General features: G+C 46.4%; 1 protein-coding gene and 1 long non-coding RNA gene across 6 annotated transcripts; one reads left to right on the top strand and one right to left on the bottom strand.

Moving 5' to 3' along the window:
* The first annotated feature begins 26,016 nt into the window (after positions 1 to 26,016).
* On the top strand, positions 26,017 to 66,680 carry LOC147033874 (uncharacterized). Its single transcript, XR_015055764.1, has 5 exons — positions 26,017 to 26,307; positions 26,511 to 26,710; positions 35,848 to 35,920; positions 54,159 to 54,349; positions 63,504 to 66,680. It is a non-coding gene; the product is annotated as an uncharacterized LOC147033874 (long non-coding RNA).
* A 144-nt stretch (positions 66,681 to 66,824) lies between these two features.
* On the bottom strand, positions 66,825 to 97,933 carry LOC147033873 (uncharacterized). Of its 5 annotated transcripts, XM_085872084.1 has the most exons (10): positions 92,271 to 93,409; positions 88,773 to 88,864; positions 88,227 to 88,317; positions 88,079 to 88,131; positions 79,334 to 79,459; positions 79,093 to 79,185; positions 78,615 to 78,696; positions 77,765 to 77,874; positions 76,802 to 76,893; positions 66,825 to 67,081 (listed from the first exon to the last, which is right to left on the bottom strand). In XM_085872084.1, exons 1-6 carry the CDS (start codon positions 92,530 to 92,532, stop codon positions 79,141 to 79,143), a joined length of 669 nt encoding a protein of 222 aa, XP_085728210.1. In that variant the 5' UTR covers positions 92,533 to 93,409; the 3' UTR covers positions 66,825 to 67,081; positions 76,802 to 76,893; positions 77,765 to 77,874; positions 78,615 to 78,696; positions 79,093 to 79,140. The 5 variants fall into 5 exon arrangements, with proteins under 5 accessions (XP_085728210.1, XP_085728213.1, XP_085728209.1 ...); XM_085872087.1 differs by lacking the exon at positions 78,615 to 78,696 and having other exon boundaries at positions 92,271 to 93,838; XM_085872083.1 differs by having other exon boundaries at positions 76,802 to 77,874.
* Between the last annotated feature and the right edge of the window lie 17,198 nt (positions 97,934 to 115,131).

Genomic DNA, 115,131 nt, shown 5'->3' with positions numbered 1-115,131 from the left:
TCTCTCTCTCTCTCTCTCTCTCTCTCTCTCTCTCTCTCTCTCTCTCTCTCTCTCTCTCTCTCTCTCTCTCTCTCTCTCTCTCTCTCTCTCTCTCTCTCTCTCTCTCTCTCTCTCTCTCTCTCTCTCTCTCTCTCTCTCTCTCTCTCTCTCTCTCTCTCTCTCTCTCTCTCTCTCTCTCTCTCTCTCTCTCTCTCTCTCTCTCTCTCTCTCTCTCTCTCTCTCTCTCTCTCTCTCTCTCTCTCTCTCTCTCTCTCTCTCTCTCTCTCTCTCTCTCTCTCTCTCTCTCTCTCTCTCTCTCTCTCTCTCTCTCTCTCTCTCTCTCTCTCTCTCTCTCTCTCTCTCTCTCTCTCTCTCTCTCTCTCTCTCTCTCTCTCTCTCTCTCTCTCTCTCTCTCTCTCTCTCTCTCTCTCTCTCTCTCTCTCTCTCTCTCTCTCTCTCTCTCTCTCTCTCTCTCTCTCTCTCTCTCTCTCTCTCTCTCTCTCTCTCTCTCTCTCTCTCTCTCCCAACCCACCCCCTGGTTCCCCATCTTTCACCGCTATTGAGTGAACTGTAGCATATACGAATCAGATTCGGTGGGGTGCAAAGGTTGCTGCATGTACGAGCTGTTGGTTTTGAATGCTCCCACCCCAAGTGTGTGTGCGTGCGCGTGCGTGTGTGCGCATGCGTAAGTTGCTGTTGTTGCCTGCTCATTCCACGTGTTGTGGGTGGATGTGAGGAGGTGAAACGTAAACTGACTAGGTGTGTGTGTGTGTGTGTGTGTGTGTGTGTGTGTGTGTGCGTGCGTGCGTGCGTGCGTGCGTGCGTGCGTCTGTGTGTGTGTGTGTGTGTGTACATGTATGTGGGAGTTGCTGTTGATGTGCCTGATTTCTCCACATGTGGGTGGGCTTCGTCAAGAGGTGAAAGAGTCCTCCCAGGTCACTGCGTGTGTGTGTGTGTGTGTGTGTGTGTGTGTGTGTGTGTGTGTGTGTGTGTGTGTGTGTGTGTGTGTGTGTGTGTGTGTGTCGTTGATTGGTATCTACATATGAGGGTTTCAGAATGTGGAATGGAGGCCTCGCAAGGCAGGCTCTAAGGGGTCACGATTCATGGACCAAGCTGTGAAGTTTTCTGTTCTCAAGGTTTTGTGCGGAGGGCTCTCTTCGGGATTGTCACTGATAGTACTGCAGCATAGCAAACCAATTGTTCGACTTTTCATAAAAGCACCAAAATTGGTACATATGTTGACTAATGTATTCTGGATATGGAGCCACTCGAGATTTTGCCTTGGTCAGCTTTGGCGGCCATTTTGGAAAATGGCCGCCATTCTACTTTAACAACATGGGATATCTGTCATTGTTATTCTCTTTTTAGGTTTACAATGATCTGCAATGAGTTCAAGGCAGGCCACTTCACAGTGCAAAAGACCAAGAGGGCATTCTCAGCAATTCCTCTTGACCAAGCGCATGAACAAAACAATGCCTGTGTCAAGGGTGACGGAGGTGCCGTTGGCCTGACGGACAATCCCAGTGCTCTGAGGCGCTGGATGGTCGCCGGACCCGAGGTGGCCAAAGTGATCATGGAGTTTGAGGAGGCGAATATGCATCCAAATGCCAATGAGGAGACAGGTCACCATGAAGAAACACCGCGTGCACAGGAAGCATTTGCCAAAGATGTACCATCACTTGTGGCTGTCATTGAAGAGCTGGGGAATCCCTTCGAGGAGGATAGTCCAGATTTGCTCGTCCGAGACACCAAGGAGATTGCCGATCCTGCAGTGATTGAAACAGTTCGCACTGCCAAGCAGATTGGACGAGAACAGTTTCAGGCATACTCAAAGGATTGCCTCATCGACAGAACCAAGACTATTGACGAACCTATAAAGAGGAACAAACTCCCCCTCTTCAGAACAGACAGAAGACCAAAAGCACCCAAAGGAAAGGGAAGCATCTGTGAAGAATGATATGGCCTTATTTGCAAGGCTCTACATAGGCTGCCAGAACTGCGATGGGAACCTGGACGAGTTCTTCCGTCATGAAAATCAAGCATGCCCTCCCGCGCTATCTGATGCAGGTAAGCTACACCTGGGTAGCAAAAGCGACTTGCTGGTGTGCCTTGAAGGCATTGCTGAAGCTCAGTCTGATGCACCTGCTGTCACTTCTGTTGTCCTTGACGGCGCCGTCATCGTGCAGATGTTGAAGCCTGCCACTGCCAAGACATTTGAAGAATATGCCCACCAAGTCTTCATCCCATACTTCGAGGGGCAGCTGCGTCGTGCTTCACGTCTCGACCTCATTTGGGATAGCTACAAAGATGGCTCCTTGAAGACGGCGACAAGGGAGAAACGAGGAAAAGGGGTGCGACGGCACGTGGTGAGCACCGCAGCCATACCAGGAAACTGGCAGAGTTTCCTACGTGTCGACGCAAACAAGGTGGAGCTCTTCGCCTTACTGTCCGATGTGCTGGTGCAGTCCTTCCATGACGAGGCAAAGGAGCTGGTAGTCACTGATTGTGCAGCAGTCGTCTGCCTTCCAAGGCAGGAAGATGAAAGCTCTCTGGCTCCATTCGGTCAAGAAGAGGCGGACACTCGCATCATGCTACATGTGGCGCATGCTGCAGAACATGACCACCGTCAGATTCAAGTTCGAACCGTAGACACCGACGTCATCCTCTTGGTGGTGATGGTAGCCCAGGCACTACCATGCGTGGATGAACCCTGGATTGCCTTTGGGACGGGCAAGAACTACCGCTACATCCCTGCCTATGAAATAGCTGCCTCCCTTGGTCCACAGAAGGCACGTGCCCTCCCTGTCTTCCACGCCATGACCGGATGTGACACGGTATCAGCATTCGTGGGGCATGGGAAGAAATCTGCCTGGGCCACATCGAACTCATTTCCAGAACTGACAGATTCTCTTGTGACCCTGACCACCATGCCAGTCAACATCCAGGATGACACAATGCACTGCATTGAAAGGTTTGTGGTGCTCCTCTATGACTGCACCAGTCCATATACGGACGTCAACGAGGCCAGAAAGAAAGTCTTCGTCAAGAGGAACTCCGTCCAGCACATCCCACCGACCTACGATGCTTTGGAACAGCATGTGAAGAGATCAGTCTTCAAGTGGTGGCTATGTCTGGGGGCAGGTCTTGGTCCCTCAACCCGTGCTTCCATCACCAACAAGCTGGGGCTGGCGGCAAACAGAGGATGGGTCCTACGAACCACTCTGGACTACACTCCCTGAGGCTTCAAAAAGCTGCTTCGAGCTGGTGTCGTGCGGCTGAAAAAAAGGCTGTAGAAACCGCTGCAAATGCAAGAAGGCTAATCTGCAATGCACTGGACTGTGTGCTTGTGAAGGAGAATGCCAGTAGACAGATGCAGTAGATACAGACTGAGATATCGGCCGAGCTTAGAATGTGCAAATGCAAAGTCGCATTGCTTGTAAAAGTGTTGACTTCTTGATCCAGAGCCAGTACACTTGAGCTCAGAAACTCATATTGTACTTGACTGATGTACGAGTGTACCATGTGTCCTGGTAGAATGGTAGTAGACAGTAAACCGTAGCCGCTTCAAAGTGAAGTGTGCAATAGATTGACTACATTTTCTGAGTTTGTCATTATCATGATTATCAGTTCCCTTTTCAAAATAAAGTATGTAATCTATAATGCAATTTTAGTTAATTCCAAACCCATTGAATGTGATTAATATCATTTGACTCTTGTTCTCCAGCCAATAATGGCTACTTTTCAGCAAAAAGTTTGAGGAGAGCAGCAATTTACAAATCAAATAATGAATTTTTTACTGAAAATACTGGCTCATAATATTTGAATATGCCTTTTCATGATCAATTTGCTGAATTTTACACTTTCCTTATATCTACCACCAATACAATAAGAAAATAATAGCATATAGCCAATTTCGCTAAAGTAGAATCGTGGCCATTTTGGAAAATGGTCGCCGAAGCTGACCAAGCACAATCTCGGGTGGCTCCATATCTTGAATTGTTCGGAATACATTATTCTACATCTGTACGAATATTGCTGCTTTTATGCAAATTTTGAACAATTGATCTGAAATATCAGACTACGCTGCAGGACTATGAGCCCCAAACAGCTTCCAACTGTAGTTCATGTGTAGCAATATTCCCAGGGATGGTTTTTAATATCTCTGTGAGGTTCTTTGTCATCATTCCAACTATCAATGGTACAACTTTGGCATTCGTCAGCTTCCAGGATTTTTTTCACTTCATGCTTGAGGTCTTAGTATTTGGTCATTTTCTTGATTTCTGCATCGTTTAGTTTAAAATAACTGGTATTAACACCTCAATTAGCAGTGCCTTCTCTCTTTTTTTGTACCTACTTATGATGTATGGTCGCAGTGCTTTGTTTTCGATGTTTATGCTCGATGGGATCATTAGGTCATACGTGAGTGGGACGTCTATGTTTTCCGTGATTGCTTTTTGTTCGGATCACTCATGGCGCCTTGGTCTGGAGGTCAGGTGGTCAGCCCAAATTTAAAGGGCTGGGGAACGATTTATAGTCTGAAGTTAACAAGAGTGCAAAAAGACATCTGGATATCACCGAAGCAAACCTTCCATTGAAGCCAGACTGCAGCCTCCAACCAAACTTTCAGACGCTAATATAATTGTTTATATCTGAGAATCCCTTCGCAAAATAAGATACATGTTTGAGTACATGGATGTATGATACATGTATTTGAATATATTTCTCATTAAAGGTGCTAACAATACATTGTGCTTTTTGCTGAAAACATTTACTTTTTCAAGTTAATCAATCAAGTTGAATTGGCAACATTTTTTTATCACCCTTAACCCCATTATGCTAATTTTGGAGAAATTTGCATCCACAACCCTCCCTTTTTTGTCATTCAGACATCACAATCATTTGCAACTTTATGAATTGTTAAAGTTCACAGAGGCAATTATTGAATGAACATTCCATATTCCCGGGACATCAGCATCCAAGTGCAGATCGCTTTTCCCAGCCCTCTCCTATCAAAGCTTGCCAACAAGTTTCACACAGCTTGCCGATCCATATTTGCTAGCAGGTGAACAGTGAAAAAGGACAGAGCCACTGGTCCAGGCAGGTGCTTGCGGACTCAGCGTTGTACTGGGTATCAGGGCCTTGATCTTCTCCTGAATGTGGATCATGATGCTTGGGTGCATGCAGTACCTCCAGAGGACGGTGTTGTCTCACCGCAATGTTGCTCTTCATGATCAGGACCAATTTGTTTTTTGGGAGTTTTTTAGTCATCAATTGATGACAATAACTTGGGCGTTTAGAAAGCTCATGGCATTTCTCCATTGAGGAAGAAGAGGCGGCCACAAGCATTTTCCTTCCGAAATCCAACGCCACTTTGCAGAGTGGAGTCTCACCAATTCTCCTTTCCCCCACCACAATCTCCTGCTCCACCATAGTGAACAAGTAACCACTTTGGTTAAACTTGGTATAGGACAGAGTAAAGGTGGATGAGAGTAGGTGGATCCGAGGGGCATCATGTGCAAGGTGCTGTTGCCGGTCCATCACATGCAGTACAGTCAGAGGCATATAGGAGCAGAGTGGCCAGAGTGTAGAAAGAGTGGAGAGAGAGTAGAAAGCCTCAAACACACACCACCCCAGAGTATGTCACCAGCATTGCCCACTCTGCACATTCCAATACCATTGTAGCAAGATGTCCATGTGGTGATGCCTGAAGAGATCCATTCATAATTCCAACCCAGTGAGTACAATATGAAAGGGCCGGAAAGTTTCATTTCTTACAGGTTGCAAACCAATGCCAAAAGAGAGCAAGACCGATGACCGCCTCAGGGATAACATCTGTCCATGGTCATAAAACATGTTCATTTTATATTGCCGATGTACTTCTCAAATTTAAATGTTGCACAAATTGTTAAATTCCCTCTATGGATTCTCATAAGGAAATGGTGTCTGAACAAACATTGTTGTGGTAATGGCTTTTATTTTTAAACAGTGATTAAACAATGAAGACAATTCTGTTATGTTGTGTTTGAAGAGTATGATAATAATTACAAGCAGTAATATTCCAATGAAAATCCAATGCAATAATGTTGCCCACTAGTTCCCAAAAATTCCCTTCAGCCAAGACCCAAAACCCATCCTTTATTATAATCATGGTATTTTTATGCCTCCGCACCAAGGGTGCCGGAGGCATTATGTTTCCGGGTTGTCCGTCCGTCCGTTCATCCGTCCGTCCGTCCGTCCGTTCGTCCGTCCAGATTTTCGTTTACGCGATAACTCAAGAAGCAAATTGTAGAATTTCATCAAACTTGGTGAAAAGGTAAAGTAAGATGGGGCAATTAAGTGATTAGATTTTGGGCCAGATGCGATAAAGGTCAAGGTCAAACTCTGAAATTTTACTGTTTACGCCCTAACTCAAATATTGGACAGAATTTCATCAAACTTGGTACAAAGGTAATGTTAGAGAGGGCAATTAACTGATTAGATTTTGGGCCAGATATGATAACGGTCAAGGGTCAAATATGTCAATACTCAAGTGTTTGTGCGGGAGAGCGGAGGCATACCCGTCGACTGCGCGCAGTCGAATTACTCTGTTTTAATTTTGGCAGATAGATCATCGATTTGCTCTGAATTATCAGCGATATATGTGCAACATTTAGATCTCACAATGGTGCATTCCCCCCCCCCCCCCAGCTGCCCATAAAACATTAAGGGCGATACGATTCTGCATAGCTACTGTTCGGTTGGAAATCATTTCTGCGTTCATTTTAGTAAAACCCTCAGCGGTATTACTAGCAATTTTTCTCTAAAGAGGCTACCATATTAATAAGCTCCCGAGCATTCTCAGCAGCACCAAACACCATACATAGGAAAAGCAATCATGAAGAATCTCTCAGTTTCTGAAATAGACCTTGTCTATCTATTTTGTGGTGCAAAAGGTGATTGCTCAGAAATACGAATTTGGGGTATCACATATCCGACATAACAAGACCCTGTCCTTCCAAATGGTAACCATGGATAGACCTATGCCCACATATGAAGTACAGTTGTGGCCAAAAATATTGGCATCCTTGCATTGTTTTTCATATAACTCACAATTTTCTCTAAAAATAAGTATAAATTGACGAAAGTATTTGGTCTCCACAATTCATTATTTCACTGTTAATATTACAGAACCTTTGCTTTTAATTCGGAACTTAATATATCCTATTAAATCAGAAAACAAAAAGAAATGGCATTGACAAAATTATTAAACCCCTCGACTTAATATTTGGTAGCACAACCTTTGGACAAAATAACTGCAGTCAAGCGCTTCCTATAGGCATGAATGAGCTTCCTACACCTCTCTATTGGCAGTTTCGCCCACTCTTCTTGTGTAAACTGCTCCAGTTCTCCCAGATTTTAAGTGTCTTCTCCCAACTGCTGTTTTCAGATCTCCCAACAGGTGTTCAATGGGGTTTAGATCTGGACTCATTGCTGGCCATGTCAGAACGGTCCAGCGTTTTGTCTCGAACCATTCCTGGGTGCTTTTTGAAGTGTTTGGGGCCATTGTCCTGTTGCGAGACCCATGACCTTCCATGGAGACTCGGCTTTCTGACACTGGGTTGAACATTGCGCTCCAAAATGCCTTCATAATCTCCTGATTTAATGATGCCATGCACACAATCAAGGCAACCAGTGCCAGAGGCAGCACAGCAACCCCAAAACATCATTGAACCTCCTCCATGTTTGACTGTCGGGAAGATGTTCTTTTCTTTCAAGGCTGCATTTTATTTTCTCGAAACATAGAGATGATGTGCTTCACCAAAAAGTTCTAATTTGGTCTCGTCTTTCCACAGGACATTCTCCCAGATGGATTTTGGCTTGTTCAGGTGTGTTTTGGCAAACTCCGGTTGGGCTTTCTTATGTGTGTGTGTGTGTGTGTGTGTGTCTCTCTCTCTCTCTCTCTCTCTCTCTCTCTCTCTCTCTCTCTCTCTCTCTCTCTCTCTCTCTCTCTCTCTCTCTCTCTCTCTCTCTCTCTCTCTCCCTTTCCCTTTCCCTTTCCCTTTCCCTTTCCCTCTCCCCCTCTCCCCCTCTCCCCCTCTCCCCCTCTCCCCATCTCCCTCTCTCCCCATCTCCCCATCTCCCCATCTCCCCATCTCCCTCTCCCCATCTCCCTCTCCCCATCTCCCCATCTCCCCATCTCCCCATCTCCTCCCCCCTCCTCCCCCTCCTCCCCCCTCCTCCCCCTCCTCCCCTCCCTCCCCCTCCCTCCCCCTCCCTCCCCCTCCCTCCCCCCTCCCTCCCCTCTCCCTCCCCTCTCCCTCCCCTCTCCCTCCCCTCTCCCTCCCCTCTCCCTCCTCTCTCCCTCCTCTCTCCCTCCTCTCTCCCTCCTCTCTCTCTTCTCTCTCTCTCTCTCTCTCTCTCTCTCTCTCTCTCTCTCTCTCTCTCTCTCTCTCTCTCTCTCTCTCTCTCTCTCTCTCTCTCTCTCTCTGCCACCTCTTGCTCTCTCTCTCTCTCTCTCTCTCTGCCACCTCTTGCTCTCTCTCTCTCTCTCTCTCTCTCTGCCACCTCTTGCTCTCTCTCTCTCTCTCTCTCTCTGCCACCTCTTGCTCTCTCTCTCTCTCTCTCTCTGCCACCTCTTGCTCTCTCTCTCTCTCTCTCTCTCTCTCTCTCTCTCTCTCTCTCTCTCTCTCTCTCTCTCTCTCTCTCTCTCTCTCACTCTTTCTCTCTCTCTCTCTCTCTCTCTCCTCAGCAGTGGGGTCCTCCTGGGTCTCCTACCATAGAACCCCCTTTCATTGAGTTGACAATGGATGGTGTGTGTTGAAACTGTTATACCTTGTGTCTGAAGGTCAGCTTGAATTTGTTTGGCAGTTGATTGAGGTTCTCTCTCCACCATTTGAACAATCCTTCGCTGCAATCTTTGATCAAGTTTTGTCTTGCGGCCACATCCCTGAAGGCACTGTAGCCTTAAATTTCCAGATAACATTGCGTTCAGTGGACACAGGAACATGAAGGTCTCTGCAGATGGACTTGTAGCATTGAGATTGTCCATACTTGGCTACAATCTTGTGTCTAACCTCCTCAGACAATGCTCTGGTTTTCTTTCTTTTCTCAATGCTCATTGTGGTACAGACAGTGACACAAAACAGCAGAATGACTCCTTTTCTCTATTCAAACTGGTTGATTGAGTGATTTCTATCTTGCAAGCACCTGCATCTCACCACAGGTGAGTTCAATTCCAAAATAAAGGAGAATCACATGCTTGAAATCTAATTATTTCTCACGACTTCTAAAAGGTGCCCATAATATTGTCCAGGCCATTTTAGGATTTTTGTGTGGAATAAGCGAAGCTTTCGTAATTTTTCAGCTTTTTTTGTTTTGTTCCACTTCAAGCCAAAGAAATGCATATGTGAATACGAAAAGATTTTTTAATTTCTACAATTTTCTGTAAGAAATGGTGCATTATTTGTAAAAAGTGCAAGGGTGCCAATATTTTTGGCCATGACTGTCGGTATTATTTAAGGCTGGATGGGGTTCGGTGAGGTTATTTGCACTTATATTGATATCTATCCTTACCCCGAAAGTCAGTCCTTTAATTGTCACCCTTTCTTTAAGATGTCAAGCATAATATTGACACGTTGAATTACCTAAGTAAGGTCCGTTACCGCTCTGAACGAAGCAAACCATCCCTATTTCTGTGTTCATAACTTCAAAATGTGGTGGGTATACCTTTTAATTCCACCATGTTTGTTAATTGGACTGTATCTCTTTTATACTTAGGACAGTGCCATCCCTTATTATCAGTACACCTGTAATCCCCCTTTTCTCCATTTACCTTTTATCTCTGCTAATTTTTCCCCCTTAATCCCCCTTGTGCTTCCTTTATTCTATGCATTGTTGGGTTACTCTGTCTACATATCAATAATCCACATATATTTTCCCCTGAAATGGGACTGCCAATAGGGCAGTCCATGTTTAGATGAGTGAGGAAGTTGTGAACACACCCAGCACCTGCTCTTACTTATTCTGTTTGCATGCTGAAAGGCCGTTGCTATAAACATATTTAGGAGATGCTCGTGTATTCATTCATATAATGTTATGCCTCATTCAATACGCGACTGTAGGGGTTTAATGTGCTGGGGGGATCGTATTTTGGTTAACATCATTCTTTTCTTTACATGTGTGACAAATTACTTGGTGAGTCAGTGTGGGGGTATAAAAATCACTTTTTTGTTGAACACCCATATATGCATCAGTACAAGTACTATTTGTCAATCCTAACCAAGGGAGTACTCCTGTGTAGATTAAGCAAAACAAAATGATCGGTGCAATTAAACAAACAACAAATGATGTTATTATAATTTTTACAGAGTGCCCGTTTGGGGGTTCTATTCGGGATCGCCAGCCTTACGGACTTGTTTGCAATATGAAGAATGGACCCATGTTGCTCGCCCTTTGCATGTCATAGCAGTATGGGTAGTCAGAAGGATCTGATGAGGACTGATCCACCTTGGTTCTAGGGCAGATTTCCTTTTGTGTTCCTTTATGAGCACAGTATCTGCTGGGCTCAGGTCATAACAATCCTGGGTTTCTGCTTCAGACAAGGTGTTCTTCACCTGTGAATTAAATGCTCTGTGTTTGTCAGTGCAATACATAATGCACATAATGTAGCATCCATTTGATGCATATTCATCTCCTTTATCGTTGATCGAGGTGAGTAAGGTACCCTTATCGGTCTTCCCATAAAGATTGTGTGTGGTGAGAGTCCTGTTCTCCTATTTGGGGTGGCTCTCATCGACATTCGTGCTAGTGGTATGTCTGGCCATTTCATACCAGTCTGTTCACAAATTTTTGCCAATTTTGTTTTTTCACCCCATTCTATCATTCCACTGCCCCTGCTGATTGTGAGTGGTGCAGACAATGGAAATTTTGTTTCACCTGTAATGCTTTACACAGCTCTTGTACCATTTGTGCTGTGAAGTGTGTTCCTTGGTCGGTCGAAATTCTGCAAGGCATATGAAATCCTTCATCAAAATTTTTACAACTGTAATTGCATCACTTTTTTTTTGGAAAGGCCTCTTCTCATTTTGTGAACATATTCTCAATTACAAGCACAAATTCGTATCCACTACATGTAGGCATTAGAATAAAATCCATTTGCATGTGCACAAAAGGTCTAATGGAAGTTGATGTGCTGCCTGCACTGTCTTCTCACCTTTCCCTGGATTATATTCTTGGCAGATTTGACAAGTGCATAACATTGTTCAGCTATTGCCGAGAAACTAGGTGCTGACCATTGTTTACTGACAGACTTGCACATTCCCCCTTTGCCCGCATGCCTCACTCCATGAGCCAAATGGGCAACCCATGATACCAATGCATGTGGTCCCACCACACGTCCATCATGAGAAGTCCATCGTTGAGATTCAGTGTCAAATACATCCCAAGTTTACCCACTTGTCCTTTTCTTGTTTATCAACAGCTGTCTGTATGGCAGCTACATCTTCCAAGGTTGGGCTACTCTCAGGAATTGTTAAAACACCTTGCATGATTACTGGACTTTGTTCTGACTTGGCTGCAAGTTTTGCTACATTATCTGCTCTCGCATTTCCTCTTGAAACATCATCTGCTTCCCCCATATCCACATCTCACTTAACCACTGCAATCGCGGATGGGAACATAATCACTTCTAAGAGATTGGCTATTTGTTCACCGATTTTAATTTGGCTACCTGAAGACGTCAAAAATCCTCTCGCTTCAGTTCAGTGTGCCTCAAAATTATGGGCAACTCCAAAAGCAGATTGGGAATCTGTATAAATGGTCACTTCCAGGTGCCAGTGATGCAGTTAAATCCTGATGTCAGTGAATACGTCATTACATCCATGCAGTCAGGCTCTTCTTCACCATTTTCCTTTGTTGGAAACACGAAAGCTGGTTTTAACGGTGAACAACGCTGAATGGTGATATTCGATGAAGTCAATAGTACCAATTCGTACATTGTTACCCTTGATGTGGAAAGATGTTGCATTTCTACTTTTAATAGCACCGCTGAAACCACATGCGGGGCATGGAGGATCAATGGATTTCCCAAGACTATTGTTGCTGTTACTTGCACAGTGTACGAGGCCGCAGATACTGCCCGTAAGCACGGAGGGAATCCTCTCACGACCGGGTCCAACCTTACATGATGGTAAACTACTGGCCACATCTTATTTCCATGTTTTATGATAACACAGATTGCGCAAATCTGTTAACACAGATTGTCTCATGTGAATAGAGGTAAAATATTTTGTCATAATCTGGCAGTCCTAGCGCCGGCGCTGATGACAATGTGATTTTTAATGCGACAAACACCATGTCTGCTTTTCCTGTCCATTCTAATGGATTTAGACTGCTTTGTGAATTAATGTCCAGCAAGGACGCGATAGTACCGCATAATCAACAATCCACTGTCGACAATATCCCACAGCTCCCAAAAACAACTTCATCTGCTTAATGGTTGTTGGCTTCAGGAGCGATCATACGGCTGGTATTCATTCTGCTGAAAGAAGTCATGGGTTTCCTTTTAAAATGTGTCCCAAGTATTTTACTTCTTCCTTACAGAATTGTAGCTTGTCTTTCGTTGCCTTATGCCCTTTGTCTGCCAGTGCCATTAATAGCACGATAGTGTCCTGCTGACATGCTTCTTTTGAATGAGAGCATATTAAAAGATCATCAACATACTGTACCAACACTGAGCCCCTCGGGAACGTAACCGCTCAAATCATCATGTCACGCTCATGAAAATAATGTTGAGTCTCCATATATCCTTGTGGGAGGACAGTCCATGTGTAGTGTTTATTTTTGTATGTGAATGTACATAAATACTGCAACTCCTCGTGTACTGGTACAGAGAAAAAAATCACTGCACAAATCCATGATGGTATAGAATTTCATGTCATTTGGAGTACTATAAAGTACAGTAATTGGATTTGGAACAATCGGATAGGCATGCTTCACATGCTCGTTTACTGCTCCCAAGTCCTGTACAAAATGTCATATTTGCTTCCCAGGTTTCTTTACTGGCAGGATAGGTGTGTTTCATGGGCTTACAGCAGGAACTCAAGTTCCTTGTTCCAACAATGATTGGATTACTGGTGCAATCCCGGCAATGGCCTCTGGTCGTAAGGTATATTGTAGTTTCTGTGGCAAAGGTTTGGACTTATCCACTTGGATTTTAACTGGTCTCATGTTTTTTATTTGTCTGACATCATTTGTGTGTGTTGTCCACAGGGAAGAAGGTACCTGGTCAAGCAGACTAGGTGAGGCTCTGGCTGCTTCAAGAGGTGAGGTTTTATCCACTGTAAAAGTGGAGGGGGTTATTTTATCTTATAACTCCCAGCAAAATCTATACTTTGCCAGCATATAGAGCAGAGCCCCTTGAAAGTTCCTCACAAGTTCCTTTTCACTATTTTCCTTTAAATGTGTGATCACTGGGCCAATGTATCTTGCCTGGCATTCTTGTGACACTGAAAAGGTAACATGGGGTTGTCATTTCAGGCTGTTTCCATCGTTCTTGTTGTTTTGCTGGTAAACATACTTATACTTCTACAGCTACCCCCTCTCATCCTAACCACTGTGACACTAAGTGTATGTCATACCTTGTCTGCAGATGTGGAACACCCTCCTCTGCATATCCTTTGCCATCACCTATGGAATCATAATATGCTGTACAGTGGAGATCAAACTTTCATTCTGTAATATCAATCTCATGGTGAGTTACCCATTCTCATACATTGGGCAATGCACTCATTAGACTCATGAATTTCTCACTCATGGACACAAACACCATCTTTTCATCAAGTTTCCAACAATACACCATAGGTTCAATGGTCATTTGTAACAAATTTAAAACAGGCTCATGTGAATCCTGCAGAATTTCCAGATACACCCCGTCCGGAGTGCATTTTACAGTGCAATTTAATTTGCATAGGAAATCTCTTCCTAGTAGATTAACCGGAGAGTTAGTTGCTAATAGAAAAGAATGTTGCTCTGTCAATGGTCCCACTTGCACCTGCAATCTCTCTGTTAGTGGCGTCGCCATAATAACTCCCGACACACCCACGACATTTACCTGTGCTTGCGATAAAGGAACATTTGGAAAATCTTCTTGTCGTAATGTGGAGCATGCAGCTTTTGTGCCAATTAGAAATGGAACCTCCTGATCACCCACTCTTCAATTTCATTTTGGCTCCTCTTCCGGGGACTCTGTTACTAATGGTAACACAAAAGTTCCCTTTTTCCGGCATAGTCATCATAGATTTGGTGGACGGAATGGTGTTTGCACCTTTGTCCAATGCTGAGATTGCCGATCTTGGTTCATACTGTGGAAGTGAAATAATTAATTCCATTTTGTGAAATATGAGCATGGACATTTTGGTAATAGAAAGCTCTATGGATCACATGACTATTGCAAAGCACTGGTGTTTCTGTATTGATCATGCTGAAAGAAATATTTTCATATGAGATAAGTGTTCTTTGTCCACAAATTATGTACTCATTTCTCTTTAATTTGGGCTTTTAAACAATATTGAAGTATCAAATCTGTTGTAAAGTATCGGCTAAAATCACTCTGCAAAGAATGGTTCGCATGCGCTGAATTGAGATAAACGATTTCAATTGACTGCAAGATAATTCTGCTTTTCAGTCTCACAATGGCAGTCAGAATTCATTACATTTGCAGAAATGGACTGCTTATGGTATGAGTTTCTTTGTTTGCTCATCTCATCAGAACTCATTACGTTTGCAGATTGGACTGTTTCTTAGTTTATTTGTTACAATGTCTGCCTGACAGGCCACAAATGAGTGGAATAGAATCTCTGTTGAAATATACTGTGATCTTGTTAATTCCATATAACTGTAACATATCTTTTAAAAACTTAGGATCATTGATTAATATATTGTTTGCCTTTCTCATTGTTGATAAAGTGCTCTCCTGAATCCACTCGTAAATGCTCAACACCATCACTGTACCACTCAAAGCAAACATTTCACACCAGATGACTTTCAAACCATATGGCAATAATAAGAATAATAATAATGGATGTATTATCCCCATGCTGGCCCAAGCATATCTGGACCTGGTGAAAGATCTTGTTATTAGTCCATGCTTCGTTAAACGAAATATATATCCCCATCTGTTATGTTTGTTACTCTAAAATATAATAAGTCATTACATACTGAAGATTGTTTTTTAAATAAATAGATTTCACTTCCCAGGTTTCTTTACGGGCAAGATAGGTGTGTTACGTGAGCTTACAGTGGGAACTATAGTTCCTTGTTCCAACAATGATTGGATTACTGTATGTTGGTATGTTCGTTAACTATGTAACAATAAAATCTTATGTTTTCCATTTGGTTGGCAAATTGGGGAGAATTACTTTGTTGACACCAGAGAGTTTGGTCCTCAGAAGCATTATTACAGCGCGGCGACGTCGCGCTGTTATATAATTGGCTATTCTGTCCTGTGTCTTCTGTCACACTTATTGTTGGGTGTGATGTGGGCGGAGATTGCCGGGTGTATTGTGGGCGGAGATTGCCGGGTGTATTGTGGGCGGAGATTGCCGGGTGTATTGTGGGCGGAGATTGCCGGGTGTATTGTGAGCGGAGATTGCCGGGTGAATTGTGGGCGGGGTTAATGCGGAAGAGCGACGTTTTTTGTGCTGAATCGTTTTCTGTGTGACGCCGGAAGTTGATTTTCTGAGCAGGAAGTGATAATCTTCCTGTTCCGTTAGTTGTTGACGCGCAGCATTGTAACTCTCGTTCTTAATTGTTTTTCACCAGAAGTGTTTTTAAAACGTCTTGTGGAGGTGATTTCTTCCTCTTTTTTGGTGACAGAAGTGGTTATTACAGCGCGGCGACATCGCGCTGTTATATAATTGGCTATTCTGTCCTGTGTCTTCTGTTACGCCTTCTGTCACACTTATGGCCGCGTACGTCCCTTTGATCTTAGGGCTATAAATAGAAATTTGTCCAATGTCACAACTCTTCCCATCATGCATGCAAATTCACCATGTCTACATTTAAATTTTATAACTGCAAAATTGTTTCATCATTCTTAACCTAGACTTTTACTGCCCCCAGCCACGCGATATCGAAGTATTCGCTTCTTGTTCTCATTAACTCTGGCCTCCCATTAAATTGCAAAATTGTACAAACATGAACTCGGTCTTCCCATTGTCCTGTTAATTATCAACAGGAGTCTCATCGCTGCAAAAGCTATGCAAAACAGATGCTCCATTTGCATGCTGAGATAAATGCTTATTATTGTCTAAAGTAAATGAAGGTTTTCTGCACAAAACTTTCTTGTATTTTGATTGGCCAAGTGCCCTGTGATGTTCTGACCCCCTCCCCATTTCCAATTGTATAAGAAGCCATGTATTCTGGCTCAGAGGCAGAGGTCTGCTTGGACTCTTGAGACAAGCTCTTCTTTCCACATATATGTGTTTTTGTGGAATAAACTATCTGTTAAATTATAAAGGGTTTTCTCTTTTGGTTGGAAATCTCCACCACAGTACCTTGTTGCATTCGGTACTGTGGGCAATATCTGCTCCAATGACCCGGTTCTCTGCATTTAAAGCACCTTTGGTCATCCAGCTGTGGTGTCAAAGGTAGTAGGACTCCAAATCTGCCTCCACCTTGGTTGTACTTCTGCTTACCCCTGGTTTCGTAAGGAATTCCTTTCCTTTGGTCAGCGATCAATCTGTTACTTTGCAACTGCATTAATCTTGTGGTGGCCTCCATGGCTTTCTTTTCCATCTGTCATGTCCAGTGAACAGCTATGTCAACTATTTCAATCATTGCTTTATCTCACAACTAATACCTAATGTCTTTACTCCTGTCTGGTGCTTTGACAACATCCCCATTCATAAAAGCATGCTTTAATGGTATATCCATTGTATTTCCAGTAATTCGAAAACCTCTTGCAGTCTTTCCAAATTATCTCTCGGATCTTCGCCTCCTTTATGCTTGTGGTTGTGCACTTTATCCCAGTCTGTATGGTGGTGGTGGTGGGGGGTTAATGCGAGGATGGCCTTCCCGAGGGCATGTATCTGTGCCGTTTTAGCCTCTAGCTAATTTGTGTCATACAGGTCTTCAACGCCTCAATCTAATGACTTCCATTCTGATGATGTTTTCAGGGTCCACAGTACCTCTGTGGGTATTGCCACTTTTAATAGGATGTCCAATATCCCTAATGGTTGGCCGATGACATTCCACATTCATTCAATAGTTCTTCCCAAAATTGTGCAGGATTCTGTCCAATTGGTGGCATCTCCTTTGCCAATGCTTTTACTTCAGCAAATGTTCATGCTCTATACATGTAAACCAGGGTATTTTGATCTCAGTGAAATGCTCTCATTGGGGCATTAATAATGGAGTTTTTTTGTTTTAGTCAAAGCTCCCTTTCAGAAGTAAGCGGCGTAACAAGCTGTGACTCATTTATTCTGGATCTTGTGCAAGCAGCAGGTGGCTGGACTGTTTTAAAACCCAGTTTCCCTCCCTCAGCCTCACCTCCCTGAGCCCCGGATCACACGGATCCTCAGTTATATATTCAGGAGGTGGACCTTGGTGTTCAGCAAGCAAATCCAAATTTCCCATTAATGATTGCCTGGGAGGTGTAGGGGTTACTTCAAAATGAAGTATCTCTTCATCAATTATCTGAGAGTACACTTTAGCTTGTTGCAGGGCCAATGCTTGCCGTTTTAAGGGGCATCTGAGTTGTTACATTTTTTTTAATTTATCCTGTACTACATCTAAGCTATGTTTTAAGCCTGCCAATTTGGATTTCTCCTCCCGATCCTTGCATTCCGAGTTCCACATCTTAAATGCCTTCTAATGTACCTCCTTGGCTGTTCTCCCTCTTTTCTTCCTTTGTTCTAATTTTCTTTTTAAATTCTCAATCTTATTATTTTCAAAGGTTTTCTCTTCTGGGAACCCCTTTCTATACCCCTCTGTCCACTTAGACCACTTGTCAACATTACATATTGATTCTGTCCCATAATTTTCAAGCAAGAACAAAATCGGTGTACCTTTTGCAGGTAGACGTCCTTGAGTCACTTTCCCAAGGTTACCCATTCTCACAAACTTAATGCAAGAAATTCAAACAAGGTTGCATGCTCCTGTCCTGGCTCACCAAATTGTCTAAGAATACTCAATTCCTCTTGTACATTTGAACCATTTAATACATATGCATATGAAGAACCAGAGGAGATCCAATAATACAAGCAAGCAACACACTCTTTCTCTGATTTTACAGTAAATAGATTTTGAGTTCTCGTATAATATTCAGGGGTAAGGATTCAGGGGTAAGGTCATCAAACAATGTTTTGGTCATCCTCGAGATAGAATGGCACCAAGACTGCAGCCCTTTGGGTGCTCGGATGTATCAGACATGGCTCCTTGGTCCAGAGGTCAGGAGGACAGCCCAAATTGAAAGGGCTGGGGAACGATTTATAATCTGAACTTTCCAAGAGTGCAAAAAGACATCTGTATATCACCTAAGCAAACATTCCATTGAAGCCAGATTGAAGCCTCCAACCAGACTTTCAGATGCCAATATAATTGTTTTTTGTGAGAATCCCTTAGCTGAATAAGATACATGTTTGAGTACATAGATGGAAGATACATGTTGTATTTGAATACATTTCTCATTAAAGGTTATAAAAATACATTGTGCTGTATGCTAAAAAACATTTGATTTTTCAAGTTAATCAAGTTTAATTGGCAACATTGTTATCACCCTTAACCCCATTATGCTAATTTTGGGGAAATTTGCATCCATACTGGAAAAAAAAAAATCACAGAATCGTCGGACAACATCCGTAAATGAAAATATAAAGAAAGGAAATAAATGAAAAATCATATACAGGGTGTTCCAAAAAGTCCTGGACAACTTTGGTTGTTAATATATTTAGAACCACAAATGATACAGCAATACCTTTAAGTTTATATGATACAGTAACTCATTTCTGCCCTCATTGATAGTTTTGTGCACACTATCAATCCACTTCAATGTCAGCTCCGTTTGTTGCGCGCAGGAAATCAAGGTGGTACACAAGTTCTTGCCATGTTCGGCTCAGTATGTTTGCACCCACCAGTGTACCTACTGCTGTGATCCGAGAACGAAGATCCTGCAGGTTTGCCAACTTGCTGTTGAACATCTTTGACAAACCCCCATAGAAAAAAATCAAGGGGGATTATGTCTGTTGATCGTGAGGGTCAGGTGGTTGGTCCGTCTCAGCCTATCCAGCGACCTACAAATTTTTCATTCAGAACGGCTCAAACAATTAAGGCCCAATGAGGGGGAGCACCATCCTGTTGAAAAATGATATTGGATTGCAGGTCTTCAATCTACAGGATGACAAATCTTTTGAACATGTTCATGCAAATTGTTAAGGTCACTGTATCCTCTGCAAAGAAAAACGGGCCCACCAAGCGGTCATGAAGAAGGCCACACCACACATTGACCTTTGGACTGTCGCGAATGTGTTCAATGACCACATGGGAGTTTTCAGAGCCCCAGATCCTCACCACATTGTGCTGGTTCTCCTTCCCCAACGTATGAAAGCAAGCTTCGTCTGCGAACATGACCTTTTTCAGGTAATCTTCATCATCCTCGATGCGACTGAGCATTTCCAAGGCAAACGCCTTGTGTTTGGATCCGTTATTTGGTTGCAGAATCTGCACCTTCAAGGCATAAAGCTTCAACCTTTATGCAAAATCCTGTATGTATGTGCATGTGTGTGTGTTTGTGTGTGGATATATATATATATATATATATATATATATATATATATATATATATATATATATATATATATATATATTTTCTGTGGAACATTATCTCCTGCTTTGCCAAACACAATCTGAAGTCATTAATGGTTTGCGGTTGGGCGCAATGATAATTAATGCTGTTCTCTGACCTGAGATGAACATTGTGATGTCACCACCACAACATACGTCCTGTCTGCGGCTCCAGGAAGAGGTATCTCGCAGCGCTAATTGCTAAAGATGTAATTTCAAAAGGTTTTCAGTCACAAGTGCATGGAAAATATAGTTGCCAACTGGTTTCACCCTCATTAGGGCATCATCAGGGTAACATAGCAAGTTTCCATACACTTGTGACTGAAAACCTTTCGGTTATAGACCAGATACTGTACGACTCCAAACCACGAGTGGTTCAAGTGGTTTGTATGTGTGAATGCAAGAACTACACCCTGGTTTGGTGTCTGGCTCTTCTTGTTCCACATTCTGTTTTGCTCACTCCGTTCACTCCGTCAAACTCTGTTGTTCACCACACCATGACCCCAAGAACAAGACCACAAGAGAACTGAGCCCTTTTTTATAATTCCCTGGTGGGGGCAGCACTTGGGAGTGGATCAGGTGGAGTGATGGGTGTTTTATGCCTGGTGTTGGTTTAATGGTTAGGGTGGTGGGCTTCGGATCCGAGGATCCTGAGTTAAAATCCCCCTCTGCTGTTGAATTAATACCAGGTGGGGTTGACTCTGCCTGTCATCCTTCCGAGGTCGGCAAAATGAGTGCCAGCTTGCTGGTATCCTGTGTCGGAATGGCGACCTGTCCAAGATTGTGCCCAATAACCAAGGAGACTGCTTCGGCAACACCAACGCTCTGCACAGAGTATGGTCCCGATGGATGGATGGATGGATGGATGGATGGATGGGTGTTTTCCAGCACCCTCACTGGTGTATGGACAATTACCTTGGCATTAGCTCCGCACTTGCGAGGTTTCTGAAATGGAAATTATCTCGCTCTCCCCGAATTCTGCCACGCGATCCTTCTGTGAGGTTAACATGGCACTGGGGTATTCGGTTGCGTTCTCCGGCCATGAACATGGGCCGGACACCCAATGAGGGCCATCATTGAGAGGAGCGCTAGGGCTATCCACATGTTGTTGAACAGAATATCGCACTCTTGCACTTCAAGTTAGATGCTAGAACGTCCAGATCCGAGTATCTGAAATGGTACACTGTGCTCCCCCTGTTCCTTGTTGGTCCGAAAGGGAGTCGTGGTCATTGGTGGTGGTGACTGGTTGAGGCATTTGTAGCGGCAGCTTAGCAGTGAGTTATGGTGTGGTGGTTGAGGTGTCGTGATTGTGGCTGTTAATGGTGAAGGTAAGTGAGCTTGGGTTGTGGTCCTATGGTGTGGTGATTTTTTTCTAAAGGAATCTTGATGGTGTACGAAATGTTGCAACGGTGGGGTTTGAGTCTGGTGAAGTCTCTGAGGTGGAATGTCTGTTGGATAATGGCACGTGGTTTGAATGGGAAAGGGTGCGCGTGGGCAAATTAGTTGCCCCTGTTACTATGGTTCTTGGTGTGCATGTATGCATGAAGAAAGGTTGTGTGCAGCAAAGCAAAATAATGTAAAGAATGGGAAGAAAGACCTGCCTGAAGCCCACACAACGCATATGGACCCATAAGACCATAAAACATAAGGGAAGTTCTATATAAGACAAATACTAATTAAATAACTGTCTCGGAAACCACTACATGTTGTGTGCCATTGTCTCGGGGGAGTGCCGGTTTCGCAGTACCAGAACAATAAATACTGTATCTGGCTGGAGGAAGCTCGCAGGGAAGTGGGTGAAACGTCGCCTGAGATGTGGTCTGCTCTTGCTTTGTTATTACTTCAATTTAGCAGAGTAGATATTTTTACTTTTTGGTTGGATGTGCCTTTTTCCATTAAAAATAATGGATAACCCCAATACCCACCCCCCCCCCCATCCATCCATTGGGACCATACTCTGTGTGGAGCGTTGGTGCTGCCGGAGCAGTCTGCTGGGCTGTTGGGGACAATCTTGGACGGGTCACCACTCCGACGCAGGATATCAGCCAGCTGGAACTCATTTTGCTGACCTCAGAAGAATAACAGGCTGTCAACCTCACCTGGTATTAATTCAACAGCAGAGCAGGATTTGAACTCAGGACACTAGGATCCCAAGCCCACCACTCTGGACATTAGGATCCCAAGCCCACCACCCTCATCATTATGCCAACACCAGGCATCCATCCATCCATTGAGACCATACTCTGTGCAGAGCGTTGGTGTTGCCTAAGCAGTCTCCTTGGCTCTTGGACACAATCCTCGACTGGTTGCCACTCGGACACGGGATACGAGCAAGCTGGCACTCATTTTGCTAACCTCAGAAGGATGGCAGGCAGAGTCAACCCCACCTGGCATTAATTCAATAGACAAGGGGGATTTGAACTCAGGATCCCAAGCTCACCACCCTAACCATTAAGCCAACGCCTGACATATACCAGGCATCCCATCCCCCCTATCCCCTCCCCCCAATCATATACCATATACATACGTGTGTGTTTGAGTTGATAAAGTTTTGTTTAGTGACTCTTTCATATAGATTTGATTACCATGGCTATACAGATCACTGTGGTTAACAGAATTATACCACATACTCAAGTGGATAGTGTGATCTGAACCCCCTGACAATGGAGCAGTGATAAAACAGCATGGACAGCAGTGAATGGACAGCAGCCCTAAAATGATTATTGAACTCCTCTCCAAGTTTATCCTTGCGTCAATTAGGATGCAATTGATACACAAAGCAAAGAACTACCCCACGTCGCTGCCTCTGCGCATGGAAACGATAAAATCAATTGTAAATCATCATCGCGATGAAATCCAATGTGAATACTAAAGATTCAGTGTTAATGTACTGTTTGCTACCTTATTAGGATCGTTTATGTTTGTGTTTGAGGTATCACTTTGATTGAGTGAATGAAAGCCTTATCGACATCGTCTTGTTTCTTTCCTCAAAACAATCATCATGCACCATACGCGATGCAGAGCATTGGTGCTACTCTAACCTACAATCCTGGACGGGTTGCCACTCCGACACAGAAAGTCAGTGGAGGGATTTGTAATTTGTTCAGGGTGCCGGCAATGGCTCACGTATTCTTCGCAAAGGACACCGTGGGATATTTAATGTCCATCGACTAATAGTGGCAGATGGGATTCTTGTTTAACGTCCATCCGAGGGATGGTGACACACATTGATGAATCACCCTTTCCGTGAAATACCAGGAAGACAGTATATTACTTGGTCAGGATTCGAACCCAGGTGAGATAGCTTAGAGGTGCGTGTGTACATACCTCTTGGTCATCATGCCAGCCCGATTGCAACTTATTTTGGGAAAACGAAACAAGAGAGTGTTCCGCAAGGCATAATGCCATTGTATTATTTTGTGGATCCTATTTTTTCGAGTCATGTTGTATCATGCCGAGGATGCCTAAGATCGTGGAGGAAAACATGAAGTTTATTCGAACCTGTTTGAGATTTTTCTCTCCGCTTTTCCCATTTTGATGACACCAGTGACTCCCTGAGCTCCCAAGGTTGACCTCAATCCACTGAAGCTGGGAAGATTCCCCACTGATTACACGACACAGCGAATGATAAATCTTCTCTGTACTAATAACGGTTTGGAAAATCCTCCAAGGCACGAGGTGCTCACGTGATGTTGCCACACCAATTTTAAGATTATATGGAGTGAACCACACCTTAAAAAAAAAATCCTCACTTTTATCTACGAAGCACGGATGGAGCTGAAAACTTTCTGCTGTAATTGTGTGGGGACCCAAAACAATGAGTGAAAGGTGCTTAGCAACTTGGGTACTGAGATAAGGATGATGGAGAAAGCAGCGATTAACATGGCTTTTGGAGGAAGGACGCCATCACTCACTCAATCTCATGTACGTGACATCTGAGGCACGAATTGGATATCTTTTGGAAGGAATGCATGGATCCTTCAATTACTTCGAGTGCGCTATCTCAGATTTTCCAGTACACCAATTATGTTGCATTTAAACGGAGCTGCTTATACACCTCCTTCGTGGCCTCGAGAGGTTTCGTACTCGAGTGGGCAGCCAAATACAATTCCCCACTCCAAGCACGTGTACAGGCCACGAACGTTCACCTAAATCCAACCCCCAATTTAAATGTCTATTAAGAAACAACTTTTAATTTCTATCCGAGGATTTATGAAAATTAACAAACAGCTTTGTGGTTATTCCAATGAATTTGCTCTCCATGGCTTGTTCACCAATTGCTGTTTCAGCTCGCAGCTTTGATTGTGCCCAAGTATATTTCTCACGTTTGAGACGTCCTCCAGAGGCTGTGGAGTTGATTGAAAAATTAGAGCTGGATGATCATTTCAACAGGCAGGGGAGCCTGACCTGATAACAGCAGTTGGTGACCCAAGGAGAGTACTTCCTAATGTGGTTCAGCTGTGGTGAGCACATCCCAAGTGTGGTTCAGCTGTGTAGAGCACATCCCCAATGTGGTTTAGCTGTGTGGAGCACATCCCCAATGTGGTTTAGCTGTGGAGAGCACATCCTCGATGTGGTTTAGCTGTGTAGAGCACATCCCCGGTGTGGTTCACCTGTGTAGAGCACATCCCCGGTGTGGTTCACCTGTGTAGAGCACATCCCCGGTGTGGGTCACCTGTGTAGAGCACATCCCCAAGTGTGGGTCACCTTTGTAGAGCACACCCCTAATGTGGTTCATCTCTGTAGAGATGGATGGATGGATTAATTGCATCCCAAGTCTGGTTCTGCTGTGTTGAACACATCCCCCGATGTGGTTCATCTCTGTAGAGATGGATGGATGGATTAATTACATCCCAAGTCTGGTTCTGCTGTGTTGAACACATCCCCCGATGTGGTTAAGCTGTGTAGAGCACATCCAAAATGTGACTTCTCACACAATGGGTGTGTCTCTGTGAACCACAAACGTTCCCAGGGAATTGTGGTCAAATTGCTTTTTCCCACGTGACTGGAATTGTCCTCTTTTTCAAAAGTGTTCGTCATTGTTTGTTTTTGCTTCCTCTTACAAAAGCTCTAGAGGCGATGAAAATTAAAATCATACCAACGTACATAAATCATATTACAGTAACTTAAAGGGATTCCATATTTCTTGCTTTGCCTGCATACTGCCAAAAAGGTTAATCTCATGAGTTAGTCCAGCCAGCTGTGAGACATTATAATTTGTTAATGCACCTAACGAGGGTCATTTTCAAAGGAGATATTTTATTTCACCTTTGGAATTGAACTGCTTCTCTGCAAACACACCGATAATGTTGGTGAACAACACCCAGTAATGTTTGTCTTGCAGATGCTGAAGACCAATGACGTCATTTGGCCCCAGCCACTTACTACTTTTCTCTTGGTTGTTGTAAGATGCACACACTTATAAAGCTTGAGTGTAACTTCGTAATTGTTACTTTTTCACAAGATTGCTAATATTTTGTCCTTGACTGGAACTTTCTGATGTTTATATTTTGTTACAACATTGAATTATTTAATTACAGTTTGCATTTTCTGTTGTACATCTGAAACCGATGTTTGAATTCAAATGTTTTTCTGGAGGAGAGGTCAAAAGGTAGGTGCGCTTGATTGTTTCTCATTGGTAATTAATAGTGTAAGGTGAAACGTTGTATGGATTTTCTGGTTGCCAAAATCGTTTTAATTATCATACCAACAGTACTCGTATGGATTTATTGACTTATGTACTCATTCCAAACACATTCTGTGTATGTATTCCTAAATGTATATCAGGTTCTCAGAACGACATATAATAACAAGAGTACAGGGTGAGTGATGTGTTGTTTCAATGCCATGATGGTGAGAGGTTTGGTGGCATAAACTTTTGACTTCAAGTATCCCTGTAGGAAGTAGTTGGCAACTGTTAGATCAGGGGACCGAGGCGACCAGTCGATATCTCCAAATCGTCTAAATCTTCTCTGCACCTACACTACCGATTAGCATTAAAAAAAATGCTCTTACCGTGAACGTGCGTTGTGGCACTGACCAGTTCTCCATACTCTCTCGCTACACTGACAGGAGAAACTACGTAACCACGTGACCCACAAGGTTTCCACCACCACAGCGTGCCTTTAGCTGCAGCTGCTTTCTGAAAACCGTCACAATATATATATATATATATATATATATATATATATATATATATATATATATATATATATTGTTACGGATTTTAGAATCCGGCCTGATGAATGCATCCACACATCCAGGTCCTCAGACAGTTATTTCCTCGATTGCATGTTCAGATTAGCCCCATCCCCATGTCAAATGAGATCTTAAATGTGATGCGTTGAGAAGGGTAAAGGATAGATCCCCTCTCTTATGGGAAGCTTTTTTTTTCTTTACAACAGACACGTTCACACACATTTCTTTCACGTGGAGCGGGGTGAGCTTGTGGCGGACGGCACCCCACGGAGACGGCCCTGGGATATAAAAATGAGCGAGAGAAAGCATGAGGTACGTTCTGTGAGGAGAGACCTTCTGAGATATGAAAAACGAGCGAAAGAGAGACATTCACTCAGGAGAAAAAGTCCAGAGAGGAAAAAACAAAGGGTGAGAGAAGTGACCAGGAAGCGGGTGTCTAACCAGTGTGGAAGAGACAATTCGCCCTTCCAGTGCCTTGGCAAGCGAGCGTGTGGTGCGTGTGTGGGTGTGAGCAGTGCCGTCAACAAGTGAGGCTCGGGTCGATCACCAACACCAGGGTCTAAACCCGTGATGGACGATCTCGGTGCCCTTCAGACGTCGACTGGTGTTCAAGGCTGCCCCGCGAGAGGATGCACGGCAAAGTTGGGTGCTGGCGACGGACGTGACACGCACGCACGCATTTCCAGGATGTTTTCGCTTCACGGACGACTTTCTGGTGAGCGAGACGTTTTTCTCCCCCTCCCCTCCCCCTGAATGATCTGCTGGGTACCCTTGTCTGTGTTTAGCTGTAAGTCAACCCCCGATAAACATCTTCTCTTTGTCTCTTTCCTGGCATTTTGATTGATTTTGCTTTGAAATTCATTCTTCATTTACCTCAGCAAATAAAAGGTTCTTTGTATTTATTTATTTGATTATTAATAAATTATGTCGATTTCCAACCTGTCTGTGTTTGTCCTTTCCTTCCATTGGTCTAGCATTGTCTGTACCGAGATAGACTGGGAGGTAATTACCACAGATTTGACCAAAAAATCGTCGGCACGCACCAGTGGTTAAAACACTCGGCTGCCTTAATTAAAATCTAATCAGATAACATTGGTGCTTTGCCGAGGGCACGCTCCCCACTCAGGTAACCACGTGACCTCTAGTTAAACAGAATAATTAGACTGCGGACACTGGAACTCGTGGTTGACTGGGTGGCGTTCGTGGTTTTAAAACAACCCACCGTACCACAACGTTAATTGTGAGCGGTGGTCCCAGGTCCGGCTTTACCGAGGACAACCGGGGATTTATCCCTCTGAGTACCCATTGCCGCCGCAAATATATATATATATATATATATATATATATATATATATATATATATATATATATATATATATATATATATATATATATATATATATATATCATTGGCAATGAAATATTTAGATGTGTTTTTTAGCTTATCTGGAATTGGAATTCCAGAGAAGGTATTGTCATCGAGCTCCGTCCGTCCGTCTCCTATTTTGACTTCTCTGGCCAAACCACTTGGCCAATGTGGCTGAAATTTGGCAGCAACGTTCCGCTCCTGACTGGTAGCGGGGATGGCAAAGCTCGTTCCGGTCACTTGACTTTAAGTTGGTTAAAATGGCCGACTTAGTAAATTCCTTTAAAAACCTTCTTCTCCAGACCCATCAGTCAGAATGCTTCCAAATTTGGGTTACAACATTAGGTCAGGGTAGGGATGTTAAATTGCGGAAATCATGCCGACTACGTCACCACAAGTGTGTCAAAATGGTGGACTTGGTAAACGTTTGGGAAAATCACATAAATTCCTTTTAAAAAATCTTCCTCTCCATACCTACCAGTCAGAATGCTCCCAAATGTAGGTTACAACATTAGGCCAGGGCACAGATAAGGTTTAGGTCCAGTGGTCTGATTTTTATTTATAGATGTCTCGTACCTTTTTGACATGTCTTGCACTATCTCGTTTGGAGAAGCTCTGCTCGAACCCTGGATGGAACAACTGATGGAAGATGAGGAATGGGATTAGTGTTCAAACAAGCTTTATTGGAAGGATGAATTATTTATTGGATGAAATTGATGAGAATGGTCTTTCCAGCAGTTGGGGAATTTGAATGGTGGTGGAACGAAACCAAAGCTGATGTTCAGGAGGTGCAACAGCAACAGTTGTTGGAGAACATGCTTTTGGGGTTGTGGGATGAATTGCTGGAGTTCCTGCTGGAGTTGGTATTGCTGGAATCCTTAAATACTAGAAGTAGCGAAATAGCGTGTCCTGCAAATTTTCTGGTGATGTGGATCATGGGCACCATTTTGTATCCATCGATAGCTCCTTGAATGAGCATATGATAGCTCGTCGTTCTTTTTAAAGCCTGGTGTTGACTAAACGGTTATGGTGGCTGGCTTAAGTTCTTAGGGTCTTGATTTCAAGCCCCGTCGTGCCTTTGAATTAATACCAGGTGGGTTGACTCAGCCCGTCATCCTTCCGAGGTCAGCAAAATGAGTACCAGTATGCTGGTAACAGGGGGAATTGCATCAGCGGCACAGCCATGCCCCCAGAGAATGATGCAGCCATGCAGCCACAGGATGCATATGAATAAATAAAATAAAATTTATTTTAATATAACAGGCGGCTGTGCCATTGGATAGTGCAATTGATCAGAGGAGGGTTTCAAAATCTTCAGGATCCCTGCAGATGCCGGACGGAAAAAAATTTGAAAATAAAGTTTGTCGTCTGGATGGAAACTGACTTTGGGGTGGTTTCTGTGCCAGATAAATTGTAGTTCAGTGTATGAACATTTATGTGTGTTGCTGTAATCATATTGTAGTTGTACATATACCTCATAAACAGACACAACTCATCATGGAAACATCAATCAATAATTAATTGATGACATATCAAGAAGATCCTGGCAAAGTGGCTTATAAGTAAACACACCACTTGAGTGTCAGTAATACAAGTTTGTTTATTTATTTATTCCAGTTAGTCGAAGTTTTTTTCATATTACTTTCATTGCTTGTGAGATCAAAGATTCACAAGTATATTTGTTGGTCTGGTCTGTGATTCTGTCTGTTTGTATGTATGTCAATCACCTCCAGGTAAAAATTTAAAACCGATCTTCACGAAACTTCACAAAATGGAAGAGTAGGTCATAAGCAAGAAGGCTTTTGCTTTTTGAGGTCAAAAGGTCAACAACTTTGTCATTTCTAAAATCCTCACTTTTCCTCTCATTGACTTGAAATTTGAACAGAATTTGCACACCAGGCCATTCAATTAAATCAATTATTTTTGAGGTCTAGAGGTCAAAAGGTCAATATAGGCCAAATTTCTAAGATCATCAATTTTGATGAGCTTTGCTTGAAGTTTGAACAGGTTTTGCATACTATGTCACTGAATTCAACCACCTATTATTTTTGAGTTCGACATCGGCTGAATTTCTAAAATTGTCAATTTTCATCCGATTGACTTGAAATTTGAAGAGGTTTGCACATTTGGTCATTGAATTCAACCACCAATGATTTTTTAAGGTCAAATTTGTTTTCGGGATTTTGCAAGTATCGTGCTCTGCACAACATCTTTTTTGTTTATTATTTCGCAGGTACATCAATGAAAACATACAAATATGGTAAAATAGGACAGATAAATTGCATCCCTGCAGGATTGCTAAACTTGAACTGAATCAGGATTGAGTAGCTCTCCTGAAAAGTGTTCCAGTTAGCATTGGTTAACAACATGTCATGGTTCATGACATGGTTAATGAGACATTGAAGGAAAATAGAAAATAACAAGAAAAAGAGCAATCGGAGATTGCAGATGCTCACCAGGGTTTCTTTTGTGTGGTGTTTGTGTCATTTTGTGTGGTGTATTTTGTGTGGTGTATTTTGTGTGGTGTATGTGTACTGGTGTATTATGTAATTAATAAGAGACAGAACTAGAACTGCCACTTTATAACTGCTGGCAGTGATGACCGGGTACCAAGACGTCCTGCTTTGATGCAACCCCACTTTCATTGGACACCTGACCCTGACCCATGATGTTTATTATTGAATTTAGAATGGTCAGGTCAGGTATGGGAGCATGCGCCAGAGCAGCGAGTCGCTGCATCCATTTTCCACTGTTACTCCAGGGGCCTCCGTCTGGCCATCCCCCAGGCAGATGCCTGGCCCATCCCCTTCTCTTGAGATGCTGATCAACCTGCTGCAACCACGAAAAACGTGGTTGCCCATTGTCCTTCTCCACTCACGAGGCTCCCTTGCTAAGAGAATCTGGTGAGCAGGATCACCATCAGGAAAACGAGCCACATGCCCATACAGCCGCAGCTGACGCTCACGGACTATGCAGGTAACAAATCTCATCCGAGTCTCTCTTAGCAACCGCTCATTGGACACAAAGTCTAACCAGCGAGAGCCAGGGATTCTGCGAAGACACCTGGAACCAAAGGAATTAAGTCTCTGTCTCAGATCCTTGGTCAGAGTCCAAGTCTCACATCCATAGAGCAAGACTGGAAGCACCAAGGACCTGAAGACTTGGACTTTCGTCCTCCCGCACAGGTAACCGCAGCACCACACCCCATGATCCAGTGAATATATGACTCCCCAGGCCAGACCCAGAGGTCTATTGACCTCTGACTCGAAGCCAGCAGAGACATGAATATCACTGCCAAGGTAAGTGAATCTCTCCGTGATCTCAACATCCTTGCCACAAACAGGTACAGACAGGAACTCGTGGTTGACTGGTATATCGTGGTTGACTAACCCTAACAAATCCAGTCAGTTGGGATGATGCCTGTGTTCAAGACAGAGCGGAGAACAGCATGCAACGACATGAGTACAGCATTTCCACCAGCCTTGAGAAGTTCAGCATGGATGCCACAGATCCCAGGAGCTCCACCCCATTTCAACCAGTTTACCACAGCCTGTTTCCAAAAACAAAGGTCGAATACAGTTAATTGGAGGGTCAGCAATCGGGATTGTAACACCCCTCACATTCAACTCGACAGCTGGTGGATCTGCATGGAACAGCTGATCAAAGTAACTTCACTTCGATCTACTCTGTCAAGAGCCTACCACCCTCTGCTCTAACTGCAGTACACCGAAGGATGGGCTTGGAGGAACGCAATGTGCGAATTCTTCTGTATGCAGGATGAGAATCACTTGACCACAGGTGATGCTCTTCCCCCTCAGATTCCTCGCACATCGGCCTCCTTGTCCACCCTTAGTGCACGTACAGTTTTACGCCTCAGCTCCCTGAACAGCTCATCTCTGCCATTCAGCCTGGCCCTGCGACTCTTGTCAATGGTATCCAGTGTCCCTTGAGAGACAAAATTCTTCTTCGCCCTATGGTGAGTTCCAAGTCATCTCCCGGCAACATCAAGGACGGTGGTCTTGAAGGCACTCCACAACTCTTCAGGATCCTCCAAAGCACCCACACCTCCCAAATCTCCACTCAGCCTGTTTGCAAACTCCTCAGCAACCCTGTCATTCTTGAGCTTGCCAACATCCAACCGAGGCTGGGATGGTACCATTCTCCTGGATTTATGCTGCAACTTCACAGTTGCTACAACAAGCCTGTGGTCAGTATTGAGGAACTGAGCACTCCGGGAGACCCTGAAGTTCTGGATCATCTTTCAGCAACCCTCAACGAGCACATGGTCAATCTCCTTTGCCACACCGCCAGCATTGGAATACCAAGTCCAGCGATTAACTTGTGGGCGCTGAAACCATGAACCAGCCACCCTAAGTCCATGACTTCTTGCAAAGTCAAGGAACTTCGTGCTGTTCTGGTTCACAGTTCCAGACCCATGGGGACCAACACATGTCTCATAACCATCCCTATCAGTTCCAATCGATGCATTGGAATCCCTCAAGATGAAGAGTATCTCACCTGGGGCACTGATCAACCACAAACTTGAGCGTGTCATTGAATGCATCCTTCACTCACCTCAGTCAGAGCAGATACAAAGATCAGGGAAATGACACCCAAGGAGTGATAAATCCTTGGTCTCATTATACGCTTGTTGACCGGTGTTACCTAATTATCATTGGAGTCAGCTTATTGGACACAGCTTGAGGTGTGTCCCCAGCAGCAAGGTTACTCCTTGGGCATGGTAACCATCAGAGCGGCCAGACCAATAGTAGGTGTAACCACCCGCGATGATCTCGCCACAATCCGGTCTCCGAACCTCAGAGAGTGATGCAATACCGATGTCCAAACACTTGAGCTCCGATGATAACAGCGACAGGTGATCATCCTCTCTTAAAGGTACGACATTCCAGGCACCCACCCGAAGGGACCACCTCATGATAACCCAAGGAGATCGCCGTCTGGTGGATGACACCTCAGCACCACCCCGACACACACTACCACAATCTGACCTGGGAAGGTTACCTTGTGGATTCATTCCTATCATCAAAGATTGGAGGACCCGAAGGCTTTGTCCCAATGCCATCATCTGGTGAGCTGCCCTGTGAAGGGCAGCTGCACATGAGGTACTCCCATGGAGTGGGTTTTCAGATATTTTTTAATGCTTTTAGAATGTTTTGTGGAATGAAGGTTTTTACGGTGGCTGGGGTGCAAATCCTGCCACCAACCTCAAACAAAAGTAACCCAACTGCAGGAGGACGTCCGCAGACACAGTTGGGCACTAGATATGGATGGCTGTTGGCTCACAAGGAGCTCCTCCACCCTTTGACAGGTTTTGTTCTTCACCCTGCTGGGTGTCCATATCATACACTCTCCTCACCAACAAACTTGGTGGGGGATACGGTTTAGTCGCTGTCAACCCGACCTTGGAACAGGTTAGTGGAGGTTTACATGGTACCTGTAGCAAGTCACAGATCTAATCTGACCTGTCCTGACTGAGACAATGGGATTACAATCAATTCAATTCAAATCAAATGGAAGACTAAATAGGTACAGTCCTGCAATGGAGGAATCAGGAGGAACCCAAATAAGCAAAAATCAAATATGAAGTCATTATGAGAAACCTGGATAGGATTTACATTTCAGGTGCTACTCCTCCACCCTGAAACCTAACCCACGCACAGCCAAATGAGCCTTATTAAAAAAAAATATATATTATCAAAAATTAAGTAGATCAAATTATTTTATAATTCTGGCTGCCAGACCATGTGCCTGATCAAGTTTAAATTTAAAGCATCTATTCCTCATCACTACCAGATTATAATTGTGAAGTTTTATGTCGATTGATAAAGTGGTTTCAGAGAAAACATTATTTAATATTTTTCTTCAATCAATATGACTGGCAAACCAGGCAAACCATGTGACCTATCAATTATTCCTTCATACACTTTTATAACCAAGGCTTGGGGAACGTTTTTGTGAAGTTTTCTCTCGATTTGTCCAGCCGTTCTGGAGAAGAAGATTTTATAGGTTTTAGGGTAAATCCAATATGACTGCCAAACCACATGACCTATGATGTCATATGTGTGAACTTTTTGTTCCTCATGGATCGGCGGTCATATCTGTAAAGTTTTGCCTCAATCTGTTCAGCCACTTCAGAGGAGAAGATTTTTGAAGGTTAAAAAAAACAAAACATTCTATCCCAATAATACCCTCAGATTTTTATCGTGATTGGATGTGGCATTCTACATATGCAATTATAACGTCATGACAAAGGCACCTATGACATCATTAACAAATCACACTTATTCCCCATGAGGAGTACTTGCTCTGTACCAAGGTTTAATTTTTTCCTTGGTGCAGTTTCAGAGATACAGACTACAGAGGTCCAAAGTTTTTCTGTTTTTCCAACATGGCTGCACATGCATGTTTTCTGCACATATGAACGATTACACGCAGGTTTTCATTGGCACAGTACTTATGTTAAAATAAATGAAGTGAGAAAAATAACTGCTTCACTTTTTGTTCATCTTCATTTTAATGCAGCCCTCTATTATTTCTTCTTTCCTGGTCCATTTGTTTACAATTTTTTTTTTGCATATCCATATGTATGGCGGTCTGTTTTGCCGTTCACGTTTTGCATTCAGTGTGACTGCAAGATACATTTAGTCATTTAATTGTCGAGGTAGATTTTTGCATCAAGACCAAAACCTGTGGCTTTTGTTTGGCTCGGGGTTAATGCATCATGAATGACTGTTGGATCTGAGTGTGATTGAGTAAAACATTTTTGTTTTTAAATTATGAGAGCTAACGTAACAAATAGCCCAGAAAGAAGAGTTGGTGGAAATGGCTGACAGATTTTTTTTGTTTGTTGTTGTTAATTTAACCGAAGCCTCGGGTTCTCAGATAAATTAATTATGGTGGAAATGAAAGATGGTGCTTGGTTTGGAAAGATGTCAGGATGCCTCCAACTTTTGAAAATTTGGTAATTGATGAGTTTGCAGGAAATGAATCGCCGAGTAAGCTGAAAGAACCAGAGAAAAAGCCTGGCAAAGAACGAGCATTTAAGTTGGTGTTGTTTTTAAAAGAGAGTGGTGCATAGTGTTAACAAATGGGAAGTGATGATCCCATTACTGGGATGTGTTAAACAATTGGTACATTGAGGAATGGTTTCAATCATGGGTCATGATTATGTCATATTGGAATTTGGAATGTGGGAGTTTGAAACTGAACCGTGTGTCGCTGAGTGGTGCATCCTTTATTTGTTAAGAGTATAAATTCGTGTTTTGGCCTCTGATGATTGAGCCATCTGATGATTGAGCAAACTTAGACCTGGGCGAGGGGTTCGGAGAACTCACATTGTGGACAATGGGAGTTTTGAAAGATTGGTTGTTATGGCCAAGAGTCAACAAATATCACGCCCCCCAGCTACAGACTGCTGGTGATAGCACTTGTCGGCAGCAGAATCAGTGATGGATTGTCAAATTTGGTCTGGGGAGGTCTTATGGGGGGTCTTGGCTGAAAATGTTCTCCGGAGTAAACATGAGAGATATTCTGGGCTGACAGGATGGCCTAGAGGTGCTCACACTCGCCTTAAAGCTGTCTCTCCTGGATTTGAATCTTGGCCCAACTATAAACTGTCATCTCGGTTTTTCACAGGCAGGGTGATTCATCAATGGGTGTGTGCCGTCCCTCGAATGGATGTTAATCGGGCATTGCATCTGCCAGCGTTAGTTGGTAGACATGAACGATCCAATGGTGTCCTTCACGAAGAGTAGGCAAGCTATCATCGGCACCATGAACAAATTCCAAATTCTTGCTCTAACCAGTAGGGGGAATTGAATCAGGGGCACAGCCATGCCTCAACCAACGATACTACCCCACAGCCTTGTCAGGTCAGGTATGGGAGCATGCGCCAGAGCAGCGCGTCGCTGCATCCACTTTCCACCGGAACTCCAGGGGCCTCTGTCTGGCCATCTATGTTTCACAGCCTTGTGCTGCATACAAAAGAAGAAGAAGATAGGAGATATTTAATTATAGCATGTGTTGCATGATGAACTTGATATCCCTGTGCAGTGTCACTGTAGTTGCCACATATTTAGAACTGTAACAAGGAAGCGAAAGCTAAGGTTGAGAACCTGAAGGAAAGTTAAGATGAAATTGATGGTTGACCAACCAAATTTGTACTAGAATGGAGATGCAGGATATATGGTCACCTGATTTAGAAGAGTTACCAACTTTGCTTGAAGAATACATTGGGATGGTTTTAGAACTCGCAGGTGCTTGTTTTATGCATGTGTAGCATACTTGTTTGGACCCAGAAACTGCTTCAGTTGTGTGACATGTAAAGAAAACGAACAAATCAGAAAAAAAGCACATCAAGCATTTGGGATCTTTATAAAATCTAAAATAAATGAATGTAAAGACAACTTGCAAGTCAATCTGCAATGGAACGAAAATTGTGTCTCTGTGTGGCTTTTTCATTTTAGGGGTCAACCCAAGTTTTCATCAATTTCACGATCTTTCAACGCATACGACTTCAAGACTCCTGTGTCCTCCAAGGTACAGCATCGTATTTATCAACATTTAACAGCATAGTGAATATTTACATCATGTTCACAAGTTGTTTCTGGATAATTTTCTCACTTGGTTACAACAACAATAACATTGAGCTCATTGCATGTTTGTTTCACATACAAAACATCTCACACAAACGAAAATTGGCTTTTAATTTTGTTTCTCCTGAGGCTCACATATTAAGTCATAGAGCTGAGTGGTCTTCACCTTGAACTCTTCTATACTGTTGTGGTTTTAGGGGACAGGGACTATCATGAGGGGGTTTCTCAGACTCGCTTCCCTGACTTCCAAACCTGAAGCCGTCAGCCACAGATAACTCCACAGCCTGACAGGTTGCTCAGCAACTGCAGATACCTTTTGGGGTCACCAAACCTAGCAAAGTCTGCACGTCCAGTTAAACCTGCATTACCCAACTGGTGGATTGGTGTTCGCAATTAAGGAACCATGCTCTCGACTCCGCACCCTGTCTACTTATTACGTATGGTGGATTGAAATTGTGGGTGGGAGTCTTATATCGGTTGGAGCAAATTAGTTGGGCAAAACTTCCAATCTATTTATTATGTGCACATTTATGCCAGACCAATGAAAGAAAGGACGACTGGGCAGATGTGAAAGATGCTTACCAAACAAAGTAGCAAGCATTTATTTACAATCAAGCAAGGCAATAATCATGAAGCACGTATTTACAAAGCATCAAACAGCACGTATGACAAGCAGCACAAGAAAAAGAGCAATCAGAGATTGCAAACCCTCGCCAGAACTTATTAACCTCCGCCATCGAAGATGGACGGAGGTTACTGTTTTCACCACTGTCTGTCTGTTTGTTTGTTTGTTTGTTTGTTTGTTTGTGAACAGTATTACGGAAAAAACTCCGACTGATTTCGACGAAACTTGGTGGGGGGATTTTAGGTATGGTCCAAGGATCATGCCATTAGATTTTGGACTCAGTCCAAAATCCAATATGGCCGCTATGGCAGCCATTTTGAAAAATATTTGAAATTTTGTTTTTGCATTTCTACATGTTTTAAGTGATTTCCACCCCTGCCCAAAAAAACAAATTGTTAGAGAGAAAAAAACAAAATTTTGCAACTTTTTTTTTCAACAAAATTTCGATTTTTTTTTTTTTTTTTTTTTTTTTGCATTTCTAAATGTTATATGTGATTTCCAACAAAAAAAACATTCATGCCAAAATTATAATTGCGGCTGATTTTGGAACTTCAGGTGGATATACCCACGTAAAATCAATTTCTGTCTCAAGGAATCTAGTTATGACGAATTAATTGAGTATGTAAAAGTTAAAAGTAAAAGGGAAAGTTGCAAACTATAACTCTGTGAGCACTGTTGACGTCAAATTGAATGAATAGGATATCAGATTCACTTGAGTGACCTAGCAGTTTTGGCGGCAGAGGTATTGCACTCTACCGAGTGCTCCCCCTCTAGTTTTGAGTGGTGTATTTTTTATCATTTTTAAGGTAAATCCAATATGGCTGCCAAACCATATGACATATGATGTCATATATGTGATCCTTTTGTTCCTCATGGATAGGCGGTCATATGTGTATGACCGCCTATTCATAAGTTCGCCTCGATCTTTTCAGCCATTTCAGAGAAGATTTTTTGAAGGTTTAAAAAAAATATATAAACAATATGGCTGCCGAATCACGTGACCGATGACATCATCAAAAATATTTTTGTGGACCATTTTATCCATAGATGACCCTCAAAATTTTTAATACTGATCAGATGTAGCGTTCTACATATGCAATTATGACATCATAATGAACGCAAATATGACATCATAATAATTCCACATATTCCCCATGAGGAGTACTTGCTATGTGCCACTTGTACACCCATGGCTTGGGGAATACTTTTGTGAAGTCTCCCCTCGATTTGTCCAGCCATTCTGGAGAAGAAGATTTTATAGGTACCAAGATTTTATAGGTTTTTGGGTAAATGCAATATGGCTGCCAAACTATGTGACCAATGACATCATATGTGTGAACCTTTTGTTCCTCATGGACAGGTGGTCATACTTATAATGTTTTGCCTCAATCTGTTCAGCCACTTCAGAGAAGAAGATTTTTGAAGGTTAAAAAAAACAAAAAAAACAATATGGCTGCCAAATCATGTGACTGATGAGGTCATTAATTTTTTTTTCTGTGGACCATTATATCCCTAGATGAACCTCAAAAATTTTCATACTGATCGGATGTGGCATTCTACATATGCAATTATGACATCATAACGAGGGCACCTATGATGTCAAAAAAATCACACTCATTCCACATGAGGAGCACTTGATATGTCCCAAGTTTCAATCTTTTTACTTGATGATTTCAGAGATACAGAGGTTCAAATTTTTCCTATTTTTCCAAAATGGCTTCCCAAATCACGTGACCTATGATGTCCTAATTATCATTAAAACATTATACATGAGTAAGTCGTATCAATGGTGAAAAATTTGTCTCAATCCGGCAAGCGGTTGCGGGGAAAAATACGAAAGTTCTGTGCGAACAAACAGACAAACAAACCGACACATCTCCTTCGGCGAGGGTAATAATCGGACACAAAGGAGCAGACTTATCCCGAGCACGTATATGTTTCCCCTTCCAGGATCTCACTTATGACGAGACACAGAGGGCAGGCGCCATCATTCAACCGGGAAGGTAGATGTAGAAAGATGAGGAGATAAGAAGCAGTATGGAGCTTGGCTTCTCTTCCTTTGTGCGTCCAAAGTAGACAATAAAGGGTTCTGAGAGAAAGCAAGAAAAGATCGTGTTAGTCAGTGTGGAGCTGTGGTGCACTGAAGACCATGCCCTTGCCCTCCTGCTAATCTCATCCTGCTCTGCCTGTTTTGGGCCAGCAAAGCAGCTCGTATCAGGTCAGCGCAACTCTTCCCAGCTCAGCGCAGTTTGTCCCAGCTTAGTAAGATCCTTCAACACGAACTGGCAGGCAGCTTTCCTTCCGATGAGATCTCCAGCACACTTGAACATTCGTGAACTGTTGCATTCAGGCTTTTTTTGCCTCCCCTGCCAGGTGTGGTTTTGAGGGGGAAAGTTCATGGTGGTACATTTGAACCTGCGCAGCCCATCTTCAATGGCTCCTGATTTCCGCAGTGTGACGTCACATCTTATCATTGTCGCGGTTCGTGGATTCTGGTGGTGTTGCAGACTGGCGACATTGTAGATTATGGCTTTGATAATCTATGGATTATGGCTATTGTGTCAGTGTGATTGTGGCATTGGTGTGGTTGTGGTGTCGGTGTAGTTTGGGCCATGGAAAGGTGCAGCGTGAGGAAAGGATTTGTATGGGTTTTGAGGATGGAAGGGATGGTTATGGATGGATGGATGGAGGTTAAACTAAGGAGAGGAGTGTTTCCAGTCAGGGTTTGGGGTTTTGGAGGATGAGGGGTGAATTGCAGTATGGTGCATTGACAGATTGAAAGTGGATGTCACAACACATTCCCCACAATCCACTGTACAAAGGGGCAGGGATCTATCTAAACACACATACTAATGAAATATCGAACTCAGGGTTTCCTTTTGTGTTCATGGATGCTGTCTCCAGGGTCCAATTCCACAACCGTAACAATATAAGTACTGTTGGCTGAGGTATGATTCGAGATTAGTGTGCTTGAATCAATCATCATTTGTCATCCATGTTTTCTTCAGATTTACTTTCTCTTTGGAAGAACTAGTTCATCTGTGTAATCAGCTGCTTTTTCAAGAATAGATCATCAAACTCTTTGAACATCTTATTAGTTCTATACCTATCCACAAATGGTTTCAGCTATTTGAAGCATTTTCTGTCGAGATGTCCTTTGACTGTAGAACAGTGCATGCTTGTTCAGATTCTCATAAAATGAGGACTGAAACCTTCAACCCAAAGAATGTTCGAAATCTCTCTATTAGAGCAACGAGTTGCCCTGCATTTCAAGGATATTCATCAGAACCCTTGCTGACTTACTCAAGGGTTTCAGTGAAAAGGATGTAATTGTCAAGTGTGGTCCTAAGATTTCTTGTGTGAACTGTCCAACATGTTGGGGTAAACAGCTTTCAATCCACCACTATCTGAGAAGGCCTTTTTGATAGCTTCAATCAGAACCTGATGCTTGGGAGAAAATTTAATCAACTGGATTAACTTCATTGCAAGTCAATGGCATCGCACATTGACACGGACTGTCTGGGGACAACGGCCTGCAGGCAAAGATTCAAGCAATTAACCAAACAGTGCACCGTCGGCACTGCAGACACCTCCTCCTGTCGATGTTCTGTTTGTTTGTTTTAGTTTGAAGGGATTGTTCATTGGTAAACAGTCTTAAAGCAAGCATGCCTCATAGATATCATAAACAATGTAAGCTTCTCTTGTTTCCATCTGCCCCTAGTTTATAAATACATAATTTCATTTTCTGCAGCTATACAATGAACACACATCATTAAGGTTTATTTTAGACATGCATGCCAAAGCTGTTGACAAGTCAGGGCCTACTGGGCTTTCACCGACTTCTAACTTAGGCATGCATGGCATTCTCAACTATTCATGAAATGGCCAAACAGGAGGCTATGCTGAGGCAGTTTTATGAATGTGCTTATATCGTGATGTGGTCATGGTCCCCTACTCATACATACTTGTAATCAAGGTCTCAAACTGGATTAGGGCACATGTAAATGGCCGTTTTATACATTGTACAAGTAAATGTCTCAACATGGCAAGGCACGTCAAAGACAATTTGTTGTCTTGTGGTTTTACTTTGGAGAAATGAAGTGGTGGATGAGTACTTACTCAGGATTGAAGAAATCCAGGACTTACCCAGGATTGTTCTTCAAAATGTCTTTTTCTCACCTTTCAGAATGAAACTCTTGAGATATTATCGAGAAAGATCTGAACCACGTGCGCGACCGCGATTAATCGATGTCCCAGGCAAACTCACACATAACACATTGCAGAACTCTGCTTACCAGGAAATGTAACCTTAACGAAAGACAAAAACCCATCTCTGTCAGCATGATCCTACTGACTCAAGATCAAAACAATCAATTACATGCTTCACTTTAACTATTCTCTCTCTCTGAGAACATACAAGGCTGTTTGTCTGAGAACATGCATGATGTGTGGGCAACTTTTCCTTTTTCTTGAATCTAAATTTATTTTTCTTTGCTTGGAAAGCTCATTTGAGGGGTGATCCAAAATACTGCATCACTCATCTCAATATGAGCATTGTAAACAACACTTGATGATATTGATTACAATTTAAGACGGAGCTGCCTGCTTGAAAAGTAGACTGGTTTATCAAATGAGCATCCACTCATTATCTCACAGGCCTTCAATGCCTTCATTGTGTTCCACTCTTCTAATCGAGTGTTGCTACACACCTATACTGTTCCAACATTATTTCCTACTTTCACACTTCATTCCACCATGAAACCCAAGAGAAGTATTTTGGGGAAGATTACACTGACTGATGCCAATGTAAGTACAGTAACCAGACTCGGTGATGTGATGGTTCGAGCATCTGCTCTAAGTCTGGGATGTCAGCTGTTTGAACCCCGGTGAGTCACAACCAAAGACTTTAAAATGATATGTGCTGCTTCATTGCTTGATACTCAACATTGAGAGCAGTGGTTCTTAACCGCGGCAATTTACCCCTAGGGGGTAAAAATAAATCCCATGGCTGGCGGAAAATGTACCTGTTGCGAATTCGCGCCCGCCGGCGTGCGAGGGGCCACGTAACTCGAATCGCGGCACGTCGCCCACCGGACGGACAATTCTGTCGTGACCCTCTCGGACTAACGCCGGGAACTAGTCACAGGTGGGCCTTTCGGCCTCACCACGATCGTGCCAATCGGCCCCCCGCGTGGGATAGGGTTGTTCCCCAAATCCGACCTACCTAAGTACCCACACGGAGGGTAGACCGGGCGATCGCACCTCGCCGCAGGTCGACTCCAGACTCGGGCCACTTTAAGCGACCCGTTCCGTACTATCGGGATAACCGAGCGGTGTTATCGTCAACCTCGACGGTTCCGATTAATTATCGGGCGTATTTAGCCCACTACCAACCCTTTACGTGAAGTAAGATGGAGATTCAATTAAAGAAAAGACGAAGCGAAACAGGAAAAACAGTTCAACATAAGGCACATTTATTCCGCGGAACACGGATAGCACACATATACAATTACAACAATTATGCACCAAAAGCAATTGCAAAAGAAACACAACAATGCAGATCTACTACCGACTACACGAGCACACGGCAACACTTACACAGTTTTACTTTACAGACGGCGCCGACAACACATATACTCAAAAGCAAAAGAAAAGGGCCACCCTCAACGATAAGGAGGCAGACGGGGTCTGTGGGCGCGAGACCGGGTGGAGCCTACCCGTCTTGTGATGAGCCGCAAATGTGGCGGCGGTGCCCCGACTCCGCGGTCCTCCGCGGGTTTCGTTGGCACTGCTTGGAATGGGGTGGGAACGGGGCCCCCCTTTTCGCACTATCTCAGCGCGGGGGGGGAAAAGGGGGGAGGTTGTTGATGCTCTGGGGAAAGAGGATAGCTGGCTTGCTTGGGTCCCGCGACGAGCGACTCCGCTTCGACCTCGTCGCCGACTGCTGTCTTCCTTGCCTCTCTGCAGCTCCCCGACAGAGTCCGAACCCCGACAGACTGACTCTCCTCCAGACCCGTCTTGACTGCTGCTGCCACACTCCGCCGCCGCCACACCTCTCCAACTCGCCCGAGCCCAAAACTGACTGAATTCGCCCCGCGCTCGGCGCTTTATAGTACGGCAGGAGAACCCATATGCAAATTTCTGGATCAGGATGAGCTCGGGGGCGGAGCCACGCTCGCCCATTGGACGGAGGAAAAGTGGGCGTGAACCTCCCCTGATCCTCGAACTTGCATATATCGATTCCACTCCAACGCGCCTGGAGGCGGGGCCAAATCGCCCCGCGCTTGCTGATAGGACGGATCAGAAGTGGGCGTGTATCATTCCTGATCCGACTTTTCCTCGGAAAGGCCGCACTTTCTACCTGCGGCTCGGCGCCGCCCTCTACGAGTCCAGGACAGCCTGACGCTCGGTGCCCACAAGCGGTGCGGGAATGGCCGCAGAAGGAGAGGCGAAGGTGGTGGAGGGTCTAAAGTGGCGGTCCCTGGCCACGGTGACGCTTGGAATGGCGGTGATGCAATGGTTGCGGGATGGTGTGCTGTGAAGGTAAAGGTCGTGGCTGTTGGAGTTGTTGTTGTTGTTGTTGTTGTTGTGAAGCGGCATTGCGGTTCGTGGTTGTTGTGTGATGGTGGTTGAGACGTGGTTGGCTCAAAATAAAGATAGAACAGAAAAACGGCTATCTTAAAGGGTCGCAGCCTGAATGAATCACATTTATTCCCTCTAAACAACGGGTTTGGGCTAACTACACATGTACTTACAGAGATATCTCACCTCCAGGACCTGAATGGTGGTTTGCGAATTTCCTCAACCACAACACTACTCCCTCCCATTTTTACAGACTCGTCCTGAGTCGTCAAATATTCGTGTGCCATCATGTGTAGTTCTCCCCTAGTACGTTTTACCTACGGATCCCTGAGTGCGACATTCATGGTATTCGTGTCCCCAAAATAAATAACCTGAGGGCTGAGTAACTAACGAAACAAACCCACTCACACGGACGACTTAAATAAAATTGCCGGCGCTAAGACAGACATGCCGGGGGCGCACTCATATGTACAGTACATCTTAACCTTAACTTACAAATTTTACACTAAACCATGGCCCAGGATCAATGGACTCTGCAAAAAGAAAGCAGTTAGCAGGGAGCCAGGCTGCTCGCATGCAGTCTCTGGCTCAAGTAATGGCAGGGAGCCAGGCTGCTCGCATGCAGTCTCTGGCTCATGCAATGCAGGTGACTGGGAACATGGCCGGCTGCTCACACGCAGTCCAAGGCCTCCCCTTTTTGAACTGAACGCAGTGAACCACAACGGTGCATGGGCTGCACAAATGCAGTCTTCGTGCCAGCTCAAGTGGCACACGCAATAAGCACAATGGATGGATGGATGGATGGATGGATGATTGGATGAATGGATGAATGCAAACACGGTGCACGGGCCGCCACTGCAGGCCCGTGTTGTAGCTGCCAACAGGGCAGTTCTCGCAGCTTGCAAACTGTTGCCTTGATCCTGGCGCACATGGAAATGAACAGGGGGGGGGGGGGCAAAGCAGAATTGAACGTGGATGGTGAACAGGGGCAGTGGGCATGGCATGGCAAAGGCAGCAGGCAAACAAAGCCTGCAGAACAGGGCCGCTGCAGGCAAACACAGCCGGCAGATGAACTGGCCGGCACAGGCCTTGAAGTAAACAGCTGCTGACGATCCAGCTGGCACAGGGCTTGCAGCAAAACAACAGCTGCCGATGAAGTGGGCCGGCACAGGCCTTGCAGCAACGCAGCCAGCAGATGAAGCTGGCCATCCTTTGCCATTCAGTGGAGGTTGGTGGAGGGAGTGCGGTGGTGCTGGCCACTCGGAAGGCTGGCTCGGACCTACCCTACAGTCTCCCTCCCAACCTATCGCCTTTGCCTGTCACTGTCTATACCCACTCCCTGAATTTGTCAAACCCCAATTTAGCCCCAACTAATTTGATTTTTTTTAATTTTTTTTTCTCCCACTATAATTCGTCCCCTAACCCCCTTTATCTTCCTTGTTCGGCTAACCTATCGTCCTCGCCTACTCCCAACCCCTACGTTCCCTTCCCGGAGGGGAATGAGGGAGGGCTAGCGTCCTGTGTCGAGGCCCAACGAAGCCTCAGAATGGCCTCCCCAGAGTTCAGCGATCTATAACACAAAGTGGGTCCAGCGGCCCACAACGAGAGTGAGGGGATGGATGGTGCGGAGGGGTACACTTCCTAATCTACCCTAACCATTAACCTTTAAACTACCCAGGGGCTTTCAACAAGCGCCTCTCGCTTAAACTATTGGTTCTAACAACCCAGATTCCCGTCGCCTGTGTTGGTGTCCTCTCAAATTTCGGGCGTCGCCCCCCAATTTTCTTCCCGTGCCCTCACACGGTCTCATGGCTGGGACGCGTGGCTCCCCTTGGCAGGCACGACCCTCTGCCGATTCCCCTTCGATGGCACCCCCGGGCACTACACTGCCTCCGAGCCCACCAGCTCCCTAAACACCGGGGAGTGCCCCCCATGGCACCTCCCCTGAAACGCACACGTGGCAGGCTGGCTTCCCGGGCCCCTTTCTGAGGGTCACCCGTGCCCACAACACTGCCCACGCGGCTAACGGTGCCCCGGGCCCCCGCACCAAGCGGGCGCACCCGTGCCCACTACGCTATCCCGGCCCCCCATGGGCCCTTGGCCTACTACGGCCGACTAGCCTGGTGCCCGGGGTACCCACTCAGCGTTACTCACCTTTCGCAGCCACGCTCCCAGCCCTTCAACAGGGCTCCTGCACCCCTCTAAACAGGTTTCGAGCCTACATTCACACCAACAGCAAAACGACCTCCATTTTGTCAATTTAACTAACCCAGCTAACTCACTTTACACTGACCCCGGGGTCCCTTGGGCGGGAGTCACTCCTCCCCCCAATCACTCATCGCACCATGCATTCCCCATTCGCTCCACTCACACAGCCCCGCTGGCCTCACTCACTCACCAAGCACACGTTCCACCTCAACTCACCAACTCTTCAACACACACACACCACCGAACTCTGCCATCCTTCTAACTACCTCCCCAAACTAACTCGGTGCTCCCACGTCGTCCCTTAAACTATAGCACGTTCCATTTAACACTACGTAGCTAAACTACGTCCCCTCTACACATCCAAAGTCTGTCACTGTCTTCTAAAAAAAAAAAATCATTTTATTTCCCAACCTAAATCTCATCTAAATCCCTCTACCTATCCATTCCACGGGCCCCATGAGGACTTACCCCTGCCCCATGGAGCCGGTCTAACTAAGCTAACCCTTCCCCCTAGCTAGTTTCATCCTGTGCCCAGTAAGGGGGTCTTCCACCCCTTGCCCAGGAATCCTGTTCACCCGAAAGCGAGGCTTGCTGTTTTTTTTTTTTTTTTATCGTGCAGCACCAGCGTGGAAACTCACAACCTGCGCAGCAATTCACAGCTGCGCACCTGTGGCGTGACGTCATGGCAGCTGTTCGCATCCCTCGTCCCTCTTGGACGGTACCATCCGGCAGGGATTCACCCTCCTGCCGGATTCCAACCACACACGCAGCCATGACGTCACCCGGCGCATAAAAAAAACCACAAGCCTCACGTCTCGAGGGGTTCCCCACGTGAACACATGTTCTCTGCCCGTTGGAGCTGAACACACCCGCTCGCGTGGAGAACCCGTCCGGTCCAAATCCAAAATCCTGCCTAAACTTTGTCCATCCGCGGGATCGGCAAATCCACCGCGTGCATTTCCAGACCGGAACTTCACTCTCGCAAGCGAGCACGTGGGGGCCTCGTGCGTTGCACAGCACGGACCTCGCGCTCGCTGCTGGGTGAAACCGGCACGGTCCCCGAAACAGCTGCAACCGCTACTCGGCTTTTGTCCCTCTGTCGCCGTCGTCGTCGCCATTCAACCCACGCACACCTGCGTGTTACGACGCTCACACTCCACTCCATCAAACTCACATTCACACCGGGAGACGTGGCTGCATGCTCACGCATGCCGACCGACATCTCCCTCACATACCACTCTCTCACACACACGGTCTCCCTTGCACTCGGCCGTTCACTCTCGCATGCCACCTCCCTCGCACACGTGGCTCCACTCACTCGCAACCTTCCACTCACACACGCCTGGGCACTCGCCCGCGGTGTCTCACTTACACACGGCGTGCTGGGAAGCACGCTCTTCGGCACACTTGCCACCACACCACTCACACACGGGGGCGCACTCACACCTGGGTCTCATCCACACACGGGGTCTCACTCACACCTTGCACCATACACACCGGGACAACCACACTGGGGATTTGTGTCCCCACAAGGGTCTCCGGGGCCTCTATACCCCCCAAGCTCGGCGTGCACCCGTCCACAGCACTCCTCCCCTCGACCTCGCAAAGCACGACCGAACCCACCTGGTCGTGACTCGCCTCAAGGGGGCATACTCCCTCCCCTCGTTCCTGGAGGAGGCTATCCCGCTGCTCGCACTGGGTCCCTACACGCTCCGCGAGCTCAACCTCATCGTCCTCCACTACCTCTGTGTGTGTGTGTGTGAGCGTCTCTCACCCCGTCCAATTCACCCTCTATCTCCCGTGTCTATTATTTCCTTCTCTTCCGTTATCTCCCTTGTCTCAACTATTATTTCCGTCTCTTCCCTTGTTATCTCCCTCGTGCACGTCTCCGTCACCCCAATTAGTTTTTCCCTCTCGGTCACAGTCACTGTTGCTCTCTCCGTCACCTTTACCAGTCTCGCCCAACACGCCCCCCGAATAATTTTGTCACCCGCCCCCACTGCAGGCCTGACAGCCGTTGCACCCCCTCCCAGCTCGTTCGCTCCCACACGTGGAGTCGCCATTTTGAGCTCCGCTGCCATTGCCTTCATGCCCGCCTGCAGGCTTCGGCCCATGTTCTGCGTCGCACCCCGCAGTTCTTTCATTTCTTCCTTCATTTTGAGTGCGTTTGTTTCCATTTTTCGTTCATGCCTTTTATTTTGTTTTTCATTTCATTTGTGTTTGTATCCATTTTCCTCATCAATGCCTCAAACATTTCCATCGTCCGATCCGTGGGCGAATTCGCACGTGGGGGCCGTTCGTCCGCCACCCCAGCCACTGCACCCATTTCGAACTGTGGGTTCAGTTGGGGGAGTTCGTGCTGTACAACCAACATTTCCTGCGCGGGGATTTCATCCTGTGCCATGGATTCTACACATTCTAAATCCATTTCTTATACCCCCGGCTCCCGCTCGCCTTGAGACGCCATCTTATTTCTCGTAAAAGGTTAATTTAGCTCGCTCGTAATTTGGAGGAAATCGGGGGTCGCTCCTCTCACCCCTGGACCGATTCCCGTGAATTTAGCTGGAGACAGGAGAGCCCGTTTTCCCGCTCTCTGTCTGACACCAGTGCCGCGAGGAGGGGGATGGGTTTGTGTCCCACGACCTGACACCAGTGTTGCGAATTCGCGCCCGCCAGCGTGCGAGCGGCCACGTAACTCGAATCGCGGCACGTCGCCCACCGGACGGACAATTCTGTCGTGACCCTCTCGGACTAACGCCGGGAACTAGTCACGGGTGGGCCTTTCGGCCTCACCACGATCATGCCAATCGGCCCCCCGCGTGGGATAGGGTTGTTCGCCAAATTCGACCTACCTAAGTACCCACACGGAGGGTAGACCGGGCGATCGCACCTCGCCGCAGGTCGACTCCGGACTCGGGCCACTTTAACCGACTCGTTTCGTACTATCGGGATAACCGAGCGGTGTTATCGTCGACCTCGACGGTTCCGATTAATTATCGGGTGTATTTAGCCCACTACCAACCCTTTACGTGAAGTAAGATGGAGATTCAATTAAAGAAAAGACGAAGCGAAACGGGAAAAACAGTTCAACATAAGGCACATTTATTCCGCGGCACACGGATAGCACACATATACAATTACAACAATTATGCACCAAAAGCAATTGCAAAAGAAACACAACAATGCAGATCTACTACCGACTACGCGAGCACACAGCAGCACTTACACAGTTTTACTTTACAGACGGTGCCGACAACACATATACTCAAAAGCAAAAGAAAAGGGCCACCCTCAACGACAAGGGGGCAGACAGGGTCTGTGGGCGCGAGACCGGGTGGAGCCTACCCGTCTTGTGATGAGCCGCAAATGTGGCGGCGGTGCCCCGACTCCGCGCTCCTCCACGGGTTTCGTTGGCACTGCTTGGAATGGGGTGGGAACGGGGCCCCCCTTTTCGCACTATCTCAGCGTGGGGGGGAGCGAAGGTGGTGGAGGGTCTCAAGTGGCGGTCCCTGGCCACGGTGACGCTTGGAATGGCGGTGATGCGATGGTTGCGGGATGGTGTGCTGTGAAGGTAAAGGTCGTGGCTGTTGGCGTTGTTGTTGTGAAGTGGCGTTGCGGTTGGTGGTTGTTGTGTGATGGCGGTTGAGACGTGGTTGGCTCAAAATAAAGATAGAACAGAAAACGGCTATCTTAAAGGGTCGCAGCCCGAATGAATCACATTTATTCCCTCTAAACAATGGGTTTGGGCTAACTACACATGTACTTACAGAGATATCTCACCTACAGGACCTGAATGGTGGTTTGCGAATTTCCTCAACCACAACATACCATTCCCAAAATAGTGCAATTTTTACCAGAACCTGGACTGTTACCTGAGATCACTCAAGACGTCACCACACATTGGAAAACCTTGAAAGATCACTTCAGTGGCCACTTTGCAATGGACATGTTTCCGACAGAAAGCTGGATATTGAGACCGTTCACCATTGATCTGACTCAGATGATTGATGACAGCCCAACAAAAGAAGAGCTCGTTGATTTTAAAAACTCCACTGGTCTGACAAGCGAATTTGAAAGAGTGGGAGTGAATTTTTGGATGAAACTGCCAGATTAATTCTCATTTCTCACTCTGCGTGTCCTCCAAGTGGTCATTCCTTTCGTTACCACAATCATCTGTGAAACCGGGTTCTCGGTCCGGGTAGCAATGAAGACAAACGCCACTAACCACCTGAAAGCTGATGAAGGTATGCGCGTTGCATTGTCAACAACAACACCTCGAATCGATAAACTGATGGAGGCGAGGCAGTAAGTTAGCCAAGTGCAACATTTATATCCCATTGATGCTCCTGTTTTTGGTGTTTTAATATTGATTGATGAGAGTGCAATATGTTCTTCTCTCTTTGATCACAGTTTGTGACTTGCAAAATCGAAGATGCTTAAGTACAGTATATTGGTTGGTCTGGTCTGTGATTCTGTCTGTCTGTTTGTGTCTGTTTGTTGATCGCTTACAGGTCAAAATTTTAAACCGATCTTCACAAAACTTAACCAAACGGTCGTGTTAGTCATAAGCAAGAAGCCCATTGATATTGAGGTCAAAAGGACAACATAGGCCTTAGGTTAACAACTTCAGTCCATTTCTATGATCCTCAATTTTTATCCGATTGACTTTAAATTTGAAGAGGATTTGCATATCAGGTCACTGAATTCAACCACCAATTATTTTTCAGGGTCAATCGGCCAAAAGGTCAAAATCGGCCAAACTTTTAATACGGGATTTAAGAAATGACGTATGGATGCTAATGAGGCCTTATGCATATGCGCTGTGTGTTTTCAGTGACACTTCTGCTGGATGGATCACTTTTAACCTGCCGTTGATAGCACAAAATCTGTGTGAAATTGTCTTTTTAACATAATTTTCAGCATTTCAATTAGAGTGGCAATTTCAAAATTGTTAACCATAATTGTTCTGTTCCTGGATGCAAATCGGACTTTGTACCTGTCTTAATATACAATACTCACAGAGGTACCTGACATTTCCTGGTGCTGTTTTAATCCTGGTTCCATTCCAGAAATCAAAATTTTTTTTTTCTATTTTTGTGGCGACCTAAAACACTTCCCCACACCTACTGAGTAATGAAGTTGGCGATCATTATATATTACCTTTCACATAGCCACAAAGGCTTCTGCGATTATAGTGATTCAAAAAAAAAAAAAAATACTTTTTTTCTAAATTTTCAAAAAAACTTTTCTGAATACACTTCCCAGTACTCACTGATGAACATCTGGAAGTTTGATGACGAAAAATGAGAAAAATTGCGACACAGACAGACATACATCTCTCTTACAGTATAGACCAGCAAATACAATCCATCGCTTCACTGATGGGAATATTGAGAGGGATGGGGGAGAAAGAGAAAGAGAGCGAGAGAGATCGAGAGAGAGAGAGGAGGGAGAGAGAGTAAAGGGGGGAGGGGGGGAGAAAGGGAGGAGAAATTCCGGTAGATGTGACACTCAGTTTAACATCCATATAAGAGACAGTGCACACACATTGATGGATCACATTGCCTGTGAAGCACCGGGATGACAGTTGATAGCTGGGTCAGGATTTGAACCTCGGCTGGACAGCTTAGAACGAGTGTGTGTACCTCTCAGCTATCGTGCCATTGTGTAGGGATTTATTGCTTTGTAGCCACTGAAATCGTTTTTCTTCAATTCACTCTTGAACTCGTAGTTCACTTGTCCTCTAATTTATTTTGCCTTCCCAACTCAGGGGATGTCCCCATGGAGAACCGAGCTGAGGTATCGCCATGGAAGCTTGTAGAGCGCTCGCCAAATGGCTTAAGCACTGAAGCAAGCACTCACTCCAACAAAATAGGTTAAGAAATAACAAGAAAAACGAAACATTGAATTAATTTTTTTTCATGTATCTATCATTGTCAAAATTATGGGTCATATAATGAAAGTAGATCTACGAAAAAGGTCCATGTCATGCAAAATAAAATTACACAACATTTTCAGCAGGATTGTCACCACCCATGGCACCGCACGACACTGTGGGGCCCAACGCAAGCGAGTGGGGCCTGAACATTGTACGTCGGTCGATATATTCAGTGACAGTGTGAGTACTTTTGCCATTTATTGCCATAGCTTGCAAGAAAGCAACCAAGCAGCTTGTAGAGTGTAAGCTGAGTGACTTAACGGTTGATAAGGAGCAGCTGGCTTGGTAAGCGATAGCATGCTGATTGGTAATGGAACACATATCGCTAATTTCTTACCATTTTCAGATTTCACACCAGGTTTTGACAGTTTTTTAGTTCATGTGATCCGATCCTCAAAACGGAATATTATTTAGATAATATACTTTAATTTGTCCATAAGAATTCATCGTGGAAAATTGCATTATATGATGCATTAAATCGCTCCAAATTTTAAAACTGTAGCACATACAAATATGATGTATACAGTGATTCATCGGTATAAAGATCAGACATTTGATGATATGAGTGAGGAAAGTGGAGGTTAAATTGAGCGCCTTATCATTAAACCATTGTGGGCTGTTTCAAATCAAGGCATTGTTGAGCAAGCCAAAAAAATGTCGAATAAGACCCCAGCAAGGGAGAGCAGGCTGAGCAAGTGGCTGACCAAGGATGAAGCCCTTGTTTTTTTTTTTTCTAAATAAGGCTGTTAAATATCTTTAAAAAGGGTGTTTTAATTAACTCAAACACCCAATATTTATTCATGCATTCCCTTGGAGTTCCCTTAGTATGCATGCAAAGTTTCACGTTGATAGGTTTCATGGTTTAAAAGTTATGGAGGAGATGCACTGACACACACACACACACACACACACACACACACACACACACACACACACACACACACACACACACACACACACACACACACACACACACACACACACACACACACACACACACACACACACACACACACACACACACACACTATGAATACAGGAAATATCCTTGGATGAGGGGTATCAAGTTCCTATCATTTCCAGTAAATATAAGCGAGTGGGCGGCAGTGGATAAAAAAAACACTCACACAACCTCGTTTTGTATTTTTTTTTGTATACAAAGTCGAGGCTCGTATGAGAGCTAGCACAGAACGTACAAGGGGAGCAGCAGATAAGAGGGGTGGGAGAGAGAAGGACAAAACAGTGTGGAACAGAGACATTAGATCTGTGGAAGGGAGAGGGATGGGACGGGGAACATGGGGAATAGAAGATGGACATTACAGGGACTTTCAGGAAGGAAAGAAGGGAATTTGAAGGAGGTGGGCTTGGGGTGGATTAACGGGTGTAGGAAAGATCATAGTTTTGGATGGGAGAAGATAGGTGGTGGTGAACAGCTGTTTTGAAGACCTGGAGGGAACAGTGGGATTGAAGAGAGTGTGGGAGTTTGAATGAGGGGTTGGGGGTAACATATCGCAGATAGAGTGGGGGGGGGGAGGAGACAGAAAGAACACCGACTTGCCTGTGATCAGAAAGTAAGAGACCCAAAGGCTCAGCCTAATCGCGGGAGATACCAATGATCCTAAATGCCTTGGTTTCCACAGTGTGAAGCTGAGAAACGTGAGAGGCAGGAGCATCAGCCCAGACGGGAGAGTAGTACTCCATCAAGCTGTGGACAAAAGCTTTGTCTGTGGTCAGGAGATCAGGTGTGCGAAGGAAGGACATTGAACGGCAGAGGATGCCTAGTTGGTGACTGGCTTTGGAGGCCAGCTTGGAAATGTGGCTTTCCTAGGAAAGATCATGTCAGATAGTGAAACCAGAAGCTTGAATGAAAGGACTTCTGAAAGAGGATCGTTGAGAATGTAGATGGGAGGGGGGGGGGGGTTCCAGGCGGTCCTTCTGGAGAGAAAAAGTGAGAGTGAGAGGTTTGTCAGGATTGAAAGACATGTTCCACATGTTAGACCAGTGTGTGATTTTATCCAGATCTGCAGAGAGCAAACAGACTGCTGCCTGCCGATCTGAGGGATGACGGATGGTACGGCAGACGGTGTCGTCATCAGCAAAAAGATAATGATTTTCTAGAGAGGCAGAGAGATCATTGATCAAAACCAGAAAAAGAACAGGACCCAGAACGCTGCCTTGAGAAACTCCAGCCTGGACAGGAAGAGAGAATGAGAGAACTCCATTAAGGGCCACACGTTGGTTGCGACAGGAGAGGAAGTCTGTGAGCCATGAGTGGAGATGGTATTGGATACCATAGGAAGAGAGTTTGGTGAGCAGAGCAGGATGCCAGACCGTATCAAAAGCACATGATATGTCTCGGGATGTAGCTCTGATTTCACATCTTGCATTGAAGATCTTCATCCATTGTTTTGAGAACATTCTCCTTTTTGCAAGATGCAAAAATCTCGTATGACTTTTCTTGTAGCTCTGGAACCAAATAAAGAATATATTTATCACAGCCTTCACAGCTCCCTTAGCTCCTCTCCCATCCCACCCCCCCCCCCAAATTCAATGAACATGATTAATCGTAAACCGTTTTAAAAGTTTATTTTTAAACTTACCCTTTGCATTCACAAGCCCCAGATATGATCTGTCCATTACTCTTAAGAAGCACCCAATCCAGATGCATTATCCCCCTCAGGGAACTCTGCCTGATACATTTTGCTCCCACATAAATAATATCTGGCATAAGATTTGTGTATTTTCATGTTGTGAAGATGTCCTTTGTCGAAGAGTCGGTGGATATTACTTTGTTGGTAATGACTCACATCATTGTCTTCCCAATTGCAGATATGCATTCAATAAACCACCAACTTACCATGATCACAGGAGGCACTCTCACAAAGTTCAAAGTCTATTCCTTGGTCGCGATCCATCGGGGTTTGGGTGGAACACGCCTGTCTTTGATCCTTCAGGTCTTGCACCGGCCCACGTCATCCGGATACTGCAGTAACAAAAGTGGATACAGCCCTTTCTCTCAGGTACTTTTCCAAGTATTTTTGGATTCCTTCTTGAAGCTTTGTGAACAATTTTATGTAACAAACCTTATTGTGCATGCACAATATATGGAAACGTGCCCTGATCAACATTGCTGCTAAGGGGTTATACGCATGTGCACCGAGCATTCTGGGTTGGATTACGTCGTTACAAAAGTCACGTATTCTTTGAAACAATTTCTTCAATGATCTGTTGAGATTTTCAGGAGAGTTCTATGAAACCCCATTAGAAATCATGGATTTTTGTCAGGGTTTTATTACAGCTTGAAGGTTCAAGTTTGATTTCCATGTCTTGTGTACATACTGTATATACGTCATCGTGTTTTTGTCTCGTATAACATATAAGTGATTGGTCCTTCATGAAAAAGTTAAACTGCTACATCCATAGATCCCAGGAAGTAATAAATGAACAAGAAAAGTAGCAATCAGAGTTTGCAGACCCGAGCCAGGACTTGTTTTGAGTGGCGTTTGTGCACTGGTGTGTTACACAATTAATGAGAGACATAATTACAACTGCTACTTTATAAATGCTCGCAGTGATGACTGGTTCAGCCATTTCAGAGAAGAATGTTTTTGAAGGTTTAAAGAAACAACAACAATATGGTTGTCGAAACCAATGAGCGATGATGTCGTTAAAAAAAAATTGTGGACAATCTTGTGGACAGTTTTATCTCTCGATGACCTTCAAAAAATTTCATACTGCTCAGATATAGCATTCTACATATGCAATTATGATGTCATAATGAAGGCATCTATGATGTCATTTAAAAATCACACTCATTCCACATGAGGAGTACTTGCTATGTGCCAAGTTTCAATATTTTCCTTGGTGTGGGTTCAGAGATACAGAGGTCCAAAGTTTTTCCATTTTTCCAACATGGCTGCGACACCACATGACCTAATGACGTCATTATTATTATCATGAAAACATTTTACAGTAATCGCTGTAGTTCGGTGAAAATTTTGTCTCAATTCGACAAGCGGTTGTGGAGAAAAACACGAAAGTTCTGTGCGGACAGACAAACCAACAAACAAATGAAAAATTGCTCAAAGAGTGAAAACTCGGCAAAACAGCACAAAGTAGAATGGCACATGGGAGAGCATATTGAACTTTTGACCTTTAAATTAATTGGAAGTTGAATTCAGTGACCTGACATGAAAATGCTCTTCAAATTTCAAATCAATTGGTTGAAAATTGAGGGTTTTAGAAATTAGGCCCATTTTGACCTTTTGGCATATGGGAACCACAAAATTAATAGGTGGTTGAATTCAGTGACCTGACATGAAAATGCTCTTCAAATTTGAAGTGAATGGGATGAAATTTGAGGATTATAGAAAATTTGTCCCAAATTGGCCTTTTGAGCCGTCCTTACCTCAAAATTAGCAGGTGGTTGAATTCAGTGACCTGATATGCAAATGCTCTTCAAATTTCAAGTCAATCAGATGAAAATTGAGGATTTTAGAAATTTGGCCTATGTTGACCTTTTGGTCGATGTTGACCTCAAAATTAATAAGTGCTTGAGTTCAGCGACCTCATATGCAAATTGGTCTTCAAATTTCAAGTCAATCGAATGAAAATTGACAATTTTAGAAACAATTTAAAAATTTGACTATTTTGGGTTGACTTGATGGCCGATGATAACCTCAAAAGTAAAAGGCGGTTGAATTAATTGACCCGATATGCAAATTCTGTTCAAATTTCAAGCCAATCGGATGAAATTTGAGGATTTTAGAAAATTTGGCTCAAATTGGCATATTGGCCTATGTAGACCTTTTGGTTCGACCGAATTTTACGAAACTTAAATGCGGAACCGTCGCAGGGTCAGTGACCTTAATCTCTGAAAATTTCAGAACGATAGGTTGAGCGGTTTGGGCTGGAGGCGAGCAGACACACAAACAAACAAATGGAGACGATCAACATACAAGTCAAACATTTTTTTTGCCAAGTAACAAACGTACCCAAACGCAATACCCTCTCCTTCGGCGAGGGTAAAAATTGGCCAGAGATTTTAAGTTCCCTCTCTTGTAAGTTCCAAATGTTCTGACTTCTCACCGATGGTGACAGCACATGAAAGACCATCGCCACAGAGAGAGAACTGTACTAAATGGGAGCACTTTAGCATTCCACGAATTGAGTTTAAAATAATGAGCTATTTCTCAAAATATGTATTCCCTCCACTAGCTTGGAGAAAAGTGCGGAGGAGTCTATTTTGGTGCATTCCTTGCATCCCCAATCAAATCGCCCCGTGTGCCAGGAGCCAGCACTGGAAGTTAATTAGGCTTCGATTTTTGTCATTTCCATTTACAATTAGGCTCTAATGTATCATTCAAAGGCATTTTGATGACGCCACGAAAGCTTTCATATCTCAAAAACATTTGAAATACTTGCATCCACTTTGTGTGCCTTCGATGCCAATTGCATTTCAAACTCGACTTTTCGGATGAAACGATGAACCGCACAAACCTGAGACTGCCAGGACCAATCATCCTTAGAGTTAGTTCCCTGTGGGAGACAAACGTGAGGCCAGACGGGTACATAATATGGTGCCAGAGCCCAGGATAATGGGTCAGTCCGTGAACTACAGGTGTCCATAGCTCCTTGGGGCACCTTCTGGGATTTTTCACATTACGGATAGCCCCCCCCCCCCCTGTGACTGGAATTCGCCTTTAAACGGTCACCCCATTTTATAGCTCTTGACACCCGTGGATGTGAGCGCCGTATCCAACTGCATCGTTTTCACTCGGCGGATTTATGTGGGCTTCCAGGGAAATGCCCCAAAGGGTGAGCTGGTTCCATGGAATTAATCTGATGATGCTCGCAAAAATGACGAAACATTTAGATGTTATCGACAAAATGTATCGTCCTCGCAAAATTCCCTCTGAGACCACTCTCCTTGCTTCTCGATCAAGTACAACACAGGCAGAATTATCGTACAAACTGCACTGGTGCAGAAATAATACAATCGCCAGCAATGTGAGAACATAGTGTAAATTCCATACAAGATAATATGTTAATGTATGGGTACAGTGGTCTCGGTTATGCTTAGTAAGAAATATCATTGGCTCCGACCTTCATCGATCAGTGTTTAATGCTATTGTCTACTCTCAGTGATTACAATAAATGCACGAAATGCTCAATTTGTGCTTTTTGTTTTTACTCGTTTTGGTGAAATAATCTGTTTATAAAAACCACTCTATATCCAACAGCTAAATAATCAAAGCAATATTAATGGGTGCATAAGGTCATACCACAGTTGCTCAATCAACTGCAAAATTCTGAATTTGATACATTCGATATACATCGGAAAAGGAGGATTCTCTGCGGCCTAACATATAAATTAACAAACAGCATGATTGTTGTAAAACGGGTAAGTAGAATAATAACGTTATGTCAATTAGGATTTTTACGTCAGGTCATAAACTTACCGGTCACCTCTCATATGTGGAAATGTCAACGTACAGGATAAGTGGTTATTACCTCCGCCACTGAAGGTGGAAGGAGGTTATGTTTTCATCCCTCTCTGGCTGTTTGTTTCTTGCAAAATCGAAGATTTTTCAAGTATATTGGTCAGTCAATTTTGTTCTTCTGTCTGTTAGCCTGTTTGTCAATCGCCCATAGGTCACAATTCCAAACCGATCGTCATGAAACTTTACCAAGTTGTCGAGGTAGTCTCAACTGAGAAGCCCATTGATTTTGAGGTCAAAAGTCATCTTGAGGTCGAATTTCTGAAATCATCATTTTTTATCCGATTGACTTGAAAATTAAACAGCAATTGCACAGTGAATTACTGAATTGGGAAACCAACTACTTTTGAGATCAAAAGGTTAAAGGTCAACTCGAGGGCAAACATCTACAATCATCAATTTTCATCTGAAACATCGTCAATTTTCATCCGATTGACTTGAAAATTAAACAGCAATTGCATAGTGCATTACTGAATTGGGAGAACAACTATTTTTGAGGTCAAAAAGTTAAAGGTCAAATCAAGGTCTAACTTTTCTAAAATCATTCATTTCAATCTGAAAAACAAGAATAAGAGCAATCAGAGATTGCAGATCCTCACCAGCAATTGCGTGTGTAGTTCTGAATGGTGTATTTTGTGTGGCATTTGTGTTCTCATGTGTTATCTATCTATAATTCCAGCAGTGTGTGTGTGTGTGTGTGTGTGTGTGTGTGTGTGTGTGTGTGTGTGTGTGTGTGTGTGTGTGTGTGTGTGTGTGTGTGTGTGTGTGTGTGTGTGTGTGTGAGAGTGAGTGAGACCACTGTTTCTCGACAACCACTGGTCCAATCTGATTGAAACTTGCCAGGTATATTGCTGGGGACCTGAGGATGTGCCTTTTCAAGGTTTGATATTAATCGGACAAGTGGTTCCCAAGTTATGGCCATTTATTTACCAACCAATGGCAAGACACGTTGTTGCGTGGGCGTGGCCGATGGGGGAAGGGAAGCTCAGCTGCGTTTCCCCATTACAGGTCACAACGTACGGGCTTCCGGAGAGTGGTGACTTCGTGTATTCTAATAATTTCTCGATTTCTTATGCGCATTTATAGATAAACACTATGCCCCAAGTTATGATCGTTTTCATATTAGACGGTGCATAAATTTTGGTAACATCAGAGTGAGCTGGTGTGCTCCGAACCAGGAAGTAATTTTTTTTTCCTCTCTGCTCTTCTCTTTTTCCTTGCGACGACATTGCGAAAAGGCAAAATACATTGGCGCTAATTTAATAATTGGCCATTAAAACTAAATTGTGAATCATCGTAACTGCGATATGCGAACTTCCGGGCAACGCACGTACGGGCATGCGAGAGCGAAGAAACGGCCTGTGTGGTTGTTGTTTCTTGCTCGCGGTTTGAATATTTGTTTATTAATTTTTTTTATTTTGTTACGGGCACTTACTCGTCTATCTATAATCCCAGCAATCTCTGTGTGTCTGTCTGTATGTGTGTGTCTGCGACCGCCGTTTCTCGACAACCCCTGGTCCAATCTAATTGAAACTTGCCAGGAATATCGCTGGGGACCCGAGGATGTGCCTTTTCAAGGTTTGATATTAATCGGACAAGCGGATCCCAAGTTATGGCCATTTATTTATCAACCAATGACAGGACACAGTGCTATGACGTCACAATTTTTTTTTTTTTTTTTGCATGTACGGCCACCCACCTACGGGCCCGCACATACGCGCATGTACTCGTGTAATTAATAAGAGACATCATGAGAACCGTCACTTTATAACTGCTGGTGATGACCAGGTACCAAGATGTCCCACTTTGATGCAACCCCGCTTTGATTGGTAACCTGACCCTGACCCATGATTATTATTCAATTTAATTTGGAATGGGATTAAAATTTATTAAATTCAAATCAAATGAAAGACCAAATGGGTACAGTCCTGCATTGGAGTAATCAGAGGGAACCCAAACAAACAAAAATCAAAGATCAGGAACCTGGATAGGATTTGCATTTCAGCTGCAACTCCTCTATCCTCAAAACCCTCCATGCACAGCCCAAGTGAGCCTTATTAAAAAATAAAAATATATATAAGAACCCCCCCCCCCAAAAAAAAAGAATACTGGCTACCAGACCTTGTGACCTACGATATGGCTGCCAAACCATTTGACATACGATGTCATGTGTGTTGGTTGTCCTTTTGTTCCTCATCGATAGGCGGTCATACGTGTAAAGTTTCGCCTTAATCTGTTTCACCACTTCAGAGAAGAAGATTTTTGAAGGTTTTCGGGTAAATCCAATATGGCTGCCAAACCATGTGACCTATGACATCACATGTATGAACCTTTTGTTCCTCATGGATAGGCGGTCATAGGTGTAAAGTTTTGCCTTGATCTGTTCAGCCACTTCAGAAAAGATTTTGAAGGGTTTATTATTATTATTTTTAGATCCTCGTGGAGGATCTCTAAGTCTTACTCATGTTGTTGTTCTTGTGGACTTTTTTGTTTTACAGCCTACAGTTTTCATCGAAACTTCCTGAAACTTGGCATATATATATATATATGTAAAAATACTCTGCACAGACAGTAACGATCTCCGATTTTGAAAATTCCTCCTAGAAAAAAAGTTATGATGTCAAAATATCTCCGCTAATTGAAATCGCCTAAAAAATTATATCCGAAACTAGGCAAGCTTTTTGAATTCTGTTTGTGGGAATTGAACAGGGCATTAGCAGAGATTAATTACCGCACATATGCTACATCATTATGACATCATATCAATTTTTATGACATCATTCCTATTTTTTGACATTTTTTGTTTCACAACCCAGAGTTTTCATCGGATCTTCGTGAAACTTGCCATGTATATGCAGAAAGCCCGCACGCAGGCAGTAACCATCTCCGATTTTGGAAATTCTTCCTAGTTGTTTCACAACCAAGAGTTTTCATCGGATCTTCCTGAAACTTATTGTTTCACAGCCTACAGTTTTCATCGAAACATCCTGAAACTTGGCATATATGTGTAAAAATATCCTGCGCAGACAGTAACCATCTCTGATTTTGAAAATTCCTCCGAGAAAAGAAGTTATGACGTCAAAATATCTCCGCAAATGGAAATCGCCTAAAAAAATATCTCCGAAACGCGACAAGCTTTTTGAATTCTATTTGCGGGAATCGAACAGGGCATTAGCAGAGATGAATTACTGCACATATGATACATCACTATGACGTCATATCAATTTTTATGATGTCATTCCTATTTTTTGACATTTTTTGTTTTTTTGACAAAACAACCCAGAGTTTTCATCGGATCTTCGTGAAACTTGCCTTGTATATGCAGAAAGCCCATGCGCAGGCAGTAACCATCTCCGATTTTGGAAATTCTTCCTAGAAAAAAAGTTGATGTCATAATATCGCTGCTAATGGAAATCGCTTATACCATTATCTCTGAAACTAGGCAAGCTGTTTGAATTTTGTTTGCGGGAATCAAGCCGGGCATTAGCACAGATAATTTATCGCAAACCTGATACATCACAATGACGTCATATTCGTTTTTATGACGTCATAATTAAGTGGACAAGGATCTTAGCTCATTTGAGCTTGTTAAACAATATGGCTGCTGAATCAAGTGACAAATTAAGTCATTTTTTTGTGGACAATTTTATCCCAAGATGACCCTCAAAAATTTTCATACTGATCAGATGCAGTGTTCCACATATGCAATTATGACGTCATAACAAAGGCACCTATGACGTCATAAACCACACATTCCCCATGAGGCATACTTGCTATGTGCCAAGTTTCAATTTTTTTCTTGGTGCGGTTTAAGATACAGAGGTCCAAAGTTTTTCCATTTTCCAACATGGCTGCCACAAGATGTGACTGATGATGTCATAATTATGATTAAAACAGTCTGTGAGTAGTCACACGTATAGTGAAAATTTCATCTCAATCCGACAAGTGGTTGTGGGGAAAAACACGAAAGTTCTGTTCGGACAAACAAACAAACTTGAAGGACACTCGGTAAAGCGCATAACTCTGCCACATAATGCTTTATCCATGAGAACATATTAGGCCCATGTGGCCTATTATGGCCCTGATCCACAAGCACTAAAATGTGGGGTAGAAGAGGTTTCGTCCGAATCAAGTGCTTCATCTATGCCCTCCCCTATTACTTGTTGAACATGAACATTTGACTCAAGAGATCCCATGGAAACAGAAAGTTCTGCCATCTTTACGGACTCCTCGGGATTTACCTTGTCCACGTCCTTCCTCTCCACATCGCTTTCATCATCATCATCTGTGAGGGAAGGGTTAACATTTATCTCACAGGGACTTTCCCCTTTATCTGTTTCCCCATCACTCGTCTGAACAAGCTTGGTTATCAGGACAAACACTCAAGACATCCTGAGACGCTTCACTATTTTCTGTCATGCTCAGAGTCGGCAAGTGGAGCAAACAAAGCTTCCACACCCACACATTACTCCGGTACCACCAATGGGTTTCCCATGTGGAACGTACCTTGGCAGTTCCGCGATCCTGACACGATCTGAACCTTATTGTGCTCTTTAGCATCAAAGGAATCAACGTTTGATCGTTTTGGCCTTTTTTTTCCTGGTATCCGTAACGGATATCTCCATGTCGTCCGCACTGTCCTGCACAGTGGATGGAAGAGGAAAAGGATTCAACCACTTTCCCCCCATCCTTTGGTGGTGGGGGGGGGATTAATTATGTCATGCTCAAAGCCCCTCTCCCCAACGCCGGTCGGGGTGCACGAGTCAAACGCGTCGCTCACCTCAGTCGGGGTGGGGCTAGGCTCCTGATTCACCTTCTCCCCATTAGTATGAAGTGAGAAGGAATCATTCCTCACCATTCCTTCACTTTCTTGCGGTGTAACCACATTGGGACAAGCACTCTTCATATGCTCGTATGCCCCACACCCAAAACAAATCATGACCTCTGAGGATGCATACATTTTATATTCAAACCTTTGAGGCCATGGGCGAGAGGGGGTTCACATGCACCCCCCTCACGATTAGGTTTCTTTGCTATTTTTATGTAACCCTGGGTCTATTGAGTTGGAAAAATGATGTTAACAGGAAAAAACTGTGGTCGCAAGGTACCCCCCATGGACTTTTTGTTCACGCCCATTTTTCTAACCGCAGGGAGTGAATTTGGGTTAGGGGAAATTGAAATGGCTGTAATTTTGCAACCAATTATTGTAGAATAACAAATGACCCCTTGAAATGTTGGCCTTGGCTAGGCCTACAATTCAATGTATAGCTTATGCAAATGCATTCAGTAAATAGGTCAACAGAGGTCAAAAGGTCACGGAATTTGACCCCTGCCTAAAATCATGCCCCTTCTCAGAAAATTCATCACCCATACCATTCCAAAGGGAATTTCTCAGCAAAAATGGGTTCAAATGGAAGCCAATAGGTACCCAAGTTGATTATAAGTTTGAAAATGTGGATGCTCTTTTTTCTTAAGCCATGGTACACAACGGTTTTGGACCCATTTTTTAACATGGCTGTTTTTCCACCAAAATGCATGCAAAATTGCACAAACCCAATCAAAGTCTAATTTCGTCACTTCAAACAATCCAATTTTGACAAATTTGGTATCAAAATATTTGTATTGATGATTCTTCCCCTTTGTTTTAACAAAATATGTTTGTTTTTCTTTTCAGGTATTGGCTATAAATGTACCATGGAACGTAGAAAAAGGAGGAAGGTGGATGATGGTTCAGGCGAGGAGACGGGAGTCTGCATCATCCATGCAAAAGATCCGAAATCGGATGAGTTCACGTTCATCAAGGATACTAAGGATCCAACAGAACGCTTCAAAAAGATCCTATCGGTGACTAGCAGAGACTGTTGCAGCCTTTCGGATCTCCATATCGGATGAATGACATTTGCGCACAGATACCAGAGGTATGTGAAGATAACCATGGGTATTATCATGCATGCTACACACGATTTACAGCGAATCTTCAGCGTCTCAAAGAGGTTCCTGCAGATGAGCAACTATCAACCAACCAGCCATTCGAGGGAGCCCAGGAGGTCATCCATTGACAAAGACAAAACTGTTTTCAATCCGTACTGTTTGTTCTTTAATAAACAAGGAAGGAAGAAAGTAAAAGTGAAAGGATTGTGGACAACTGAAGACACGAAGGTCTTCGAGCGTGGGGGAGGTGAAACTGTCATTAAATTGGCTGAGAAAAAGGAAGACTGTGACCTTCTCGGGAGAATTTCTGGCTTCGATCTCTTTGCCTGCGAGGCCAAATATCATCTGCCATGCCGCAGAAACAATGTCAATTGTCTTGCGATCCCCCTTGTCTGAACAACGAAAATGTCCTGCAACAAGCAGCCCTGGAGAAAGCACACCGAGATGCTTTTGCAAATGTGTGTTCAGTGATCAACGAAAATGTACTTGCCCGGAGAGTTGTTCAACTGAGTGAGTTGCGTGAAATTTACATTTCACACCTCAATGAAACACCCTTTCCAAATCCAAGCTATTGGGGTGAAAAGCTGAAGTCAAACCAAGAAAAACAGAAGGATTACCAGGGACTTCAGGGATTTTGTCATATTGGGGCAGATTGTCGATTCAGTTCTTACTTGGTGTTCAACCTGAAAATGGACATTAGGGAAGCGATAAAGTCAAGTTACCAACTTGGACAGAACGAAAATATCAGAGGTTGCCGATGTCCTGAGGAATGAAATCATAAGCAGATTTAAGGATGTTGGCGAAATGCCATGGCCACTAACTGTAAATGATCTGAATTCTACTCCTCCTGTTCTCCCTCAGTTGTTGGAGAAGTTTCTCACCAATGTTCTTTCTGGAGAAAAAACACCGTGTAGGACAGGCCGCTTAGTCAACTCTGTCGGTCAGGACGTATGCCGTGCTGCTACCGATGGCAAATGAAAGTTGCCGAAACATGTTCTTGGAATGGCCCAAAGACGCATGTTCCGCAGTGCCGAGCTGATAGTAATCTAAACCGTCTCGGACATTGTGAGAACTACTCATTTCTCCTAGAACTTGAGACAGCACTAGCAGTCGCAGTGGACAGTACTTCGAGCTTACTGCCTCTCAATATCGTATGAAATCCATCCTGCCCCTTTGTGTGTCATTCAGACTTTGACCGTTTTGTCAACGAACTGTGTGGGGCTGGGAGTGTCTATCAATCCCATGGGGTCATGCTGAAGGATGTCACACCAGTTCAAGGTGAATAGAGAGATGTCACACCTCTTGTATAGAGCAATACAAGATGCTATGAAGATCACATCATCATGATCGGAACATTCCATCTCGCCTGTGGGTACTTAAAATGTTGGGGAAAAAGATGGATGGGACTGATTTTGCCGACATTCTTCTGGAAGCTGGTCTAATATCATCTGGATCCCTGAGTGGAGTTACATCTTTAAAGAACTACTCCCAGTCACTCAATTGTCACAAGGTTCTGATGGAAGCCCGAGAGAGACTGATACTGGGCCGATTGTTGGAAAAGCAGGGAGAAGAGGTGCCTTTTTGGAAGTTGTCGCAATCTTCCAGGGACCCAACCGAGAGCCTTGCCAAGTCCCCCAATAAGGTAACTGAAGATGCTGCGCCGAGTGATTAGAACATTCGTTCATACATTGAGGAGTACATGCAGTTTTGTGAAAACATTCGCTCAGGTTAGCACGGGAAGACCGCGGTACTCTGGATGACATATATCGATCACGTGTGGCTGATGCTGTCCCTTCTACAGGCTAAGACTAACAATTTCACAGTGTACGCACAATGTCTTGGTATCATGCCTGACCTATTCTTCAGCTTCGGGGGACAAAACTATGCCTGATACGAAACATACTTTTCAATACGGTAACAATGAACATTCACACCCTGATGCAGTAGAGCTGTTAAGAAGAGGGGCCATCAGCGTTGCGAGGTCCTTTGTCCTTGGTTGTCGGTGTGCCATCGACAAAACCATCGAAGAGACCTTCATGAAACATGCCAAATCAAAAGGTGGCAGTGGCTCAACTAGAGCGGGTTTGAGTGGTCTTCAAACCAGTAACAGCGCCTACCAACGATGGACCAAATCAGCAAAGGAATGAGCAAAATTCCTCCAGGCTACCTACTGTCTGGCAGACATGTTTGATGAGGAGGACATTGGCATCAGACATCGTGATGTTCGGGCAGCAGAAATACGACGTAGAGAAAAGCAGGTGCAAGGGCAATTGAAGCAATCAAATACTTCAACAACTCCTTCAGCGTTCACGATACTGAAAATCTGTACAACATTTCATCCGGTTCCCCAGCATCAGGAGAAGTTGAGAAGGATGCTCTGCGTGCAGAGGCTGCTGGTAAGCAAGCAAAGTCGGACTTCATTGAGAATAGACTGATGAAGAAGGATGGGTTATTCGAGCCAATCAAACGCTTCAACTTGAATACTATGGCAAGCATGCACACGTGCGTTAAGCTCTCAACCTCACAGAACAAAACCATCGAGTACAAGCAGCAAGGAAACATCACGTTCCAGCGACGAGTGAAGTCACAAACACAGACTGATCATAAGCTTGATCTTGAAAAGTTGCCAATTGCTGTTTAAAAAATGCACCAACTGGAAAAATTAAGAATGGTCATTTGGAGGTCCCCATCCCACCATCTGATGAGTTTACCTCTCAAACCTTTTGTACTCGAGATGTAATAGAAATCTCTGTTAGCTACCCGATGAGTTGAGGCCCCCAAAAATGGTAGATTCAGACCAAGCTCTGGCAAGCTGACAGAGGGCTGAACAAGATGGCATGCCACCATCTTGGTAAGACTCATTTTGGTTTTTCCTGATCAGCACCCCCTAAATTATCTTCACAAGGAGTGTTTAAATGAACCCAAACACCCAGTTTTCATTCATTCACCACCTTGGAGCGCCTTCAGTATGCATGCAAAGTTTGTGGCTGCTCAGTTTCATGATTTTGGATTGATGGAGACGGACAGATGGACACACACAGACATTGACATTTATTATTATCGATTTTATTTTTTACAGGGGTTGACCTGACATCAAAAGTTTTATTGAAAACAAATGCAGAATATTGAAAGTCCATCAACCAAGCAGAAAGGAAATTATTGTAACGAGCTTTCAGGGAAAAGTAAAACATGAACTCAAGCTTTGTCTTCATTCAGGACCTTTGGTGGAAAGGTGTATGCTGGAGAATATCCTGAACAAGTCTTTCTTCCATTTTGTCTCTTGAAAGGGACTGAGAACAATCTCTCGAAGAAGACGGTTTCCTGCAGGATTAACAATGTCGAATGAGTGCAAGTCCATTACTGTTTCAATCAAAGAATGGAAATGAAAAATAATAACTTGAAACATTTTCATTTCGCAACCTCATTTCATACGACACCCATTCAAATCTAGTTTGACAAAACTTCACAATCAACACACTTTCCCGATTGATCCATTTGGCTTTAATCGCCAATTATGGAAATGAGTTCATGCTGACTCACCAGTATACCTTGATAACAAGATGGCGTTTGAACCGCAATGATACTTGGACCCGAAGTTGGCCTTTGAATCAGTGAAGGATATCAGGAGCAAGTTGTTGCAATGTACTACCCACACTTTCCATTCTTTCCTCCCTTATCAAGCATTTGATTCGCTGATAAACCATCAGGAAGGCTTCCAAATATAATTGTTACCTCTGCCATCATAGGTCGGTGGAGGTGATGTGTTCACCCCGATCTGTCTGTTTGGCTGTTTGTTTGCTTGCGAGCAGGATATCTCAAAAGGTTGTGGACGAATTTGGACAAAGTGATGAGATGTTCGGTGAAGATCCGGATCTGGGAATTTTTGAATTTTCAAAGTGATTTTTCACTGTTGAGTGATCGATCAAAAATGATAGATAGCATGATATCTCAAAAAGTTGTGGATGGACTTTGGGGGATGAGTTGGGTCGGTGAAAGAAGAAGACTATTACATTTTGGAGGAACAGATCCAGATGCAAGATACAAAATCAGTGGAATCTTCTTCTTCTTTCGGCTTTCCCCCGTAAGGGGTCGCCACAGCGGAATATCCGTCTCCATTTCGCTCTATCCTCCACATCTTCCATTGACACTCCAACTACCCGCATGTATCTCTCTCTCTCTCTCTCTCTCTCTCTCTATCTCTATCTCTATCTCTATCTCTATCTCTATCTCTATCTCTATCTCTATCTCTCTCTCTCTCTCTCTCTCTCTCTCTCTCTCTCTCTCTCTCTCTCTCTCTCGATATCTATCTCTCGATCTCTCTCGATATATATCTCTCTCGATATATATCTCTATCGACATATATCTCTCTAGATATATATCTCTCTCGATATATCTCCCTCTCTCTCTCTCTCTCTCTCTCTCTCTCTCTCTCTCTCTCTCTCTCTCTCTCTCTCTCTCTCTCTCTCTCTCTCTCTCTCTCTCTCTCTCTCTCTCTCTCTCGATATATCTCTCGATATATCTCTCGATATATCTCTCGATCTCTCGATATATCTCTCGATCTCTCTCGATATATCTCTCGATCTCTCTCGATATATCTCTCGATCTCTCTCGATATATCTCTCGATCTCTCTCTCTCTCTCTCTCTCTCTCTCTCTCTCTCTCTCTATCTCTCTATCTCTCTATCTCTCTATCTCTCTATCTCTCTATCTCTCTATCTCTCTATCTCTCTATCTCTCTATCTCTCTATCTCTCTATCTCTCTCTCTCTCTCTCTCTCTCTCTCTCTCTCTCTCTCTCTCTCTCTCTCTCTCTCTCTCTCTCTCTCTCGATATATCTCTCTCGATATCTCTCTCTCGATATCTCTCTCTCGATATCTCTCTCTCGATATCTCTCTCTCGATATCTCTCTCTCGATATCTCTCTCTCGATATCTCTCTCTCGATATCTCTCTCTCGATATCTCTCTCTCGATATCTCTCTCTCGATATCTCTCTCTCGATATCTCTCTCTCGATATCTCTCTCTCGATATCTCTCTCTCGATATCTCTCTCTCGATATCTCTCTCTCGATCTCTCTCTCTCGATCTCTCTCTCTCGATCTCTCTCTCTATATCTCTCTATATCTCTCTATATCTCTCTATATCTCTCTATATCTCTCTATCTCTATCTCGATATCTCTCTATCTCTATCTCGATATCTCTCTCTCTCCCTCGATATATATATCTCTCTCTCTCCCTCGATATATATCTCTCTCTCTCTCTCTCTGTGTCTGTGTGTGGGAAGGCAGATTGAGGAGAGGGGGAAGCAGCGTGAGGGGAGGGGAAGGCAGCGCGATGGGAGGAGAACACAGCACGAGGGGAGGGGAAGGGAGCGCAGTGCGAGTGGAGGGGAAGGCAGCGCGATGTGAGGGGAACACAGCACAAGGGGAGGGGAAGGAAGCGAGAGGGGAGGGTAGGGGAATGCACCAGGAGGAGAGGGGAGCGCGAGGGGCGGGGAACGCAGCATGAAGGGAGGGGAAGCCAACGCGAGGGGAGGGGAACGCAGTACGAGGGGAGGGGAATGCAGCATGAGGGGAGGGGTACGCAGCGCGAGGGGATGGAAAGGCAGCGTGAGGTTAAGGGAACGCAGCGTGAGGGTAAGGGAACGCAGCGAGAGGGGAGGGGAATGCAGCGCGGGGAGGGGAAGAAGGTGCGCAGGGAGGGGAAGGCAACGTGAGGGGAAGGCAGCGTGAGGGGAGAGGAAGAAGGCACGAGGGAATTGGAAGGCAGCGTGAGGGGAGGTGAACGCAGCGCGAGGGGAGAGGAAGAAGGCACGAGGGAATTGGAAGGCAACGTGAGGGGAGGTGAACGCAGCGCGAGGGGAGAGGAAGAAGGCACGAGGGAATTGGAAGGCAACGTGAGGGGAGGTGAACGCAGCGCGAGGAGGGGAAGGAGCGAGGGGAGGGGAAGAAGGCGCGAGGGGAGGAGAAGAAGGCGCGAGGGAATTGGAAGGCAGCGTGAGGGGAGGTGAACGCAGCGAGGGGAGGGGAAGAAGGCGCGAGGGGAGGCGAAGAAGGCGCGAGGGAAATGGAAGGCAGCGTGAGGGGAGGTGAACGCAGCGCGAGGGGATGGGAAGGAGTGAGGGGAGGGGAAGGCAGCGCGAGTGGAGGGGAAGAAAGCACAAGGGAATTGGAAGGCAGTGTGAGGCGAGGGGAAGGGAGCGCGAGGGGAGGGGACCGCAACACGAGAAGAGGAGAACGCAGCGCGAGGGGAGGGGAAGAAGGCGCGAGGGGATGAAAAGAAGGCCACCAGAGGGGAAGGGAGCGCAGTGCGAATGGAGGGGAAGGCAGCACGTTGTGAGGGGAATGCAGCACGAGAGGAAGGGAAGGCAGCGAGAGGGGAGGGGAATGCAGCGCGAGCGAAGGGGAACACAGAATGAGGGGAGGGGAAGAAGGCGCGAGGGAAGCGAAGGCAGTGCGAGGGGAGGGTCATGCAGCGCGAGGAGGGGAAGGGAGCGAGAAGGGAGGGGAAGAAGGTGCGAGGGGAGGGAAGAACACACGAGGGAATTGGAAGGCAGTGTGAGCGGAGGGGAACGCAGCGCGAGGAGAGAGGAACGCAGTGCGAGGGGAGGGGGAAAAGGCGGGGGGGAGGGGAAGAAGGTGTGAGGGGAAGGGAAGGCAGCGTGAGTGGAGGTGAACGCAGTGCGAGGAGGGGAGGTGAAGGCGGGAGGGGAGGGGAAGAAGGCGCGAGGGGAGTGAAGAAGGCGCGCGGGGATGGGAAGGCAGCGCGAGTCGAGGGGAAGAAAGTACAAGGAAATTGGAAGGCAGTGTGAGGGGAGGGGAACGCAGCGCGAGCGGAGGGGAACGCAGCGCGAGGAGAGGGGAACGCAGCACGAGGAGAGGGGAAGGCAGCGCGAGGGGATGGGAAGGCAGCGCGAGGGGATGGGAAGGCAGCGCGAGTGGAGGGGAAGAAAGCACGAGGGAATTGGAAGGCAGCACGAGGAGAGGGGAACGCAGCACGAGGAGAGGGGAACGCAGCACGAGGAGAGGGGAACGCAGCACGAGGAGAGGGGAACGCATCACGAGGAGAGGGGAACGCAGCACGAGGAGAGGGGAACGCAGCGCGAGGAGAGCGGAACGCAGTGCGAGGGGAGGGGAGCGGAAGTTGCAAGGGGAGGGGAATAAGGTGCGAGGGGAGGAGGAAGAAGGCGGGAGGTGGGGGAAGAAGGCGGGAGGGGGGGAAGAGGGCGGGAGGGGGGGAAGAAGGCGCGCGGGGAGGGGAAGGGAACGTGAGGGGAGGGGAAGAAGGTGGTGGGGGAGGGGAAGAAGGTGGGAGGGGAGGGGAAGAAGGCGCGAGGGAATTGGAAAGAGTGTGAGGAGAGGGGAACCCAACACGAGGGAGAGGGAACGCAGCGCGAGGGGAGGGAAGAAGGCGGGAGGGGGGAAGAGGGCGCGCAGGGAGGGGAAGGGAACGTGAGGGGAGGGGAAGAAGGTGGTGGGGGAGGGGAAGAAGGTGGGAGGGGAGGGAGGAACAAAGCGCGAGCGGAGGGAAAGCAGCTTGAGGAGTGGGGGACGCAGCGTGAGGGGAGGAGATGGCAGCGCGTGGGAAGAGGGATGCACCAGGAGGAGAGGGGAGCGCGAGCGGAGGGGAACGCAGCATGAAGGGAGGGGAAGGCAACGCGAGGGGAGGGGAATGCAGCATGAGGGGAGGGGAACGTAGCACGAGGGGATGGAAAGGCAGCATGAGGGGAAGGGAACGCAGCGAGAGGAGATGGGAACGCAGCCGAGGTGAGGGGAATGCTGCGTGAGGGGAGGGGAAGAAGGCGCAAGGGGGGGAGGCAGCATGAGGGGAGGGGAAGGCAGTGCAATGGGAGGGGAATGCACCAGGAGGGGAACACAGCGTGAAGGGAGGGGAAGGCAATGCGAGGGGAAAGGAAGGCAGCACAATGGGAGGGGAATGCACCAGGAGGCGAGGGGAGGGGAACGCAGCGTGAAGGAAGGGGAACGAAGCGCGAGGGGAGAGGAAGAAGGCACGAGGGAATTGGAAGGCAACGTGAGGGGAGGTGAACGCAGCGCGAGGAGGGGAAGAAGGTGCGAGGGAATTGGAAGGCAGTGTGAGGAGAGGGGAACGCAGTGCGAGGGGAGGGGAATAAGGCGGGAGGGGAGGGGGAAGAAGGCTCGAATGGAGGGGAAGAAAGCAGAGGGGGGAAGAAGGCTCGAATGGAGGGGAAGAAAGCAGAGGGGAGGGGAAAGCAATGCGAGGGGAGGGGAAGGCCGCAAGAGGGGAGGGGAAAGCAGCTTGAGGAGAGGGGGAAGCAGCGTGAGGGGAGGGGAAGGCAGCGCGAGGGAAGGGGAACGCAGCACGAGGAGAGGGGAACATAGCACGAGGGGAGGGGAAAACAGCACGAGGGGAGGGGAAGGCAGCGCGAGGGGAGGGGAAGGCCACGAGAGGGGAAGGGAGCACAGCGCGAGGGGAGGGGAACGCAGCGCGAGGAGAGGGGAACGCAGCACGAGGAGAGGGGAACGCAGCGCGAGGAGAGGGGAAGGCAGCGCGAGGGGATGGGAAGGCAGCGCGATGTGAGGGGAATGCACCAGGAGGAGAGGGGAGCGCGAGGGGAGGGGAACGCAGCATGAAGGGAGGGGAAGGCAACGCGAGGGGAGGGGAACGCAGTGCGAGGGCAGAGGAATGCAGCATGAGGGGAGGGGTACGCAGCGCGAGGGGATGGAAAGGCAGCGTGAGGGTAAGAGAACGCAGCGAGAGGGGAGGGGAACGCATCACAAGGTGAGGGAATGCTGCGCGGGGAGGGGAAGAAGGTGGGAGGGGAAGAAGGCGCGAGGGGAGGGGAAGAAGGCGCGAGGGGAGGGGAAGGCAGCGCAATGGGAGTGGCACGCACCAGGAGGTGAGGGGAAGGGGAACGCAGCGTGTTGGGAGGGGAAGGCAACGCGAGGGGAAGGGAAGACAGCGCGCTGGGAGGGGAAGGCAGTGTGAGGGGAGGGGAACGAAGCACGAGGGGAGAGGAAGAAGGCACGAGGGAATTGGAGGGGAAGGTGAGGGGAGGTGAACGGGGCGAGAGGGGGGGAGGAAGGAGCGAGGGGAGGGGAAGAAGGCGCGAGGGGAGGGGAAGAAGGGGCGAGGGAATTGGAAGGCAGCGTGAGGGGAGATGAACGCAGCGCGAGGGGATGGGAAGAAGGCGCGAGGGGAGGGGAAGAAGGTGCGAGGGGAGGAGAAGAAGGCGCGAGGGAATTGGAAGGCAGCGTGAGGGGAGGTGAACGCAGCGCGAGGGGATGGTGAAGAAGGCGCGAGGGGAGGGGAAAGCAATGCGAGGGGAGGGGAAGGCCGCAAGAGGGAAGGGGAAGGCAACTTGAGGAGAGGGGGAAGCAGCGTGAGGGGAGGGGAAGGCAGCGCGATGGGAGGGGAAGGCAGCGCGATGGGAGGGGAACGCAGCACGATGGGGGGACGCAGGACGAGGGGAGGGGAAGGCTGCGAGAGGGGAAGGGAGCGCAGTGCGAGTGGAGGGGAAGGCAGCGCGATGTGAGGGGAACACAGCACGAGGGGAGGGGAAGGAAGTGAGAGGGGAGGGGAAGGCAGCGCGAGGGAAGGGGAATGCACTAGGAGGAGAGTGGAGCGCGAGGAGAGGGGAGCGCGAGGGGAGGGGAACGCAGCATGAGGGGAGGGGAGGTAACGCGAGGGGAGGGGAATGCAGCATGAGGGGAGGGGAACGCAGCACGAGGGGATGGAAAGGCAGCGTGAGGGGAAGGGAACGCAGCGAGAGGGGAGGGGAATGCAGCACGAGGTGAGGGGAATGCAGCGTGAGCGGAGGGTAAGAAGGCGCGAGGGGAGGGGAAGAAGGCGCAAGGGGTGGGAAGGCAGCGTGAGGGGAGGGGAAGAAGGCGCGAGGGGAGCGGAAGAAGGCGCGAGGGGAGAGGAAGAGGGCACGAGGGGAGGCGAATAAGGCGCGAGGGGAGGAGAAGAAGGCGCGAGGGAATTGGAAGGCCGCGTGGGGGGAGGTGAACGCAGCGCGGGGGGATGGGAAGAAGGCGCGAGGGGAGGAGAAGAAGGCGGGAGGGAATTGGAAGGCAGCGTGAAGGGAGGTGAACGCAGCGTGAGGGGATGGAAAGAAAGCGCGAGGGGAGGGGAAGACGGAGTGAGGGGAGGGAAGAAGGCGCGCGGGGAGGGAAGGCAGCGCGAGTGGAGGGGAAGAAAGCACAAGGGAATTGGAAGGCAGTGTGAGGCGAGGGGAAGAAATCGCGAGGGGAGGGGCAGGAAGCACGAGGGGAAGAGAAGGCAGCATGAGGGGAAGGCAGGGCAGCATGAGGCGAGGGGAACGCAGCATGAGGGGAGGGGACCACAACACGAGAAGAGGGGAACGCAGCGCGAGGAGAGGGAACGCAGCGCGAGGAGAGGGGAACGCAGCGCGAGGGGTGGGGAAGAAGGCGTGAGGGGAGGGGAAGAAGGTGCGAGGGGAGGGGAAGAAGGCGCGAGGGGAGGGGAAGAAGGTGCGAGGGAATTGGAAGGCAGCGTGAGGGGAGGTGAACGCAGCGCGAGGAGGGGGAGAAGGAGCGAGGGGAGGGGAAGAAGGCGCGAGGGGAGGGGAAGAAGGCGCGAGGGGAGGGGAAGAAGGCGCGAGGGGAGGGGAAGAAGGCGCGCGGGGAGGGGAAGGCAGCGCGAGGGGATGGGAAGGCAGCGCGAGTAGAGGGGAAGAAAGTACAAGGAAATTGGAAGGCAGTGTGAGGGGAGGGGAACGCAGCGCGAGGAGAGGGGAACGCAGCACGAGGAGAGGGGAACACAGCGCGAGGAGAGGGGAATGCAGCGTGTGGGGAGGGGAAGAAGGCGGGAGGGGAGGCGAAGAAGGCGCGAGGGGATGGGAAGGCAGCGCGAGTGGAGGGGAAGAAAGCACGAGGGAATTGGAAGGCAGTGTGAGGGGAGAGGAAGAAGGCTCGAGGGGAGGGGAAGAAATCGCGTGGGGAGGGGAAGGGAGCGCGAGGGGAAGAGAAGGCAGCGTGAGGGGAGGGGAACGCAGCACGAGGGGAGGGGACTGCAACACAAGGAGAGGGGAACGCAGCACGAGGAGAGGGGAACGCAGCGCGAGGGGAGGGGAAGAAGGCGCGAGGGAATTGGAAGGCAGTGTGAGGAGAGGGGAATGCAGTGCGAGGGGAGGGGAATAAGGCGGGAGGGGAGGGGGAAGAAGGCTCGAGGGGAGGGGAAGAAAGCCAAGGGGAGGGGAAAGCAATGCGAGGGGAGGGGAAGGCCACAAGAGGGGAGGGGAAGGCAGCTTGAGGAGAGGGGGAAGCAGGGTGAGGGGAGGGGAAGGCAGCGCGATGTGAGGGGAACACAGCACAAGGGGAGGGAAGGCAGCGCGAGGGTAGGGGAATGCACCAGGAGGAGAGGGGAGCGCGAGGGGAGGGGAACGCAGCATGAAGGGAGGGGAAGGCAACGCAAGGGGAGGGGAAGGCAACGCGAGGGGAGGGGAACGCAGTGCGAGGGGAGGGGAATGCAGCATGAGGGGAGGGGAAGCAGCGCGAGGGGAGGGGAAGCAGCGCGATGGGAGGGGAAGAAATCGCGAGGGGAGGGGAAGGCAGCGCGATGGGAGGGGAACGTAGCGTGAGGGGAAGGGAAGGCCGCGGGAGGGGAGGCATGCAGCGCGAGGGGAGGGGGAAGAAGGTGGGATGGGAAGAAGGCGCGAAGGGAGGAAAAGAAGGCGCGAGGTGAGGGGAACGCAGCGCGCATGCGAGGGGAAGGCAGCACGAGGGGAGGGATGCAGCGTGAGGGGAGGGATGCAGCACGAGGGGAGGGGAAGAAGGCAGGAGGGGAAGGCAGCGTGAGGGGAGGGGAACGGAGCGTGAGGGAGGGGAACGCGGCGCAAGGGAGGAGAAGGCAGCGAGAGGCAAGGGGAAGGCAGCGCGAGGGGAGGGAAAGGCAGCGCGATGGGAGGGGGAGGGGAAGGCAGTGTGAAGGGACCGGAAGGCAGTGCGAGGTGAGGGGATGCAGCTCGAGGGAAAGGGAAGGCAGCATGAGTGGAGGGGAAGGCAACGCGAGGGGGAGGCAGCATGAGGGGAGGGAATGCAGCATGATGGGAGGTGAAGGCAGCGCGAGGGGAGGAGGATGCAGCTCGAGGGGAGGGGAAGGCAGCGAGAGGGGAGGGGAAGGCAGCGAGAGGGGAGGGGAAGAAGTTGGGAGGGGAAGGGAAGAAGGTGGGAGGGGAGGGGAAGAAGGCGCGAGGGGAGGGAAAGAAGGCGCGAGGAGAGGGGAATGCAGTGCATATGGGAGGGGAAGGCAGCAAGAGGGGAGGCAGATGTCGCCTGAAGGGAAGGGAACGCAGCGTGAGGGGAGGGGAACACAGCGCGAGGGGATGGGAAGGCAGCGAGAGGGGCGGGGAACGCAGCGCAATGGGAGGGGAACCCAGCACGAGGTGAGGGAAACGCAGCGCGAGGGGAGGGAAAGGGAAGGCGGCACGAGGGGAGGGGAAGGCAGCGTGAGGGGAGGGGGATGCAGCTCGAGGGGAGGGGAAGGCAGCGAGAAGGGAGGGGAAGGCATCTTGAGGGGAGGGGAAGAAGATGGGAGGGGAGGGGAAGAAGATGGGAGGGGAGGGGAGGAAGATGGGAGGGGAGGGGAAGAAGGCGCGAGGGGAGGGAAAGAAGGCGCGAGGTGAGGAGAAGGCAGCGTGAGGAGAGGGGAACGCAGTGCACAGGGGAGGGTAAGGCAGCGCGAGGGGAGGGGAACCCAGCACGAGGGGAGGGAAACGCAGCACGAGGGGAGGGGAGGGGAACCAGCGCAAGGAGGAGAACGCAGTGCTATGGAAGGGGAACGCAGCGCGATGGGAGGCAAACGCAACTGATACAGAGGAGGTTTTATCACGTGTGCTTGCTGGTGTTGAAGAACTCCACATTGCCAGTTTCCACAACACGACACAACGCAAAACAGACATCTCCATCTTCCACAGGTCATCTCCAATTACGAAGAACAGAGTTGATTAAACAGACATTACATTAAATTAACTTTCTCCACCTCTACCCTCCTTCAACCACCATGAATGAACAATGCCTTAAGGAAGAGTTGTTTTCCCTCACCAGTTTGGAACAGCTTTTACATGATGTCCCCTCCTCTGAAACTTGTTCTTGATTTGGGAGCATCTTTGTGACAGTGTTTGGCACAGAGGAACCTGCAATGTACAAAGAGGGTTCATCAAATATCCTTGAAGTTATCGAGTAACAATTCAAGATGTCACCACTGCAAGTTCACCATCAATAAATTAGTAATTTCAACATCAATTTCTGGAACCAATGTTTGCTTTACCAGAAGGTGTTTATAAAATATCAAAACAAATGGTTTACTTTGTCAGAAATGAAGCCTCTGATGGGGCTGGCAGGATGGGTGAGTCGTACATACACTCACCTCTTGGCCATCTCACCTGCATTTGAATCTTGACCCAGATATAAACAGTTCTCAGGGAACTACCCAACTGAGTTCAGGAAAGAAAAATGGATGTTTGGATTCATTTCAACAACCCTTTTGAAGATCACCAATGGCCTTATTCAATTGTCCTTTATCAAGGATTCATCCTTGGTCAGTCCACTGTCCCTCGCTGGGGTCTTGATTCGCCATTTTATTTGACCTGCTCAACGATGCTTTGACTTTGAACAGGCTGCAACGGTTTCTCAACGACAAAGCGCTCAATTGTTTTTCACTTTCCTCACTCAGAAAATCAAATGTCTTATCATCACACCTTCAAATCGCTGTCTGCATCACTTTTGTAAATGCCATAGTTTTAAAGTTAGGATCTTGGATCGATGTTATGCATAAAATGATGATATATTCCATGATATACTCTCACGGACTAATTGAGTGGATAATCAAAATGTGATTTTCATGAAATGATATGATTTTGGGTTTGAGGATTGGATCACGTGGACTAAATAACGATCTAAATTTGGAGTGAACTCTCAAAATGTTACAACAGAAGTGATGCTTGGGGTTTTGTGGGTGTGTTCCATCATCGATCAGCTTGCTGTCACTTGCCAATCCAGTTGTACCTTTTCAACAATTTTGTTGGAGTGCTTGCTTGAGTGCTTGAGCTACTTGGAGAGCGCTTTGCAAGCTTCGTTCTCTCCAAGCTTCCATGGCGATACCGTGGCTCGGTTCTCTGTAGGAACATCCCCAGAGTGAGGAAGGCAAAACAAATCAGAGGATGCGAGTGAAGAAAGCAACAGGACAAGTGAAGTGAGTTTGAGAGAATTGAAAAATGTTTTCAGTGGTGACAAAGCAATGAATCCCCACACCACGGCAGGATGGTTCGAGAGGTACACACACACTCTCCAAGCTGTTTCGCCTGGGTTTGAATTCCGACTCAGCTATAAACTGTCATCCCAACATTTCACAGGCAGGGTGATTCATCAATGTGTGTGCCATCTCTCGGATAGATGTTAAACTGGTTCACTCTCCCCCACACCTCTTTCCCTCTCTCACACCCCTCATAATAAACCCGTCAGTGAAGCGACGGGTTGTATTTGCTCATCTTCCAATGAAATGTTAATTTGTTTCACAACATCGTATCTTTATTTCCATTTTCATGTTCCCACCGAAAGGTGATGGAGTGCTTTCAAGAGATTGGGAAAAGGAAAGAATAAGGGCACAGGTATCATTTGGAGTGACTTAGAGTCAATCTTCCCAACTCCTCACTTGCCCCTTCCCCACCAACACCCCTGCACTTTTATGTGGAGCAGGGAGATGATAAGTTAAGTCGTATGCCAAGCGTTATATATATATATATATATATATATGTATATGTATATGTATATGTATGTGTATATATATATATATATATATATATATATATATATATATATATATATATATATATATATATGTGTCATGAATACTTACACTGATGAATGGTGAGTTGTCCTGCAATGGTGGTGAGCCTTGGAACAGGTGCATGACTTGTGCATGCCCTGTCTGAGAATGGCTGCAAACAAAATAACAAACACGACCAATAAACTTTCATCCTGAAACTTTGCACCAAAGAGTGTGTCATCCTTTGGAACGATGTTAAGCAGGGTGTCCCATTTGTTTCCAGTTGCTGATAGATGTGAGAGATTCCCGTTTCCTCTTTTTATAAGATGTACATTATGAACCAGTCCCATGGCAAAATAAAACTTTCATAACATTTTAGTTTCCTGGAAAAGTAATTTTGAATGTGTGACAAAACATAAAATGCAACTTTTAACAATATTGGTTGTATTAGCATTCTTCAGCTCAAGTATGACGCTTTATCATGAACATAAATATCAATGCGATGATTGAAATATGATTGTTGTTCAGAAATATTCGTGAAAGACATTGAAATGAAAGTTCTTTGTACCTTCGTCTCACTCCTGTCCAAGCGAGCCCGTGCATCCTCATAATTCTGCTACAACACCTGCATTTTAACTTCCATCATATGTTTGTTTTCCAGCTGCAAACAGCACACAGTTTATTACAAATTATAAAAATATATTGAGTGAAACCTCAATGATACACACATTAAATCTCAATCACACGTCCTCCCAAATTACATGATTCTCCTCTATAAAGGACAAAAGGATGATGATCACATCATTTACCTCTTTCTGCAGGTCCTGCACCATCTTCTCAGCATTGCGCATTTGATTGGTTCGCATATCCACGACCACCTGGAGACTGTTTACCTCATTTTTCAGATATTTCACGTGAGATGAAGGGGAATTTGTCTGTAAAAAAGGATGAAGTGGGTGGGAAACAAAATAAGTTGAGGCAGTGATCAAGACTGGACCAATTATAAGCATTACGTCCTCGTTAAAAGGGTATCATAGCAACCTTCGTTCATGCACCTCTCAATTCCTGAAATTGGTGTATTTTTATCCTTGTCTGAAAACACACTTATTTGATATTGGTGTATTTTTATCCTTGTATGAAAACACACTTATTTGATATTGGTGTATTTAGCTCATTGACAACAAACTGAAGATGAGCTGTTAAAGCAATCATGATGTCCTTCAGAAAGTCAGGTGAAGGATCCTTTTACAATTCTTCAATGCAAGCAACCCCAGCAGTATAGTTCGCTGGAGCTATCTTTTTTATTTCCTTGAAATGATTTATTGAAAAACTCAAACATTTAGTATATTTTTATTTTCTTGAAATTATTTATTTAAAAATCTCAAACATTTAGTATAGACAAAGAACGATTTTTTTTCGCATAAAATAAACCGCTATTTTGACCTTATACTTTTGTGTTCATTCATAAATAAAATTGTGTTTAGAAGATTACGCACAATAATTTCTTTGACTTTCTTTTCTCCGTTTCTTTTTTCACATTGACGCGCAATATCAAGTTTCATTCAAATCGGGCAATGAAAAAAATTACTAAGAAATCAATTCCTGAATCAGTCAAGTACTCTTTGGGAGAATTTGATCAATGCAAACAACCTCAGCGGTATAGTTTGCTGGAGCTATCTTTTTTATTTTCTTGAAAATATTTATTTAAAAATCTCAGACATTTAGTATAGACAAAGAACGATTTATTTTTAAGCATAAAATAAACATCGCTATTTTGATCTCATACTTCCGTGTTCACTAATAAATAGAAGTGTTTAGAAGATTACGCACAATAATTTATTCGACTTTCTTTTCTCCGTTTTTTGTCACATTGACGTGCAAATCCCCTTCTTTTGTACGAGTGAATAAAATTACGCACGCTGTGCCCCAATGCACACAAAAAAGGACAAAATATTAGATAATGCCAAGAAGAGGGAGCAAACGAGTTGCAGGATGGTCAAGGAATGACGGAAAGAGACGTTGAGAAGCAGTAAGGAGCAGAAGGGAACAAGAGACGGAAGATGAAAGAACTGAACGTCTCGAGGATCTCCGAGAAAGAACGCAAAACAGAATTAATGAAGATACGGATGATGAAAGAACTGAACGTCTGCAGGATCTCCAAGAAAGAACACAAAACAGAAGGGATGAAGAGACGCAACAAGAAAGAACTGAACGTCTGCAGGATCTCCGAGAAAGAACGCAAAACAGAAGGAATGAAGAGACGGAAGATGAAAGAACTGAACGTCTCGAGGATCTCCGAGAAAGAACGCAAAACAGAAGGAATGAAGAGACGGAAGATGAAAGAACTGAAAGACTGGCTGAACAGCGGGCCAGGGATACAACAAGATTAAATGCACGACTCGCAAGGAGAAATTGTTCTGCTGATGTTGGTGAAATGACCAAGGTTTGCCCTCAGTGTCGAGCATACCATTTCTCTGGAGAAACGGGCAACTTTTGCTGCATGAAGGGTAAGGTAAACATTGCTCCTCTGCAGCCACTCCCTGATGAACTCATGAATTTGTATACGAGTGACACACCACAAGCAAACGAGTTCAGAAAGAATATGAGACAATACAACTGTCTCTTTCAACTGACGTCATTCGGTGCCAAGGAAGTGGTACCACCAAGGAATGGATGGAATCCTTCAGTGATCATTCAAGGCCAGATTCATCATTATCTTGGTTTGTTGATGCCTGACCCAGACCAGCAAGGTCAATTCTTGCAGGCTATCTATTTTATAGACCCCCAAGATAGCATTGAATTGCGAATGGGTATACTGCAAAATGCTGATATTCAAAGGGAAATTGTTGAAATGCTTGATAAGACAAAACAACCCTTACATTGCTTCACTGGAAATGGCAAAGGAAAGAATTAGAGATTTACCAGAGGCATCAATCGTCATTGATCCAGATTGTCGGCCAGCTTTTGAACATGAAAGGCGATTTAACACACATTGCCAATGAAGTTGCCGTCATAATACCAAACAATAATGAACCTGAGGCAAGATCACAGCACATTGTCTTGAAAGAAAGAGGGGGAGGCCTGCAAATCATTTCAGAGTCTCATCGGTCGTATGATAGTTTTCAATACGTCCTTTTCTTTCCGCTTGGAGATGATGGATGGCATCACCAACTCCAAATGAGTAACAGCAAGAAATTGACAGCGATGCGATATTATGCGTATAGGATCATGAATCATGATAATGAATTAAACCACCTTTTGAGAGGAGGACGACTCTTTCAACAATATGTGGTCAACATGGCAGCTAAGATTGAGATTGATAGGCTCAATTATATTAGCATGAATCAAACATCGTTGAGATCAACAACTTACAGAGGCCTGACGGATGCATTAAATGATAATGATGATTTGGAGAATGTCGGAAAGCGCATTATCCTTTCCTCAACATTTGTCGGTGGACCGAGATACACGATGGAACAATGTCAGGACGGCATGATGAACATTCGGAAGTATGGCAATGCTTCGTTCTTCATTACGATGACTTGCAATCCGAACTGGCCCAAAATCTGACAGCACCTCTTTCTGAATCAGCAGCCATGTGATAGACCAGACTTGATTGCAAGAGTATTTGATCTGAAAAGAAAGCTATTCATCAAATACCTCACCGGACCAGATGGCCTCTTTGGGAACTGTATAGCTTTCATCTCAACTGTGGAATATCAGAAAAGAGGCCTGCCTCATTTGCACTGTCTGCTGTGGCTTGACAAAGTAGTCCTGCAGCGTAGTCTGATATTTCAGATCAATTGTTCAAATTTGCATAAAAGCACCAAAATTGGTACACATGTAGAATAATATATTCCGAACAATTCTAGATATGGAGCCACCGAGATTGTCAGCTTCGGCGACCATTTTCTAAAATGGCCGCCATTCTACTTTAGCGAAATTGGCGATATGCTCTTATTTTCCTATTGTATTGGTGGTAGATTTAAGGAAAGTGTAAAATTCAGTAAATTGATCATGAAAAGGCGTATTCAAATATTATGAGCCAGTTTTTTGGTAAAAAAGCCATTATTTGATTTGTAAATTGCTGCTCTCCTGAAACTTTTCGCTGAAAAGTACCCATTATTGCCTGGAGAACAAGAGTCAAATGATATTCATCACATTCAATGGGTTTGGAATCAACAAAAATTGCATTATAGATTACATACTTTACTCTATTTTAAAAAGGGAACTGATAATCGTGATAATGACAAACCCAGAAAATGTAGTAAAATTATTGCACACTTCACTTTGAAGCGGCTACGGTTTAATGTCCACTACCATTCTACCAGGACACATGGTACACGCATACATCAGTCTAGTACAATATGAGTTTCTGAGCTCAAGAAGTCAACACTTTTACAAGCAATGCGACTTTGCATTTGCACATTCTAAGCCAGGCCGATATCTCAGTCTGTGTCTACTGTGTCTGTCTACTGGCATTCTCCTTCCGAAGCACACAGTCCAGTGCATTGCAGATTAGCTTTCTTGCATTTGCAGCGGTTTCTACAGCCTTTTTTGCAGCCGCACGACACCAGCTCGAAGCAGCTTTTTGAAGCCTCATGGAGTGTGGTCCAGAGTGGTTCGTAGGACTGATCCCGCAAGTAGATCCTGAGCTGCATGAATTGGTACTGAAGCACATGATTCATGGACCGTACTGCAACAACACCACTCCATGTTGGAAGAATGGAAGTTGCAGTAAGAGATTCCCTAAGTCATTTATCGAGAGGACAAGGTGTGGAGATGATTCATATCCTCTGTACAGGAGAAGATCTCCAGATTTGGGAGGATTTCAGGGACATAAAGAAGGATGCCAGAATCGACCTATTACTTATGATTGGGTGGTTCCCTGTAATGCTCAACTATTAAAGTTGTTAAAATGTCACATCAACGTTGAAATATGCTCCTCTGTAAAGTCGATCAAATATGTGATCAAGTACACCTTGAAGGGGAGTGATCAAGCAGTTTTTGGAGTTGACAGAGGTGACAAAATTACACAGTACTTGACTGGCAGATACATTGGTCCATCAGAAGCAGTGGGATCAATTCCTGGATTTCCAATTCATGAGAGAGACCCCGCTGTCATTTAACTCCAGGTACATCTACCACAAGAACGAGTCTTTATCAGAGTCAATGCTGGTCAGCAGGTGAATAATAATGATATGGCGAGAATGACTTTAACTGAATTCATGGAACTGTGTTCTCGAGATCCACTTGCAAGAACACTGTACTTCGCTGATGTACCCCAATTTTACACATGGAACAATAAGAAATGGGAAAGAAGGAAGGTTGGGAAGAGAGTGGAAGATTTTCCTGGTATTTTTGAAGCCAACGTTCTGGGACGAGTGTATACCGTTTCTCCAAGATGTAGTGACCCCTACTAGTCGAGACTGCTTCTCCATCACGTCAAAGGGCCAGTATCCTTCGATTCATTGAAGACACATGATGGAGATATTCTTCCTTCCTTCAAAGACGTCTGCAGAGAAAGAGATTTGTTGCAAGCTGACGACCATTGGCAACAAACAAAGGAAGATGCTGAGAGGACAAGACTCCCCAATGCAATGAGAGATTTGTTTGTTGTTTTGCTGATGAATACTGACATGAACAATCCTCGACAATTATGGTATCGCTTCAAGAATTCAATATCTGAAGATTACCTTCAAAGAGAACGGAGAACAATCAGTGATCCATATATCATGATTGATGAGAGACATCATGATCAAGCTCTGTTGTATATTCAAGACAAGCTTGAGAATTACAACAAAACACTGGAAGACTTTGATTTGCCACCACCAAGAAATAGAAGGATGAACCTTGATGGTGGTAATCTACAATTACCGCATGAATTGCAATACAATAGACCTGAACAACAGCAATTTGTTGAAGAGAAGGAGCCTCTGCTGAATGCTGAGCAAAGGGCAGTGTATGACCATGTGTGCAACTGCTTGGAAAGCAATCTTTCTTTAATTATTTTTATTGATGCACCAGGAGGAACGGGAAAGACATTTCTCACCAATTTAATTCTCTCCAAAGTTAGAGATGACGGCAATGTTGCTATTGCTGTGGCATCCTCTGGGATAGCAGCTACGTTAATGCCTGGTGGAAGAATTGCACATTCGCGATTCAAGATACCCCTCAAAGTGACCGAGAATACATTGTGCAACATTGAGAAGAACTCCAAGATGGCAGATTTGATCCGAAGAGTGAAACTCATTGTTTGGGATGAGTGCCCGATGATTCGAAGGGAGAGCTTTGAAGCAGTACACAGAACTCTTCGACATGTATTCAACAAGAATGAGCCTTTTGGCGGAATTCTTACCATTTGTTGTGGCAATTTTCGACAACGCCTTCCTGTAGTGAAAAGGGGAAATGATGCCGATGTTGAGAATTCCTGCATCAAGAAATTCCACTTGTGGAGAACTTTCACCAAGTTTGAATTGAAGAGAAATATGCAATTGAGAGAGGGAGAAGGAAACTATTCTCAATTTTTGTTGAAACTTGGAGAAGACAGGATTTCAAAGAATGAAAACGATGAAATTGAAACGCCAGAGGACATGGCTCTATCAGCAAGAACAATGGAGGATTGTTGTGATTTTATGTATCCCGCATTCGACAAGCCTGCTGAATTATTCTCCAAGAATTGTATATTGGTTCCGTTCAACGATATGATGAGAAACATCAATTCTACATGTATCAGACGCTTCCCTGGAATCATGAAGGAGTACTTTTCTTTCAATGCTGTGACTGAGGGAACTAATGCTACTCACTTTCCAACAGAATTCCTCGATTCAGTCTGGATTTGGATTACCACCTGGATTACCACCATACAAATTGGAGTTGAAAAAATTACCCCCGTGTGGGGGTGACAGTCATCTCTATAATGTTTTTTTACTATCATAATCGATGAACCGTTGCCAGATATCTGCGAAAATGACAGACTAGATAGGTTTTGAAAATGGCGATTTTCACAACTTTCGTGACCTTGACCCTGACCTCGAATCCGGGGAAAAATAAGTCGTTGGGTATCACTCATCGACCTCTACCCACATACCAAATTTCATCAAGATCGGAAGTAAAAAGTTTTCTTTGTACCGGGAGGTGTTTTTGACCATCTTCCAGGTTACGTGGCGGCCAAACGGGACGGAAATTCAAAAATCTGTCTGGTTAGATACAAGATAATATTTTTTACTATCATAATCAATAAACAGTTGCCGAATATCTTGGAGAATGGCAGACTAGATAGGTTTTGAAAATGGCGATTTTTAGCAGGGTCTCGCGTAGCGAACGCTGCTCATAGAGAGCTCGGCGTTGTTCTTCTTTTTCTTGTTCTTCTTCTTGTGAAGACAAAACCTTAATCTCTCAGATTCGGCTCTTGTATATACAAGATCCGGATCTTAAAAACTGAGCACATGTACACATCCTCACATAGACGGTGCCTTTTGAGAGCGTCTATCATGCACTTTTAAATATATTCGGACATTTGCTTTAAAGTTTAGAAAAGTTCACGTTACTATTAAAATATTATTACATTTATCATATTGTAATTTCGTAAATACATTATTTATTTCGTAAATACACGATATATCGTAAATACGTAAATACATTATGACGGGTTTCACTTTTGGCTTAATGAAGGCACGTGACGAAATATCGGAAGTTGTTGTTGTTTTTTTTAGCCGACAAAACCTTTAGGACGCTGCTCTTGGACACATTTGTCCTTGTTATAACTTACGTGACTTCGTGACCTTGACCTTGAACCCGGACAAAAGTTATATCGTGCAACACTCATCGACTTCTACCCACATACTAAGTTTCATTAATATCGGAAAGAAAAATTGTTGATGGACAGACGTACGGACAGACGTACAGACGGACATTTGGTCCGGCTTTATGAGGTCATCTCGGTAGAGATGACCTAAAAAGGATCAATCATTTTAATGAGAAACTTGGAACCCCCAAGGCTATGCAATTGAACGAGGATGATTGTGGAAGAGCTACACGATAATCTGATCGTTGCAAAAATCAACATTGGAGCCTTCAAAGATGAGATTGTTATGATTCCTCGGATAACGCTCAATTTGACGGAAGGCGAAGACATTCCCCTGAAGCGGAGTCAATTCCCGATTCGGTCAAGTTTTCGTATGACGATCCATAAAGCGCAAGGGCAAACCATGGAGAATGTGTTGATGTACCTCGAGAAACCGGTATTTCAGCATCGACAACTGAATGTGGCTCTTAGCCGAGGAAAGGTGAAGGAAAATGTCAAAGTATTCCTGAAGGATCGGAGATCAACCAAGAATGTTGTCATTAAACGCGTGGCTTTGTTGAACGATGATTCCTGAAGTAAATGCTCAAATTTTCTTCAAGGTGAAGTTTGACCACTAAATAATATTAAAATTTTGTGTCTTTTGTATTTTTCATCAACTGCTGTCACAACGGGAACCCAACGGGTTCAAGGGTCATCGAGTATATATACATATACGAGAACGACACTCTTCCACCAATATGCCTCCACCAACGTTATTACATCATTACAATACTTGTACCAATGTCACTAATCAATCTGTTGATTAAATTTTAACCTCAATGTCAGTAATATCCACTTGCTTTGAAGAACATTAACTAAAGAGGGAGGGGAGGACAGAGCATTCGGGTTGGGGGGGGAAACGACATACTTTTTAGTCCATTTCAGACTCTAAAGATCCTTCAGACCACAACTACACAGTAGTAGTCGTAGTAGTAGTTTCATTCAACAAAACAAACATTCAAATGAAGGAAACACAGAAATGGCTGTAAAATAGTACATTGTAATATACACTGATTAACTTGTTTACGAATTAACAAGCAGAAAAGGGGACATTAATAACAAGCGCCAAACGGACTTGGTCACTGCAAGGCAACCAGGCTAAACCATCTACATGATACATGTAACACATGAACATGAAAGAAGAATGTTCCTGGAATGACCTGTCACCTGGACAGACCGAGAAAGGCACATGACAAGGAATGCAAACGATTTACCTTGCAAAGTAACGTGATCACAAGGCAGGACAGACACTGAAGGAGAGAGAGGAGAGCAGAAAGCAAGAGAAGGATCAGAGAAAAGGTGATTAGCACATCACAAGGTGGAAACAGAGATGAGGTAATCATGAGAAAAGGGGGAAACCAGGTGAGTGGGATGAAAGAAAGAAAGAAGGAAAACTCATCAGGGGAGCCAGGCTGGAGAAGGTTCTCGAAAGTAGAGAACGAAAAAACATGAACTGTCTGAGATCAAAAGGCAGGTACAGGTGTTCTCATGTAAAATTAACATAAAAACAGGTCACCAGGTCCATTGTACATCGAACATCAATCGGAATCACAAACAAAATCAGCAGAATGGTGTTAAAAAGATTCCTTTTTTTGGTTACTTTGTCGAGGCTCATATAAAGAGCTAAAATATACATCTATAAAAAAACTAACACACTCTTGTTTGCTGAGAGTGTTTTTATCTTCTTTGATGTGAGTGAAACTCGAACCTGAAAAGGAAGCTTTCGCAACTCTGCATCGTGTTCCAGCTGAGTCCTCAGTTCTAAAGAGATAAAGTAATTACAAGACAAGTTGATGATGAAACTTTCTGTGACAGAAATCAAAGAAATAAAATAAATAATTCTCAAAACAAATTACCTTCTCGTGCACACCTTCTCCATGCTTCCATTGAGGACTTCAGTGAATCGATTTCCCCTTGGAGTTTGACATTTTGTAAAATGTATTCTTCCTGCAGGAGGTCAACACGTCACAAATGTAACAAGATTCAAACAGAAACAAAAGGTGCAGAGATCAAGGTCAAGCCTGTATTTCTGAGCCCAAGGCAGCTTTGGGTCAATATGTTCTCAGGAGGTCAAACAGAGCACGGATGGTTCCCTTGAACCTCAGTGTTCAACATCACCACGAGAGAGTAGTGGAGTCCAGTAAAGAGTTGTGTGTTCTCTTCAAACTGACACAGAGGAGGTTTTTATCACGTGTTCTTCCTGGTGTTGAAGACTCCACATTGCCGGTTTACACAACACGACACAACACAAAACGGACATCTCCATCTTCCACAGGTCATCTCCAATTATGAAGAACAGAATTGATAAAACAGACATTACATTAAATTAACCTCCTCCACCTCCACCCTCCTCCAACCACCATGTATGAACAAGGCCTCAAGGAAGAGTTGTTTTCCCTCACCAGTTTGGAACAGCTTTTACATGATGTCCCCTCCTCACAAACTTGTCCTTGATTTGGGACCATCTTTGTGACAGCGTTCGGCACAGAGGAACCTGCAATGTACAAACAGGGATCATCAAATATCCTTAAAGTTATCGAGTAACAATTCAAGATGTAACCACTGTTAGTCACCATCAATAAGTTAGTAATTTCAACATCAATTTCTGGAACCAATGTTTGCTTTACCAGACGGTGTTTATAAAAATATCAAAACAAATGGTTTCCTTTGTCAGAAATGAAGCCTCTGATGGGGCTGGCAGGATGGGTGAGAAGTACGTACACTCACCTGTTGGACATCTCACCTGGGTTTGAATCTTGACCCAGATATAAACAGTCATCTTGGTGTATCGCAGACAGGGCGAGGCTTCACTGTGTGTCGTCCCTCGGATGGATGTTAAGCTGGGTGTCCTATCTGCTAGTATTAGTTTGTGGTTGCTAAAGAGCCCACAGCATCTTCTGTGAAGTTTTCACCGACATCCTGAACAAGTTATTAATTAATTAATCTTCTGACATCACGGGGAACACAAAGGCAAACCACCTGGTGTCATCATTTCTATGGAGATTCCTTGACACTGAACCTGCCTTCGAACAGAGCAGCGCAGACTGCAGGTTCTCACGGCGCTCGAGTCGATGTCGAATGATGGGACAGGTGATGGTTTTGAGTCCAGTCAGCCTTTCTGTATCAACCGTTTTGTAAACCGCTTCACAATCCCCACGACAAATGGAGAAAGTGATTGAGGAGGGGCTTTGATGAGCGTTAAGCGAGCTGCTTGGGAAAGGAACACCTCCACCTGTTCGTAAAATTCGGATCTTTATCAACATCTAACGAATTCGTCATTCTCACACACCCAATGTGTCCAACAAGTTTCGTACGAATCCGTCCACAACTTTTTGTGAAATCCAGCTCACAGACAAACTAACCCAGACAGACAGGAGCGAAAACATAACTTCCGTCCAACTTCGATGGTGGTGGGAATGAAGACACTCACAGGGGACGATGAACACTTCACCTCGACGAGGGTTCATCATCCACCCGTGGGTTCATCATCCACACGAGGGTTCATCATCCACACGAGGGTTCATCATCCACACGAGGGTTCATCATCCACACGAGGGTTCATCATCCACACGAGGGTTCAACATCCACACGAGGGTTCAACATCCACACGAGGGTTCATCATCCACCCGTGGGTTCATCATCCACACGAGGGTTCATCATCCACACGAGGGTTCAACATCCACACGAGGGTTCAACATCCACACGAGGGTTCAACATCCACACGAGGGTTCAACATCCACACGAGGGTTCATCATCCACACGAGGGTTCATCATCCACACGAGGGTTCATCATCCACACGAGGGTTCATCATCCACACGAGGGTTCATCATCCACACGAGGGTTCATCATCCACACGAGGGTTCATCATCCACACGAGGGTTCATCATCCACACGAGGGTTCAACATCCACACGAGGGTTCAACATCCACACGAGGGTTCAACATCCACACGAGGGTTCATCATCCACACGAGGGTTCAACATCCACACGAGGGTTCATCATCCACACGAGGGTTCAACATCCACACGAGGGTTCAACATCCACACGAGGGTTCATCATCCACACGAGGGTTCATCATCCACACGAGGGTTCATCATCCACACGAGGGTTCATCATCCACACGAGGGTTCATCATCCACACGAGGGTTCATCATCCACACGAGGGTTCAACATCCACACGAGGGTTCATCATCCACACGAGGGTTCATCATCCACACGAGGGTTCATCATCCACACGAGGGTTCATCATCCACACGAGGGTTCATCATCCACACGAGGGTTCAACATCCACACGAGGGTTCATCATCCACACGAGGGTTCATCATCCACACGAGGGTTCATCATCCACACGAGGGTTCATCATCCACACGAGGGTTCAACATCCACACGAGGGTTCATCATCCACACGAGGGTTCATCATCCACACGAGGGTTCAACATCCACACGAGGGTTCATCATCCACACGAGGGTTCATCATCCACACGAGGGTTCAACATCCACACGAGGGTTCATCATCCACACGAGGGTTCATCATCCACACGAGGGTTCAACATCCACACGAGGGTTCATCATCCACACGAGGGTTCATCATCCACACGAGGGTTCATCATCCACACGAGGGTTCATCATCCACCCGTGTTTCAGTTTGAACATGACTTGTTGAAAAAACGTATTGTCTGTGTTTTGCAAGAATGTATCGATGTTTGTGTGATGCGAGCCAAATAGGTTCTAGATGGTCAAAAGGGTCACAAGGTCACATTCCAATTGTACTGAGGGTCTAATGGGTCAAAACGGTCTCATCTCTGAAACATGTAAATGTCAAAGGGGTCGAAAGGAATCTCAAGCTCCAAGTTTTCCAACATATCTGAAGGGTGTGAGGGGTCTAAATGGTGTTTAGGTTGAAGGAGCATAAAGGGATGTAAAGACCAAGGGTCCTCGGGGTCTCAAGGCAGGTTCGATGTGGAGGGAATCTGAAAGGTTCTGCAGGGTCTCTATGGATGTAAAGGAATGGAGGCGTATGAGGGGTCCAAAGGATGTAAATATCTAACAACATCTAAAAGAGTCATAAATGGTGTTAAAAGGTCGAAAAGGTGTGTTCCATGAACACGGATTTATGATACATGACCAGGGTGAACGTTGTGTTCAAACAGTCCTGAACGTCATTCAAAGACATCCCGAGGCTTCACGGACAGCTTTGTTTACATGTACAGGACATAGACATAGAGTGGAGATATCAACTGAATCGGATGAAAATTCTGAAGTCATGTGACCTTGACCTTGGACCTTTTGACCTCAAAAACAAGACACTACCAGTTTGTCACCACCTCGACCAGGTGGTTGTTTCCTGAGTAAACATGTGACCTGTAGGCCCCCATCATGCACAGCCCTTTGGCTGCTGGTTGCATCATTGGTTCGGGGTGCAGCTGTGCCGCTGATGCAGTGCCCCCTATTACCAGGACACTGGTGCTCATTTCGCCGAGCTCGGAAGGATGACAGGCTGAGTCAACCCCACCTGGTGTTAATTCAGTGTTGAGAAGGGTTCAAACTCAGAAACCCAGGATCCTAAACCACCACCTCAACCACTAAACCAACACCAGGCTCAGGCCTGTAGGTAATTAACAAACAAACAAACAGAAGGAGAACGGAACTCGGGAGAGAACACACCTCCACCTGGCTGAACAGTTCACCTGATGTATCCACCGACAGGGTGGATCTGGATCCCAACCGAAACCCGAACCGAACCAATCCTTCCTCGTCACACACACAACCATCCACCACGTTTCCTCATAACTCGTCCACAACGATTTGAGAGATCGAGATCACACACGAACAGGGATGAAAACACAAGGTCAAGTGGACGCAGGTAACAACAGGTGGACAAGTTCGAGTTCAAAACTCACCTTCACCTGGGAACCTTGAACTCCACGGAACACCTTCAGTGGTCTTCCCACCATCGCAGGACTGCGAGCTTCGTCCGTCGTGTTCCTCCTGACCCTGAGGACTCCATTCGACCTCAGAGGAAACATTGTCCCGGGAACCGGAGGACGATGTACAGGAGAACATGGACCTGAAAAACCCCCCAAACCGGGACATCACGGTCCCATTGGTCCTTCGGTTCCTCCTCCTCTCCTCACCATCGAGTCTCGACCGAAACAAAGGCATTGTGGGTATTTTTCCCTCAGGGACACACGGAGCCACTCACAGCGCGTCTGCTCGGGTCCGGCGGTCAGGAAAAATGGGGTTAACGGTCTTTAACTTGATGACGTCATAAATAGCTGCAAGGAAGCAGGAGCAACAACAACAAATAAAATTTGAATTTCGACCAATCAGAGGGCGTGATTCGCTGCACGTGATGAGATACAGACAAGATGGCCACGCCCACACGGACGGGGGGGAAACAGGAAAATGAGGAGAATTCTCCAGGTTTTTGATAATCTGACGAATGTGATTTCGTACAATGAAAATCCGTTGGTCGGGATTTGTTAATTTGTCAAGAAGTTGGTGGAACTTGACTGAGTTGAGGAGAAAGTGACCGAACAACGGCAGAACTTGTTTCAGAAAGTGATCGTGATCGCCAATTGTCTGACGGCGTGGGGTCGGGTCAATAGCCAAATTTCAATATACCTAAGTACCCATGTCGTCAAATTACTGGAGAAGTTACACCCTCGGCCGACTCTGTCCGAACCGAGTCGCAGGTACCGACTCGGATCCTGTGTAACTGAGCGGAGTTACCAGAACCGCGCCGGTCCCAATGACAACTTATGGCACCAACGGCCTTACAATTTCTCAAGTCCGAACCATGCTAGGTCAATGAAAGAAAACACGAACAACGAACTGGAACATTTAACACGGGGGTTTATTTATAAACAATAATCGGGCAGGGGAGCACACAAAGAGCAGAGTTATCCGAATAAAAGAAACGCAGGCAATGTACAGTGAGCCAAAAGCACTTTACAGTTCTACTTTACAGACTGGTGTCACACACACACACACACACACACACACACACACACACACACACACACACACACACACACACACACACACACACACACACACACACACACACACACACACACACACACACACACACACACACACACACACACCCAAAGAAATGGTGGCCGCAGCCTTTATGGGACCCTTCAGTTTGGGAGGGAAATGCGAGCTGAGGGCAGGGGCCTATTCTTGCACCTGTCCGCCTCATGCGGTCTGGTCGAGCTTGTCCGGTGGCGGGACTCGAACCCGCTGCCAACAACGCAGCACCAAGCACCAGGGACCAGGAACGACGCAACGGACGCCAAGCTGCATGGGAACGGACCAGATGGGACGAGCACCCGCGGGTAGACGAGAATGCCAGCAGGCAAGACGAGGCTTCTTATCCTTCTCCTTCTTCCTTTAAGACGGGGCGGACCTTCGAACCTTATCGACGGCTCACCGCCTGCTCTTATCCTTCCCCTCCCCTGTGGGTCGAGGGAACCACTCTGAGGGACTCGCCTACAGATTGGACAAGGGGCGAACATCCCATCTGTCTTGGTGTGGCCGCCCCTGAGGTGGTCAGCCTCCTGAGTGGACGAGGCGTCTCGGGGGGGGGGGGGTGTTGAGGCGTCTTGGAGGCCTGCTCCCCGAAGAGACTCCGTAGTAGCTTTCGGCACGCTGGCCTCCCATTGGCTGGGGCGCGCGTGCGATGCTCGCCCTTCGCTCATTGGCTGGAGGAAATGTTCCATGCCCTTCCTCGGGGCGGAGCCTCGATCTGAGGCGATGGAGGCTCCGCCCACGCCTTCAGCCAAAAACACGTGGGCAATGGCGACCGGGTTGAGTGAGGGACGGTGCCGCCGCTGTTGTTGTTGTAGATGTATAAAACCTGACTATAAAATAACTCACAGCGCAAACACGTAATTCCCATTAGACATCGGGGATGGATTTTAACTATACACATACTTATCGAAATAACTGAACTATGGGGACTCTGGCTGTTTGTGTGCAAAAGGTTTCCAAATCCGTTACAATATAACATCCCATTGGATGATCCTGCACACGTTGATCATGACGATGCAGAAGCAGAATCTTTAACCAACTCCATCATCCTACAAAGTAGTCCAGGAGCCATGGTGTTGAACCTGGTTTTGCCGGGTAAAGTTTTTTCTCTGCCGGTTCTTGTAGCTTTGGGGTACCTCTTCAAAATACAGGGGGAGGGGGGTGCCTGGTGATATTGTTGCGAATCTCGAAGCCATGAGCACACAACATACAGGTCCTATAGATCAGTTATGTCGGTAAGTACGTGTTGCCAGTTAGGGTCCCGTCCCTGGTCTCATGGGTAATTAAATGTTCCTGCGCTGTGGAGTTATTTTGATAGTTAGGGGTTTTCTGTTATTTTTCCACCAACATCAACGCCGACCACACCGCATCACCCTCACCTTCACTTCGCTTCCTTCACCTCGATCTGGCCGACGTCATGGTGGGCAGAGTTCAAGGAGGAGTCACGCGGCGGCCCTCGATCAATCAGCATGCAACGAGAGGGGTGACCGTCGCCCAGCCAATCAGATCCCGCGACAAGAGGAAAGGACTCCGCGTGACGTCACCATGCCCGCGGGCCAATCAAGGAGCTTGCCGCCCGTTTTGGCCAGTGAGAGAGACGAAGAGCGATTTTGCGTGCCAAAACCAGCCAGTGAGAGAGGGAGTGTCGCGACGAGGTGCCCCCCCCCTCTGAAGAGGGGGGGGGGTATAATTATAGGCACTGTCAGCGCGTTCGTGGTTGTTCTGGTCTGGCAAGAAGTGGACATCTACGTGCAAGGGAGTTCGGAAAGCGTCCACGCATGGAGTGGTCGGTGCCACGGAGGGTCATCTCCTGCCAGCTTTCGCCCTGCTGACTTTGTTCGCCCGATGTCCGGTTGTGAGGGAATCTGGATCATCCGGATCGTGCTGGGGGTCCAGTCCTGCCCCGAGGACCTGCTCCTTGAAGACCGCACGAGGCGGACAGGTCCGAGATAGGCCTCAATAAAGAACATTTGGTCCGATCCTTTAGGTGTGTGCGTGTGTGTGTTCGTGGCGCCAGTCAGATAAGTAGTAAATTGTAACGTAAGTGCCGTGCTGTACATACGTGCCTTTAATGATCGGTTTAACTCTGCTCTTGCGTGCTTCCCTCATTCCCCAATTATTATTGTGAATAAATGCCCCGATTGTTAAATGTTTCAGCTCGTTCGTGTCTTTTCCTCGATTGACTTAGCGTGCTGCGTGTTGGAAAATTAGCCAGGCTGTTGCCGTTGTAACGGGATATTTGAGACTGACAGATCTCGGCGATAAACCGCTCGGATTGCACACGGTTCGAGTAGGCTAAGCGGCTTGTTCCGTACGGGTGCCGTCGAGGATGAATTTCCCCGGTAGTTTGGACCACGTGGGTATTTAGGTAAATTGAAATTCGCAATCGACCCTACCCCACGTGGTCTGTCTATTGGCGAACTTCGGTCCAATAAGGGACCCGTACTCTTCGGACTTCTCCGAAGAAGTATGATCTAAATTCTGGGCGATCGGTCGAGCCGACTCGACTGCTCCATCTGGCGGTCGTGCTCGTGGCCGACGCCCGGCCCCGCAACAATATCCCTTGAGCATTTTTAGATATTAACCCCTTTATGCCCGAATCACCAACATCCTAGAAAAATAGGGATTTACGAGATTTCATGCAAAATACTCAAATCAACTTCATCAAATTTGCTTTCTCTATTGTTTATTCCTAAAGGAGGTCATGCACAATGTATTGTCTTGGCCTGGGTGAGATGGCCCTGCTCCCTGTTATGTTTCATGTTGTATCCATGGAATTCTGGGCAGTTGTCCTGAGTAAGAACATCCTGTAGAAAACTAATGTCAGCCTCTGAAGCTTTCCTAACCACAACCACTTGGTGAGCAAGTGACTTCAGTGAGCAGACAGCCTTTGTGGCTCCATTTGGTGGCATTGGAGGCTGTTTGGGTCCCTGATATCTGTGGATGTCTCCGTCATATGGAATGTGTGGTGAATCTTTCGGGATCCTCTTGGATTGGTTTGCTCCTTCCCCTCATCAGGGGTTTGTGAGTACTGTGTGAGGACAGCGAGTGAATGTGTGGACTGCCTACCATTCTGTGAGGATATGTCAGCATCAAAATTATCCACACTTGCCTGAACTAGACCATCGTCAGCATTAGATATGCCACACAACTTCAACTCTGCGACTGCTGCCTGAGATGCAGATTTATTGAACCTGCGATACTCTGTGTATGAACAACAGACACCATAGGAATACATGCTGTTGATAAGCTTTTTGGACTCTACCATCTTTCCTGCTTGGTCTACTTCCGTACAAGTCGCCTGGGACTTGACAATACCAGTGACAATTGAACCTATGAGCAGTGCAGGAAGGGTATTATCTCGCTTTGAAGAAACCTTTGCTAACAACATCAACGTAAAGTCACTCACCGACTCTTTGGTAACGTCCTTATTTAAATGCTGATGTTATCGTGTTCCTTGTCCATATCAATGTTTTTCACATCCTGAATGATTTGCTTGCGAGCTTTCGTTGCGATTGTCTCCATCTCATCCTCGTCATCCTTCACAAGTCGGAGAGTCTGTGAGGAACAACTACGAAAAGCAATGATATTAGCTATCCCAGGTGAGGATAATACCAGGAGATCATCACCAAATGTCTGCTGGAGTTGCCAGATAAGGGTCCTCTTAGAAAGCTTATCCCCATCAAGGTCTGTTTCGGCTGCAAACAGTTCAACGGAATTCCACATTCTTGCCCGGTCAGCTTTTATCATCTCTGCACCTGACTCAAAGGGACGATCTTCATCAGTGTCCTCTGAACTTCTACAACTAGTGGCCTGCCCTGGGAGTGACCCAAAGTTGACAAATCTTTGTCGACAGTTCACATGGTACCGGGCATCTGCAGCATGCAGATCACGAAGTGCCCCCTCAAGACGGTGTTGGACACTTTTTGCAACATCATAATTTCGCTTTCCACAAACTTCTAATCGAGACTTCTTAGTCTCCAATTCTCGGAATAAGAATGCAGCCCTCCATCGAGACGGGTTCTTCTTGTCGTTTTAAAGATTGCAAAACTAAACACAGAAAACACAATGCTTTTGAAAATCAAAAGGTTCATCCGAGTCCCTTGACTGAGCGCCTGGTCACCTTGCGAGGAACATTTGAATCAGTTTCTCTGGTCCTCTGACGTTCAGTGTGAGTCTTTGAGGTGCAACTTGAAACACAACTTTTATGGCATTTCAATGTGAATTCATTGTTCTTGTCCAATGTTTCTTGAAGCTCAAAGTGTTTTTCATCACCGTATATCTTGCTGCACCTAATAATGATCGTTATTCGGACTGCTCCTGCACGGATCAACGGTTCCTTCTTCGCTTGGCAGTTGAACCTCCAACTGAAGTAGCACTCCTCAGGCACTGGATCCATAACCAATGTAAACCTTGTAAAGAAAATAAAAGAATGGGTTAATACACATACATGTCAATCTAAGGTGTGTACATATTGTCATATTGTAATATCTGAAAATTCTCAAAGGATATCACTCCACTCCAAAGAAATAACTCCACAGCGCAGGAACATTTAATTACCCATTAGAACAGGGACGGGACCCTAACTGGCAACACGTACTTACTGCCAGAACTGATCTATACGACCTGTATGTTGTGTGTTTATGGCTTCCAGATTCGCAACAATATCACCAGGCACCCCCCTGTATTTTGAAGAGGTACCAAGCAACAAGAAACGGCAGAGAAAAAAAACACGTTACCCAGCAAAACCAGGTTCAACAAAATATCAGCCTGAGACTCCCGGGCGAAAGAGGATGCGGAGGGATATGTTTCAGGCTTTGTGGTCCGTGTGGCAAGCAAGGATATCCATTGCCCTGATTTTTCAGGAGCTCTTTACAGGTGAGGATTTAATCAGCTGAACCAAGGCTACTGCGGTATTTATCTTCACCAATATCTTTAAGCATTATCAGCCGAACACAAGAAAATCTTCTTCTTCTTCCTGAACAACAACACATGCCGAATCATGTGACCCTATATTAGGTCAAAATAATCCTTATGGAAACCAAATATGCACTTAAAACATGTACGGCCTTCTGTTGTGAGAATATGGAAAATAGTGATATGGAATAGTCATCTGGAAAATAATAATATGGAAAAGTCATATGGAAAATAGTTATATGGAAAAAATAGAAGAGAATATAGAAAAGCCATTAAAAAAACTCACAATTTATTTAAAAACATGCTGATCTGTGATGGTTTTTCGAATTTGGCAGCCAGGTCTTTTCCAACGACGGCTACCAGGTTCTTGCTGATTACGGCTACCAGGTTCTTTCTGACTACGGCGGCCAGGTTCTTTCTGACTACGGCGGCCAGGTTCTTTCTGACTACGGCGGCCAGGTTCTTTCTGACTTTGGCGGCCAGTTTCTTTCTGACTCCGGCGGCCAGGTTCTTTCTCACTCTGGCGGTCAGTTTCTTACTCACTCTGGCGCCCAGTTTTTTTCTGACTCCAGTGGCCAGGTTCTTTCTCATTCCGGCGCCAAGTTTCTTTCTGACTCCGGCGGTCAGGTTCCTTCTCAATTTGGCGCCCAGGTTCTTTCTCACTCCGGCACCCAGTTTCTTTCTGACTATGGCGGCCAGGTTCTTTCTGACTTTGGCGCCCAGGTTCTTTCTCACTCCGGCAGCAAGGTTCTTTCTGACTTTGGCGGCCAGTTTCTTTCTGACTCCGGCGGCCAGGTTCTTTCTCACTCCGGCGCCAAGTTTCTTTCTGACTCCGGCGGTCAGGTTCCTTCTCAATTTGGCGCCCAGGTTCTTTCTCACTCCGGCACCCAGTTTCTTTCTGACTATGGCGGCCAGGTTCTTTCTGACTTTGCCGCCCAGGTTCTTTCTCACTCCGGCAGCAAGCTTCTTTCTGACTTTGGCGGCCAGTTTCTTTCTGACTCCGGCGGCCAGGTTCTTTCTCACTCCGGCGGTCAGGTTCTTACTCACTCCGGCACCCAGTTTCTTTCTGACTCCGGTGGCCAGGTTCTTTCTCACTCCGGCGCCCAGGTTCTTTCTCACTCCGGTACCCAGGTTCTTTCTGACTACGGCGGCCAGGTTCTTTCTGACTACGGCGGCCAGGTTCTTTCTGACTTTGGCGCCCAGGTTCTTTCTCACTCCCGCAGCAAGGTTCTTTCTGACTTTGGCACCCAGGTTCTTTCTGACTTTGGCGGCCAGTTTCTTTCTGACTCCGGCGGCCAGGTTCTTTCTCACTCTGGCGGTCAGTTTCTTACTCACTCTGGCGCCCAGTTTTTTTCTGACTCCAGTGGCCAGGTTCTTTCTCACTCCGGCGCCAAGTTTCTTTCTGACTATGGCGGCCAGGTTCTTTCTGACTTTGGCGCCCAGGTTCTTTCTCACTCCGGCAGTCAGGTTCTTACTCACTCCGGCACCCAGTTTCTTTCTGACTCCGGTGGCCAGGTTCTTTCTCACTCCGGCGCCAAGTTTCTTTCTGACTCCGGCGGTCAGGTTCCTTCTCAATTTGGCTCCCAGGTTCTTTCTCACTCCGGCACAGAGTTTCTTTCTGACTACGGTGCCCAGGTTCTTTTTGAATTTGGTCTTTTGACCTTAAAATTTATTGGTAGTTGAATACAGCGACCTGCCATGAAAATGCTCTTCAAATTTCAAGTCAATCGGATGAAAATTGAGGATTTTAGAAATCTCACCCAAGTTGTTGACCTTTGGCCTATATTGATCTTTTGGTCGATGTTGACCTCAAAAGTCATTGGCGAGTTGAATTCAGTGACCTGAAATATAAATCCTCTTCAAATTGACTGTTTGACCTTTTGACCTCAAATACAATAGGCTTCTTCCTTGTGATAACAAACTCTACCATGTGGTGAAGTTTCGTGAAGATCGGTTTAAAATTGTGACCTGTAGGCGACAAACAGATAAACAGACAAGCAAACAGAATAACAAAATCGACTGAACAATATACTTGAAAAATCTTCGATTTTGCAAGTAAGAAACAGACAGAGAGGGGTGAAAACATAACCACTTTCACCTTCGGTGGTGGAGGTAACAAACGGACCCAAACGCAATACCCTCTCCTTCGGCGAGGGTAATAGTCAATTTTCATCCGATTGACCTGTTCTTTGATTAAGATTGGCAATTTTAATCTTAATGAAATGGACAATTTGATGTATCCATGGCAACCTTTGGAGAGAGGCTGGATTTTAAAAGCATCGTGCTTTGCACGACGTCTTTTTTTTTCTCGTTTGTTTGTCTGTTTGTGTGCAGCACATCTCAAAATGTTGTGGACCAATTCTGATGAAATTTGGTGGGCAGGTTGGGTGTGTGAGGACGAAGTGATTAGATTTTGGTGAAGATCCGGATTCGGATCCGAATCTGAAATTTTAAAAAGTGATTCTTCACCATTGAGAGATCGGGCCCAAAAAGATATATAGCACGATATCTCAAAATATTGCCGACGGATTCGGACGCAACATGGTGGACACATTGGGTGTGTGACAAGGACGAACTTATGAGATTTTGGTGAAGATCCGGATTGGGATAATCTTCTGAGAATTTTTAACGTGATTCTTCACCATTGAGAGATGAAGCCAAAAACGATGTATGGCATGATATTTCAAAAATATTGTTGCGGATTCGCGCCCGCCGGCGTGCGAACGGCCACGTAACTCGAATCGCGGCACGTCGCCCACCGGACGGACAATCCAGTCGTGACCCTCTCGGACTAACGCCGGGAACCAGTCACGGGTGGACCTTTCGGTCTCACCACGATCGTGCCAATCGGCCCCCGCGTGGGATAGGGTTGCTCGCCAAATTCGACCTACCTAAGTACCCACACGGAGGGTAGACCGGGCGATCGCACCTCGCCGCAGGTCGACTTCGGACACGGGCTACTTTAAGCGACCCGTTCCGTACTATCGGGATAACCAAGCGGTGTTATTCGTCGGCCTCGACGGTTCGATTAATTATCGGGCGTTTTAGCTCACGACCAACCCTTTACGTGAAGCAAGATGGAGATTCAATGAAAGAAAAGACGAAGCGAAGCGGGAAAACAGTTCAACATAACTCACATTTATTTCGCGATGAACGGGAAGCACACATATACAATTCCACCAAAAGCACATGTAAAAGAAGAAGACAATGCAGAGCTATCCGACTACCGAGCACACGGCAACACTTATACAATTTTACTTCACAGACGGCGCCAACAACACATATTCCCAAAGCAAAAGAAAGGAGAACCACCCTCCAGGATGAGGGGGGTAGGCGGGCCTGGGGCCGAGACCGTGTCGGGCCTACCCGTCTGAGGATGAGACGCAGAGCGGCGGTGGTGCCTCAACTCCGCGGGCCTCGCGGACAGTGTCTGGTAGGGGGTGGGAAAGGGGCCCCCTTTGTCGCACTATCTCAGCGCGGGGGGGAAACAGGAGGGGGTTGCTGATGCTCGGGGGAAGGAGGATATCACCCTGTCTCGGGTCCCGCGGCGAGCGTCTCCTCCTCGACCTCGGTCGCGTTGCTGGCCTCTCCCTCTGCAGCTCCCGGCACCGACGCGAGCACCCCCTCGTCCGCCTTCGCCGCCGTCACCTCTCCACAGCTCCGTCTACTCGCCCTCTCCGTCTCCTCTCTTGGCTCGTCCCAACTCTTCACTCTTGACTTCTCCCACTTCTTTCCAGCTCCACCGACGACTCTCTTGAACTCCGCACAACTCTTCACTCTTGACTTCTCCCACTTCCTTCCAGCTCCACCGACGACTCTCTTGAACTCCGCACAACTCTTCACTCTTGACTTCTCCCACTTCCTTCCAGCTCCACCGACGACTCTCTTGAACTCCGCACAACTCTTCACTCTTGACGAACGCAGCCGTTTATATAAGCCCCGTGGCTTCGCTCTTTCACCCTTGACCCTTTGCCTCCGACCCTTCACCTCTCTAACTGGCTCCCCATTGGACCGAGGAAAAGTGGGCGTGAATGCTTTTTGATCCATGAATTTGCATATAGCGTCCTCACTCCAACGCCCTGGAGGCGGGGCCAATTCGCCCCAGCTCGCCGATTGGACGGAACAAAAGTGGGCGTGAGTCGATTTTGATCCGTTTTCTGCGGAAAGTCCGTGATGTTTTTGAATACGCTGCTCAGTGCGCGCCCTGCACGAGTCCAGTATCGGTGCCCACGAGTGGCGCGAGATGGTGTGGATGCGATGGATGGATGGTGGCGAGTTGTGACGGTAAAGGTCGTGGCGGTTGTGGTGAAGCGGAGTTGTGGTTGGTGGTTGTTGTTGTGAAGCGGCATTGTGGTTGGTGGTTGTTGTTGTGCAGCGGCGTTGTGGTTGGTGGTTGTTGTTGTGAAGCGGCGTTGTGGTTGGTGGTTGTTGTTGTGAAGCGGCGTTGTGGTTGGTGGTTGTTGTGTGATGGCTGTTGAGACGTGGTTGGTGGTGGTAATAATGGCGGCTGGTCCAAAATAAAGATAGTAAAAGAAAAACGGCTATCCTGAAGAGTCGCAGCCCGAGTGAATGACATTTATTCCCTCCAGACAACGGGTTTGGGCCTAACTACACATGTACTTACAGAGATATCTCACCTAAGGGACCTGAATGGTGGTTTGCGAATTTCGTCAACCACAACACTACCCCCTCCCCTTTTTACAGACTCGTCCCGAGTCGTCAAATTTTCGTGTGCCATCATGTGTAGTTTTCCCCAAGTACATTTTACCTACGGATCCCTGAGTGCGACATTCATGGTATTCGTGTCCCCAAAATAAATAACCTGAGGGCTGAGTAACTACCGAAACAAACTCACTCACTCACACGGACGACTTAAATAAAATTGCCGGCGCTAAGACATACATGCCGGGGGCGCACTCATATTTACAGTACATCTTACCTTAACTTACAAATTTTACACTAAACCATGGCCCAGGATCAATGAACTCTGCAAAAAGAAAGCAGTTAGCAGGGAGCCAGGCTGCTCACATGCAGTCTCTGGCTCAAACAATGCAGGTGACAGGGAACGTAGCCGGCTGCTCACACGCAGTCCAAGGCCTTCCCTTTTGAACTGAACGCAGTGAAAAACAACGGTGCATGGGCTGCACAAATGCAGTCTCCGTGCCAGCTCAAGTGGCACACGCAATGAACACAACGAATGGATGGATGAATGGATGAACGCAAACACGGTGCACGGGCCGCCACTGCAGGCCCGTGTTGTAGCTGCCAACAGGGCAGTTCTCGCAGCTTGCAAACTGTTGCCTTGCGGATCCTGGCGCACATGGAAATGAACAGGGGGGGGGGGGCAAAGCAAAAATTGAACGGGTGGTGAACGTGGGCAGTGGGCATGGCATGGCATGGCAAAGGCAGCAGGCAAACACAGCCTGCAGAACCAGGCCGTTGCAGGCAAACACAGCCGGCAGATGAAGTGGGCCAGCACAGGCCTTGCAGCAACGCAGCCAGCAGATGAAGCTGGCCAGTCTTTGCCATTCAGTGGAGGTTGGTGGAGGGAGTGCGGTGGTGCTGGCCACCCAGAAGGCGGGCTCGGACCTACCTACCTGTCTCCCTCCCACCTATCGCCTTTGCCTGTCACTGTACATACCCACTTCCTTAATTTGTCAAACCCCAATTTAGCCCCAACTTTTTTTTTTTTTTTTTTTTTTTTTTTTTACTTCCCCACTATAAATCGTCCCCTAACCCCCTTTATCGTCCTTGTTCGGCTAACCTATCCTGTCACCTAGCCTACTCCCAACCCTACGTTCCCTTCCCGGAGGGGAACAAGGGAGAGCTAGCGTCCTGTGTCGAGGCCCAACTCAAGCCTCAGAATGGCCTCCCCAGAGTTCGGCAATCTATAACCAAAGTGGGTCCAGCGGCCCACAACGACAGCGAGGGGATGGATGGTGCAGAGGGGTACATTTCCTATCTACCCTAACCATTTAACTGTTAAACTACCCCGGGGCTTTCAACAAGCGCCTCTCGCTTAAACTATTGGTTCTAACAACCCAGATTCCCGTCGCCTGTGTTGGTGTCCTCACAATTTCGGGCCTCGCCCCCCCAATTTTCTCTCCGTGCCCTCACACGGTCTCATGGCTGGGACACGCGGCTCCCTTTGGCAGGCACGACCCTCTGCCGAATCTCCCGCTATGGCACCCCCGGGCACTACACTGCCTCCGAGCCTACCAGCTCCCTAACACCGGGGAGTGCCCCCCATGGCACCTCCCCTGAAACGCACACGTGGCAGGCTGGCTTCCCAGGCCCCTTTCCGAGGGTCACCCGTGCCCACAACACTGCCCACGCGGCTAATGGCGCCCCGGGCCCCCGCACCAAGCAGGCGCACCCGTGCCCACTACGCTATCCCGGCCCCCCATGGGCCCTTGGCCTACCGTGGCCGACTAGCCTGGTGCCCGGGGTACCCACTCAGCGATACTCACCTTTCGCAGCCACGCTCCCAGCCCGTCAACAGGGCTCCTGCACCCCTCCAAATGGGTTTCGAGCCTACACTCCCACCAACAACAAAACGACCTCCATTTTTCAATTTAACTAACCCCCTAACTCACTCAACACTGACCCCGGGGTCCCTTGGGCGGGAGTCACTCCTCCCCCCAATCACTCATCGCACCATGCAGTCCCCATTCGCTCCATACACACAGACCCGCTGGCCTCACTCACTCACCAAGCACATGCTTCCACTTCACTCACAAACTCTTTAACACACACCGCTGAACTCTGCCATCCTTCTAACTACCTCCCCTAACTAACTCGTGCTCCCACGTCGTCCCTTAAACTACAGCACGTTCCTTTTAACACTACGTAGCTAAACTACGTCCCCTCTACACATCCAAAGTCTGTCACTGTCTTCAAATAAATCATTTTATTTCCCAACCTAAATCTGGCTACAATCCCTCTAACTAATCCATTCCACGGACTCCATGAGGACTTACCCCTGCCCCATGAAGTCGGTCTAACTAAGCTAACCCTTCCCCCTAACTAGTTTCCATCCTGCGCCCAGGTTAAGGGGGTCTTCCACCCCTTGCCCAGGAATCCTGTGCACCCGAAAGTGAGGCTTGCCTTCTTTTTTTTTTCTTTACATGCGCAGCACCAGCGCGGCAACTCACAGCTCGCGCACTTTGCACCTGCCCGTGACGTCATGCAGCTGCACGTGTTCCTCGTCCCTCCTTGGACGGGACCATCCGGCAGAGATACCCCTCCTGCCGGATTCCAACCCCACGTGCAGCCATGACGTCACCGTTCGCATAAAAAAACACAAGCCCCACGTCTCGAGGGGTTCCCCACGCGAACACATGTGCTTTGCCCATTGGAGCTTAACACACACGCCCGCGTGGAGAACCCATCCGGTCCAAATCCGAAATCCTGCCTAAACTTTGTCCGTCCGCGGGATCGGCAAATCCACCGCGTGCGTTTCCGGACCGGGACTTCACTCTCGCAAGCGAGCACGTGGGGGCCTCGTGCGTTGCACAGCACGGACCTCGTGCTCACTGCTGGGTGAACCCGGCACGGTCCCCGAAACAACTACAGCCGCTACTCGGCTTTCTTTCCTCACATGTCGCCGTCGTCGTCGCCATTCAACACACGCACACCTGCGTGTTACGACGCTCACACTCCATTCCATTACATTCACACCGGGAGACGCGGCTGCATGTTCACACATGCCCACCGACATCTCCCTTACATACTGCTCTCTCCCACACACGGTCTCCCTTGCATAAACCATACCACTCACACGTGGTGCTCCATTCACTCGGGGCCTTCCACTCACTCGTGCCATTTCCCTCACACAAACCAGACCACTCACACACGCGGGGGCACTCACCCGCGGTTCCTCATCCACACACCGTGCCTCACTCACACATGCGGGGAACTCAACCGCGGTGCCTCATCCACACTGGCCGTTTCATCCACACACACGGCCTCTTCCACACACGGTGCCTCATCCACACTGGCCGTTTCATCCACACACACGGCCTCTTCCACACACGGTGCGCTGGGAAGCACGTACTCCGGCACCATCGCCACCACACCACTCACACACGGGGTCGCTTCCACACACGGGGACGCACTCACACCTTGCACCACACACACAGGGACAACCACACTGGGGATTCGTGTCCCCACAAGGGTCTCCGGGGCCTCTATACCCCCCAAGCTCTCCGAGCACCCGTTCGCAGCACTCCTCCCCTCGACCTCGCAAAGCACGACCGAACTCACCTGGTCGTGACTCGCTTCAAGGGGGCATACTCCCTCCCCTCGTTCCTGGAGGAGGCTAGAAGAGAAGGAGGAGGAGGTTCCTGGAGGAGGCTTCCTGGAGAAGGGTTAATTTAGCTCGCTCGTAATTTGGAGGGAATCGGGGGTCGCTCCTCTCACCCCTGGACCGATTCCCGTGAATTTAATTGGAGACAGGCGAGCCCGTTTTCCCGTTCTCCGATACCAGTGCCGCGAGGAGGGCGATGGGTTTGTATCGCACGACCTGACACCAGTGTTGAGGATTCGCGCCCGCCGGCGTGCGAACGGCCACGTAACTCGAATCGCGGCACGTCGCCCACCGGACGGACAATCCAGTCGTGACCCTCTCGGACTAACGCCGGGAACCAGTCACGGGTGGACCTTTCGGTCTCACCACGAACCTGCCAATCGGCCCCCGCGTGGGATAGGGTTGCTCGCCAAATTCGACCTACCTAAGTACCCACACAGAGGGTAGACCGGGCGATCGCACCTCGCCGCAGGTCGACTTCGGACACGGGCCACTTTAAGCGACCCGTTCCGTACTATCGGGATAACCGAGCGGTGTTATTCGTCGGCCTCGACGGTTCGATTAATTATCGGGTGTTTTAGCCCACGACCAACCCTTTACGTGAAGCAAGATGGAGATTCAATGAAAGAAAAGACGAAGCGAAGCGGGAAAACAGTTCAACATAACTCACATATATTTCGCGATGAACGGGAAGCACACATATACAATTCCACCAAAAGCACATGTAAAAGAAGAAGACAATGCAGAGCTATCCGACTACCGAGCACACGGCAACACTTATACAATTTTACTTCACAGACGGCGCCGACAACACATATTCCCAAAGCAAAAGAAAGGAGAACCACCCTCCAGGATGAGGGGGGTAGGCGGGCCTGGGGCCGAGACCGTGTCGGGCCTACCCGTCTGATGATGAGACGTAGAGCGGCGGTGGTGCCTCAACTCCGCGGGCCTCGCGGACAGTGTCTGGTAGGGGGTGGGAAAGGGGCCCCCTTAGTCGCACTATCTCAGCGCGGGGGAAACAGGAGGGGGTTGCTGATGCTCGGGGGAAGGAGGATATCACCCTGTCTCGGGTCCCGCGGCGAGCGTCTCCTCCTCGACCTCGATCGCGTTGCTGGCCTCTCCCTCTGCAGCTCCCGGCACAGACGCGAGCACCCCCTCGTCCGCCTTCGCCGCTGTCACCTCTCCACAGCTCCGTCTACTCGCCCTCTCCGTCTCCTCTCTTGGCTCGTCCCAACTCTTCACTCTTGACTTCTCCCACTTCTTTCCAGCTCCACCGACGACTCTCTTGAACTCCGCACAACTCTTCACTCTTGACTTCTCCCACTTCCTTCCAGCTCCACCGACGACTCTCTTGAACTCCGCACAACTCTTCACTCTTGACGAACGCAGCCGTTTATATAAGCCCCGTGGCTTCGCTCTTTCACCCTTGACCCTTTGCCTCCGACCCTTCACCTCTCTAACTGGCTCCCCATTGGACCGAGGAAAAGTGGGCATGAATGCTTTTTGATCCATGAATTTGCATATAGCGTCCTCACTCCAACGCCCTGGAGGCGGGGCCAATTCGCCCCAGCTCGCCGATTGGACGGAACAAAAGTGGGCGTGAGTCGTTTTTGATCCGTTTTCTGCGGAAAGTCCGTGATGTTTTTGAATACGCTGCTCGGTGCGCGCCCTGCACGAGTCCAGTATCGGTGCCCAAGAGTGGCGCGAGATGGTGTGGATGCGATGGTGGCGAGTTGTGACGGTAAAGGTCGTGGCGGTTGTGGTGAAGCGGCGTTGTGGTTGGTGGTTGTTGTTGTGAAGCGGCGTTGTGGTTGGTGGTTGTTGTTGTGCAGCGGCGTTGTGGTTGGTGGTTGTTGTTGTGAAGCGGCGTTGTGGTTGGTGGTTGTTGTTGTGAAGCGGCGTTGTGGTTGGTGGTTGTTGTGTGATGGCTGTTGAGACGTGGTTGGTGGTGGTAATAATGGCGGCTGGTCCAAAATAAAGATAGTAAAAGAAAAACGGCTATCCTGAAGAGTCGCAGCCCGAGTGAATGACATTTATTCCCTCTAGACAACGGGTTTGGGCCTAACTACACATGTACTTACAGAGATATCTCACCTAAGGGACCTGAATGGTGGTTTGCGAATTTCGTCAACCACAACAATATATTGGGCTCAAGCCTGGTGTTGGCTTAGTGGTTAGGATGGTGGCTTGGGATCCCAGGGTCCTGAGTTCAAGTTGGCTACTGAATTAACACCAGGGGGTTGACTCAGCCTGTCATCCTTCCGAGGTCGGCGAAATGAGTACCAGTGTACTGGTCCCGGTGTATGCCCCGGTTAGAATAGGTGTACCATATCCCTGTGTGTCGTAAGAGGCGACCAGGGTTGGTGTCAGGAAGGGCATCCGGCCATAAAAAAAAAACATTGCCTCAAGAAAAAGCCCAACCCCTGCACAGCAGGGAAAAATGGCTGTAAAAACGGTCATATTGGGCTCGACATGTTCTCGTGGATCAGGCATTGTGTGGCGGAGGTATGCGCTCCACCGAGTGCCCTTCTATTTTTTTTATTTTCATATTTGCTGTTGTGATTTTCAGTAAGCTGTGTTGTATTGATTATTGCTTTAGGTTGCAGTAGTGGTCAAATTGGATTCGCAGGAAACTGTATTGGTTTTATTTAGAGCCATGTGTTATTCGGCCAAGTCATATTAGCGGATAGTCAAGAGTGATTGTGAGATAAAGGAAGGGAGGGAGAAGATGATTGGAAAACTAGTCAGGGGAGAGTGATTTTGTTCAGGGAACAAGGAAAGAAGATTATAAAAGATGCGATAATCGTTTAATGTTTGCATTCAGGGATGGTGGAGACAGACAGTAGTCTTTGCTGTTGGCACTTTGTAGAAATACCACTCCTGAGGATTGTTATAGATAGCTTAAAGGAACTGATAGCTATACTTTGGAGGAAGCAATGGAGTGTGAACGATATGTCAATAGAAATTGGTTGCATTTATGCAATATGTCTGCAGAGGAGATTGGCAGTCGTGAAGGAGGGTTGTAAAGCAATAGACTATAGAGGTTAGCCCATTATTGGAAGAATGCTGCAAGCAGCAAGGTTTTGGGTTGAGGAAGCTATATGAATCTTTTTGGCTCTTCTCTGAATCATGACTCAGCTATAAAGGAGCATCTCAGTGTTTCAAAGGCAGGGTGATTTATCAATGTGTGTGCTGTCCTTCAGATCGATGTTAATTAGTTGGTGAGTGTTAAAGATTCTACGGTGCCCTTTGCGAAGAGTAGGTGACCTATTGCTGGCACCATGGCTAAATTACAAATTCCTGCCCTAACTTTAGTTGAATGTCAGTCCAGGCCAGACGGTTCATGAAAGACTTGTGGCAAGCTTCCCCCGGTGAACCCCACAAAATGTGGGAATAATTGTGACCGTGAAAGAAGAAAATGAATAGCAAGGTACTCATGTCAAAAGTTTCTTTTGTGGGGCTCCTGGTGTGATGGAAGAGCAGGATAGAAGAATTCAGAAGTGCATGTGGTCATAATCATCATCCTTCGATCGTGAATGAAAATTGAGATGAAGCAATCGATCCCATACGTACGTACGTGTCTGTATTTTGTTATTCCCTTTTCTCTGGAACTGCTCGTCGGACCAACACGAAATTTTTTATCATCGGTGCGACAACTCATGCAGAATGTTTTGATGATTATTGTGACATCATAGGTCATTGTGACATCATAGGTCACACATCATAGGTGTGGCAGCCATGTTGGAAAAAAGAAGAAACGTTGGACCTCTGAATCTCTGAAACTGCTCCATGGAAGGAATTGAAACTTGGCACATGGCAAGTATTCTCGATGGGGAAGAAGTGTGATTTTTTTTTGATTATGTCATGGGTGGCTTTGTTATTATAATGTCATAATAACATATTTCAAAAGCTTTATCCAATGATTATGAACATTTTTTGAGGGTCATCTCGGGCTAAGTTGTATGGGGGGGGGGGGGGGAACTGATGATGTCATCGGTCACGTGGTTCGGCAGCCATATATATTTTGAACATAAATTGTTCTTGTTCTTCACCTCCTCTTTCCTTGAAAAGGGGTGAGGTCCGTTGGCACCAAGCTTCTGCCTTGCCTGGACCACAATACTCCTCCACCTCCCTATGTCCTTAGCCAACTCCCTCCACTCTCCAACCACCCCTACCTTATGGATGTCCCTCCTCACACAGTCCTCTCATCTCAACCATGGTCTACCCCTTTTCCTCCAACCTTGCTCCCTCAATCTGTCAGCTCTCTTTGCCATTCTCTCTTCCCCCATCCACACCAATTGTCCAGCCCATCTCAGCCAGCATTTCAACAACCTCCCTGTCAAGCTCATCTGCACACCAATCTCCTACTTCAGTTCACCCATCATCCTTCTGTCTACCCTCTTCACTCCTGCAATCCTCCTGACATAGTTGTTCTTGCAAACTTGCAGTCTCTGTTGTTATCTCTGTCGCAGTGCTACCATCTCCAGGCAGTAAAGGTAGTCTGGCATTACGCATGACATCAGAACATTCCCTTTCAATTTTCTTGACATCTTTCTGCCTGCCATTACTCCCTCCACCCTCCTCCATGCATTGACACCCACCTGAATCTTACTCCGCACCTCTGCCTCAGAATTACCATCACTGATTACTTTCTCCAAGATACTCAAACCTATTTCCCTGCCTGATCTCCTTCCCCTCTAACCTGATGTTCATTTATTTTCTCTGCTGACTGACCCACATCACCTCAGTCTTCTTCATACTCATCTTCAGCTCATGTTTCTCAGATGCCTCCTTCCACTCCCCCAATACCTCCTGCATGTCCTGCTCACTCTCCATCACAACAGCCAGATCATCTGCATTCAACATTCTCCCCATACTACCCCTCAAACTCACCTTCCTGCCATCAGCTCCATCAGCATGATAAACATCAGTGGGTTGAGAACTTCCCTGCCTCAAACCGATGTTCATGCTGAACTCCTCAGACGTCCCAGGACCAACCAAAACTCTTCCATTAATTCCCTTCGACATCCCTTCCACCAACAAACCTCTGACTTCTGCTTCCAGCACTCACATCCATCTCAATGTTGCCATCACAATCTCAGAACAGTGCGGTTGGTCTTCTCCAGGTCCACAAATGTCAATGCCATCTCACCTTGCACCTCTAACGTCTTCACTAACTGTCTCAGTGTGAACACCCATCCGTTGTCCCCTTTCCCTTTCTAAACCCATGCTGCTCTTCTCCAATATCTATCTCCACACTCTTCCTAATCCTCCCGTCCAGAATCCTCTCCAGCACCTTCATTACATGACATAGGAGTGTAATGCCCCTGTACTTCCCTGAATCTTGAACATCGCCCTTCCCCTTCCATATCAGCACAATTTTCCCTGTCCTCCAATCCTCTGGAATTGAACCCTCGCTCATACATATGTTCAACAGCCTCTTTGTCCAACCGACTCTGACTTCTTCTGCTGCAATGATAATCTCTGTACACACCTCATCAATGCCTGGCACTCTTGCCTTCTTCATCCAATGTCATCTGCACTTCCTCCTCTGTGATCTCCACCAACTCCACTTTGCCCTCAACATAACACGGTTGCTCCAGCTCGTCGTCGCTTCCTTCCCAGTTCAACAGCTCTTTGAAATATCCTTCCCACTCCTTCAATACTGCCCCCTCTCTGTCACTAGCCTCCTGCCACCATCCTTAATCACCCCCCCTTTCATGTCCATGCCATACCTATCCTTGTCACGAGACAATTTATCTATCATCTTCCTCCCACCATTCTCTTCCAACTTGTTATACACCTCCTCTTCCACCATATCATACCTCACCTTATCCACAGCTCTCCTGGCTGCTTTCTTCTTCTGCCCATACAGTTGCAGCAATTCCACATCCAGCTATCTCCCCATATCATTGATCTTCTCTATCCTCTTCCAAACCTTCGTCTTTTCACCAACTTCCTTCGCTCCCTCCTCCATCCACCATACCTTGTTTCGATCCCTCGACAATGCACCATTTCCTGACATCCTTCCACACAACACTTCTGCAATTCCCCTAAATGCCTCTCCGTACTTCTTCCACTACTCCAAACTTTCTGCTTTTTCGCTAATTGCTCATACATAGACTTCAACCTCTCCTTATACTCGTTGAGGTCATTTCCCCTACACTTCCCCCACCTAATAATTTTCTGACCACTGCTCTTAACCTCCCACCTTTTCTTCATTCATACCACAAACACCACAAGCTTGTACTGGGTGGTAAAATGTTCTCCCATCGCTGTCTTACAATCCTTCACCCTCCACAACTGTCGCTTCCTTATCACCACCAAATCCAATTCTGTTCTATGTTGTCCACTCCGATAGGTAATCTTGTGGCTTTCCCGCTTTTGAAAGAATGAACCAGCTATGGCCATCCCATTCCTCACCACCAGCTACACCAGCTCTCGACCCTCTCTATTCCTCATTCCCTACCTAAACTTAGCAACACATTCCTCTTCACCCGGCTCCGCTAGTCCCTCGTGCGTGTTAAAGTCCCCCGGAATGCACAGCATCACCCAGCTCCACCATTTCCATAATCATCTCAAGTGCGCCCTGAATTCCTGCTTCTCTGCCCCAGTCCTTCCTGTTTGTGGTCCATGTCTCCACATAACACAAACCATTTGCCTCTGTATCACCACCCATGCCATAATTATCCGTACCTCCCATCTTTCCACTCTGACCATATGCTTGATGATCTGTTCTGACACTATTATTCCCATACCATTACTCCTTCCATCCCCACCTGCCTGCAACAGCTTGTATATTCAACCAACCTCCTCACCCTGTATCCTTTCCTTTGTTCTTCTGGTCACACAATACTTCAACTCATTCTCCACATCATATTCACCACTTTGTCCCCTCCCCCACCACCCTCCCCACATTGATCCCAAATTAAAACTACCAAGCTGGACCTCGCTTCTGAATCGCTGCCTAGCTGACAGGATTAATACCATCTTAGATAATTTGGGATGTTCAGGTCATCAATCAGCAGTGCTGCCCTGGCAGCCCTGGTGGATCTACGACACACACACACACACACACACACACACACACACACACACACACACACACACACACACACACACACACACACACACACACACACACACACACACACACACAGCTGGATACTTCGAGACCTGGGAGGGCTCCATTCCACTTTCTAGAACACTGATATGGAGATAACAACCAACGACCAATAACCAATAACACACACCGGTGCCAAGTGACATTGGAGCAATACAGTTGATATACATTCACACACACATGCAAATGAACACACACATAAAGTAAATAAAAACGACAAACAAAAAGATTTACCTTGAAACAGCATTCTTTGAAAGAGGATTAAAAGTGGGTCATTAGCGAAATTCAATTAAATAATGTATCAAATCGCAGAACACAAAATGTCCATCTATACTGAATGCCTTCACAGCTAAAACAAACATGGTGAACAACTGGTGGGAGGGACCTTGTTGTTTTTTTAAATATGTATCGATGTTGAAGTGAGAGGTGGATTACATATATTATATATACTAGTGCATGCCCGTAGGTGCGGGCCCATACGTGCATGGCCTCCAGGCTAAAACGGAAGAATAAGAACGATATCAAACCTTGAAAAGGCACAAACTCAGGTCCCCAGCGTCAATTGTGACGTCATATCAAACGAAGAAGAAGAAGAGTTGTGACGTCAATCGTGCAAAAAAAAAAACCCCATTAATTGTGACGTCATTCGTGATGTCATAGCACCGTGTCCTGTCATTGGTTGACACATAAATGGCCGTAACTTGGGAACCGCTTGCCTGATTAATATCAAACCTTGAAAAGGCACATCCGCGGGTCCCCAGCGATATTCCTGGCAAGTTTCAATTAGATCGGACCAGGGGTTGTCGAGAAACGGCGGTCGCAGACACACACACACACACACACACACACACACACACACACACACACACACACACACACACACACACACACACACACACACACACACACACACACACACACACACACACACACACACACACACACACACACACACACACACTGCTGGAATTATAGATAGATAACACATGAGAACACAAATGCCACACAAAATACACCATACAGAACTACACACACAATTGCTGGTGAGGATCTGCAATCTCTGATTGCTCTTATTCTTGTTTTTGTCTTGGAATTATAGAGAGATATGTATGTTTGTATATATACATATATACATATATATATATATATATATATATATATATATATATATATATATATATATATATATATATATTGTTGCGAATTCGCGCCTGCCGGCGTGCGAGCGGCCACGTAACTCGAATCGTGGCATGTCGCCCACCGGACGGACAATTCCGTCGTGACCCTCTCGGACTAACGCCGGGAACTAGTCACGGGTGGGCCTTTCGGCCTCACCACGATCGTGCCAATCGGCCCCACGCGTGGGATAGGGTTG

Source organism: Eptatretus burgeri, chromosome 1, assembly GCF_056783735.1.
Source record: "Eptatretus burgeri isolate ZD-2024b chromosome 1, Ebu_testis_v1, whole genome shotgun sequence".
Classification (NCBI taxonomy): Eukaryota; Metazoa; Chordata; class Myxini; order Myxiniformes; family Myxinidae; genus Eptatretus; species Eptatretus burgeri.
The sequence above is the reverse complement of the archived record's forward strand: the minus strand, read 5'-3'. Positions and strand labels throughout refer to the sequence as shown.

What these genes read in the sequence shown, in the direction of transcription:
- LOC147033873 (XM_085872087.1), bottom strand. Translation starts at nt 92,532, where the DNA reads ATGCCTTTGTTTCGGTCGAGACTCGATGGTGAGGAGAGGAGGAGGAAC. An exon ending in TTCAAGGTTCCCAGGTGAAG is followed by an intron (nt 88,865 to 92,270) that starts GTGAGTTTTGAA and finishes TGTACATTGCAG; the next exon opens with GTTCCTCTGTGCCGAACGCT. An exon ending in GTAAAAGCTGTTCCAAACTG is followed by an intron (nt 88,318 to 88,772) that starts GTGAGGGAAAAC and finishes GACCTCCTGCAG; the next exon opens with GAAGAATACATTTTACAAAA.